The sequence below is a fragment of the Hibiscus syriacus genome, unplaced genomic scaffold (genome assembly GCF_006381635.1).
Source record: "Hibiscus syriacus cultivar Baekdansim isolate YM2019G1 unplaced genomic scaffold, ASM638163v2 tig00110548_pilon, whole genome shotgun sequence".
NCBI lineage: Eukaryota > Viridiplantae > Streptophyta > Magnoliopsida > Malvales > Malvaceae > Hibiscus > Hibiscus syriacus.
In genome coordinates, this window is record NW_024062775.1 from 2,165,795 (window position 1) to 2,309,973 (window position 144,179).

The 144,179-nt window shown below is 34.3% G+C and overlaps 4 protein-coding genes, 2 long non-coding RNA genes, 1 other non-coding gene and 1 pseudogene across 11 annotated transcripts in view; 5 read left to right on the top strand and 3 right to left on the bottom strand.

The window, feature by feature from the left end:
- The first annotated feature begins 34,985 nt into the window (after positions 1-34,985).
- Positions 34,986-44,657, top strand: LOC120130603 (PLAT domain-containing protein 3-like). 2 transcript variants are annotated; one of them, XM_039147814.1, is made up of 3 exons: positions 34,986-35,081; positions 35,164-35,647; positions 44,639-44,657. In XM_039147814.1, exons 1-2 carry the CDS (start codon positions 35,013-35,015, stop codon positions 35,617-35,619), a joined length of 525 nt encoding a protein of 174 aa, XP_039003745.1. In that variant the 5' UTR covers positions 34,986-35,012; the 3' UTR covers positions 35,620-35,647; positions 44,639-44,657. The 2 variants fall into 2 exon arrangements, with proteins under 2 accessions (XP_039003745.1, XP_039003744.1); XM_039147813.1 differs by lacking the exon at positions 44,639-44,657 and having other exon boundaries at positions 35,164-35,707.
- Positions 44,658-62,662: 18,005 nt separating this feature from the next.
- LOC120130999 lies at positions 62,663-64,576 on the bottom strand (annotated as a pseudogene).
- Positions 64,577-71,456: 6,880 nt separating this feature from the next.
- Positions 71,457-73,218, top strand: LOC120130835. 4 transcript variants are annotated; one of them, XM_039147986.1, is made up of 2 exons: positions 71,457-72,493; positions 72,545-73,218. In XM_039147986.1, exons 1-2 carry the CDS (start codon positions 71,802-71,804, stop codon positions 72,969-72,971), a joined length of 1,119 nt encoding a protein of 372 aa, XP_039003917.1. In that variant the 5' UTR covers positions 71,457-71,801; the 3' UTR covers positions 72,972-73,218. The 4 variants fall into 4 exon arrangements, with proteins under 4 accessions (XP_039003917.1, XP_039003915.1, XP_039003916.1 ...); XM_039147984.1 differs by having other exon boundaries at positions 71,457-71,612; positions 71,724-73,218; XM_039147985.1 differs by having other exon boundaries at positions 71,457-71,612; positions 71,733-73,218.
- Positions 73,219-76,364: 3,146 nt separating this feature from the next.
- Positions 76,365-76,557, bottom strand: LOC120131088. The gene has a single exon (XR_005516884.1). It is a non-coding gene; the product is annotated as a U2 spliceosomal RNA (small nuclear RNA).
- Positions 76,558-90,616: 14,059 nt separating this feature from the next.
- On the top strand, positions 90,617-92,432 carry LOC120130546. The gene is made up of 3 exons (XR_005516848.1): positions 90,617-90,726; positions 90,795-91,028; positions 92,281-92,432. It is a non-coding gene; the product is annotated as an uncharacterized LOC120130546 (long non-coding RNA).
- Positions 92,433-98,059: 5,627 nt separating this feature from the next.
- Positions 98,060-98,374, top strand: LOC120130605. The gene is made up of 2 exons (XR_005516851.1): positions 98,060-98,169; positions 98,238-98,374. It is a non-coding gene; the product is annotated as an uncharacterized LOC120130605 (long non-coding RNA).
- Positions 98,375-104,195: 5,821 nt separating this feature from the next.
- Positions 104,196-106,129, top strand: LOC120131000. Its single transcript, XM_039148124.1, has 4 exons — positions 104,196-104,220; positions 104,274-104,904; positions 105,048-105,465; positions 106,061-106,129. Exons 1-4 carry the CDS (start codon positions 104,196-104,198, stop codon positions 106,127-106,129), a joined length of 1,143 nt encoding a protein of 380 aa, XP_039004055.1.
- A 36,848-nt stretch (positions 106,130-142,977) lies between these two features.
- The window catches only part of LOC120130886 (asparagine synthetase [glutamine-hydrolyzing] 3-like), a 6,909-nt gene continuing 5,707 nt past the window's right edge, over positions 142,978-144,179 (bottom strand). Inside the window, exon 14 of the mRNA XM_039148036.1 lies at positions 142,978-143,424. Coding sequence (XP_039003967.1) covers positions 143,194-143,424 — 231 coding nt within the window. The 3' untranslated portion in view covers positions 142,978-143,193. The remainder of the gene's footprint in view (positions 143,425-144,179) is intronic.

Sequence of the window (144,179 nt, forward strand, 5' to 3'; positions counted from 1 at the left end):
AAAAGCTTTCTCCTTTTCTTTCTTTTTTTCTATTTCGAACCAAATCCCCTTTTTCTCTTCGGTTCGCTCTCTTTTTATGGTTGTTGTGTGTTTGGTGAGAGTGATGATGGTTGGCAAAGGAGAAGCTAGGGGGTAGGAGTATGACCGACTGATGAAGATCCCATATTTTCTGAGATTGGCTTTTTTATTTGATTTTTTTCTTGGATGATTGATTTGATGATTTTTGAATAGGGAAATTGTTGAAGTGGTCGGCGACGTGGTTTCGGTGAAGGCTCCCCAATAGTGGTGCTAGAGTGATCGGCAGCTGGAGCTGATGAAAATCCTAGGGTTTCAAAATAAACCCCAAAATCACTTGGGCTAGGGTTTCCTAATGTTTGGCTTGTTGGGTCACTTGGATTGGACCTGTACAAATAAAATAAAAATAATAATTATATAATAATAATAATAATAATAGTATTAAAACCTCGAATAAAACAGGTGTCTACAAATAAATGTATGGAACAATGAAACCATATTAAGAAATAATATATTTGGTCAATGCCAAATAGATATTGTATTCATGTGAAATTTGATGTTAGATCAATAATTGCAGTAGATACAGGGAATAGAAATTATGATTGCATTCCGCTTTGTATGTAAATTTGAACAATCAAATATACTCGTATATGTTTTAAACATTATTAAATTATCGATAAATTTTTAAAAAATATATGTATAAAAGGAAGGGTAAAAGATTGTCATTTATAATGAAGTACACTATACATGTGAGGGTTAATTGCATCCCACATTGTTGTTATTATCAGCTGCCTCTATTTTCACATACCATAGACCTACGTACACCCTTTTTCACAGACAAGAGAGAGATAAAGAAGATCAGTTTATTTTATTTATGAGATACTCTTTTAAGACTTGAGTTGGCATTGTAAATTTGATATTAAAATACACATGATAAATTATTCGAATCTGAATTCAAAAAGAAATTTAAAACGATTATGAAATACATAATTGGTCCCTGTGACAGAACAACAGGGGTTACCCCATTGAGTGCATAGATTTGTTGTTATTTAGGGGCTCCCTTTGTTTTGAAAGGGGAAATAATAATCTTTAGGGGTTAGGTTTTTGAAAGGGAAACGCACTACTAAGGTTGGGAATCGTTTGTGTTAAATGAGGAGTTGGAATCCACTTAAAAGGCTTGTTTGATGTGAGAGAGAACAAAGAAACATGGATTTCTTGAACAAGGACATGAACATGGTTGCTTGGTATTCTTGGGGACAAACTCACTTCATTATGTGCGTGGAAAGATGGAATCCCACTAGACTGATCCAATTCCCATGATTGGTGTTTTAACTGAATTAAACTAAGTCTTGGTAAAGCCTCAATTATTGACAATGGCAGGCACACCCCTCGCCTTCTTTTTCTTGGTTGCTTAGCATTTTTTAGGACAATTCATATCTCTTACCGATACAAATTATTGTTATACAGACACGCTGCTAGAAATTTGTAGATGACAAAATAATTGAAGTGCTATAATATAAAATAGAACATATATAAGACGTAAGATTTAATACAATTTAATCTTGCTTACTTTTACGAATGAAAAGAATAACAATATATTATAAATGTAAAGATCATGTCCTATATAAATAAATGATAGCTCATGTACTGTAATGTCTCAAAAGTTGTAGAGACAACAAAAAAAAATTATCTTTCTAAAATTATTATCTCTTATAATTTTAAAAACAAACATATTCTATATTTATAAAGTCAAATATTCGGTCACCAAAAACCTTTTTTCTTAAGAATTTTTAATTAAATAACTTTAGTTATTCAGTAATCTTCAAAACAAAATTAAACTTAATTTCCAATTAGAATTCGAATAAATATCTTTCATATATTATAAATTTATAAACAATTAAATTTTATAGTTCAAACATATGACTCGAACAATAAAATAACAGTAATAATCTATCTTAATGAACCATTAGGAAGTTTTAGAAGTGGTAAAACTTTTTAACATTATCCCGAATACAAGCTTAGGCCATACTCATAATAGATGTACTACTTTCCCTATGAGCATTAAAATAACTAGGCCATACTCGTCATAAATGGCGATGCATGTATATTTACTTGTACTATATTGTTTTGAAATATAGGCCTACATTCATAACCTGCCAAAGGGAGTGGAATTTTGGGGCATGGAGTTGTCAGGGTACATGTTAGATCGATTGAGAGAGGAAATGGTCCTATACCAATACGTGTCAAATACTTGGCAATATATAGAAAATAGATTTGCAACGCGAATGATGCATTGGGGAATCGGTCCCCACCTTGAAGCTCGAGCCATTGCAGTGTTTATACTGAAATATACCGATATATTATATTATTTTACTTTTTTGAAACTAGGACTTTGATATATTCTTTAATCAATTGAATAAATACAATTATAACTATCATAAGTAAAATATGATAATGAGTGATCAATAATAGTCTAATGAGTAAAAGTATAGATAGTTGAGACAACGACATACATAGACATATTATTCCGACGTTTCTGAATATTACACATAAAAGAAAATTCTGAAAAATAACTAAAATGGACTAATGAAAAATCAATTCTCTCTCTAATTGCAGTCTCATTTGGAACAAATATCCTACAACCAATGAAATATAAGATATAAACAAACGAAGAAATCAAACATTAAAAAAAAAGCAATTAAGAAATCGCAAAGAATTACATATTAAAAAAAAGACCCATGGAAAAAACTTATATTAAGAGCCCGAAAATACCGTTAATCATAACATCCTTTTATCATAAAAAAACAAGTGAATACATTATTATAAACACATTAAAATATATATAATAACTATTAAAATTATACAGCAATTAACTAGAAAGCCAATGCCACTATCTTAGCGCAAAGAAATATCGATAATCGTCAAATAGTTTTTTGATAAACCAAATATTATTATTATTTTGAATAACAATACATTGATATATTATATTATACATATTAACATTATACATATATATTTTCGTAAAAATATATCTAAATGTATTTTTGTTGTGTAATCACTTGTAATTGATTTATTGATCGATTAATTTAGATCGAATATTACAGAAAAGAAGACAACTCTGTCAACCTAATTTTCTACATTCGTAAACGTCAGGATTCAAATTCCAAATCTTGTTTAAAGGATTTAGTATCTCATCACACTATACCAGCTAATTATTAACGATATACGCATGTATTAGTTGTAATGTATTAACTCAAATTTTATTTGATAATTGAATTAGATGTCATCTTAATTGTTTAAAATGATTTGATGATTAAATTTATTTAATGATTAAATTTATTTTTATAAATATAAAATAAGTCATAAATTTTAGAATTATAAAAATTATTTAAAGATATATAATTTTTTCGTGATTTCTATAAATTTTAAGATTTGTATTATAGAAATAAATTTTATTAGAATGTTTAAGGAATATTTTAAAATAAACAAATTTTTAATATGTTTAGATACAAAATTTTCTATCAAAACATCGGGTGGTGCCGATGTGGAAATTGGGTCCTTTCTTCCAAACTGTGTCAGCATCTCAATGAAGCCATGAAAGAGACTGATGATTCAAAAAGAGACGAATAATTGCCCATGTTTTGATGCCTCATTGGTGGAAAATTCTACGGTGCGGCAGCTTTAATATACGGTTAAGAAAAAATGTTACTGGTTTTGTTATTATTTTTTTAATAAAACCAGTAAAAAATTACATAAAACATTATTATTTTTACCTAAAACATTATTGTTTTTTAACATTTCCGGTAAAATGCCCAATAATAACAAAACCGGTAGAAATAATAATGTTTTCGATAATTTTTTAACGGTTTTATTAAAAAAATAAAATTAATAGCGTCTTTTCTTAACCATATATTAAGGCTACCGCACGTGATACTTCCTCTCATTGTCATCATTTTCTACGCAATACAAGCTACTTATTTTTTTTAGTAATTATTTGGACAAAAATAACAAGTTACGACCTGTAACACAGTTCACGGTTCCATTCTCTACAGTAACATGCATGAAAACACGTTCAATTTTTTAATACTCATTTCACATTTTATATTTTATTATTTTTCTATTAATTATTTGTTAATATTTGAACTTAGGCTTTCTCCATTTATTTTAATACAATTTAGAGAAGAAGAAAAAAGTAGACAAATTTTGTTTCATCTCATGGAACCACGTGTTTCTTCTTTACACCATATGCCACCTTCGTCTTCCTTTACACTTCATAAAAATATAAAGCAAGTTAAAGGCTAATAATTTTCGGTGCAACCCTGTCTAACGTGATTTACGTTAATCATATATATATATATATATATATATCATATATTTTTTTATTCGTGTGGTGATTGTGGGGGGATTGCAAGTTTAAAGAGACTTTGCTTTGAGAAAGTATTGCAAAAAATTGCATTACTTTAATACTACATTTAAGTTGTTAAAGCAGAATATACACTTAAGAATCCCATTAATCTAATAATTAAACACTAAACCCCAACTTTATTTTTCTAGTTAATTAATTTAAGTAGTAACTTTTTTATACCTTACGGGTTTGTTTGATATTTGTAATTATCTTTTAATAATGTTGGTTTGAACTTAAATACTCTATATGAAATTACACTACGTCTTATCATCATATTTAATATTCTTTTATACTTGAAGTTTAATAACTGCCCTTACTAATAACTAATAAGACCGTTGTAAAGTTCCACACCCCATTTGTTGTGTATATAAACAGTGAAATGTTATTGTTAAAGCTTTCAGCCTTTAATCCAACACTGTTTCAAAAGCACTTTAAAACCGATTTGCTTTCTTTTTCTTATATAAATAAATGGAAAACACTCACTCCCTGCCCTACGTACACTCATTGTTGAGCTTTTGTGATGGCTTGTGTTTTAGGATCTTTCCTAGAAAATGTCATAGAAAACTCAGCACAGAAAATTCACAAGTAGAAGAAAAGAGGATATTAGAACCCGGAATTTCTTTTTCACAATTCAAATTGATTGAGTTGATTTTTTTAAAATACGATACAAATTTTTTAGTATAAATATAGTACACGAAGTTTTTTTAAAAATTTATTTTACGTGTATAATATCATGCCACTTTTAACTTCTCTTCCAGCTGCATGGATCATATATATGATGGATTACGATTAGGTATATTGATAGTGTAGAATTTTAACTGTACAAGTAGGCTTATAACCTTATCATTTATTTTAATTGTACAAACATGTTTATAATTGTACAATTGGTTGAAAGCCCTAAGTTGACAAATTTTCTCCTCCCTAAATTGTAGGTTCAATATTCATCAAAAGTAAGATTTCTTTTTTTTTTTTTGGATAAATTTAATTTTATTATCCAAGATGCAGAATTCTTCTGCAGAAAAAAATCCCAACAATGGGATAAAGGATACAAAATATTATCCCAACATTGGGATAATGGACTTCCTACTTACAATATTATTTGATGATCAACACCCCAACGATTACAAAGATAAATATTAATATTATCTAATCTATTTATGTTCCTTCCTCTTAACTGGATACGTACAATCTCCTTAATAGAGTTCAACATTTCTTTCACACTTCTTTTGTTACCTTGGAATAGTCTTATGTTTCTTTCCTCCCACAATGAATAGATTAAAGTGCACCAAGCAAGTTTCAAGATAGTAGTGAGGAGGGATTTACCTTTCCAAGTGGTACAGGCCCAGTCTAACATGCTCACCCATCGTAAAGGAGGAGTGCGTAAGTCGGAGAGGTTTAGGATATCTTTCCACAAGGAAACTGCGTGAGGGCATTCGCTGAACAGGTGGTCCCTAGTCTCCGTAGCCTCATTGCATAATATACATGAGTTGTCAGTATTGATTCCCATTCTAAAAAGTCTATCTTTAGTTGGGAGTCTGTCAAGAAGCGCAATCCATGTAATCATGCTATGTTTTGGAATGTTTAATGGAAACTATATCAATTTGTGCCATAAGACTTTTGCTCTTTTTACCCGAAGTCTTTTCCAAAGTCATTTGTCTTTTGTGTACCTGTACATAAAATAGGGATGGCATTTTCTCTGAGTTTCAATAAGCGTTTGATACACCAGCTAGAATTTATAGTATTTTCCATGGGCATAAAGTCTTTATCCTTGATAAAGTAAGATTTCTCTTCCTTCTCCCTCATATAGAAATTGTTCGATTTATGAAGTTTAAATTTTACATGGCTAATATACTAAATAATCTCATAAAATTTTGAATTTCTTTTTATGCTTTCACACATATCTCCTTTTATTTATTGCCTAAGTAAAGATGTATTGATTTTATTAAAAAATTCCTTCAATAATAATAATTATATTGATTAGTGGATATCGGCCCATAACACTGCAGATGGCTTTCTTTTTTATATTTCAATTTAACCCGAAAATTGGACTTTCAAACATTCATGCTTGGGCTTGCTCAAATATTTGGTTTACTTTCAATCATTTGCTTATCAATAATCATTTTAAAAAGATTTGTTTTTAAAAGGAATGTTTTGTATAATAAACAGAAGAATATATGCAAAACTGATATATGAATACGAGTCTCGTTAAAAAATCTCTTTAAGAAGTAATTGGAGAAAAAAATGTGACTTATGAGAGTATCGAGACATGAAACGAACTTTTGGGCTTCAACATACTCGTACACACTACCTTACTTTAACCCTCGATAAATTTATAAAAGCACAATATTAAAATTAACCCTCGATATTTAATCGAACAATAACTTTAGTTTATATATTTTTAATTTTTTTATTCTTAATGTTTTACTTTGAGTCAAAAATGATCCTTTTTAAATAGAGGTTAGTTAACTTAGATAAATCTTATACAAGCTTAGTCCAGTTAAAAATCAATCAGTTCACTAAAAAAATTATTTTAATTTCAATCAATACATACATGGCCGACGCATAATTTTATGTTAGAGGGGCGAATTGAAATTTTAAAATTCTAGGCACGAACTTGAATTTAAAAATTTTTAGGGAAAAATATATTTTCAATAGAAAATACATAAAAAATCTAAAATATATAGTAATTTAAATTTTCAGGGGCAACTGCCCGTCCCCTTCCGGTCCATTCCTAAATACATGTGTCATATTTTAATTGATAGTGATTAATTTAACAAAAATATTATTATATTTAATTAATTTAATGAATAAAAAGTTGATTACAACATAAAATATTATATCACATGATTGAATAATTAGTTACATGCGATAATATCACATCAATAATTTATTTTACACATATTTGTCTAGTTGGTAATTTAGATGTTATTTGTTAGCTAATTAAAAAATTATAAAAAAACTTTCTAATCCAAAACGATTATTAAGAATTAATTTTAAAAAAAGTTCAAAGTAATTATTGAATGAAACATATTGAGGATGAATTTTAATATTATACATTTTATATAATGTATCATACTTCTATAACTTGTCGAAGCAAACATTATAAAATTCATACCATTACAAGATATGATTGAGCGGCGGCAACAGATGATGATCGTTGTTCTTCGTCGAGGAATCAAACCTAGAAAACTATAGACTCGATTAAAGAACGAGGGATGAAGGGGGAATGTGGGCGACAGTAAAGTAATTGAGTTTGGGCTTTGGATTGCTAAATTTAAGACAAAAAGAATAGGTTAAGACAATAAAAACAAGGGCAATAAAATTCTAATAAAATAAGGACAAAAGAAAAACAAGGTAATAAAAACAAACTAAAAGAAAAGTGTGTAATAAAAGGAATTAACTTAACTTCCCTTATGATGGGTGGCAAGGGGCTATTGTGGATAGATTTTGATGGATGACTACTCATTGGAAAGATAACGAGATAAGGATTTCAACGAAAAAGACGGATCATAATTCTAAAGGTTGGATCTTCGTAAAAAGTGAATTGAAAATTTACCCCCGGTAGGTATGAGGATAACACAAACCCTAGGGTTTTAATAATGGTGATGGCGGGACAATGGAGAAAGAAGATGATGTTTTATAAAGATAGAATATATATATATATATATATATATATGGATATGTCCTACCGAACTCTTCTAGTCGCAATGAAAAGGTAAACTCGGCAATACGACTCTAACTAGCCCTCCTAATCGCAATGAGAAGGAAAACCGGAGTGTGAAGATCTCTCTCTCAAGAACTTGGAAGAACTTAAAGGAAAAGATGTTTTGAAGGCACAAGGAAATCAGCTCTTGCAAAAATGAACCCACGTTGTATTGTTCTTCAAAGAAAAGATGATGTGTTTACAATGGGGTAGGAGCCTCCTTTATATAGGTGAGAATGAGGAATCCTTGTTGTGTCATTAGTCACTTTTGTATAGAAAGAGAATTAGATGTATATGGGAAGAACAACTTGTGAAATTCAAGAGAAAGAGAATTAGATGTATATGGCAAGAACAACTTGTGAAATACTTACTCTGATCAATTTGATGTGTCATTAGTCACTTTTGTAGAGGTTTCTTCCTTGTCTTGAAATCCTCTTTTGAACACAAGTCTTGAAATTAGGTGATTGCCTCATATGTCATTTCCATGGTTTTACTCTTGTGTGGCAAGAAAGAGTGTTTAAGAATAATATCAAGCAGTTCGTGAAAGTAATCCATGAAGTCTCCTAAGTGTGGCTCATGAGTTGAGAATTCTCATGAGGAGCTTTGTGGGCTGCATACCTGTTCAGTTTAAACGAAAATCCATCTACAAAATAAAACTCATGAAAAACACTTTTAAATGAATAAGTATATATTTCAGAAATATTCGAGTCATCATGATATGCATATGTAATATGTTCGATTCTCGAAATAGTAGTATGAGTTTGATAGGTAGAGTGTACCATCGGGATAATGCATCTTCTACTATGTTTTCTTACCTCGACTTTTTAACCACTTAAAGAATTTATGGTTAGTGTGTATGAAAAACTTTGTAGGAAGAAGATAATGTTTTCATACTTCGAGTGCATGAACTAATATAGAAGTTTTTTTTCATAGGTATAATGATTCAATTATGTAGCTTTGAACTTCTCGGTGAAGTAAGCGATAGGTTATTTTTCCTACATAAGAATTGCACCTATGCCTATAACTGAAGCATCACATTTTAGCTCGAAAGTATTAGAACAATCGGGAAGATGAAAAATAGGGTCAAAACATAACATATCTTTAAGAAGTTTGAATGCTTCTTATTTTTGTTGTCCCCATTTGAATTCAACCAAATTTTTGTGATTTCCGTCAAAGGTGACATGTTAGAGAAATCTTTGACAAAGCGGAGGTAAAAGCTTGCTAAGCCATGGAAAGATATTACCTCGGGTATGAAAGATGGCGTGGGCCATTCTTGAATTGCCTTTAGCTTTTCAACATCGACATGGATTCTTTATGCACTTATTATAAAGCCTAAAAAGATAAGCTTACAAAACAAGTACTTGTCCATGTTAGCATAAAATTGTTCTCATTAGAAAACATCAAGAAACGAGCGAAAGTGGGAGAGATGAAAATCAAGAGAAGTTGAGTAGATAAGAATATCATCAAAGTAAACAACATACTAACCTTTGGTGTGGTTTAGGTCTTTTTTCATCACTAAGATGGCACAATGACTAAGGTTTTCCTAGATGAAACCTTTTTGCAGCAAATCTAACCCTTTGGTTTCTCCGAGATTGTTTGCTCGATGAGGTGTGATGGAACCCTTGAATTAGATCAAGTTGATATTGTTTCCATCTTTTCGGTGGTAATCCATTAGGTGGATCACCTAATACTTCTCAAAAATCCTGTAAAAGAGACATAAACAAACTAGAAAAATCTCTTAAGCGAACAAGGATGAAAGGCTTTTTGTGAAGAAGGTTCTCTCAATTCCTTTGTGCTCACACCTAGATTTTGAGTCACTCTTTTCTTCTCACAATTAGGTTCACTCACCTCCTGTGGGTTATTTTCTTAGCTTTTATGGGTTGTGACCTCTTTTATTTTTGTCTCTTTTTAGTGTCTTTTTCTCTTTTTTTTTTGTTTCCTTCTCTCCTTAAACAAATTCATCACATGACTGTCAATTACATCTTTTCATTCCAATGGTGTAAGGCTAAGTGACTAAAGATTGGTATCTTCTATTATAATACTACTAGCATCATATTCATTGATTTCATTATTCGATTAAGTATCCTCAGTAGAAGTTGGAGTAGAAGATGAAGTGGAAGTAGATGAATTACCTTGGGTATCTTCGATTATAATGCTGCTAGCATCGTATTCATCGATGTCATTGTTCGATTCAGTATATGTGGTAGAAAGTGGAGTAGAAGAAGAAGTGGAAGTAGATGTATTACCTTGGTAAGTAAAAAAAGTAGCTTGGTAGGTAGATGAATTACCTTTGTAAATAGATGAAGTACCTTGGTAAGTTCTCTGAAGCAATACTTCATTTGAAGTTGTGATTCGATTATCGTTGCTTTTTTTAGTGTATCTTCAAGGCTTTTATAACCATGCAAGTTAAGAAGATCAATAATGTTTGGATACAAGCCGATGAAAAATCTATTCACTATATATCCTTCTATTTCATATATGTCCGCACGATTTATTAAGGATGTTATCTCCTTGTAGTAGTCTTCTACTGATCTTTTGTCTTACCGAAGCCAATGAAGTCGTTGTTTAACTTCACGAATGTAGTCTGTCGGGATAAAACGTTTTCTCATTACTTGTTAAAGATATGTATAAGACATTATGTATGGCATTCAAAACCCTTGTATCGTCTTTTGTGTTTGCTTCCACCAAGTGAGAGCATAACCTTGGAATTCTGAGGTGATCAATGGTACATGTTTTTCCCTTGAGAATTGCAGTGAAATAACATGCGGACAACTTTTCTCTCCCAATCTATGTAGCCGTCTGGTTCATAATCTCCTTTGAATTGTGGAATTGTGAACTTTGGTTTAGCAAAAAGGTTCGGCCAATGAAATCTTGGTTGATCATTGGCGTCTTGTTTTCTTCTCATGGTGAGATTAGTCAGAAGTTCATAAAATCATTGTTGAATTCCCTGTAGTAATATGGACTGTTGATTTGCAACATTCAATAGTTTTTCTAATGTATTAATCAAAGTAGCTTATTTTCCTATCCTAAAATCACAACACTCAAAGAAAAATTTAAAAGTGAAAAAAAACGAAACCTCACAAGTCACTCTAAGGAAGTAAAACAACGAGAGGCAAGAAAGCCGATTTTTTACTCTTTAAAACTTTCTTCTCCAAAATGCTTTCCAATGTTCGTATCAGAGTTCAATCATTAGCAAAGAAAGAAAATGTTACTTAAGGGTTCTAAGAGGCCAAAGAAAGTTAAGACTCTAAGAGAATGAGAATGCAAGTAATAAGAAGTATGCAAACTCTTTAATCCTACTAACACAAGGAAGAAAATGTGTTAGATGATGTAGATGAATGATAAAAGGTAAGACAAAAGAACCTAAAGTAATAAAAGTAGAGGAAAAAGTTGGAAAAACTAAACCCGAAAAAACATTGATTGGTTGGATCAATTTAGCAATGCCTTTTAGGGGGTTGCTGATCTCCAAATATTCTGAAATTTTTTTGATGTCTTACACTGAGTGTATCTTGGAAAATTCTAAAAACTTTGACGAGAACCAGTGCTCAAATCTGCTAAACAATCTCGAACGATAGATTAGAGGGGTAAAATAAAGTTCGATTGGTCTGAAATTTGAATTGGAGATTTATATATGGATAAGACAAGTACCTGTAAAAAAATTAGTCTCAAATTCCTTCGTTTGTGTTTTCTGGATTTTTTTGCTTTTTTTATTTTTTGTGCCTTTTTATTTTTCCTTTTTCTTTTCTTTTTGATAAAAAATAGCAAACTAAAAAGGAGGAATTGAAACTAAACTAAAATAAATTGAAAAGAACTTGAAAATGATGAACTTGTCTCAACTAGCTCCGTTGGGGTACCTTGACAATGTATGCTTGTAAGAACAATCAAGAACACTTGATTCTCTCCAATAATTATCCCAAATATGATACCAATTGATAGAGAGAAGGCATCGGATTATGATCGTTGCTCTTTGTCGATGAATCAAACCTAGAAAGCTCTAAACTCGATCAAAGAATGAGGAGATAAAGGGGAATGTGGGCGGTAACAAAGTAATTGAGTTTGGGCTTTGGATTACTAAATTTAAAACAATAAAAATAGGTTAAGAAAATAAAAACAAGGGTAATAGAATTATAATGATATAAGGACAAAACAAAAACAATGTAATGAAAATAAACAAAAATACAAAGCATGTAATTAAAGGAATTAACTTATCTTCCCTTGTGATGGGCGGGAAGGGGATATTGTGGATGGAATTTGATGGATGAATAATCGTTGTAAAGATAATGAGATAATGATTTCAAAGAAGAAGATAGATCAAAATTATGACAGTTAGATCTTCGTAAAAAGTGAATTGAAAATTTACTCCCGATAGGTATGAGGATAACACAAACCCTAGGGTTTTGATAATGGTGATGTCATGATAATGAAGAAAGAAGATGATTTTTTATGGAGATGGAATAAACATGGATATGTCCTACCGAACCCTCATAGTCGCAATGAAAAGACAAACTCGACAATACGTCTCCAACCAACCCTCCTAATCGTAATGAGAAGACAAACTAAAGTGTGAAGATCTCTCTCTCAAGAACTTGGAATAACTTAAAGGAAAAGATTCTTCGAAGGCACAAGACAATCAGCTCTTGCAAAAACGTACTCGCGTTGTATTCTTATTCAAAGAAAATATGATTTGTTTACAATTGTGGGAGGAGCCTTGTTTATATAGGAGAGGAGGAATCCTTGTTTTAACCTAACTATGAAATAAATAAAGATGTCCTAATAAAAATAAACTAAATATAATTGTTTTAAATTTATATTAATTTATATTAAAATAATAAATATAATCCTAAAAGAAAATATATCATACTATATTAAATTATATTAAAATTAATCAATAAATATATTGAAAATTCGTAATATTTATAAAATCTCGTATAAATCCCATATAGGATTTTCTACAAACAATGTCTTCACTAAAATGGTCATATCTTGAGCTCCCAATATCGGATTGAGACAATTCAAGAACTGTTAGAAAGATAAGAGACAGAAGGTCGTAACTTCAGAAGACATGTTGACCAAATAACATTGGGATACCATTCAAAAAGCAGTCGTAAGTCTGTTGGTATGTTGTTCTTGTTTTCCAAAGCTTTGTTGTGTGGATCACTTAGAAGCGTTAGTCCATCTTCCTTTGACGTGAGACTTGTGATGAATGTATCAAGGTATGTAAAATTTATTTTAGACCATAACCACAAATCACATTTAACCCAATTGTAAGCGTATTAAACATTTCTCTTATAGATATATATTTGAGCCCTTATAAGGTATAAGAATCATTCATTTATATTTTTTTTAAAATTATATGATAACATGTGTCACATCTGACTGAATAAAAGATTTTTTAAACTAAATAGACTATTTTTTTTAAATTGGATTAAAATTATGATCAAGTTGATAGAATATGTCAGTAATAAGGACCACATATATTTATATCAATTTTTTAATCACCACATCATCTCTTCCATTAAATATTAATGGCATGTAGGTAATAAGGACCACATGTATTTATATCAATTTTTTAATCACCACATCATCTCTTCCATTAAATATTAATGGCATGTAGTTTGATTGAAACACTTAAATAGTTAAGTTGTCTGATTAATAAAATTGAAAGATTGATAATCAAACTACAAAAGGGATAATAGTTAAGTGATCATGTAACCCCCAACCCGTACCCGACCTAGATACGAGTCCGAGATGTCACATTGACTTTTTAAAACAATATTCTTACAAAATAATAGAACATTTGAACTTATATATAAAAATACGATAATATATTGTTGAATTATGTTCGTTATAACAAATTTAAGGAAAAAAAAACATTTTTATGAATAATACTATATTATATAAATAGTACTGATACTGTGCAAATAGTACCGTGAATAGTAATGTACAATGGCATGACAGTACCGATGCTAAAAAATTTCCAGAATACTATAGGGGTATCGATAATCTCCTATAGTGTATCGATACCCTACTACAGTAATTTCGGCTAAACATATATAAAACTCCTAAAAATTTAAACTTTCATCACTTACAGTTACCATTTACATAAATATGTTTAAAACATTACAAAACTCAATCAGAGCATACATACTTAATTTACCGACTTTGTTTACATGCCAACCTATTTATCATATAACAAGACGTACTGTGTAATTTACTTTTGATCTGATCTTTGAGTGGAGATATGTTGTTCCTTTGAACTTAGCTTTGACCCTCCCGCTTCTCAGTACTTACATGTAAATCACTTACATGCTAAGTCATAAACTTAGTGAGTCATGAAAAACATGTAATATTACTCTACTCATATCAATGCATAAACAATTCATACTTTAATATCATAAAAAAGCATATATCCTTTCATATAACCAATACACACATATATATATATCATTAACATGCTTATCAGTACTTATATTATTATCACTAATTATCTTTTTATCATATAAGCATATACTGAACATTTTTATACTCACATTCGAACATACATATCATTTCACAACAGAGGACACATATGATCATATCAATTGATTTATTTACTATCTTTAAAGCCCATGTAAACTTCTGAGAACTTAAGGTATGTGAGTACATTGAGGTTGTGCACCACTATGCTATCACCACAGCTCGTATAAATATCCCGAAGGACTAGTCCATAGATCCCGAAGAATCTAGGTAATCAGTCCATATGTTTCGAAGAACATAGGTAAGCAGTCCATATGTACCGAAGAACATAGGTAAACAGTCCATATGTCCCAAGAACATAGGTAAACCCTCAACTCTTGGCATGCCAACTATGCCCCTAGCTCTCATATCACATAGTATGGGCACTATCATTATGCTTCATTTATTCATGCATTCATATCATTGCTCTTATAATCACATATTTCTTTTCTTCTATCATATACATATGTATGTGTAAACATTTGTTTCATATCATATAACATGTATCACATGTGCATGTAATCACATAACATATAAACTTATGCATATATTCATGTACATACTTCCATATATTTCATGTATCAATTCCAGATAACTTATGTCATATTTTCATATAGTTATGTAGTTCAGTATCACATATCACATATAATAACATATGGCACATATTTCCATGTACTCATGTATTCGTGCTCACCTAAGCATCATATCAATCACAATTCAAATAATATTTCAGGAGTCACCTTTTACCATAGTAACTCCGTCACTGGCTCATCGCAAGCCAATGTTTCCTCAATAACATAAGTACAAATTAAATTGCTCTCACCTTGACACTTTATATATCGAAATCCACTTCTATGATTTATCCCTTTGGATTGATCCTAACTTTGTAGTCGTTTCAGAACTTGCTTGTGCTCGATATCTACACAATCATACATTTTAAGGTAATTATCATATATCTATACCTTGTAATTTGATGCTAATAACTTAAACGAATTTAATGAACCAAAATTCACTTTTTCCTTCAGGGGGTATCGATACACTCCTTAAGGTATCAGCACCATTATTACATTCTGTGATTTTTCGTTCAAGAGGGTATCGGTACACATACATAGGGTACCGATACACACTGCCCAAAATAGGCTTTTTCACCCGAAAATTTATCAACTCTTCATTGAATTTCCTCATACAAAGCTCCTTTCATACAACCAAACTCAACTACAACCATTTTAACTAACTTATATCATTCCTACACTTTATTATCTCCCATATATCATTCAGATTCTTAAAACTAAGAATCTTACTAAATTTTCCATGTAATCCAAACTTATTTCTAACACATATAACTTCTTATTCATACCTATGAAAAGTCAAATTCCATCTCAAAGTTCCTTTATTAACTCTTTTCCATAAATTACCTTAAAAACCACTTCTCTTTAATCTTTCATAACTTCTTCATCTTTTGATTTTAAGACAACTTAAGCTTTCCTTAAGCTTAAGTATTACCCAAGGATCAAAACCCATACTTTAAATCAACAAATAATCAGCTAACAAGAAAATTCACCTTTAATGGAGACTTACGGAGAGAAGAAGAAGGAAAAGAAAGTAATGATATAAGCTTCCAAATACTCCTTCACCCCCAATGCTTATCTCTTAAATAAAAGATAAATATATTTTACATTAAAAGACCACCTTACCCTTCATACTTTCATTCCTCATAATTTAATCCAATACCAGAATATATCACTTTAAATCTCTAAACTTTTTAATAAATTCTACTTTAATCACTAACTTTTAAACTTTTATAATTTGGTCACTAACCTGTAGTTTGGGATGTTATAGATCATGTTTATAGTTTACTATTATAATATCATAATGATTATCATGAAACAAATAAACACGATCGAAAAAGAAAAACAAAGAACACCAAGATTTATGTGGAAAATCCAAAAGAGAAAAAACCACATGTAGAGGAGAATATTTTCACTGATATTAAATAAGAAAGTACAAGAGGATTTTGGAGAAAGAAAAACTTGACGCAAATTATGAAAGTGTGAAGGTTTCGAGATAAAACACTCAAATTTGATGAGGCACCTAAACTTAACAAAAACAATTATTTACTTTAAAAAAACAGGTTACCACCTCTTCCACAACATCCATCAAAGAGGTAATATTTAATAATGGACATCGACCAAGTCCAAGCAATGATTAAACTTGGTTGTGGGAGAGATTTGGTCATCATGTCTGCAGGATTATATGAGTGATGGCTTTGCTCACAATAATATCACCTAGAGCAATTACATCACACACAAAGTGATAGCATATATCAATATGTTTTGTTCACTCATGAAACATTTGATCTTTCATTAATAATATAACACTCTAACTTTTATAGAAAATCATGTTTTACAAACTTCAAAGATCGTTATGTACCCACTTCAGTAGTTGACAAGGTAATTGTGCTCCACAGAGTAAATTTCCAACTAATGGCATATCCTCCAACCACAAAGACATGCCACGTAAGTGATCTCTTCTTATCAAGATCTCGCGTAAAATAAAAACCTACGTACCCTACAACTCCATCTCTTGTTCATCCAAATTGTAAGCAAACATCACGAGTACAACAAAGATACTTAAAATCCATTGAGAAACCTTTTAATATTCTTTAATGACATCTGACATGTATTTACTCTCTAAACTATCTATGTATGCTAAGTTTGGATATGTTCAAATCATAACATACATTAAAGATCTCACCGCACTAGAATATGGAACATATGACATTTACTCTGCCTTTGTATTTGATTTTGGTGAACAATTCAATAAAGTCTTAAGGGAGTTGCCAGTGAAGTTCTTACAGGCTTCGCACTCTACATGTTAAACCTATGAAAAACTTTTTCGATAAACCCCTTTTTACTTAGTTATAATTTACCTATTTTTTATCTCTTCTAATATCTATTTCTAGTATCTTATGTGCAGAACTTAGATCACTCATCTTAAACTCCTTATTAAGTTGATTTTTCACATGTCTAATCTCTTCTTTATTATTCGCAATTATCAACATAAAGAAGCATATGCATAAACGAACATTCATGATTATTTTTGAAGTAAACGCAGTTTTCAAAATTGCTTCGCTTAAAACCAAGAGAAACCATAAAAAAGTAAAATTCTTACACCATTTTCTAGGGTACTACCTAACTCCATAAAGAGATTTATTCAATGAACAAACATGGTCCTCCTTTCTTAAGACCAAAAAACCTTTTATTATTGCATATAAATGTCTTTTTCTAGTTAATCATGCAAGAACATCACTTTCATATCTAATTTCTCAAGCTCAAGGTCTCACACAGCCACTATCGCATGCAAAGATCTAATCTAACATGCTTTACCACTCAAGAAAACACATGATAAAGGTCAATATCATGGATTTGGTTGAACCCCTTCGCAATCACTCTACCCTTGTATCTAGGTTCTTCAACTCTCAAAATTCCTTCTTTCTTTTTGTACATCCACTTACACTAATGGCTTACTTTTCGCTATGAAGTTTCACTAAATTTCAAGTGTTATTCTTGTGTAGTGACTCTATTTCCTCCTAAATTGCGATCATTCACTTATCTGGGTATTCACAACTAACATCTTCTTAATAGGATGATGGCTCTTGGTTCACATCAATTTCTTCCAAAACACTCAGAGCGTATGCGACTAGATTAACCTCTAAGTACCTTTACGGTCACTTGATTTCTCTTATAGGTTTATTTCATGCAATAGACGACGGTGGATCAAATTACTACGAACGAGTTCTATTCTTTGTGAGTATGTTAGATATAAACCCTATTTTAAAATAAATCTCCACCTTCTATGCAATCTCTAATTTCTATTAATTCTTGATAGTTTTATTAAGGGGTGGTCCTCAAAACATAGAATATTCATTGAATATCATATATGTGCTAATAACTATCTTTCTAATTTTAGGACACAATAACTTATATCCTTTAACGCCTGATTTATATCCTATGAAGATGCACTTTATAGATTTAGGCTCTAATTTGCCATTGTTTATATGAGCATACGTAAAATAATCAAATATCGTCAAATCAGAATAATTTGTATGCTTACTAGACTATACTCTTACAGATTCTTTTTGTTAATGGTTTTGGATGAAGAATTGTTAATCATAACCATGCTAGTGAAACCGCTTCAACCCAGAATAACTTTGGTAGACCAACATTAGAGAGCATATAATGAACGTATCCATTATCATTCTATTCATCGACTCAGTAGCACCATTTTATTTTGGCGTATGAAGGACCACTAAGTGTCTCAGAATCTCTTTTTTCTTGAATAAATAATTAATTTCTTTAGAATAAAACTCTAAACCACTATTACTATGAATATGTTTAAACTACCTTTAAGTCTATTTCTTAACCATTATCTTTTATTTCTTGAATGTGGCCATCGCATCAATTTTTTTGTTTTATAAAGAATGACCAAACCTTTCTAGAATAGTCATCGATGATTTTCAACATGTAGTTTGCACCTCCATGAGAGGATACTTGATATGGTTCCCATAAGTCAGCATGAACGTGGTCCCTTTGGTAAAGCAGACTCTCCTCTTTTGGCCGAACACGCAGTTCTCATAAAATTGTACCATAAAATTTCTTTAACTGATAACTCCATAAAAAGGTTATATTTTATGCCTTTTTTCTTAGGTTATTGGTTGTCTAAAAAAACATTTTCCTAGCATTTAGTTGCATTTAGGTTATATAGTTGCATGTGGTGGAAAAGTTTTGCTACAACATATTTTTTTTTGAAAATTGGTGTTCCTTAATGGGAAAGTTCTTGTTTTGCTGATGATTTGCATGTGAAGAAAGCTAAGGGAGAAGTATAGACTTGCTGTAGCATTCTGGATGAGGATATTTGGTGAAATTCTATAGCATTCTAGATGAGGATATTTGGTGAAATGCCATAGCATTTCTGGATGCCTTTTCTGGGTATAAAAAGACAAAAAGAACGAAGATATTTTTATGAGATCTGCCAACTATCCATGTTTGCTCGTGAATACTCTACCAACAGTCCTTGTGAGGATCGCATGCCAGCCTTGCATACCCTTCACGTGAAAGGGACGATACATAGGGTACAAAGATAATTTTGTCATAAAACCCTAGAAAATTCCCCCACTATAAATATTTAAAGATACCCTACATTTAAAGGAGGATAGTTTTTATGAGATAAGAGAAAATATGTGGGAGGTGGCCACTCTTCCTTCTTCTCTTTTTCATCGTGGTGACCAAAATTATTGAAGCTCCAAGAGGATGAAGCTTGTTGGCTTTTAATTGAAGCATATATACTTGGGTGGTTCACGACAATCCACACTGGCTCTTGACTTGGGAGTTTTCTTCCTCTTTTAGTTGTTCTTTATTTTATTTATATTTTACTGGATATGGATTGTATTAAATGGATGATTATGGATGATAATTACCCAACCATGAACTAACTTAAGTTGGCTTGGGTTTATCTTTAATGAATATGTTTTGTGTTTAAATGTTTTGTTGCAACATTTCTAGTTTATATACATGTTTTACTCATTGTTTATATTTTAATTGCTTAAACTTGTAAGAGCTTTCTAGAGTTAGCCATTTTCTAAGTATAAATCTTAATATCGAGATAGTTAGGCTAGATTGATGTAAGCAATAGAGCTAAACCGGTATGGTGAGGTTCTAATCTACCTTATAGATAAGAAGAGGGTTTCAACGACTAAAATGAGTATGGCTTAATTGATAAAAGCATGCTAGGGTTCATGTTGATAGGTATTTCTGTAGTATTTTCAATATCGGGTTTCGTACTAGAGATAGCCTAGAAACACCTTAGTAAACTCTATCGAGCATTGTTTTAATTATAAATTGCTAAAGCATTCAATAATGATAAGACATAGGATTCCATGATAGACTTAATTGTTTATCCTTCTTGAGAGTTTCACAGGTGTGAGGCCGTATCATTGACTTATCTTGTATACCCAGTTCTCAACACAATTTTACCATAATATTCTTTTATTATTTACCTCAACACTTCACTTAAATATTTGCCACAACTTTTCTAACTCACTAGTTCATACCACATTATACTATATTAGTTAGAATTTTAGTGCATTAGCTTAACTTGGAAATCCCTTCAATCCCTATGGAGATGATACTCACTCACTATTATATTACTTGTTTGATTATAATACTTACACAATTTTGTGTTCCATAGCATAATACATTACACACGCATCAAGTTTATGGAATCGTTGCTAGGGATTGACAATTGGTGATTTTAAGTTTAGTTTTTGCACTATTTTATTTCTTCATTTGTATAGACTAACTTGATATTTTTGTTTACCTTTTTTAGGTGTTGTTCTATTGCATGACCCATAAAAGACCCGAAGAATCATGGGCGGAGCTGAAAATCAAGTGAATGATCTTACAGTTCCAAATGTTGCAATAATTTACAATGATAGGGTTGTAATTCGACCACAAACTATTAGAGATTATTTAGCACCCATGTTGGACAATCGCAACCTCGTGATTGTAGCTTTAACAATTCAGTAGCCCATTTCAAGCTAAAATTAGTGATGTTCAACATGTTGAACTCGATTGGATAGTTAGGTGGTACGCCTTATGAGGATACAAGGCAATATATTCATGTGTTTTTAGAGGTGAGTGACTCCTTTCGATAGCAAGGTGTGCATGAAGATGTGTTGAAATTGAAGTTATTTCCAAATTCTTTGAAAGATCGAGCTAGAGCATGGCTTAGTAGAGTTCCATCCAGTTCGATAAAATCATGGTCAGACTTGTGCAAAAGTTTTTTAGTATGGCATAATATGCCCAAAATGAACACTCAACTTAGAAATGACATAGCTTCTTTTCGTCAAGCTGATGACAAGTCAATGTATGAGGGTTGAGATTGATACAAAGTATTGCTACACAAATGTATGAACCATGGATTCCCCGATTGGACGCAAGTTGTTATGTTCTACCATGGTGTGAATTCTCTAACAAGGATGATGCTAGATGTTGCACCAAATGGTACCCTGTTGGACAAGTCATGTGAAGAAGAATTTGACATCATTGATAAAATAGCGAATAACGACTATCTATTCTCTTCTTCAAGATTAGGAATGGGGAGAAATACTCATAGATCACTTGAAATCGATGATAAGGAATTTATTTCAACTCAATTATCAGTCATTACCCACATGTTGAAGAATCTCCAACGTCCTAATAAAGTGAAGGAAGTCAAGATTACACACTCTTCTTGCGTAATTTGTCATGGCAATCACCATATGAGTGAATGCCCTAACAACCATGAGTCTACCAACTACATGGAGAACTTCAATTGAGGTAACAACAACCCTTATTTGAGGACACTACATCCTTTAAGTTTGAGGGAGGTAGTGTTCATACTTAGGCATTTGCGTTGATAGTTGTTAGTAGAATTTTTGTTATGGCATTAGCTAGGTGTAAGTTAATTTTTGGAATAAATTGATGATGCCCAATGATGATGAATTTTTTAATGGTTGTGATTGATTGTAAATGACTGTTGAGATTGATAGAATCAACTTTAAGACTTGGTTGTTTGCGTTCAAATCAATACACGATTGTATACTTTCTATGCTTAAGGAAATTAGAATTTTCTATGAAAGAACTTTTGCAGGCAATAGCATAAATTATTGTTAATGAACTTAAATAATAAATGATAACTTGAAAGGCTAAATTAAACTCCCTTGTGTTTATTGAAAATTTTAAACTGTGAATAAATGCTTTGATATACTGTAGAGGGACATTCCTCTTTACTATGGCATTACTTAGAAACCCCCTTGAATAAATTGAAGCTATAACAAATGAGTGAATAAAAGTAGTCACATGATAACTCTACTCAATAAGCCAGGGAATGGGGTGTTTGCTCCACTTCATTTTCAAGTCTAGGAAACTAGGTGTGATATGTTGACTCCCCTTGTAGCAGTACCAAAAAATTGAATCTTAAGAAAATGGGAGTAAACTTGTGCTTAATAGTTAAATAAATGCTATAGCAAAATAGAGAACTTGATTAGAATCTTTCTAACTTTGTTAATCATAGACTAGATACAATCAGACACACACATATAGAGGATTTTGTTCTAGGGAAAAGTTCTTGAATTCTTAACTAGTCTAGCATGTTAAAGCCACTTGTTTATGAGGGTTAAAATTTTATGCCATATTACTACCATGATCTAAATTTTTCTATAACATTTTTCTTCTGTTGACTACTATTCATTGCTTGAGGACAAGCAATAGCTTAAGTTTAAAGGTTTGATAACTTCGTAAAAAGGCTATATTTTGTGCCTTTTTATTTAGGTTATTGGTTGTCTAAAAACCATTATCATAACGTTTAGTTACATTTAGGTCATATAGTTGCCTTTGGTGGAAAAGTTTTGTTGCAGCATTTTTTTTTAAAATTGGTGCTGCTTAAAAAGAAAGGTCTTGATTGATGACAATGTGCATGTGAAGAAAGCTAAGGGAGAAGTATGATTTGTAGTAGAATTCTGGATGAGGAGATTTGGTGAAATGTCATAGTATTTCTAGATGGCTTTCCTGGACAAAAAAAAGACAAGGATAAAGATATTTTTATAAGAGCTGCCAACTGTCCATGTTTGCAAGTGAATGCCCTGCCCAGTTGACCATGTGAGGACCGCATGCCATCCTTGCATACCCTTCACTTGAAAGGGATGATACCTAGGGTACAAAGGGAATTTCAACACAAAACCCTTGAAAATTCCCCCAATATAAATAGTTAAAGATACCCTATAATTAAAGGATGATGGATTTTATGAGATAAAAGACAAAATGTAGGAGGTGGCCACTCTTCCTTCTTCTCTTCTTCATCGACCTCCAATGTTGAAGCTCTAAGAGGATGAAGTTTGTTGGCCTTTGAGAGAAGCAGTTGTGCTTGGGTGGTTTATGACAATCCACGACAATTCTTGGCTTGGGAGTTTTCTTCCTCCTTTAGTTGTTATCTATTTTTTTAATCTTTTGCTAGATATGGGTTGTATTAAATGGATGATTATGAGTGTTAACTACCCAATCATGGACTAACTTAAGTTGGCTTGGGTTTATCTTTGATGAATATGTTTCGTTCTTAAATGTTTTACTGCAACATTTCAAGTTTATATACATATTTTGCTCATTGTTTATATTTTAATTGCTTAGACTTGTAAGAGCTTTCGAGAGTTAGCCATTTTCTAAGTATATATGCTTAATATCAAGAGAGTTAAGCTAGATCAACTTGAGAAATAGAGCTAAACTTAGATGGTGAGGTTTTAATCTGCCTTAGAGATAAGGAGAGGGTTTCAACGACTAAAAGGAGAAGGGCTTAATCGATAGTATCATGCTAGGGTTCACGTTGAGAGGTATTACTGTAACATTTTCAATGTCAAGTTTCTTACTAGATATAACCTAGAAACACCTTAGTAAACTCTATCGGGCATTGTATTAATTGGAAATTTTTAAACATTTTCAGTCGTTTATCCTTCTTGAGAGTTTCATATGTGTGAGGTTGTATCGTTGACTTATCTTGTATACCAATACTCCACAATTTTTTCATAGCATTGTTTTATTGTTTACCTCACCACTTCACTTAAATATTTGCCACAACATTTCCAACTCACTTGTTCATACCACACTATACTATATTAGTTAGAATTTTAATGCATTAGCTTAACTTGGAAATCCCTCCAATCCCTGTGGAGACAATACTACTATATTACTTGTTGATTATGTATACTTACACAATTTTGCATGCTATAGCATAGTACCTTACACACGCAATATTAACCATCAGGGAGACCTCTTCTACTCAACTCTGACATATTAAGTTCGCTCATATGTCCTAGGTGTATGTGCCAAAGATTGGTTATATCTTCCCCTAACAATGAAAATGATATAATAGTAGTATCTTCAATAAATGTAAAATCCTAGAAAATATACAACATTCTATTCTTTTTCTCTTCCTTCATCACAACAAGAAAACCCTCGTTAACCTTCAAAACTCCATCTACAATAGAGTACATATACATTTCAAATCTAAAATACAGCAAACATCACTCAGGGTTTTGACAACATCATCGTGCATCTAAACTTTGACACTGTCAATCCCTACAATATTACAAGATGCATTATTACCCACCAATACAATACCTGCTAACCCAAATTCATAGGTCATAAACCAATCGCAGTTGGGACACTTGTGATTGGTATACCCAGAGTCAATGATCCACTCCTCGTTCACTTTTGCATTGTCGTTAGAAACCACTAGGAGTTTGCATTCAACGACTTCTACAACATTCAGAATGTTAGATCTCTTGACAGGATGTTCTTCAACCTCTCTCTTTATCTTATTCTACAACTTGTAACACTTTACTTTAATACGACCTTTATTTTTACAAAAGCGATAAGTTTTACCTCATTTGAAAGATTTTGATATGCCCCTTCCTTTATTATCATAAAAACGCTTGTAACACTCTTTATCTTATTCTACAACTTGGAACACTCTACTTTAATACAACCTTTATTTTTACAAAAGCGATAAGTTTTACCTCATTTGAAAGGATGTTCTTTAACCTCTTATCTTTATTATATCTTGACAGGATATTCTTCAACCTCTCTTTTTATCTTATTCTACAACTTGTAACACTCTACTTTAATACGATCTTTATTTTTACAAAAGCGATAAGTTTTTCCTCATTTGAAAGATTTTGATATGCCCCTTCTTTTATTATCATAAAAATGATTGTCTTTTCTTCAATAGTCTGAGCTAGTCGATTTATACACCACAAAACCCTCTATTTATATAACACCCTATACCCGATCCAGGAGTTTGAGTTAGATGCCTGAGCGTACATTAGGTTCCAATCATAAATCCACTTATTACAAACCAAAATCCAGCATTATAAGTCCAACAAAGTGAATAATAGGTCTAAGTCCCAAACGTCCCAAAATTACCACACAAAGTTTCCATAAACCACATACATATAGCTTTAGGCCTTATCCTTTCTTGATCACATTGATGCCAAGCTCCTCACCTCCAAACTCGACTCTAATCCTCTTAAAAATGTTAACAACGAGTGTGAGCTTATAAAGCCCAGTGAACGACTAACATTCAAAGCAATGCACATAACCAAGATAAAGATCAATCATATATGTTCATACGTAACTTGTTCTTTACTCTATACATATAATTCAACATATCATGCTTGAATTATCAGCTAATGTTTTCCAAATCACTTGATTTCCAGATTAAACAAACATCAAGGACCATATAGTTTAAAAGCAATCACAAGCACACATGCACAAGTAACTTCTTTGGCAAACCACACAATCACACACATTTTTCTATTTTAAGATCAACGACTTTTGCTCAAAATACAACTCACTCATTAGATAAACAGACTCCATACAACTCATGTTTTTCTTACGGACTCAAATAGGTCAAAAAATACGAATTGTAGAGCAAACTCAATGCCTAACCTTACCACGTATCTTCTTGAAGCAAAGCTCAATGTACCACTCAAACCCCGTAAAATCCCGAATCACACACTAATACAAAACACATAGAGTACTCTTTCCTAGGCCGGCCTTTCATATCCAAAGATCCTATTAAGAACAATAGCCAATTAATCCAATTCCCCAAGAGCGGTTATCAATAATACATAGTTTTCACATATTGATTCAAATACATTTTGAAACACACTTACGAATGGTTGTCATGATCAACCCACATATTTGGACAATTAGAAAGTTCTCCTCATCCAATTCACATTTAGAATATATAAAAATTTTCACAAACCATTTCCAAAATCCTATGCATCATTTGCAACACATCATATTCATAATTCAAATTCTCATTTCTGACACAAGTGGCATCATATATAAATCAACATAATTCATATTCCATCATCATAATTAACCAAATAACATAATATATCGGAATTACAAATGCAACACTACATAAACCTCAACCTTCAATCATGTTCATTTCCTAAGAATGAGAGTCACTCACCTTACTGTCCGGAAACGAAAACACTTCCAAACACTACCTCAATGTTCATCAAACTCAAAGCACAAAGTTTTCTCAACTAACAACACAATAAGAACCTTGCAAAGCAAATTAATACATCAAAATCTAATCTAAAATAAAGTAGAATCCTTTGTTTCCAAAATAGAGCACAAATGTCCAAAATACTGAAAATCTTACCAATACGTCACTCTGAAAACTCCAAAACAAAACGCACAAAACTCTACACTAAAAGCTGATAAACAACAACTATAATAAGCATCTAACTCGGCTATAATCACACAAATTAACATCTACAAACCTAAATTCTAGGATTCCCAAAAATACCAAAAATTGACATTGTTTTCAAGAATTAAATATCCAAATCATTTGAAAATGAAAAACTGATTTAATATGATTATAATCACTCCAAAAACAACTCAATCAATTTCATTAAGAAAACCTCAAAACCAATTCAAGAAATTACCACATTAATTAGCTCCAAAAATTAATTGAAATCTTAGAAATCCTTTCAATTAAATCAATAATTCAATAGAATCATTAACACTTAATCACTTGCCCTCGAAGCTTGAAAGAAAACCAAGGAAAAGATCCTTACCTTGCTGAAAATAGATTGAAATTGAGATAATCAATGGAACTCCATTATGATCAAGCTTTAAAAACAAGAATAAAAGAGAAGAGAAACTTGAGAATTAAGATCAAGATTGAGATGAGTGAATTTAGAAATCAAGAAGAAAGAGAGAAAGAATTGATCAGCTTGTTTGGAAGAAAACGACAGAAAATGGAGGAAGTTAAGAGAAGTTACTAAAATGTAAAATAAGAATGAAATGAAAAGTATGTGAATGAAAACAAGCAAATGTAATTTAGATTAAAATAAATCTAGACGGGAAAATGGTAAAAAGGAAAAATTAAAAAAAAATTAATTTAGAAGGAAAAACTCTAAACATAAGCCTTGGTGTAATTGATTCATTGACTTTCGACATTGTAAAAATTTATAAAATGATTACCAAAATTATAATTTTCAATTCTTTTAATTCAGTCACCAAATCATTTAATTAAACTTCCATAATTAAAATTAATCATATAAAATCACTTAAAACCTTTCCAAAATATTTTTAAAACCAAAATATGAATTTTAGAAAAATTTTCATTTTTATCGAAAATCCGAAAATCGACCTGAAACCGACCCTAACTACTAGATCCGAATTTAGGATATTACAACTTAGGTCTCAAAACCAGATACAATATGCTCCATCTTTTCGAATGAGTATAGGCCATTGTACACCTCTTCAACAGTGAGTGTTTCTCAACTAAACAAGATTATGTCCCTGAAAGATTAGTAGGAAGAGACAGTGAACATAAGAGAATTATTCTTAAATCTTTTTTTATCATACTTTACTTCTAAAGTCTCTAGACCAGAAATAGTTTCTTTGAATGTGGTCAAGTGTTCTTTAAGAGATGAACCTTCCACCAACTTGAGTGAATAAAAACGTTTCTTTATGTGCAACTTGTTGGTCAACAATTTATGCATGCATAGTTGCTCTAACTTCAACCATAATGAAATAAATGTGTGCGCCTTTAACACATCTTGCAAAATTTGGGTTGATAAGTGTAAATGAATGTAAGAAAGAGCTTTACAATCCTTATGATTTTCCTCATTCTTCGATTGTGTTATCGATTTTTCATCAAACCCTTCTATTGCATCGTTTAGATCTAATTATGCAAGAATATGTTGAACCTATTTTGATATTACAAATTAAGGGGAAAATAGTTTTGGACTTGATTGAATTTATCCAAAGGTTTCAAAAATAATTCAAAAGTCCATTAAATAAGTATTTGAATGCAAAAACAGTTTTCTAGGTAAGAAGTATCGATATTGTTCTTACAGTATCGATATTGCATGAACAATATTGACATTTTTCTTGTAGTATCGTTACCCAAGGTAAGAGAGGTATTGATACTTATTTGGTAGTTCGGATACTACATGTTATCTTTCAAATGTGTTTAGATTTCAGTAGGCAAAATTAGTATCGATATTCTTAGAGGTATTGATACTCTTTCACTTCAGTATTGATACCATGAACCCTAGTATCGATACTACTGTAGCCCAATGGTCTTTAATGACTAGTTTTTAGATTTGGGCAAAAGTTATTTGGGCAATACTGATACTCCTAGCCCAAGTATTGATACACTATAGCAAAACAGATTTGTAGTAGCGGTTTTAGCGGTGTTTCTAAAGAAAATGCCATTAATATTTTTACATATAGCGTCTTTTTTAGACAAACACTGTGATATCCTAATATATAGTGGCGTTTTTGGGAAAACTCTGCCACAAACGCATATTTTAGTGGTGTTTATGTAAAAAATGTTACGATAGCCAGATATATATAGTGGCGTTTTTGTGAAAATGCCGCTAAAAACTTGTACTTTAGTGGTGTTTATGTAAAAACCGTTATAGCAAAATATATAGTGGTGTTTTAGTGCAAACTCGGCTACAACACATACTTTAGTGGCATTTATGTAAAAAAATGCTGTGATAGCCCCATATATAATGGTGTTTGTGTAGAAAAACTCACTATAAATGCATATTTTAGTGGTGTTTTAGAAAAATGTTGCTATAGAATGACAATAGGTGGTATTTTTAACGAAACGTCGTGATAGAATTGTATAATAGTGGCATTTTTCATATACACGCCACAATAGATACGTAAATAGTGGCATTTGTTATAAAAATGCCGCAAAAACTCATACATTAATGGTGTTTTTTCCAATGTTTTTAAAACCGGACCGGACATTGAACTGGTGAAGGTATTGGTTCACTGGTTCAACCGGGTTCAACCGCTGTTGAACCGGATTTTATATAAAATAATATTTTTTTAATTTTACATAATATTCAAAGCAATATTAATATATAAGTAACACTTTTTTTTAAGTTTACAATATTAAAAGGTATAAAAATATCACAAGTCATAACATATATAAAATTAAAAACCATAAAATCAAGTGAAACAAAATGATTCAAATCAACTACAACATAATATTTAAGGTAAAACATATTAAATAATAAATATAATTATATAACTATAATCAAAAAAATAAAATTGGGGCTTAAAAAAATCATAACAAATGATGTCATTTGGTTTAATTTTTTTTTAAAAAACAATCTCACATGGCTAAGAAACATAGAAGAGCATCCCAAAAGTTTAAAGAGTAAAAATATGAGAACAAAACAATCCCACATGGCTAAGAAACATAGAAGAGCATCCCAACTTACTTCTATAAATAATAGAGGTAATTTGACATTCAAAATCATGGAGACTTTTGGTGAGCACAGAGTGAACTATTCTTTCGCTTCAATTAAGCTCAAATTTTAGGCTTCAATCGAACTTCTAATTTTTTTTTGAGTTCGAGCCTTTTCGAGTTCAAGTTTTAATATTATATTTCGAGTTCGAGTTGAACTTAATAATTTTTAGCTTGTGAGTTTTTGAGTCGAGTCGAGCTCAGCAATACTCGAATTTGACTTGGCTCATTAAACAAACGACGTCGTTTGGTTTAATTTTTTTAAAAAAAGAAAAAAAAGTGAACCGGTGGTTCAAACCGATTTTGCTGGTTTTCAGCCTGTTTACCCTGGTTTTACCGGTTTTCAGCCGGTTCTATCGATTTTCAGCCGGTTCTACCGATTTTCAGCCGGTTCATTGCCAGACCGGTTTTGTTAGGTAACCGGATCGGACAGGCCACCGGTTCACAGTTCAACCGGTTGAACCGGCCGGTCCGGTCCGGTTTTGATAACCATGGTTTTTTCTCAAAACGCCACCAAATGATAAATATATCTCCACCCTTTCTTTTGCTCGATCCCTAAACTCTTTTGAACCTCTTCTTCCCTAAAAACATCTTCTCTGGTACAACATCTTCTCCGACTCAACGTGCCAATCACCATCATCGTGCCAAAAGCCTTATTTTCTCCGCCACAAGCCATTCTTCTTGCCATCATCTTACCCGTCATTTCTAATACCTTGTCATTTTCACTAGCGACGTCGTATTTTGTCTCTCCAGTGACTAGATTAGGCCTCTCACCAGTTAGAGATTGTTACTTTCTTTTCCTCTTCGGCACTATAACACAATTCCAAGGTTTGTTTCCTCCTCTCACTATTGAACATTTTGATTTTTCTAAATCTGGGTATTCTGAAAATGGAGAAAAACCAAGCCTACAAGGCTATGAAAATAGACAGGATTGGCTCTTCCTCAGCTGGCGTTGAAGAGCTCGAGGATGGCATGGTTTGTACCCTTCCATGTTCAGACAATTATATATATTTGATTTCATGCTTATGCTAGTGACATTGTATGTATATATTTAATAAGTGCTCGAGCGATTTTAGGTAAAATGGGACATATAGTCCTTTAGATCCTTGGAGTAAATTATGTTGTTCCTAGGAAGATTTTCAATTTTGTGATACTTGAGATTCAGTAGGATTAGTGGATATATGGTATCCAATTAGGTGATTTACTCATTTGCAACACTCGAAGTTGTGTCATAGATGAGAGATCCAAACAAGTTTTGTTCAAGAATCTAGATACACTGCCTTGATAATCTGTTGAGCTACACTGGTTTGATAGTATTCGAAAACCCATTTCACCAAAAACTTCAAAAGGTAACCTAAAACACGATTACTAATCATAAATTTGAGAACCCATTTCACCAAGTTTTGTTCTGAATTTCATTTCATTTATATATAAAATAAACTCTCAAGTGTTCTGAATTCCATTGCTCCGTAATACCCCCATTAAACCCAACATGACAACAAATAGTTCAAGTTTAGTTTAAATTTATGGGTTGTTTTTTTAACACTTTTTGGTCTTTATTTCTATTATTTGTAAGAGAAACTTGGATACTAAAGTTAAATCATGGTTTTTTTTATTTCTTTTTAGAGTATGAAATAATTAATGTTGTAAGCTAATGTTGTTAAGGGCTCTATAGTTAATGAAAATTTGAGAGAATCCGAGAATTTCTTCTGCTTTATCTTAATACCGTATTAAACATTAAACTAATAAAGAAAACATAAAAAAGATAAAATGTTTGAGAGGAATATGAAATGACAAAATGTCTGACGTATGATTCAGATTCCACTAAGGTAATGTTAGTGAATATGTTAAATGGCTTTCTCATGGTCCGAATAGAATTATTAAAAGATATAATGTCTTCCTCATTAATGGGTTCAGACTCCACACGAAATCTCGTGAGAGATTAAGGAGGACACAAAATTGTGGAGTAGTTGTTACTTCTTCGACTACAAGTTATGCTAGTGCTAGGGAATATCATCCTGTGGAGGGAGATGTAGAATATTATGGAATTCTTATTGAGTTGGATTATTACGGAAAACAAAAAGTTGTGTTATTTCGGTGTGACTGGGTTGATGTAAATACTACTCGAGCCATTAAAAGAGATAAATTTGGTTTTACAATGGTGAATTTCTCTCGATTAATTCACACTGGTCAACAATTGATGGATGAGCCATATGTATTTCCTTCTCAAGTCAAACAGGTTTTTTACTGTCACGATCTAATGGATGAGGGTTTGTATGTTGTGCTCTATAATACCCCCAGAGACTTGACAGACATCGGGGATGGAAGTAGAGATGACATTGAAACAAGATCAGAAGCTTTACCTCTTGTAGCACAAAACTTAGATGAAACTATCACTAATACTACATCACAATTTCAATGGGTTCGGGAGGACGTGGATAAAGAAATTTATGAAAATTGATATGACATAACAATGTAGTAAGATTTTATATTTTATTTGATTAATTTATAATATTATAACTTATAACATGTTGTCATTCATTAATAGTAATATCTTCACTAAAGTTGTTGTTTGTTTATTGTAGATATTATGCCCAGGAGAAAACTAAGTGATTTACGGATTGTTCGAGCTTCTCAAGATGACGAAGAAACAAATAATGAGGAATCAGATCTTCAGAAGTTCCTATTACTGTTGAAGAAGATGTACAAATTGAAGATAATGTTCGACATTTTATTCGATTGCTGGTTGATTTTCAAAAATTACATTGAATTATTTCTTATATAGTTGAAAATAGTCGAAGACGCAAGACTAGAGGACGTACAACATTGAAGAGATTATACCAACTTCAAGCTATTATGCATAATGGATGAAAATTTTGCTCAAATAAAAGCTGAAACTGAAGCGAGGGAGGCAAAGAGAGAAGCATCTTATCAGAAAAAAATGTGAAGACTTTCAAAATCAACTTCAAGCTATGATGCAGATGATACGACAAAATCAACCCTAGAGTCCACCATCTTAGGTGCTATTTTAGAGATATGATTTGTTTATTCTAGTTAACAATGTTGGACTACATTATATTTCACTTTAATGTAAACTTTGATTTATTGTTATGAATTTCAAGTTTATTGGATAATGTTACAGGTTAAAAATTTAAATTTGGGTAATAAAATAGTAAAAAATAGCATTTGAAAAATTAGTTTTAATTAGCGGCGTTTATATAATAAAATACCACTAAATACATGGTCAATATTGACGTTTGTAAAACAAAACGCCACTAAAGTTCAAGATTTTTTGCGACGCTTATACAGAAAACGTCATTATATACGTAGTCAATAGCGGTGTTTTACATTAACAAACGCCACTATATTTCAGAACATTAGAGGCATTTTTGGGAACAAACGCCACTAAAGAAAAGATAAATAGTTGCGTTTATTTTACAAACGCCACTAAAGGTTACGATCTTTAGTAAAATAAACACTGCAAAAAATGTTATCTTTAACGGCGTTTGTCGTTCACAAATGCCGCAAACTTTTGCGGCGTTTGTTTTAGCGGCGCTCTTTGTGGCTTTTTTTCTGTGCCAGTAGTGTTTTTTACGGGGCTTAAAAACGCTGCTAAAACGTATTTTGTTGTAGTGATACTCCCTATGTTAGGCAGTTTTATTTTGCAGCAATTAAGTCCCCAATACTAGAAACGGCTACAACTCATTCCAACATATAAAAATAAGTTGAGGACACTTGAAGAATGTTACAACATCTATCCAAGCAATCCACATAAAGAAAAAAAAAACTATTTCAATCTTATTTTTCTTTTTCTCTTGTACATAAAGTGTTTTTGTGAGCTAAATTGGTAAACACCTACCTTTTAGAGGTTTTATTGTTTAAACATTTTTATCCTTCGTAAAATGGGAGTGGTTCTATCTTAGCCATTGAAAAATATGAAATTTTGTAAAGGTTACTCTTAAGCCTAGAAAAAGAAAGAACAAATTAGTGAATTTGTTAGAAATCCTTAGTGTGGAGCTAAGGCAGTGGATGTAGACTTCATTAAGGAAGTTGAACTACTGTAAATCATTGTGCATAATTTACTTATTCTTTCTCCTCAATTTCCATTTTTTCAAAACGCCAATTCAACCCATCTTGACTATATTTTTAGTTGATCTATAGAGCATAAAATCCTAACAAAACATCCCAAATCTTCGCATGCTACAACAAGATCATGGTATTTTGATCCAATAACGGAATATCATACTTCAATGTTGTCATAATCTTCTTGAACCTGAAACTCTAATACCAATTTGTTATAATATCAAAACGATTCTTGGTAAACAAATAAACATGATTGGAAAAAAAACAAATAATATCAAGATTTACTTGAAAAACCCAAAAAGAAAAAATCACATGCAGAGGAAAAAATTCACTAATATGAAGGAAGAAAATACAAGATAATTTTTAGAAAAATAAAAACTTGATATCTAACATTACAATTAGTATCTATTTATAAAGATAAATATTTAATTACAAAGGAAAACTAAATAAAGTAGAAATTTACTTTAATAAAGTTATATATTTTTAATCAAACTAAGTTTCTTTCTTTTCCAAATTTATATATTAATTAATTTGTATCACTTTAAATTCGAGTCAAACTCTAATATTTACCCTTTTTTAAATAATATATAACTAATTATAATTATATTTTAATAAAAAAATTAAATTTACAAGTTAATAGTAAAAATCAAAGCAAAATTTGTATAATCTTTCTTAAATTTATAGAAATGTATAATTAAAATTATTTAAACGATGATGGAATAAAAAATAAACTATAATGTTATAATCTAAAAGGTAATATTATAATTTCAAAAAGAAACAATATTAAATTTATTATTAATATTTATATATAATTTATAAATGAATTTTTTTCCAAAATAATTTAGTGTGTCAGTTCATGCATGTGGCTCTGCCCATGTATTTATATAGGACAACCCTTATGTCAATTTTTGTAGTGAAAGCTTCTCAATGGCGACCCTAACTCAGCTAGTACTCTCATTCTTCTTCCTTCTCTCCTTTTTGTCCGTCGTTATTTCCGTAAGTGACCCTCAATAACACCCATAATATCCTCCAGACCCTCATCTCTAACCTCTAGATCTCTCTTTTTTCTTACTTGCAGGACGATGACGATTGCGTTTACTCGATCTACACAAGGACCGGATCCATCTGGAAAGCCGGAACCGACTCCATCATCGGCCTACGGCTCTACGACGCCTACGGCGACTGGGTGGAGATCCGCAACCTGGAAGCATGGGGCGGGTTAATGGGGCCAGATTACAACTATTTCGAGAGGGGTAATTTGGACATTTTCTCTGGTAGGGGACGGTGCTTGGATGGCCCTGTTTGTGGCATGAACTTGACCTCCGACGGTTCGGGTCCACACCACGGATGGTACTGTAACTACGTGGAAGTCACCATGACCGGCGTCCATACACCGTGTAGCCAGGTGCAGTTCACCGTGGAGCAGTGGTTAGCGCTCGATGCCCCGCCTTACGACCTCACCGCTGTCAGGAACAACTGTCCCTCGGAATATCCCGATGGTCGCCGTCTTCGGAAGTCTATCTCTAGCGTGTGATGAGCTTTTGTATTTAATTACCATAATAATGATGTTGATTATGATTATGATATTAATGGTGGTTATTATTTGCTAGTGGAGGGTTGGTGCGTGACCATGTTTTCCTATAGATCCGCTGCCGTTTTATCATGTAATGTGAAATTTTGAATTAAATAATAATTATGGTAATTTGAGGATCTAAAGTTCGGAAAATAATATTATTCCAGTTAATCGTTAGATAGAAGTTTGATAAAATAATGTTCGGACTCAATGGTATCATAAATAAATATAAATTGAATTTATATGTAAGTTTATATTATCTATAAATCAAATAAAATAAATTTGTTTGTGAAATTAGTTTTGTATTGTCATTATCATTGTCCGTCTTAAAAAAAAATTAAAAAAATAGAGTGATTTGTTTTTAATAATTTAAAATGATTATATGAAAATAAATTTGTATGGTTCTTTTAATTATTAAAAATATATAAAAAAAATTATAAATATTATTATTTAAAATCAAAAGAGATGACTATCCAGTTCAATTGGTAAAGCACAAGGTTCTTAACTTTGAGGTCGTGGGATCGAGTCCCACGGAGCGTATTTCATAATTCGGAGGTCTTCTACGGAAGCTGCCCTCAACCTGGTGTTGGGGGCAGCCTATTATCTTACATCCCCCTTACCCCATTACATATGGAAACAAGGGACCGCCATTATTTAAAATCAAAATTTAAATGAGAATAGTACTCACTTCAATCATGAATCCATTTCAACGTTGTATTACTTGAGAAATTTAAAATTAATCGGTGTTAGAAAAAATATAATAGTGTTGAATATGTATTACGTTACTGTTAAATATAAATTTGTATTGAATTACTAAAAGATTACGGATCGTTTCATATCGGTGGAGCACATGGCCTGCCACTTGCCATACATTGTCATAGCCTCGTGGCAGTAGTTATTTAATCTTAAATGAAGAGCCGTAATTATAAGGTCCAAAATTTGTAGTGTCAAAAGTGATTCTTTTTATGAGATACATTTATTTATACAGGGAATAATTAGTTAAATAGATGATGAAAATAAGGGACTCAAATTAATTTTTAATAATTCGAGTTATGTGAAAAGAAAGATAAAAATAAGAGTGAGGAAAAAATCCAACATGATCTAAAGACTTAGTCAGATATCGTACACATAATACACAATTAGGTCAACAAACTAAAATATTTAGATTATTAAGATGCACTATGCCAGGATTAGTAAGGTCTATCTATCTAAAACATCATCAATCAAAAAAACCGACGAAGTCCACGAAGTCCACTAGAAGGCAATTTTATTAAGCAAAACCCTAAAATCCATTTATTAGAAAAATAATCTCATTAATAATTATTTGAAAAAATATCATCAAACTGTCCACGTAGGACAACCTCGTGTTCTGCAAAACATATATAAAGACCTCATGTTTTATAGGACTCGAGACCCGTCTGACGTGTAAGCACTTTTCAGATAACCAAATTTGATATTAGGATAAAGAACATCACGGTATGCAAAGTGTGAGGTCCACGAGAAATTGAATTTATTACGAGGTATATGCATTTTCAGTCCACATTTATAGGCATTTTTGAAAATTTTCTTAATTTATAATATTACAATCGTAGAATTGGAACTAATCTTTCAGTTAAAGTCAATATCGACACATACGAGAATTGTAAGCGCAGTAAAAATCACATTGAAAATGGTTCTAAAGCTTGGTTTTGTGCATAAAGAAAAAGGTAAAATGATTTGTTAGGCATATTCTAAGGGCATTTTTGGGTTGTTAATATGATTTTTTTTTTGTAATTTATAAGATTAAAGGCGTAGAATTGGTTTCTATTGAGGCTAGTATCACCACATACGAGACATTGTAAGCAGTGTAAAAATCGCTTTGAAAATGGTTTAAAACCAAAAGAAAATGAAAACTAACGAATATATTTTGTTAATTACAAAAATAATACAATAAAAAAGCCCAATTAATTGATACGAGGGCGTGATCAATTAGGACATTTATTCTTCATGTGTCTAAGATTCCTACAAATAGTGCATAGTTTCAAGTGTACGATTCTTTCTTGATGTGCGACCAAATCCTTGTCACATTAAATCCGCATGGATCGTAGATGACCCATTTTTACGCGTCGTAGTGCAAAATCTAGTCGTATTATAGGTTCATCGTCAACTTCATTCAGTTCTCATTCATTTCCAATAGGAGGAAACTCGTATTGATAAATCTTGAATATAATTTCAAGTATATCGGATTAACGAATTGCATGTAGTGAATCCGTACATAAGAACAAGTAGCAACGTGCGCATACGAGTATTAGAATGTTTGGAATACTCCGGAGTCGCATGTTCTTTCTCGTAGATTAACCACATATGCGTTGTGTTGTATGCCTTCCAATGGCCTCAAATATTCTGAAACACGTAATTTATTTTGTTCGTGAGAGACGCATGTAGCATTCATCACCTTTGAATGATGCATAAATGTTTGGAATTTTGTGAGGAGATTTTGATGGACCATGTAGCCATTTGCCATTTAGTCAACTACTTGTTTTCCCAATGTTGCAAACATGGTTGCCAACCGGTAATATGTCACTTTAAAAATGGAAGTGATAGGAAAATGTCACACTCCCTTCAACGATGAATTGATCGCCTTGGCCAAGTTCGTTGTCATGTGACCATATTGTCTACCCCTATCAAATGATCGAATCCATTTCACCATCGGGATTTTAACAAGGTAATTATAGCCTTGTTGATTTTTGTCTCTTAATTCTTTAAACAACTCCTTAACCTCACGTATGGAATGTGTGTGACCTGTCCATTAAAAATGCAACAGTTAATTAGAAATAATAAATAAAAATATATCTTAAACTCAAAATAGTTAAAGACGTACTCATTCGAAGCACCATGACGAGTTCATCTTTAGTCTTGAACTTTTGCAAATAATTCACAACAATGTGGCATAAATAGTATTGGTTATAAATATAGAGGTTGCCAAGACTGACAAACGTTAGATTGTGTATTTGATCTTTGTGCCTCTGTCAGAAATAAGGCATATCTCATCATTTTTATCATGCAAAACATGTGATAGAACATGTCTTCGTAAGTTCTTAAGGAAGAATTTTCAAGAGTCTATACCCTCATTTTCGACGATTACAAAGGAGATGGGAATAGTTTTCCTATTATTGTCTTGTGCAACCATCAATAATAGTATTTGTGTGTATTTGTCATACAATCAAGTGTCGTCGATCTGAACCATTAGCTTATAGTGGCGAAATGCATTAATGCACTACGGAAATGTCTAAAATATCCATTAAAATTGGCATACCTTATACGACACGGTTATTTTCATACGTCGATACAGTTTCCAATTTCACAATTGTCCTTTTTATGTGTTTTTGCATCAATTTTAACCATGAACGTAACTCTTTGAACGATTCATCTAATTGGTTATACAACTTTTGTTGAGTTTTATACCTTGTATACCATGCTTTATAGTAGTCAACTATGTAATCGTATTGGGATGTAATTACAGCAATACAAGTATCAACTGATAAATGTGGATTTGCTTTGACCAGTAGAATGAAGGCATCATAAAGCACGTGCACATCCAAGTTACGATGATCCTGACTTAGGCCGCTAATGGTGCACGTATGAGGTTGGACGTATTTTGTCAGCTCTATAGGTTCTTCATCATCTTCAAGCATGACACAGGAACCCTCCAATTACATCCTTGATTCTTATGGACACATTCAACAATGTACTTATCTATGTCTATTTTTTTCATAGTCGACATAATTATGTGGTGTATATTATAATTGTTAATGATAGCCACAATGAGTTCTTTTGTCTTAAACGTCATTCAAATATAGAACTCAACATCACCACGTTGATTGAATTGCTCAATCTATGGGAATTATCAAAATTTTGAAGCATTAAAAGCTTCCATATCAACCATTGTGAAATGGATAGTGGCTGGTAATAAGAAATAGGAGTGGCAGCATGGAATTTCATCATCATCTACTCCTACTAGCATATCAAGATCTTTTTGTTCTTCATTGAAGGGGCCAACCTTGTCACCATCGGGGTCAATCTCTCTTATAGTTCTTCGTCAAAATTATCCCCCTCAAATCGAAGTAGTTATGGATCGTCGAATGTGGGATAACAAATTTAGTAGTTGTGTGTCAATCACAAGACCGCTCACGAAATGTATTACCAAGATCAAAGTTAACAATACCAACACAAGAATGTCTCCTCATAGATGTTGACACATAATCCACACTATGGATATACGTTGAATATCATCAAGATGAGAAATCATCGAATGGGTTAAAACACTTAAGGATCTTGGGACCTCATGTCGTGTTGAGAAGATTACACTACGACACAAATATTGTATGGATGGTACGTTGAATGTTACATTGGTGGAAGATTCAATTTAAAGTCAAAGCTAGCTACGTAAGAATGCTTGGGCATCGAAGACGATGATGCACCTAATTCATTATGTTTACTGTGTGTACTTAATATGTTGAAGTCGTTACGTAAATTGGAAGTCAGACTCTGAACATTAGGATCAAAGTCAAAATTTGTCAATCTCCAATTTGGGACACTGGTAGGATCAATATCATAAAAAATTGTATATAGCTAAAGGGGTCCTTATAATGAATATTGCAAGTGGGAATTGAGCATCATGTCCACATCACCATTATCCTCAACGATGTATATTGAGTAGGTTAATGGTTCCAATGATATCGGTAGTCGATACTTCAATGGTTTGAGTTCTTTCAGCGAGCATGTGGAACATTGTTCTTGGTTTCCTTTATCAACTTCTTATACGTTAAATTCCTCGGGAGTGTTATCGTAATAGTGTTTGAGGACTAAAAGATGTCACAGAAATATGCATCACCGATCATCTGGCCATTATAGTATACTAAAGCAATAATAGATCCTCTTATCGACATATTTTTTAGAGTAGTTATGATCATCCAAAGAGAAAAATAAACATAAAATATATATAAAGGTTTAATTATGTTCACTTATGTGTGTTATGTTTGCCTTCACTTCTTTTGATATATAAAGGTATGGAATGAACTCGCGTTCTATAGAGATTCTTTAAGTGACGTGTCTAGGACCTCGCGTATACAGGACGTGAAGTCCCTGTCATGTCAAATCAATAGTGTAAGTTGGTGTTACCATGTCAAGAATCTTTGTGGAACTCGCTTTCTACAAGACGCGAGGTCCTTGCCTATTTAAAATCCTTCGAGGGAAACTTGTTGTTCCATCAAACCTAGCATTCTCCAAAATCTTCTTCTTCTTTCAAACCTAGCCTTTTGGGAAACTTCTCGTTTATAAAAGACATCCTCTTCTGGTGGCATCCTCTTCTTTTCTTGGGCTTTTCTAGAAACTTCTTGTTCCATAAATTAGGATCAAGCGAACACCCTATGAGTTTCTCTAGCATGTTGTTATCTGTCTGTTGAGTTTTTTTTTTGCATTTTGTACCGACGATACCAAGAAAAAAATTCGAATACGAAGTTTTCTTACTTGTGACGTTGATTTGACAAATAACACAACTCCACTCGTCAATTTTAACGAAGGCCCCTGGGTTTCTCTAGCGCGATGGTATCTATTTATAAAAGGCATAATCTTCTGGTGATATCATTGTCTTCTTCTCCTCAATAGTAATATCGTGCTAAGATATGCACCAATAAGTGCATCAACAGCTCCTACCTTTGCTTCTTCAAAAATAAAATATTATATTTACTATTTTCGAGTCTCATCTTATATACATTTATAGATATTAGACTATATTCACATAATCAATTAGAAATTAAATAATTGTCAATTTATAGACCATGATTATTTAATTTTATTTTATGATATTAAAATTTATGTTATTTTAATTTATGGTACAATTTACACCACATTACTGTAAATTATTTACAAAATATGTTTGTTAGTTTTCAATTTTTTTGGTTTGCAACCATTTTGAATGTGATTTTTAACCCGTTTACAATGTCTCGTATGTATTGATATCAATTTCAATTGAAAGATAAGTTGCAATATTATGCCTCTAAGCTCCACCAACATGTTTCAGTTAACTTCTTGGAAATACTCCACCAACATGCCTATCAAGCCAATTTAGCTTGTTCTTCATGCACAAACCAAACTTTAGAACCATTTTGAACGTGATTTTTACCTCTTTTATAATGTATCATATGTGCCAATATTAGACTCAACCGAAAGATAAGTTCAAATACTACGCCATTAATCTTATAAGTTACAAAAATTTCTAATTTACATCCTGAAAAAATTGCCTCAAACATTTATATAAACAAGTGAATCGTGACCTAGAAATACATAGACCTCACATGTTGAAGACTGCGAGGTCAATCTTGACACGTTGGATTTTATTCGAATTAAAAGTAACGTCTTTTCAACGGGTGTTGAATTATGTTTCGATATAACAAATTTAAGGCAAAATGTTTTTGGACTTGAATTGAATTTATTCAAAGTTTTTAAAAGGTTTCAAAAATAATTCAAAGTCCATTAAATTCGGATTTGAGAAAAAATGCTAAAGGGTGTCAAAGTGCATCCATGCACCCCTGCAGTACATCCATGCACCCCTGCAGTGCATCCATGCACCTGCACTAGTGCATCGATGTACCATGCAGTGTATCCATGCACTCCATTTTGAATGCACTTAATGCATCGATGCATCCTTATGTGCATCGATGCATCCTTATGTGCATCGATGCATCCTTCTGTGCATCGATGCATCTTGTTGTGCATCCATGCACGAAGGCTACAATGGCTAGTAACGGCTAGTTTATTTGAATTTAATAAAGGGGTATCGATGCACCATCATAGTGCACTAATGCACCATGTTATGGGAAGCCTTTTTTGAGTAGAAAAATCATCCCCAAACGGCTCCAAAACATCCCCAACGGCTATATACAACATCAAACACATTCCAACCTATAAATACAAGCTAAGGACACTTGAAGAATAGAGAGAACAACTATCCAAGCAATCAAACACAAGAGAAGAGTTTTTTATTCTTATTTTCATCTTTCTCTTGTAAATATTTTGTTCTTGTGAGCTCAATCTTGTAAACACCTACCTTAAAGAGGTTTTCTTGTTTACGTTTATTATCCTTTTGTAAAGGGGAAATGTTCTAGCTTATCCCGTGTAAAAGCTAGGGAAAGGTTCTAGTTTAGCCCAGAAAAACTAGGGAGTTGTAAGGTTATCTCTTTGTCCTCAAAAGAAAGAACAAATTAGTGAATTTGTTGGAAAATCCTTGGTGAGTATCTAAGGTAGTGGATGTAGACTTTGGTTTAGAAAGTCGAACCATTCTAAATCGCTGTGCAATTTTCTATCTTTCAATCTCCTTACTCTCTAAACTCAAAAACCGTTCCGACCCCTCTTTGCAAACCATTTCGGTTGTCAAATCAAGCTTCCGAAAATCCTAACAACGGGCATTGGTCCTATACAACACGAGGTCATTGGATTCTTCGCTTCAGGAAGAGTTCGAGGACTGTTATAAATAAGGGCCCATGTGTTGTAATTTCTCAACATATTTCAAAATCATGACTAAAAAATGTGGAGTTATTCCCAAAAGAATTGTTATCGAAAATCCTTATGCATATGGCATCTAATTCTATCATCGATTTTGTTAATACACAATTGAGTTACAAGTCTTTTCATTAAGTTTCAAAGCACAATTATATCTATCAAAATGTTTCAATGAAGAAAATCAACGTCATTTTGTGGACTCAAAACGAGATAAGTTTTCAAGAAAGATGCAAAGCTACTAATAATTACAGAGTGTTAAATAGAGAATTCATGTATGATTATTTTAGTGGAACAAAATTTGAGTCTGGTTTATATTGCTTGAATAAAGCAACTGATAAAGGTAATATCAAGGACATATATGTATATGACATTATTCTAATTTGTTCTGTGAGTGAATTAAAAGATGAAGGTTTTCGAATCGTAAAAGCTCTCGATCTCACCAATTCTAAGAAAATAAATTTAGGAGTTATTCATTTAAAGACTAATGAGTTATGATTCTTGTTTTTGGAACCATAAAGCAACTTTGATTCGTAAGATGTTATAATAAAATAAAAAATATAATGATTAATTTTACTTAATTCTTAAAATAATTTTATATTTTCATTATTATAGAAGGGATCTCGTGTTATGGATATCACGAGGTCTATTCAAAGCACGCGATAATTAAATATGATGCTTTAAATTCTCAGGGACGCTTCAAATTCTAATAAACCTCGCATTACGCAGAATGCGAGGTCATTTATAAAAATATTAAATTAGGTGATTTGAAAAGTTTTTCCACGTAGGACATATCTCACGGATTGTGTAACACGAGTTCGTTATACGCGTTTTATAGAACACGAGGTAGTCACATTTTTTAAAAAAGAAAATGAGAATCATTAAAAACTCTTTCTACCAACACAAGGTTGGGTACTTATAAGGAGAAATAGTGCCCAAAGATCCATTAATCAACTGGGTCACAAATCATGTTTTACATCTTGAGTAATAAACTGCGGAACAACTGACTCAAATAAATAGGGAGCATGACAATCAAGAGCTCTTTAAGCTAATTTATAAGCAACCTTGTTTGCTTCTCTACGAACATATGTCACAATACAACTATTAAAAGCAGTACACTTCTCACGTATAACTTGCATATGGGCACCGATTGTGGAATTATCACCATCTGCATCATTGTAAAGGTTGACAATAGTAATGGAGTCCAACTCATTAATAATGTCCTTCCAGTCTTCCTCTGTTGCAAGGTTAACCGTCGCAACAAGACTATGCAATTCGGCTAATCCCGATTCATAAATACCCCCGACGTGGTAGCTAAACCACCTAGGACATATCCAGATTCATCTCGAGCAACAACACCTGAAAATACTAATTTTTTTTTCATTTCATTTGAATATTATTTATATTTTATTAATATTATTGTTATTATTATTATTATCATTATTATTATAATTATTATAATAATAATTATTATTATATTTTTTATTATTAAATAATTATTACATTTTAGAGGCCCAAAATCGGATCGGCCCAATGATAAGAAACCAACCTAGAGGGTTTGTATCTAATGCCCCAGTCGCCTCTCTTTGTCCACCGTTGGATCTGGCTTAGATCCAACGATCCCAGATGCACCAGAAATAACCCTAAGGACACGCGGCCGCCGCTTCTGTTGCCCCCGATCTACGCCGCTCCACGTCGTTTCACACGCTGCCACGACGCCAAGCGAAGGCTCTAGAAGGCCCAGCCATAGTCGCACACGTCGCCCCCAACGGTGAGTCACCACTGGAAGTTCGGTGACTCACCAAACTTTACCCTTGTGACCGATCCGAGGCAAGACTCGGTGGTGGCCATAAAACCACATAACCTACAAAATAAAAAAGCAAAGAGCAAGAACAGAGAACACAGACAAGATACAAAGCAACCCAGCAACCACGAAACACCAAAATAACTAGGAAAAGACAGAGAGATACTTACCGAGGAAGCCACGCCATCATCGGAGTTCATACGAGCCTCCACGCGTCACCAAAAACCTTCGAAAACCGAAGGTATTTTCCTAGATTTGCTCCGATCAGGAGCTATTTAAGGGAAAGGGACACCGGATTCGTCATCAAGACGGTCTGGTCTTCATTTTAGTGTAAGGTAGTGTTTTCCGGCCACCGGTGGTGGTGGCCGACGGCGGAGTTGGCGGCGGCGTATGGCCACCGACCGGCGACTGGATTCCCTCCGGTGAGGAAATCCTAAAGAGAGGCGAGAGAGTTTTTCTTCTCTCTCAGTTAGAGAGTGAAGAGAAAAGAGAGAAATGAGGAGTTGGCCCGAAGGGCCGGGTATAAATACCCTCATCAAAACGATGCCGTTTTGGTGAGGGTATCTGTGTAATTTCATACGTGGGTAAACCCTATCCGTAGTCCATTAGTTTTATAACTTTATATTTTAGTCACTAAATCAAACTTTAGATTCTTTTAATTCGGTGCTCGAATTTTACATATATTTATTTTAGTCCTTTACATAAAATAATATATATTTTAGTTAAATAACAGATTTAGTCCTCTAATTTTAGAAATTAATATTGTAACCCTGAATATCATATTTTAATTTAATATTTGAATTTGATATAATTTTATTTTAGTCCCTAAATTAAATAAATGAAAAATAGCATGTTTAATCCCTTTAATTTTAAATAATTAATTATGAATTAGGTATTTAATTTTAGTATGTTATAATTTGGTCATTATTTTTATTTTCATTTATTTTTTATTACAAGTTTTATTGCTTTTATATTTTAAATATATAGTTTTAAATTTCTTTATTTTAGTCACTGTTTAGTTATAATTTTATATGTTTATTTTCAATATATTTAATTCTTATTATCATTATTATTATTATTATTATTATATTATTATTATTATTATTATTATTATTATTATTATAAATATATATATACTAAATAATATTTTTTATGTTTTCTATTAAAATCCTATCTATAAATTTATAAATGACTTTTAAGAAAAATAATTATATTTTTAAATATATATTTATTTTTCAATATTAAGAAAGGGCAGTCTTAAAGCAACTGGATGTCCATTTTTTGATATTTTTAAAAAAATAAATATATTACTTTTATAAATTATATCTATTCTTATTTTTAGATAAATGTTTTAATATTTATTAATATTAAGAAATGAGCTGTCTTAAAGCACCTAGAAGCCATTTTCTGATATTTCTAAATAAATAAATATCTTATTTATATTTAAATTAATATATTTTCATAAAATTATAAATTTGAAATAACAATATTATAAATTAAATATATCTTTGAATTTTTAAATTTCTGATAATAGAGACAATTTATAATTAATAAAGTACCAATTTTGGGCGTTTTAGGGGTGCTAATCCTTCCCTAAACGTAATCGACCACGAATCCTTTTTACTAAAATTTTTTGTTATAAGCAGATCAGTTTTATCTTTTAAATTATGTTTTATTCAAAACTATTTTAAAAGATTATTTTTAGGTATTTGACCTACCTAATCCAAAAAGGTCAATGGCGACTCCCAAAATATTATTTTATAAAAATCATTTATTTATTCATTTTAAATTTTCCCCGCCAAGTAAAAGTAAAAATTTCCGTACCCAGAAAAAACCGGTTACGACAGCTTGGCGACTCTGCTTGGGACCAGTCAAGCTTTTAAAATCAATTATAAATTGTATCTATTAATAAGAAATTAAAAATCTATATATAATTCTTTCTTTTCAAAATTTTTGTATATACTTATTATTTTCATAATATTATATATATATATATATATATATATATTATTGTTATTTTTATTTTTATTTTATTTTCAAGTATTAAATTTCATTATTTATTTGTTTGTCAAAGGTTTGAACATTTCTCCTCACACACATCACTTGCATTACATAACATAAGCTTTATAATCAAGCTTGTCCCTCTTAAGAGGGAGTGAAAGCGACGTCTTCGTGAGAATTTATTTTCCGTGTCAGACCTAGCAAGTAGCTTTCAGGGTTCATATGCTCTATATCTTTGTGAGAATTTATTCTCCATGTCAGGCATAGAGAAGTGTATCCCCTCGAATTGAACTCGATCCACTCTAGTCTATGATGGACTAGGATTGAGGGTTAGCAGCCTAAGGGGGCACTAACAAGGACAATTCGGGTACCTTTATTCTTAGATCTGAAACTCTACATATAATAAACTCTAGAAACTCTTCCGATCTGAAGCCATGCCGAAATTTTGTCAAAAATAGGTGTATACACAGGAGAAATGAATTCTAACTTTTTCCTTTTAATTAATTTATTTATTTTCTTGCTGAATAAATTGCATGTGAATTTAAATTATTTAAAGTATGTAAAAAACATGTTTAAATAGAGATATTTAGGTAGACATTATTATTAAAAAAAATTGTTTCTTTTATTATGTGAACTAATTCATTTTTTGTGTTCTTTTATTTTTGCTGTTTTCATAACATCATACAGGATAAAAGGTATTGATCTTCAAGTTAATCGTCTCATTGTAAAACCTTCATCTATGGATAAAAAGTGTTCAAATCAAATAGTTCCAAAGTCAGAAGTAAGACAGTGGGCTGAAGACTTACAGAGACAAGGGGGAGACAGTCTGCAGGATGATTATATACCTGAGTTGGCAAGTTATGCTTCGGTTTCGCTAAAAAGAAATGATATGCAAGATTTTCTAGGCATTTGGGAGAGTTAGGATTCAAATAGAAAGTTACAATTCTACCAGTCTTACGGGGACATCCCATATTTGCTCTATGTCAAAGTTGATGATGACTTACTTCGAGTCCTAATTCAATTCTGGAATCCAGGGTATAATTGCTTCACTTTCAATAAAGAGGACTTGGTTCCTACTATTGAAGAGTACACAACTTTGCTACATATAAAAGGGGCTTTGGAGAATCGAATTTATTCAAGGTCAATTAAAAATCAACCTTTCCGAGTTAAATTATCAAAGATTGCAGGAGTACGAGAGGAATGAGTGATATCCCGCATGAAACAAATGCAATACCAACATAGATTTTCGAGTTCCAAAAAAGATCAATCGGTGCTTCCCGCAATTCTAGTAGAGACTTTTCGATCATTAAGCGCTTGCAGAAGGCTAAGAGGTGGACGATTTTTAGGATGTGCACCATTATTATATGTATAGATCCGTAGCCATTTTTTGAGGACAAAAAAGGTCTCTTACCGTCACTTTAGTATTGATTACTCACCGTTGAAAGAGTTTCTGGAGCAAGAATAGCCGAAAGAAGTCACGAAAGATATGTGGATCAATGCCCTTCAAAATCTACAAAGCGACGATATCGTTTGGCGTGCCCCGTGGCAAATTCAAAGGGAGTTCTTTTACAAATATGGTGACTACAACTAGGTGATGTTACTTGGTTTGTGGGGAGGAATCGGATATGCACCACTTCTGGTTATAAGACAGTACGAGGGTCGTCAATTTGTTCCTGTTACTGCTGGATTACATTCATCTGAGTTCGCTTTTCATAGCAAACAAAAGTTTGGCGTGCCCCGTGGCAATTCAAAGGGAGTTCTTTTACAAATATGGTGACTACAACTAGGTGATGTTACTTGGTTTGTGGGGAGGAATCGGATATGCACCACTTCTGGTTATAAGACAGTACGAGGGTCGTCAATTTGTTCCTGTTACTGCTGGATTACATTCATCTGAGTTCGCTTTTCATAGCAAAAATTACAAAAGAAACATCATGGATTTTATTACAGCTTGGAAAACAACTCTCTGTATTCGAGCCAAAGCAGCAAAGGTAATGCTAACTCCTGATTATGAGGAATGGAGGTATGTCAGGAAAAATGAAAATATTCCTCTACCAGATCAAAATGAGGATATCTCTATGGAAGATCACATTAGGTCAGTTCCATCAAAGATTGAAATCTTAAGAGCTGAGTTTGAGGCAGAAAGAGAAGGTTGGTCGAAAGAATTAGAGCAAATGAGACGAGATAAAGCTATGTTAGGCGTTGATGTTGACTTTCATTCAGCGCAATATACAATGCTGAGGGAAAACAAAGAAAAAGTTGATTGTGAGTTCAGAACGTTAAAGAATAATTACCATGAGCTACACAAATCCCGGAGAGCGTCAGCACAGATGACCAAAGAATTGAACATTGAGAAATACCAAGTTGAAGATTTGAAAGAAAAGAATAGCTGTTTACTCAAAAGCCTTGAGAAAGAAAAGCAGAAAATAGAGGATTTTGAGGTTGACAGAAGGGAGCGAATTATAAAGCACAAAGCTTGAAGCCGCGAGATCATGAATGAAATGCAAAAAGAAAGGGATCGAGCAAAAGAATTAGAAAATATGAAGAACAGTATGCTTGAGGGGTTTGAGGTTGAGAAAAACACCATGTTCAAGGGATTTGAATCGGAAATGAATAATATGATTGTCGAACTTGAAGTTAGGGGCCAAAGGATTGAAGAGTTCGATGTTGAAAAAGAAAAATGGGAGTTGGAAAGGAAGAATTTCAATACCATACTTGAAGTAGAGCAAGAAGTGGCCAGTACTTGGATGCAACGAATGTAGAAACAAGAATGTGCAAATCCAGAAGCTTAATCAAAGGACACAAGAAGCACGAACAAAGCTTGAAGAGGATCTGGATCAGTCTAGAAAAAAAAACTCAGAGTTTAATACTTATATCTTGCAACTTGAAGAATCATTATTCTAAGAGAAGGTTCGTCTAGGACCTAGTGATCTTAAAGAGAGTTATGAGGAGAACGCTTCACTACAAACACGAATCCGAGATCTTGAAAAAACTTTGCACAACTGTCAAGTCAGAATCACTGAACTAGAGCAGACTCTCGAGGGAACTAACGAACAATGACAAAAATCTACTGATTTTCATGAAGAAAGAAATGAAGAAAGAAGTAATATGGTATTCGAGGCCATGGTACAAATGAGTGAAGTTGCCATATATATTAGGGAGTTAGCTACTGAAGCAAATATTATTGAGCATCACGTTGATCCAGTTTCTAAATTCGGAAAGAATATGTCATGGCTGATGAAAGAAATAATAGAGCTTAATAGGAAAGCTATGTCGTATTTGTAGTTATGAACTATTATAAAGAAACTTTTGTATGCCGATGGAAGTTGTTCTATGACAGTTAACTTTTTGGGATCAATACCTTTTTGCATACATTTATTTTGCACACATTCATTATTCATTGCATTATTTTCGTTATAGTTTTTACTTTGCATTAAAATAAACATTCATTAAATAAAATAATAATAATAATAATATCAAAAGGGTTTTCAATCGCATTTATTATGGCCAAACGAGAAATTCAACATCACTACGGTACTAGACAAGCTACTAAGAAAATCATGGAGGACAAAATACAACATCTTGAAGAACAACATAATAAAGAACAAGCAGAAATGAATATGAAGTTAGAAAAGATTGAATCCAGCATTGCAAATTCATAAGACATTATGATGCAGGAAATAAAAGAAATGTTCAGGAAGCAAGCTACCACTGGAAAAATGCATGAAAATCTTGTACCTTTAGATTAGGAACCTATGTATCCTTTAGGTTTCACACCGGAACCGGTTTATCATTCTGGTATCACACCTGTGCAAATTCATGCTCGCACATCGGCACTTCAAGAGACTAAACCAAATGATAGTCAACAAGTGGATCTTGCTTCTTCAAGCAAAAATCCGCTTATACCAGATGTGAAGATAGGGGAATTTAATATTTAGCATTTGATTCCATATTTGAATGAGCTGAATGAGAAAGAAAAAGCCAATGAAGAATTGACCAAACAGATCAAGAGCTTAGAAGAAAGAATAAAATCCGTGGAAGTAACTGAATCATTCTATGGATTTGACGCCTGTGAGTTGAGTTTGGTCCTGAACCTAATCCTCCCCATCAAGTTCAAAATTCCTGAATTTGATAGATATGACGGTACTACATACCCTTCGTCTCATATTACCATGTTTTTCCACAGAATGGCAGGTCATATGAAAGACGAGAAATTGTCAATTCATTGCTTTCAAGATAGTTTGACAGGACCAGCCTTAAAGTGGTATACTCAACTTACCAAAGCCAACATTAGATCATGGAAGGATCTGGAAAAAGCATTTCTCGAGCAGTATCGCCACATGACAGATATGGTCCCTGATAGATGGACTCTCCAAAATCTGGAGAAAAAGAACAATGAAATATTTAGACAGTACGCCCAGAGCTGGCATGACACAACAGCCCAAGTTCAGCCACCTCTATCAGAAAAAGAAGCCACAGTGATATTTGTCCACACTTTAAAAGCTCCATATTTAAGCCATTTAATGGGGAACGCAACCAGAAATTTTGTAGATCTGGTCATTTCTGGAGAACTCATTGAAAATGTCATGAAAAGTGGTAAAATTGAATCAAGTGAGGGGTCTAGCTCCAAAAGACCCATGTATCAAAAAAAAGAGAATGAAGTTAACAATGTGAATGCTTACAACAAGGATACCTCGAAAAGTGTTACAATAACCCAGCCAAGGGTAAAGAAAGAGGAAACAAACACTAATCGAGTGGAATCCAGAGGATCTCGTAGGGAAATGAAAGACCTTCTTTTGCACCATTACCAGTACCATATGCTGAGATCTATGATTCGCTGTTAAAAGGCAGACAACATAAGGCCCTATCCTTTGATTCCCATGCAACCACCATTCTCTCCATGGTATGATGTGAAAGCACATTGTGTTTATCATGACGGAATTACGGGTCACTCTATTGAAAACTGTTTGGCATTCAAAAGGGTGGTCCAAAATTTGATTAATACTATAAAGCTGGAATTCAATTCACCAGCTACATCAAATCATCCGCTGCCAAATCATAGAGACAAACGTGAACATGATTCAGGAAGAAATCAAAAGGAAAGCCAAAAGTGATGTTTCTAAGATTAAATCCCCTTTGGTTGGATATTTCAACAAATTTCCCTATCTGGTATGATTCAGCAACAATTCAGACCAAAGCATGATGTAGACGAGAATTATTGCGAATATCATCAAGAAAAAGGACATAGAATTCAATTATGTCCTGAATTCTGGGATTTGGTGCAAAAACTGATGAATGACAAAGAGATAGAGTTCTTTTAAGAAGAACCAGGAAAAAGAGAAGAAGACGTTTGCGCATCAGAAGATTCTATGCCTAAACAGAGAACAAGTGATCCCGTGATCATCACTGTGAAATCAACTATAGTGAATCCTGCTCCAACAAAGTCAAAAGTGGTTATTATAAATCCATTACCATTTCCATATAAAGATACCCGCAGGGTACCTTGGAATTATACTACTAATGTTTCAATGGTAAGACGATCTGTTTCTCTAGAAAAAGCAGAAAATAAAGTATAGAGTATGAATTCGGCATCTGAAACAATAGGTGAAGTCGGATTCTTTACAAGAAGTGGGAGATGATATTCTCCCGAGTCATCGAATGTATCAGAACAGACAAAGGCAAAAGGAAAAGCTACGGTAATATCCCAAAAGGTATTTGACAATGAATCCCCACCTACAGTCAATGAGCCAGTAACAGAGAAACAAGCTCAAGGATTTTTGAAATTTCTGAAACATATCGAATATAGTGTTGTTGAACAACTACATAAACAGCAAGCGCGGATTTCAATTCTTGATCTGTTGATGAATTCAGAAGCACACAGAAATGCCTTGATAAAAATGCTTAATCAAACCTTTATCCCTGAAGATATATCCCTCAATAAGCTTGACAGGATTGTGGGGCACATAGCCGCTGACAATTACATAATGTTCACGGATGATGAAATACTAGAAGGCGGATTGGGATCAGTGAAAGCTCTGAACATTACCACACATTGTCATGGTCATGTTTTACCAGGAGTATTGATTGACAATGGATCTACTCTTAACTTAATGCCTCTGGTTACACTTCAAAGAATGCTAGTAGATAAATCGCACATGAAGAATTATCAGAATGTAGTGCGAGCTTTCGATGGCACTCAGAAAGAGGTGCTTGGAAAAATGGAAATACCACTGCTTATCGGACCAGTCATATACAATATTTATTTTGTGATAATGGATATCCACCCTACATATAATTATTTATTGGGGAGGTCATGGATCCATTCTGCAGAAGCTGTTCCTTCGTCGTTGCATCAAAAACTGAAATTCGTTGTTGATGGTCAATTGATCTATGTAAGAGCAGAGGAAGAAATCATTACGTCTGTAACAAGTAACGCTCCGTATATTGAAACCAATGATGATGCTCTTGAATGCTCTTTCCGAGCTTTAGAATTTGTTAATGCAACCTTTATTGTTGAGGGAAACAAAATTCCATATCCCAGATTATCCGATTGCACCAAAATGATGGTACGACAGACTCTAGGCATTGGAGCTAAAACTGGGAAAGAATCTTTAAGGGAGTTCAGTTCCTGTAAGTACGAAGATGAAGAAAGATCGTTTTGGGCTTGGATTTAAGCCCAATTTTCAGCAAAAGAACAAAGAGATGAAAAGAAGATGCGAAGATAGAAAGGCAAGGTTGAAAGGAGAAAAAATCCCTTGGGAATACATGTTTTTCCCTCAGTTGAAGACCACGTTCAAATCAGGAGGAACGGTTAATGTAGAACAACAGCTTGTTGATGCCCTCAAAGAAGAAAAGTTGACAAAAGATCGAAGCATAGTTGAAGAAGCTATGGGAGGATTATTTATCAACATGATCACAAATAACAACAAGACTGGCAAATACTTTGGCTGGGATTCGCCCTTGTCTCCCTGAAGAAATACTCAACAATTGGACTGCTGAAGATCTCCATGTAGTTTTTAGTATTAACACAGAGTAATACTCAGAACTAATCTTATGCTTTAGCCCAGGAATATGAAAACTTTTTGTTATCTTGTAAGGGAAATTATCTTAAGTTTACCTAATATCAAATATAAGAAGTTCTCTTTAAAATTCTCAAATGGCAATCATTCTTTACATTTTTACATTCATTATTTTTCATTTGTTTCATAAATTTACTATATCCTTTCGGAAATATGTCCGATTTAAATTTGCAGGTGTCACAATGTTAATAGCATGCTTATTCCTAAATTTAATCATGAAATAAATTTAGAGCGGCCCATATGTCTGGAGAAAATCAATGAGTGTGAGGATGAAGTAGAATGTGATGTTCCTACTGAATTGTTAAGACTAGTAGAAAAAGAAGACAAACAAATTTTACCTCACAAAGAAGAAGTTGAGAATGTAAATCTGGGAACTGATGAAGAAATGAAAGAAGTGAAAATTGGTACTACTTTGTCAACCCAGATAAAACTAAAATTAATAGATCTCCTCCAAGAGTTCAAAGATATCTTCGCCTGGTCTTATCAAGATATGCATGGTTTGATTACAGATATAGTGGTCCATAAACTTCCAATCAGTCCAGCATATAAACCTGTTCAACAAAAGCTCAGACGAATGAGACCATAAATGTTATTGCAAATTAAAGAAGAAGTGATGAAACAAATCAATGCAGGTTTCCTACAGGCAGCCAAATATCCAGAATGGGTAGCCAACATAGTTCGTGTACCAAAGAAGAATGGAAAAGTTCGAATGTGTGTGGATTGCAGAGATCTCAACAAAGCTAGTCCGAAAGATATTTTTCCATTACCTCACATTGACATATTGGTTTCATTGATGGATGGCTTTTCAGGATATAATCAGATAAAAATGAACCCTGAAGACATGGGAAAAAACAATATTTGTAACCATGTGGGTCACTTTTTGTTACAAAGTAATGTTATTTGGATTGAAAAATGCATGGGCAACGTATCAGAGAGAAATGGTTACTCTGTTTCATGACATGATGAACAAATAGATTGAAGTATATGTGGATGACATGATTTCCAAGTCCCGAACCGAAGAAGAACATATTCAAAATTTGAGAAAGCTTTTCCAAAGATTGAGAAAGTATCAATTAAAGCTCAACCCCGCTAAATGCACTTTTGGGGCAACATCAAGAAAGCTTTTGGGATTTGTAGTCAGCCAAAAAGGAATCGAGATTGATCCAGATAAAGTAAAAGCAATTCAAGATCTTCCACCACCAAATAAAAAGAAAGAAGTTCGAGGCTTTTTGGGAAGATTAAATTATATATCTCGGTTCATTTCTCAACTAACTGACAAATGTGATCCAGTGTTCAAATTACTCCGAAAGAACAATCCTGAAGTCTGGAATAATGAATGTCAAGAAACTTTGGATATTATTAAGAAATATTTATCCAATGCCCCCATTTTAGTATCACCAGTGCCTGATAGACCGTTAATTCTCTATTTGACAGTCTTTGAAAATTCGATAGGATGTGTACTGGGGACAGCATGATGAATCTGGAAGAAAAGAGAAAGCCATTTATTATATGAGTAAGAAATTCACTGATTGTGAAATTCAATACCCACCAATACAAAAATTATGTTGTGCCTTGGTGTGGCCTACTCGAAGGCTTAGACAATACATGTTATATCATACCACTTGGCTGATATCTAGACTTGATCCTTTAAAATTCTTGATGGAATCACCAGCTTTGACAGACAAAATGGCTAGATGGCAAATGTTATTATCAAAGTTTGATATTGTATATGTCAACCAAAAAGCGATAAAAGGAAGTGTCATAGCTTATTTTCTGGCCAGTCGTGTATCCGATGATTATCAGTCTCTGAGTTTTAATTTTCCAGACGAAGATTTGTTGTGCATATCCATGAATGAAGAAATCAGAACGAATGATGAATCTTGGAAGCTTTATTTTGATGGAGCATCCAACGCCTTTGGAAGAGGAATTGGAGCAGTTTGATTTCTCCAGAAAATATTTATTACCCTTTTACAAGCAAACTGGAGTTCTTTTGCACCAATAATATGGCAGAATATGAAACTTGTGTCATGGGATTGAAGGCAGCCATAGAAAGGAATATTAAATTTCTCACGATATATGGAGATTCATCATTAGTGGTGTATCAATTACGAGGAGAATGGGAAATAAAAGATCAAAAATTGCTGGAATACCAAAATTTTACCCTCGAATTAGTGAAGGAATTTGAGAAAGTCACCTTCAATTATCTCCCTCGAGAGGAAAATCAAATGGCAGATGCTTTGGCTACATTAGCTGCTATGTTTTAGGAAAATAAAAAAGTTGATATGATGTCAATCAAAATGCAAGTCTATGAAATTCCTGCACATTGCTACAGTGTGGAAGAAGAGGCAGATGGCAAGCCATGGTATCATGATATCTTGCAATATATCAAGTATCAAAGCTATCCAAAAAATGCATCTGAAATTGATAAAAGAACCTTGAGAAGAATGGTTGCTGGATACTTTCATGATAGCGAGACTTTATACAGAAGAAACAATGATCAAATGCTATTGAGATGTTTAAATACTAGCAAAGCCAGAAGCATCATTGAGGAAGTCCATAGTGGGATATGTGGAACACATGCAAATGGTCTTTCCATGGCTAGAAAAATAATGAGATATGGATATTATTGGGCTACCATGCATACAGATTGCATTGATTTTGCAAGAAGATGTCATAAATGCCAGGTATATGCTGATAAGATTCATGTACCTCCATCACCTTTACATGTAATGATTGTACCTTGGCCATTTTCTATGTGGGGAATAGATGTCATTGGGCCAATCACACCAAAAGCATCAAATGGACATTGTTTCATCCTAGTGGCAATTGACTATTTTACCAAGTGGGTTGAAGTTGCTTCATATGCTAATATTAAGAGGTCTACAGTTTACAAATTTATAAAGAAAGAAATAATTTGTCGATATGTGCTACCAGAGAGAATCATTACAGATAATGCTCTGAACTTGAATAACAAAATGATGACTGAACTTTGTGCACAGTTTAAGATCAAGAATGCAAATTCAGTGGCATATCGCCCAAAGATGAATGGGGCAGTTGAAGCAGCGAATAAGAACATCAAGAGGATCATTACAAAGACTACTGAAACTTACAAAGATTGGCACGAGAAGTTACCTTTTGCTTTATATGCATACCGAACTACTATACGAACATCTACTGGGGCAACGCCTTTTTCTTTAGTATATGGGATGGAAGCAGTCTTGCCAATTGAAGTTGAGATCCCATCACTTCGAATTTTGAGAGAGGTAAAATTGGATGAATATGAATGGATCCAAGATCGATTTGATCAGTTGAACCTTATTGATGAGAATAGATTGAAAGCTATTTGCCATGGACAGATGTATCAGAAACAGATGATGAAGTCTCATGTCAAGAAAATACATCCAAGAGAATTCCAAGAGGGTGATCTAGTGCTGAAAAATATCTTGCCTATACATAAAGATTTCCGTGGTAAATGGATGCCTAATTGGGAAGGGCCATATGTTGTAAAAAATGCCTTTTCCGGAAGAGCGTTGATCTTGGCAGAAATGGATGGAAAAGTTCTAAGAAATCCAATAAACTCATATTATGTCAAGAAATATTATGCTTGAAAAAAAATGAAAAAAATGAAAAATGATGAAAATATATATATATATATAGAAAAGGAGGGTCAAGATGAAAACCCGCAAAGGGTGTCTTGCAACCAAAGGAAGGATTTGAGTTAAAAACCTAAAAGGGCTGCTCAAATGCATGTTGATATTAGGCATCTGGCAATCAAACCCTCTTAAGAGCTTGATAGTTTGGGAGGAACTTTACATCTACAAGCATTCTGGCAATGTTTGAGATCTTCCAGACATAAGCTTACCTCAGTGCTCTAAATTATATCAAGTTTATTAGTTTAGAAATACTTATGCTAATGATTTGTTAAGTCATTTGAATTTTTATCATTCTTATGTTTGTCATGGCTTTGAATACATTTTTATATATTTATTATTTATTCCAAGATTATCTTTTTGAAATTCAATTTCTTTTGTTCGAAATTCAATTTATTTTTCACATAAACATCCTGTAAATAGATTAACATAATCTTAAAAATAAACAAAATATTTATGACTATTACTTCATGTTAATACTTTAAAGTGCATAGAATCTAAAGTAAGTCTTATCGACATTTGCAATCACTGTTGAAAAGCAAACAAGTTATGTCCATCATAGAGTCATTTGGAAGCGAAACAAGAGGAAATATGTTCTCAATTGGCAGATTATGAATATAGCACTTTTTTCGTGCATCAGTATAAAAGTGCTTCGAATTTACAAATTTTGGCTCTACATCGTATAAGTACCGTGACATTTTGGTCCAAACACCAATTGGAGCAAGCGCCACGTTATCATAATAGAAATAAGGAGGCCCAATAGCACCTTCTGGAAGTGTTCTTTGAGTTATCTGATCTAGTTCGGTAGGAACTCCAAAACCAATCATTGGATTAGGAAGATGAACTGCATGATCGTCTTCATTAAGAAGCTTTTTTTCAAGCTTCCTCTACTTCTTCTTTTTCAAAAATCATAGCCCAAGTTTCGCCTTTTCTTGTAATTAGGATCATTGCATAATGGCTCCCTATCTTCTACCGGAAGAAGTGCGTCAGCAGCCTTAGCCATTTGAGCAGCACATATAAAATATGTTAACTCTACAATTGATGAATCCTGACCACATCTCTACGACTATTGAAAACTCAGCATCTGAGTATCCCATTTTCGTCAAGTATAACAATTTACTCTCCTCATCAGAATCAGAATTCAGGATTTTCTCGGTATCAGAAGAACAATCAATATTTGTGAAATCATCCTGAAAAATCACTTCATAATCAGATGAGTAGTTATCATAATCAACATGTTGCATGAGTGCAGACTTTTCAAGAGCCTATACCATTGAGTTTTGTTCTCAAGTGGTTTTGCGACATCATGTAAAAATTCAGGCATATCTACATTTACACTCTCCAAATATGATAGATTCTCTTTTCAAAGAAAAAAGATTTATGGGATTTCTACACAATTGAAGAAAGACTGAGTAGACTGAGTTCACCACTTTGAGATGAACTTAACATTCATGCATCATATTTAGACATTTACAAAATATGAGCATTTTCATTCATTTTACCCATGTTAAATATTTGACAGGAATTTCAAAGATTTTAGCAAGATTTGAATCCATCACTCAATGGATCAATATTTGAAGGTAGAGCTCATAATGAGAAGAACTCATCTGAATAAGGAAGAAGAAATTCATAATGAGAAGAATTTGTTCAACCTTTTGCTTTAATACATCACTTGATGGATCAACATTGCCAGATAAAGTTCGTAATTAAAAGAATTTATCTGAAGAGGAAGAAGAAGTTCATAATGAGAAGAGCTTGTTCAACCTTTTGCATGACTCTATCACAGAAGGAGATAGATCAGCATCAACTTTTCCAGAGAAAGTTCATAATGAGAAGAACTTATCTGAAGATTATTTTAAAAGATTATTTTAAGTATTTGACCTACCTAACCCAAAAAGGTCAATGGTGACTCCCAAAATATTATTTTATAAAAATCATTTATTTATTCATTTTAAATTTTTCCCGCCAAGTAAAAGTAAAAATTTTCGTACCCGGGCAAAAACCGGTTACGACAACACCCACCACTGCAACCTTGGTATTTAGATTGCAAGCACCATTTGCATTTAACTTAATCACCTGCCCATCTGGTGGTCTCCACCGGAATGGATTAGAAACAAAGGGCCTGTTGGAAAATTACATTCTTTGAGCATTAAGAAAATCATCTGACAATGGCAACAAGTGCCCAAGTAGGTTGAAACGACCCATCATGCACCAGTGAATTTCTTCCATTCCACACATTCCAAAGGAGAACCAAGAATCCTGCAAAATCATCTAACCCAAGCGTAGAAAGTGCGGATTCCAACTATAATAGTAGAGATGTATAAGTTGAATTAAGAAACGCACCTGATATACATGTTACTCGAATATTGTCCTTCGTGAAGGAATAATCCCGAAACACGCAAGGTAGTCTTACATGTACAATTTGGGGTTATTTTTCTAAATAATATTGTTTGGTGGTTGTTTTGATAATTAATTACTTTTAGGGGATTTTTAAACAAATAATTCTCAATAGAACACAAACTATCTTACGCAGACGATCTTAACTATTTTTGGGTCGGGCAAAAAAAATAAATTCCTAATTTAAAAGAAATTAAAAAAATATGTAATATAAATTTTTTATTATAATTTTTATTAAATTAAATAAATACTACTTTATTATGATATCAAAAATGTAAAAACTATATTTATGCATATAAATTCTTACAAAAAACATTATCTTCAAGTATTTTTTGACGTAAAATTTTTTATGTTAGTGTCAACATCAATGCTTTCCAACATATTTTTCTCAATATATAACACATCATTTAGAAATAAAAGAACGATATTATCTAGAATTTGAAAAATATATAAAAATCAAAAGAATTTGAAAACATGATCTACCTAAAATTTTAAGAACAATCTTCGATATGATTCAAACACCACAATTAATGATAAGCAATTATGATTTTGTGTTTGTGAGAAATATGAGAAATCAAAAAGTGAAAGTAATGCTTTTAAGAGGAATTGTGAAATATGGAAGAGAAAATAAGCATACTATTTATACTTAACTTTTTTCATCCCATTGAGTCTTGAAAAAAAAATAACGTAATAAAAATTTACCATTGACATGGAAAATCGAGAAAGAGATTTAGTGAATTGATGGTGAGAATTTAAAAAAATCAAAAATTAAAGAGATTCAATTAGATTTTTAATTTTGGGAAAAATATTGAATCAGGGTCTTATGAGAAGTTGAATAGTTTATTTGATGACAACTGACACTTCAATAAACTTATGAACCATATTATTTTATTTTACATTTTTCTTAAATTATCAAAAAAATAAAAGAAGATATTAAACTATCCTTTTAAATTTATGGGCCCTGAGTCGGCGCCCTTTCTACCCACTGGAATAGAACATAGCTCTATCTATCTAAAACATCATCAATCATCAAAATTGACCAAGTCCATTGTAACTCAACCTATCTTACACTGGAATAGAACATAATAGGGATCAACTCAATACAAATAGAGCGAGCCATTGTCCAATACGATAAATCAACAGGCCTCTCAGATCTTTGATACAACCCCTCCAAATGCATGTAATACGCAAAGCATGAATACTACAAAATACGTATCAGATTTAAATCAAGCGAATCGAGATACTCAATCAACAACAAATAGGATCAAGATTTCACATAAACACTAATATTTTTAGTGATCATTCTTATTGTCAATGTATTTTCTTTAGTGAGCTTGTTTTAATTTACTACTTTCTCAGTAACGAACACAAAATTTTATGTAATAAAGAGAAACTTTTAAAATGTGTTAACTTTTTAAATAGTAAAGGTGAAAATAGATTTTAAATAAAAAATTTAATATATATATTAATTTAAAAATTTAGAGACGATTGTACCCATCCATCCTCGTCCATGATTGCATCCCATCCTGACTTGTCTCGTCTTAAATTTGTCACTAGACATTCTTTTGAAAAAGATTACATATTGCCCGTATTTGTTACTTTTTAAAGAAAAATAATTTTCATATTATATAGATTTTAATTTTGATGGGTCGACTCATTGTGTTATCAACCATAATATTATTTTTTTTTCTCGAAATACATCAACCATAATTTAGATTAACTTAATGAGGGCTTTGTGTTATCTGAACTTCCGACTGAACTTTCCTGGATTATCAATTGAGAATTAAAAGTTGGAGATAGAGTTCTCCTCTAAATTGGACAGTTTCTTATATAAAGCAGAAAATAACATTATGATCGTATACAAATATCATAGAACATAGAACAAAGAGGCCCCAACTTCTCATAACTGAAAAAAATGAATGAAAATAATAAGTAAAGCTTAAATTTAATGACGTCCAGATAGAAAAGTTAATAATAATTCATTAATTCAGAGCAGCATGTACATTGCCATTGAGAAAAGCATAGCACAAACAATAAGATTGCTTACAAGAATTAGAGTAAATCCTAGATTCAGAAACAAATAAAATTGTCTTCAACATGCTGATCTTAGCACTTAAATCTTGAAAAATGTTAAAATGCTAAAACATGCTGATTTAAGTACTTAAATGCTAAAAAATAACAGTTGATAATAAGTTTTACCCATGTTCCTCTTGACAATTTATATATGCTCAATTACAAGGGTAATGGAGATGCCAACAATGTCGAAAACATTAAAAGGGTTGTGGAGAATGCATTTACAAACATCTTAGAATGAAACCTTAAATGATTATAAAGAATTAAACAATTTTAATATGATAATGTAGAATAAAACATAACATAAACTATGAATTTGGAATTAGTTTGAAACTTTGATCTGCAACTTATTTCTCAATTCAAAGAAGTATCTGATGAGTCTGATATATTGATATTCATTCATTCAAATAAGAAGCAGCTACTATATACTAGTCGAAATACTTATTTTTATACCAGCTAGGCACCTACACGCTTCCATCATAGTCCGCTGCTTGAGAAAACAAATGCATAGCCTTCATCTTCTGAATTGCATCAGCTGGATTCAGGCTATTGGGGCAGGTGGCCGTGCAATTTCTTATAGTCCTGCACCTGTCAATCTTTTCTGCTCTTCCGTCAGAGCCTGAACCCTTTCCTCCGTGAAATCATCCCGGCTGCCAATCAAACAAAGTCAGGCCATTTCATCACTACTTTCACCTGCAAAGTAAAAACCCCGTTTACCTGTCGGATATCGTTCGAAAAGCATGCAGCAAAGTCGCAGGAGGAACTCCTCTGGGTTCCACCAGTAAGACGGGCATGAAGTGCTACAGCAAGCACAAAGTATGCACTCGTATAACCCATCTAAATTCTTCCTCTCAGCCGGTGTTCTCTCCCATCTAAGCGCGCTCTTTTGGTCTTCAGCCATGGCTCTATTGACCTGTTTTTCATCACAAATGGAAAAAGACTACTTAAAACTCTTCAAGTCTTACCGTGATTGAAATGGTTATGTATTCCTACTTGTACTGTTGGTAGAAATTGGTCAGGTCCACAACTAGATCTTTGATCACAAACATGTGAGGCAATGGAGTTATAAGTTATAACAGTGGGCTTACTGGTGTCGACATCAATGGGTTTGAGGCAAGCCATAGTGTTGGTTCCATCAATGTTCATGGCACAAGACCCACATATCCCTTCCCTGTAAGACCTCCTGTAACTGAAGCTTGAATCCTTTTCTGCTTTTATCTTCTGCAATGCGCCCAAAACCTGGAAACAGTACTCAAACCATGAGAATTCAATGCTCTGTTTTGAAAATCGGACCGGACCGATGGGTTCAACCGGGAACCGTTGCTTAGTCCGGTTCAATCTAAACCGGTTGAACTGTTATTAATAAACCGGCCAGAACCGTTGAACCGTTCGAACTGGATCGGCTGAAAACCGGAAAAAACCGAGAAAAACCGGGATTTTTGTTTTTTTTTTAAAAAATTAAACCAAACAACGTCGTCTGTTAAACGAGCCAAGTCGAACTCGAGTATTGCTGAGCTCGACTCGAACTTGAAAACTTTAAAAGTAAGCTCAACTCAACTCAAACTCCAAGCTAAAAATTATCAAGTTCAACTCAAACTCGAAATATAATATTGAAACTTGAACTCAAAAAGGCTTGAACTCAAAAAAAGATTAGAAGCTCGATTGAAGCCTAAAATTCGAGCTTGATTAAAGTGAAAAAATAGTTATATAATTATAGTTATATAATTTTGTTATGATTTTTTTAACCCCAAATTTATTTTTTAATTATAGTTATATAATTATATTTATTATTTAATATGTTTTACCTTAAATATTATATTTTAGTTAATTTGAATCATTTTGTTTCACTTGATTTTATGATTTTTAAATCATATATGGTATGACTTGCTTTGAATATGACTTGTGATATAAAAAATTATTTTTTATTAAATATTTTTAGTATTTTTATTTAATTTTTAAAATTTTTATGACGTCGTCCGGTTATTTCAACCGATTAGACCGGTTCGATCGGTTGAATCAGTAAACCGGTAGCATGACCGGTTCGCTAACCGGTCCGGTTCTGAAAACCATGATTCAATGTTATTTTTCCAATGAAGTGTAAAAAGAAAGTTACCATGGGGCCACAATTGGAAAGATCTACGAAGTAAGACCGGAGGAAGGGCTTAGTGGAGGTGGAAGGGCTCCATCTATAGATCTTGAACTCCTTGTAAAGCTTCTTCACTCTGCTGCGAATTTCCCAACTTGTTTCAACTGCTACTTGTGCATGTTGCTGGGCAGCTGGGTGGGATTCCAGCACCGGAAAATTTTGCTTCTTCTTCGTGTTTACCTAAAATCCCAGCTACCTTGTTGTAGGCATTGCGCAACCAAGTCTTTGACATCTCTCTTGTTTTTCCTTCTATGGAGATTTGCTGAAGCGTGACATTACTTATTTAAGGCCTTCCTTTTCCTAGAGGCACTTTGTTGCATGGCTGAAACGTGTTGGGGCTACATAAATTGTGACACAAACATGTTTACACATAATTAATTAGGGTAAACTATGAGCTTAGTACCAAACTATAGTTTTAGTACATTTTAATACATAAACTTTTAATGTTTTCAAAACCATACTTAATGCTTAGTTTAGATACTAAAAATGAAATAAAAAGGACTAAAAATGATAGTTTAGATACTAAACCCGTTAAGTTTTTATAACGGGGTATTCAAATGAAATAAAAATTAAATTTTAGATATGATTTTAAAAAATAAAATTTTATATACTAAAACATGCCAAAATTAATAGTTTAAATACTAAACTCATAATTTACCCAATTAATTAAGACTAGGTAATGCACCAGCATCCCAATATGAATATATTAGTATTATTCATACTAAAATTATTATCCGACTAACCTGTCAAGCGAAAATTATTATTAATTAACATTAAACTTTTAAAATATTTTTATTAACATTTACAAATTTTCTTGATCAAGCAACGATATGAATGGGCCGTTTAGGACCTGGGTTGCTATTGGGTCATAATCTTATAAGATTAATATATACGTGCAAACTGGTCCAAGATTAATTAGAATTTTATAAAAAATGAACCACGAAAGTTGCAGAATAAAGAAACAATAAAAACCTACAGTCTTTTTGCATATGAAAATACATTAATTAATGAGAGGTGTTGCCACTTGCGAGGCAGTTGACCAACATAAGTTAAGTGAAAATTTCACACACAAATAAATAAACTAGAAAAAGAGAAAGGAACTCAGAGAAGCACAAGTGGTGTCTAATCATATGCGTAAAACTTAAATAAACTTAATGGCGTTAGGCCACCTTGGATTACGATAATCGGCTTCATTTATTTTGTTTAAAATGTCATTTTATACCTAATTACATGTTAAATATAAATATTTAGACAGAAAATTATATCTAAAAGAGCAATATAAACACTTGGGGTATAATAATGAAGATTAATATGATTGGGAGAAAATCAGGTGTAATGGACGTTAGTTCGTGTAGATGAGGTGTGGATTCGAGATGGGTGGTGAAGAATAAGAGAAGAAGAATAATATTCTTACGTACCAGCAGTCCAACCAACTCTGATTTGGAGAATAAAATATATATATTGCAAAATTGCAATTCAGTATCTTGTTTAATTAATGTATATATTCACACTAGTAAATACAGCGTAAATTTAGAAGAAAAAAATGTTGTATAGTGAAGTTATAGTGAACAATTTTTTTAGATTTTGTTACATTCTTGTGTGCCTGCGTGCGTGTGTAAGAAAGGATCATGTTACACATTATAAAACTCTTTTAGTTTTATAGTCTTTTAGGATATATAGAATCCTTTTAAAAAATGTAAAAAAAATTAGTTTTACAATTTTTTAGGATCGTTGGATGATTGAAAACAGATGGTTAGGATCCAATTACATAGTATAAAACTTTTTTAGTTTTGCAATCTTTTAGGATCGTTGGATGAAAGAAAATCAAAGTCATAATAAATAATTAAAAATCTTAATTTTTATTAGGCTAGAGGCACAATGGGTTATTTACTTATTGGGTTATATGTTGTTTAAACTCTAAAGTTCCAACTTTTATTATTTTTTTATCATTCAAAATTAAAATTTGGAATATCCATATCTAATTTGATTATCTATATTTTATAAATATTATATTTGAATTACCTAAAAAATCTAAATTATCTAAAATTTGAATCGGATCAGATTTTTCACAGCCCAAGACACCTCTTGAGTTGCTAAAGAATGAGGGCATGGCATCACACTACTAAGAAGCTACGCATGGCATGGCATGGCATGGTTTGGACCCACTACCTAAAGGCGTTATGTACTCGTTTTTTTTTTTAACGATCATGATTTTACGCTTTAAGGACTCAAAAGAAGTTCTCAGAATCTATAAAAAGTGGAAGACAAAACTTTGAGGGTGCGTCGTTTTTTCAACATACCTTCTGGTTATCAATAAAATGCTTTAAAGAAGTATTTTAAGTGTGCACGTTAAAGAGTGTAATCAACTTTTTTACTCCTAATATTAAAGCCATTGTAAGCCCTTTTTTTCACCACAAGGTAAGCCAACCCACTATCCAATCAGAGGGTTAGGATTTTCCCATTGCTTTCCCTAAAGAATTCCCAGTAAAAACCATTACTTTCTCAGAAGAAACAAAAGAGTTCTTAGATACAAAATAGTAAGTCTGAGTTACCATTAAACTATAAGCCAAAATAGTCAACAATCTCGCATTAGAAAAGGTTGTTTATATCAAGTTTGCCATTTTCATATGATTAAACTGGAAGAGAGCAGAGGGTTAGGTCAAGTTGGACGACAACCCAGCCCCATAACAATATTTCCACGTCTTAAAAAGTTAATTTTAACAGTTTTTATACTCATAAACATCAACCCCAGTTTGGTACATCTGTTTTATATGGTCGGACCCTCAATGGCTATAAAAGATTGTTACAACACATAAGTTAGGTTCTATATGCTTGTTTTTTTCTGCCAAAACAAAATCAAAATCACAACTTATAAACAAGAATGTCATCTTATGATATATATGCAATTCGCTGTGTGGATGGATGAAGTGATGGGTCAAAATTGTGGTTTTTTATGAAAGCATTTAGTTTTATTAAAAAATGAAATATTTAAAATTATAATAAATGTTTACAACTATAATTGTAAACTAAATATTTAATTAGTATATTTTTCTATAATTATTAACACAAAAAGTAATCACTTGAGATCAAACAATGTCATACAAGGAAAAAGTTAAATCCTAACGAAAAAAACCCAAATAAAAAATAGATATAAACAGATCTGATTGGACCAGCAAACGAATCTTAAAAGGGGATTAAACTACTGAAAAATCACATACAAACTACAAATTGAAGTCGAGTGACATGAAAAAACCATCCACGATTGTAAATTACGTATCCAAATCCAGTCCGAGGATCCAAAATTGAGAAGTTCATCATGGTAACAAATAATTGTCATCTTATCAGTCGTAGCGATGTTAAATTCAACTAGGAGAAAAAGATAAACTAAAATAACAACAAAAAAACTAAAAATGTGCCATAAGAGTAGAGAAAAACATGTCATAAAAACAAAACTATTTAAAAACAAATATACTATATAAAAATAAAATAAAAAAAATATTGACGACCACAACTAGGGTTGTAAATGAGATGAGACAGATCGCGATCTACTTGAGATCGACTCGGTCAATGCTCGATAAATACTCAGATCGAATGGACTCGACTCGAACTCGAGCTCGACTCGAATTCTTAACGAGCCGAAACGAGCTACTTGATACTCGACTCGAAAAGCTCGTGAGCAGCTCGAAAATATAATATATTAAGAATTTATTTTTTAAAAAATAAATTATTAATAATATTAATATTTATGTGTTGATTTTTTTTTAAATACAATAAGGCTTTCATGTATTTAAGATTCATGTTCGAGTTTGAATTTGATGATTCAATCTTGTTAAGTTTAAGAATTTTTTTTTCATTTCAAGCCTTTTCGAGCTACTCACGAGCTTCAGTTCAAGATTTCGAGTTCGAGTCGAGCTCCATTTCAAAATTTTTGAGTCGAGTCGAGCTCAGCAATACTCGAGCTCGACTCGGCTCGTTTACACCCCTAACCAAAACCTGCACAAAGCATGTTTTATATTTAACAATTGTACTTTTTAAAAATAATATGTTTAATTAGTATTTTTGAAAATATTGAAAGAAATGAAATAAAGGCTTTCATATTTTTGAGAGATAGATGATTAGGTTTTATTTTTGAAAAAAATTGTATTTTTTAAAAGTAATATGTTTAATTAGTATTTAATATATTGATTGTTTTTTATTAGTCTATGGTGTTTACAAGTGATATTATGTGTTCTAAAATCTCTTAATCATTTGATAATGAACACTTAAATATTTTACAATCTTTTGTACTCGAATCTAAGACATCTAAGAATAACAATTATTTCTCTAACCATTGAGGTAACTTAATTCGTGCATGATTGTTTTTAATTAATTACAATATAAAATGAGATAAATAAATTTTTAAAAATCATAAAAGAAATATGAATACCTTTTATTTAGGATAAAAAAATGCTATTTACTTTATCATTCAAGTGCCTCGATTTAATTAACTAAGCTTATATTATACATAGGTAGTATATTAAACAATACCTCTATAAAATATAGGATACAGGATAAACTACACTCGTGATCACTTAATTATAAGAGAATTTTAATTGATTATTAATTTTTTTAATTTTTACATTTAAATTAATTATTTATTTAAATGATGTCAATTAAGTCACGAGTCGTTAACATCTAACGAAAATGATGACATAGCAATAAAAAAATTAAATATAATTATACATTTGATATTTATTATTTATATATTTTATTAATTTTATCCTAGTATTAATTTAACCTAATACATTTATTTTTTTTCCAATCAAACGCTGACATATTACTAATGCTACTTTTTTCCAACGACATTGACATGTCATTTTTTATTTTTATTTTTAAAATTTTTACATCATTTTTATATCATAATCAAGAGTGAACGTATCATTGTTTAATTATTTTATCTTACTAATATGATGCTAACAAAGTCATGTTTATCTTACTAATATGATTGTAACACAGTCATGTTGTTCCAAATAAAACGAAAGAAATTTTATGTTGCTTAATTGAATTGAGCTTAGCTAAAATTTTATTTAATTTTTATCGAAACTTATATTTAAACTATACTATGTTACCACCTTAAAATTATATCAAAAATACAATTGCAATGGATTAAACCTAAGACTCTAGCCAAAGGAGTCCAATATTTAACCACTGAATCAATCTATACAACTGTTATATTTATAAAATTAACGTGTGATTAAAATTAAAGATAAAACTAAAATTATTTTAAAATATATATAGTTCATGATTTTTTTTCAAGAAAATAATTCAGTGATTAAAATAAAAAATGATAATATATTAATGATTAATGTTATAATTTGTCCTAGAAATGATGAAGTGAGAAAGTGTGAGAATCAAAGTTGAGCGGAATATCCACATCAATCGGATGGTCGAGATCAAGCAAAACGACAGTAATGCGTCCTTATGTGAGCCAACACAGGCTGATTGAAAACGATGGCGTGTCCAATCAAACCCACCTCTCCTTGCCTTTCATACAGCCCCGTATGCTCTCAACAATTTTACAGGCTCAAGCAACTTATATCAGTCACAATAATTAGGTAACTGATTTTGAGAGCCTTAAATGCCACGTCCCACCCCTTTTATCTATTTCATTATTCATTAATCAATGATTATACTCTATAATTAAAATGGCATTTCATTATATACATGCTACATTCTATTTTTTTTAAACACCAAGTTAAAAATCTAAGCCCTTGTCTGCAAGGATATTACGTGCAAACATGGGATACGTGAGGATTCGGAATTTTAGGGTTAGTAGGGTTTGGTTTTGTAGGGTCAAATACAGACCATACATATCTGAAAACAACTTTTATAATTAAAATCTAAAATATATTTTGTTTTCCGAAAGATTTACACGTTAAATGTAGGTTAAAAGTTAATAAGATTGTTTAGCTACTTCAATTAATATTTTGTTGAGATAGTTGCAGAGCTAACTTCAAATTTTGTTGTTCAACTGATCTATCCATTTCCAGATTTTAATGGATCTTTCTTCTTCTTCTTCTTCTTCTTCTTCTTTATGATATAATTAATGAAGCAGAACATAACAGAAAAATATCAACAAGAAGATAAGTCGGTGAAAGATTCTCTAATCAATCATATGATATTAAATTTAACCCCCCGATTATGATTTTTCTTTTTTATTTGATTTATAATCACTGACTAGGTCAAAGGCTGTGGCTAGGGATCTTTCTTTGTATGTAAAAAGAAATTCATAGGAACAGCATATTTAAACATTATTTTCTTGTAAAAGAATTGATGTTCCTTGATAATTCGGGTTCGAGTATCATATATATATATATATATATATAGGGATATGAGCGTTAATGTCAAAAAGTTAAAAATTTATCTTTGAACATATATTCCCTTATAATTATTTCAATTTAATAAAAAACATTATTTTCCTCATCATGAGAAAAAATGACTGGATTAATTTAGCAGTGTTAATCAAATTTTATTTATTTAATCAATTTAGACTATTTAGCAATTGTTTTTATTCATTTTCAAAGAAAAATACAAGGTTTTTATGGGGTTTGAACAGGAGTGGTAGTGATGGTTGTTATCCCTTTTTTTCTTTTATACCATTCAACAACAAAAATTAGTTGACTCTTATTTTCATATGTAATGGGATAGGGGGAAGGTAAGATAGTAGGTTGCCCCCAACGCCAGGTTGAGAGCAGCTTCCGTAAGAGACCTCTGAATTATGAAATACCCTTCGTGGGACTCGATCCCAAGACCCCAAGGTTAAGAGTCTTGTGCTCTACCAACTGAACTGGATGGTCATTTCATAAAATTTGTTTGCTTGCCCACCTGATTATTCCCCAACAATATATATATATATATATATATATATGTATATATATATATATATATATATATATATATATATATATATTAATTTCTTATAATAATAATAAAAACACAAAATATTTAAATGAATAGTATATATTTTTTTATCTATAATATACATCTTTTTTCTTCTTCTTTTCACACTATATCTAAATCATAACTTTGTTTATGCTTTGGCCAATGGATTATCATAAAAAACCCTAATTCTTGTTACTTTCGATTTACCTTCAGATCATTTAGTTTAAAGCTCCTTTGTTTAATTTATTACATGCCCTTTTGTTGGAAAGACAAAGTAAAAAGCAAAGCAAAACACTGTCTTGTTTTTTTGCAGATCAGAGCTTTAAAGACAACATGGGTACTTTCTGGTAACTCTTCTTCCAGAAAATCTTCCTATTTCTTTTCTCTCTTTTTCTTTTCTTTATTTTATATTGTTTTTTCATGCTTTGTTTTGATGGAGAGCTTCTTTCTTAAATGAGTCTGGGCAGTGAAGCAAGCAAAAAATCTCTTCTCTGAAAGGGGAAAACAAAGCTCCCTCCACATCTGTATCTCTTCTCATGGATTCTGGTGGTAGTGTTCAATCTTCGAGTGGTGGCAGTGAAGAGTTTGATTCACGCGCTGACTCGTTCTCAGCTTTTTTTAACAGTAACACATCGATCCATATTGGTCATGGTCCGCCGCAGCCGACGATGATGCAGCGGCAACACCACCACCACCAAAGTCAGTCTCCGTCGTCTATGTTGTTTGACCCTTTATCGAACTACTTGGATCATCCTTTATCAAGTGCGACGAACCAAGACCTTGACGTTGTTTGGTCCAAAAATACAAGATCCGAGCCCGGTTGCAATGATCTGGCTGGGTTTATGGCCTCACAAGAAGCACAAAGCAGAGCCACTTTTTCTTCTGTGCAGATCACTGTAGAATCAGAAAGTTGTACAAAAGCTTCAGCTTCAGGCACAACCGACCAACAACCCAGCAACAACAATATGATTCGTAACTCAAAGAAGAGATCCAGAGCTTCTCGGCGTGCTCCAACGACCGTTCTTACGACAGACACCACTAATTTCCGAGCCATGGTTCAGGAGTTCACCGGGATCCCTGCACCGCCCTTCAACTCCTCACCTTTCCCAAGAACCAGGCTTGATCTATTTGGTACGAGTTCCAGTATGAGATCAACTCAGTTAGACCGTTCATCTCCTCATTATCTTTTAAGACCATTTGCCCAAAAACTCCAGTATCCTCCCCCATTTATTGCTTCTTCTTCTACAGCTTCCTCTTCCATGGTTGATGCTATAGCTTCTACACCTAGTACTAATTCTACTTCCAGTACAACTTCCATTAACTACCAACTACCTCAAAATCCACTCAACAACATCGGCATGCAAAACCCAATTCTCAACTTCGTATCCCTCCTTCAAGCCCCTCAAAAATACCCAGTTTCCAATTCGACAGGGTCCTTGAATATTCCATCGAACGAGTCTCTTCTCAGAATGGGTGTTTTTGAAGAGTTCGGCTTGAGCCAGGGGTATGGAAACACCAACCTCAGCGGGTTTCAAAACACGGTTCCATCATCATCAACAGGGTCTCAAGGAGTAAATGATCAAAGTCTTGTAAGGTCCATCAATGTAGGCGGCTACAACGGTAACACCCAAAGAGTTACCAATGGGAAAGGGAACAACTTCCCGGTTCCTTCATCGGATTTTCACGGAAAGGGCCGGAAATTGTAGCTACAAGAAGTGAAGGTATGGTTGAATCATGGCTATGTTCATCTGATTAGGATTTATGTAAAATATTATCAACAAAATTATAAAAAAAAATATCCACAAAGAATAGCATGGTGAATATATGATGCATGAAAGAGATGGAATCTCTCTTGTTCTCATTTTAACCATGATTTTCAATATATGTAAATCTAAATCACTGTTTTTCCCCCACCACTTTCTTGAAAGATTATACCCCTCCTCTTGAATTTAATTATATGTAAATGATAGTAGCCTCTAGTCTCAGGATATCACATTTTATCATACTATTGTTATGTCCATCATACATGGACGATCATGCCTTTTTCAAAGCTGTCGTCTGAATAGTACAAACAAAAGATGGTAGCAGTCGTCGTTAAAATATTGAACATTCTTCTCTTTATCTTTGGAGAAATTTCTATTTTGTTTTTTCGTTTGCTTTTTTTTAATTTAATTTATGTTATTTGGGTTTCTTTTGATTGAATGTAAAAGTATAATCAGATAGCGGAATTCATGAAAATCTGTGTTTTTTTGTTTATTTTCTTTGTGAACACCCCCCCTAAATCTAATAATTTAGTGTAAGAAATCAAATGGCCCGGAATTGTCTGGTTCTTTCTGTGATTATCTAACTATGAATATTAAAGTGTTGAAAGAATTTTATTCATCGTCCAACCACTAATATGATTAGAATTTATTTAAATACAATTACATTTTATATGATTATCAGACACAAGATATTTATGGTTATGAAAATAATATATGATGCCTAAGATCTATTTTATGTGGTAATTGTGCTTCTATACAGGATACAGTTGTGTATTTTTCCTTGTATAAATTAATGGGTTATTTTTCACTCTTTTGTAATGTAGACATAAAGATGCTCATACTTTATATATATATAAGAGATAGTATCATTCTTTAAAACTTTCAATTATTTGAATATAAACATTTAAATTAAGGATGAAGTCAGGATTTCAAAGATAAAGTATAACTTTTTTAAAGTTAAGGGACAATTTCATAATTATCCCATAATATTATATATATATATATATATATATATATATTATATATATATATATATATTAAATGTAAAAAAATGTGATGGGTTGGGGTCACAACCCCTCCCACTACCTTAATAATTAATTTTTAATAGTCTAATCTATAATCTCTAAAATTAATAATTATTCCTTTAACAGTTTGATTTTAGTAAACATACTCATAGTTATACATAACCAAATAGTAAAATTCCCAAAATTAAAGAAATCATTAATCTTACATAAAATAATTGAGCAACTATTTAGAATTCCAATTATTAATATATAAGTCCAAATCGTAGGCTTTGGTTCATCTCACTCGTAAAACCACATGGTTGTACATTTTGGACAAAACAACCTTTCTCCCATTATAAATGGTATTTGAGGTACAAGGATGATTTCCTTGCTGCCCTTTCCTCGTAGGCTATTGGCATTACGGGGGCAAACCATTCTGAAAAAGAAAAGAAATAGAAAATGATAAATATATCAAATTCTTAGTAATATAAATTATGAAATAAATATAAATATTTAAATAAAAATTTAATATATTTATTTACGATTATTTACATCAAATACTACTGAACTTTAGTTGTATTGTCTATATCACTAAAATTTTAATTTTATCAATTATAACATTAAATTTTTATTTTCTTTTTAATTATATTCTTAAGTCGTTAAATTATTAATAGTCAGATCAAAACGATGTCATTTTGATGAAATGTTTACATCGATAAACATCAGTCATGTCAGTATCCGTCGATCACCTCGTCATTTTATTAACGATTGAACAGTTCAGGAATATAATTGAAACGAAAATAAAAATTTAATGATATAAATAATATAATAAACTAAAATTTAGTAATATACGATGTTATTTACCCTGTTATTTATTGTTGTCATGATAAGAAATGATTAGCCATGGGATATTTGGGGATAAAAGGGGGCAGGGCTTTAGAGAGGAGAGAAAAAGAGTGACATTTCTTTTAGCATAAAATGGTGGCCCATAGCCTTAGTTAGCAATCATAGCTAGCCTATCAAATCCAAAGTAATATGTATGTGGCCAACAGGCATATCTCTCGTAAGTGACCCTTATATATATATATATATTTACGTAAATTTATCGATCTAATATCCGATTCTTAAATAATTTTTTATTATTTCATTTAAACATTAAAGATAAATATAAAGGTATAAAATTATCCTTATAATAATGTTACTTACCCTTTAAAATAAAAATATTTTAAGGATTTTCTAAATCAAATTTGTGTCCAATTGACTCATGATGCCAACTCAATTAATGATTTTATGACTTATAAAAGATTAATTGCATAAGAGACAAAGAAGACATTAGTCATTACACTATAAAAAATTAATGGTAAAGTACATAAATGATCCTCAATCATAGTAAGTTGTTTTGTTGAGTCATTCGACTATAAAAAGTTACAACATGGTCCTTTGAATATAGGATATTGTTTTTATTGAGTCTCCCGACAATTAAATATTACAAAATGGTCACTTGACTATTCATATATTTCAAAATAATAATTTTCTGTTAAAAACTAATGACGGTCTAAGCTGGATGTTAACTTGCTAACCGTAATATGATAAAAAAACGATCATAGAATCTCGAACGACTATCATATGCTAATCAACATGTTAATATTTAGCTTAGACGATAATCATTTTTTAAGAAAATGATAAGTTAGGAACATATGAATAATCTGGTGACCATTTTGTAACTTTTAATAGTTAGGAGACTAAACAAAACAACACCCTAAAGTCGGATGACCATTATGTAACTTTTAATAATCGGAAGATTTAACAAAGCATCACTATATATACTATATATTCAGGAGATCATTTGTATAATTTATCCAAAAATTAATTGGTTTAATAATTATATATATAAGAAAAAAAGTAATTGTTAAGGATATTGTTAAATAATTAAATAACGAGTAAAATGATTATTAAATCGAAAGGATATGAATTTAAATGAATAAATGTAGCACGAGGGAAATTGTGTTATCGGGGAGTAATAATTTAGTGTGCCTTATAGATGGAAACTAATTGCCTTTAAAGATGAACAAGTTGATTGAGTGAGTGTAACACCCTAAACTTAATGTGTGGATACACTAGGTTTAAAGTGTCGCATTCCTGCTCACATATAAGGGTGTAAACGAGCCTAGTCGAGCTCAAATATTGTTGAGCTCGACTCGAACTCCTATAAAAATAAACTCAACTCAAATACTCACAAGCTAAAAATTATCAAACTCAACTCAAACTCGAAATATATTATTGAAACTATTCAAACACGAAAAAACTTAAATTCAAAAAATTTCAAAAACTCGATTAAAACTCAAGACTCAAACTCGATTAAGCTCAAATTTGAGCTCGATCCTCCTCCTGAAGTAAGCTACTATGAAAGGTTCTGACCCTCAAAAATTAATTTAATATCGCGTAAGCCATTAGCCTACGTATCAGATATTAAACTAATAAACAGATACTATACTTGATCTTAGCCAAAAGGCCGAGAAATATATACTTAAAAAAGACGTTAGTCCACTCCTTTTATAACTGCTCTCCAGCGCTTTAACTCTCTTCAGCGTCCGGTGTGGGATATAAATTCAAAAGGCTTTGGAGTCCTGAAGGGAGCTCGATTCTTCATGAAAGAAAAGCATAATTTACAACTTCGATGACATTGTTAATTGGTTTTCATTAAACTTCGATGATATTGCTAATTGGTTTTCACTTAATCTTTATACTTTGAAGTAGAGAAGAAGAGGAAAACGAGAAGTTGTTCGTAGTCTCTGTTATCACTTCATCATCGTTCCCCTACTCTTTACAATACCCTTTTCATTCCTGCAAATTTGACCTTTTTTATAAAACTCAGATGAAATTCTATTGAGATGGAAATCCAACCATGAGATTGATGCCAAAAATGAGGGGGAAACGAAAGTTAACAGAAAAGAAAATTTTGGTCTAAACTGAGGACTGTAGACAGTAGATAGCAGCTAAGACTTTCTGTTTCTACCGGAGAAATAAAACAGAAACAAGACCCTACCTGCAAAACAATGGTTTGTTCGAAGTATATGGTATTGTTTCTCTCAGATCTTTGATGGCCGAGAAAAGAAAAAGACATGGTCTCACTGCAAAAAATGGAAGGACATACATGAATGAGTTTAGCATGATTTTTTTGTAGGAGTGCAGCTGCAAGTAACCTTCGAAAATTCACTTCTGTTTTACTGATTCCCATGTCTATGCCTGTCCTGTAACCAGGTTTGCCAAATAAAGAATCTAAATGATTGACTTAAATGTAGATTATATGCTTATTAATTGAAGTTGTTGAACTTACAGTTCCAATATAGGGATATGATACGGGCTATACGTGCTTGCAAAACTACAGCAGAAGAATGTGCTGTTGTAAGGAAAGAATGTGCTGCTATTCGTGCAGCAATTCTTGAAAATGATCAAGACTATAGGCACCGTAACCTGGCAAAGCTCATGTTCATTCACATGCTTGGGTATCCCACGCATTTTGGCCAAATGGAGTGCCTGAAGTTGATTGCATCTTCTGGATTTCCAGAGAAGAGGATTGGATATCTTGGTCTTATGTTGCTTCTTGATGAAAGACAAGAGGTTTTGATGTTGGTGACAAATTCATTAAAGCAGTATCCTACATGTAGACTTTCTCAAGTTTAATTTGTTCCCATTTCCTTTTCCCTATTACCATGTGAATACAAAGGTTTTGATGTTCGTAATTTTGTAAATACAAAGGTTAAAAAATCCATGTGAATCCATGACCACATGCCACGTGACTGAGACCTCAAACTATATTATGTAATTATGTTCCTACATCATGAATAGTGTGATATTTGTTCAATAATATTATGCATTCTTCATAAGGAATACTATATTTAGGGTTTAGGATTTATGATTAGTCAAAATAGTTGAAATGTTCATTCTTCAATTTGAGAGTTTAGGGTTTATGGTTAGTCAAAATCCAATAAGGAAATATTATTAGTCAAAATAGTCAACCAGAAAAACAGCTGAAATGTTTATTCCTCAATTTGAGGGTTTAGGGTTTATGATTAATGATTTAAGGTTTAAGATTTATATTTTAGGGTTTAGGGTTCATTACAAATACATTAATTAATCGACTTGATACCGATTTATGAGGTAAGTACAATATAGTATATTGATATTAAATGCTCAAACCCTTGATATTTATGATATTTGAACCAGAAACCTCAAAATATAACAACAATTTAAAAAATTAGTTATTAAAAATATTATCATTAGAAATATATTAAATATTTGTCATTAGATAAATAATTTTTTTATTAATTTAAAATAAATATAAGAATATTTATTCAAAAATAATTTTTAAATATTTTCAATTTTTTTATTGTTTGGCTATTTTTTATGATTTTTTATTTTATTTTTCTACATTGTCAAGTACTTGTGCAGTAAAAAGTTAAAAAAGAAAGAAAAAAAATCAACCAAACACGTGTAATCTAACATATGTTTAATTATATGAACTTTTATTTTTCTTTTAGTAATATACAATGTAACAATTGAACTTGGGATGGTTAATTAAAAAAATAAAAAATTGAGGGTAGTTGTATTATAGAATTTTTAATATATTTTTAAAATTTTATAATTATCAATAGTGTATTTTTAATATATTTTTAATAATGTAATTTTAAAAATCTAAAATTATAATATAACATTTTTTTCGAGCTGCTCACGAGCTTTTTGAGTCGAATATCGAGTAGCTCGTTTCGGCTCGACTCGAGTCCATTTCGATCCGAGTATTTATCGAACCTTGAAAGAGTCGATCTCGAGTAGCTCACGATCTATCTCGTTTCATTTACAATCCTACTCACAAGATAGTTAGTATAAAATTTTTGGATTTGAAAACTTCTCAAAAACATCTTTTGTATTTTAAATACAAAATATGTGATAACTGAGATAGTTAGTATACATAAAATATGGAGTTTCGACCCCTTTATGATCCATAAAATATGTAACAATTTCAAAACAAAACCAGACATCAGACTCAATATGTCAACACACCTTTTCGTTCTACTACGATTCAAACTCCTAAAAATAGGATAGAATTTTGCTAGGTTTCAAACTCTTTAAAATAGGATAGAGTTTTACTATGATTTAAACTCCTAAAGATAGGATCCACAAGCATTATAAATAGTCATTGTAACTCACTATTGTAACACATTCGGAGGAGGATATACGAAATACCAAGCAAAAAATTACAAGCAACTCGTAGCCATTTTTCGAAGCATTTATATTTTGAAAGGTAAAGTTCATACCTTCGCATGTTATTTTTCCTTACCCTTGCTGTGTTTTGATTTCGAAACAAAACTGAGAGAAGTGTTTTTGGTCGATGAACGGGGGCGTTTTCGAGATCTATTTTTGTAGATCTAATCCCCGAGGCTTGTGTTTTTGAAAAACTATTCGGATTTTTATAAATGGGTCGTGTGGATCCGCGTGTTTTGTCGTTTTTTTTCTTCGATTGGCTTTTAAGTTTGACCTCTAATTCATTTTTTATTTTAATTTAACCGTTATTATTTATATGTATATATGTATATATTTAATTATATTTTATTTTTATTTATTATAATTTTTTTTTTTTTCTTTTTTATATATATTTTTATTAATATATATGTAATTTATTATATTTTTTATTTATATTTTATTTTATTATATATATTTTATATTTTATAGATATATTTATTATTTATTTATACTATTTATTTATTTTCATTATATTTTTAGTTTCTTTGCTATTATTATTATTTTTTTTAAAAAAAACATTTACCTTTTTTATTCTTTTGTATATATATTTTATCTTCATTTATTTTTTTTTTCAATTCTTTTTTTCATCCAATATTTTATTTATTATTATTGGTTTCATTTATTTTCTTGGTTTACTCTTTAGTTTTGTTACTTTCTTTATTATTATTATTTTCTTTTAAAATCTATTTTAAAGGTATTTCTGTAAACTCATTAAGGGTAAGTAATTCGGATCAAATTTTACCTTTTTAATTTAACTTGCAATTTTCTTAATCAAAGACAACTGGAAATTACGTAGTACCGAAAGGACGGTTCAAGGGTGCTAATCCTTCCTTGATCGTAACCGACTCCTGAACCCGACACATCTTTGGAAAGACGCAGATCAGGTAAGAAATAGGGTATCCGATCAACCCATTTGTTTTAAATAAATTATCGGTGGCGACTCCAATCCACATTTTTCAAGTCGAAGCTCAATTCCGGGGCCCAACCGAAAGACGGTTGCGACAGCTTGGCGACTCCACTGGGGATACAGATAAGTGAGTCAGGCTAAGGTAATTTCCAGTTGTCTTTTTAATGAAAAGGGTAAGTTTAAATTTTAAGGTAACATTTCGATCCTTATTACTTACTTTTGATTATATTTTCAAGTAAATAGTTGTACTGACCGTTTTTCTAATGATTTCAGCCCTTAAAGATTTTTCATCCAAAGGCTCTATACCCGAGCTCCGAACCCGTTTTAAGTGGGGGTGAAAGTGACGCCTTCGTGTGAATTTATTCATCGTATGGGCCTAGCAAGTAACCTTCGGGATTCATATACCTTATGCCTTCGTGTGAATTTATTCTCCGTATGGCCATAAGGGAATGTTTCCTCTCAAGTTTAACTTAGTCCACACAAGCCTGTGATGGGTTTAGGACTAAGGGTCTGGTAAGCCCAAGGGGGCACCGACAAGGAGAACTCGAGTACATTTTTTTAGAACCTAAACCCGGAGACTATAAGGAATTAGGGCCCACCCTAAAACCTCGTTTTAAACCCTAGGATGCCGAAATTATTTTCTGCTTTACTTTCTGTTCAAAACATGTGAACTAGAAATTTATGCGGTTAGGACTTGTTCAAAATCAACTTGCGGGATAGAGATCATGTCCGGGTGGGAATAATAAGCATGTGGGGTAGGACTTTTATTTTCATGATTGCTTTGATTATTATCTTTACCTTACTAACTCTTTTCATTTTTTTCATCTCTTTTATTTTATTTCCATCATCTGCATCATTCAAAAGAGGTATTGATCCACAAAAAAACGTGTTCGTTAACCATAAATAATATGTATTAATGGACAAAGGTGTTGTAATACAGGAGATTAAAAACCCCGAGGTACGACTATGGTCCGAGAAGACTCAGAAAGAAAAGGGAGACAGTCTTCAATAAAGTTATGTGTCAGAGCTTGTTAGCTATGCCTCTATCAGCCTAAAACAGAATAATGTGCAAGAACTTCGAGACATCTGGGACAGTTGGAAAAATGATCGAAAATAGAAGTTCAGTTAGCGGTATGGTGACATTGCACTTTTGCTTCATGTTAAGACCGGTGAGCCCTTAATCAGAGCCTTGGTTCAATTCTGGAACCCGGGATACAGTTACTTCACTTTTAACCAAGAGGACATGGTACCTACCATCGAGGAGTATACTACACTATTGCACTGTGAAAGCATTAAACTGGAGCGAGCCTACATCAAACACATCAAGAGTCAGCCTTTCAAGAACAGACTGGCTAAGATTGTAGGAGTTGATGAAAAGTGGGTGACTGACCGACTCTGAAACAAAGGTAACGTGCAAGGAATTCAGTGGATCCACATAAGGAAACTAATGAATGATCACCCTGATGAATGGAAGACTATAGACATTTTTTGCACTAGGTATGTATGGCTTGATCATCTTTCGGAAGATTTTGGGATGCATTGACGCAGCCGTGGTGGAACTGTTTGAGCAACTTCCGAAACGAGTCAACCCAGCACCAACCATCTTAGTCGAGACCTTTCGGTCTCTCAACCATTGCCGAAGAGCTGGCGGAGGTAGATTCATTGGATGTGTTCAGCTCCTTCAAGTCTGGATTCACAGCCACTTCTGGAAGACTAATTGGGTTGCCTACCGCCGATTTAGCACTACGTATTCACCTTTGAGAGAGTTCATCACCATGAAATGGCATGAAGGAACTTCAAAAGAGAAGTGGATGAAAGTCTTCACTCATCTATCAAGACCGAGATATTACTTGGAGAGCCCTCTGGTTGTTCCTCAGTGACGTTCTTTTCCAATGTGGGGACTCTGACACTATGACCTTACCTGAACTTTGGGATGCAATTGGGTATGCTCCATTGTTAGCACTTAGACATTATGGGGCACGTCAATTTGTCCTAGCAACATGCGGACTAGCTAAATCAGAGTTTGAGTATCACGGTGACAACTATAAGAAGATGATCAAGGAAGCAGTCGATTCATGGAAGAAAGTATTCCGGATGGATGTTGTAGCTTCCAGAAACATGCTTACTCCGGACTATGTGGAGTGGCGAAGATTGAGAAAAAATGACAATATCCCGGTGCCAGACTGTGAGGACACCTGAACCCTGGAAGAACATCTCAGGCCCGTCTTTTTTGAACTTAAGATAGCCAAGATAGAGTTTGAAGCTGTGAATAACGAGCTGAAGCAGAGGGTAAAGGAACTTGAAGCTGAGCGCTATCAGTGGAAGCTAGATGTCGACTCTTAGAAAGATTGAGCAGATAAACTTGAAAAAGAACAGAAAAAAGTCTGTTTTGAGCTCGAAGACTTGAGAAATGAGTATCAAGATAAAGTCAAGGATAACTCCAAGTTGAAAGTGGCTTTTGAATACTGGAAAGACGAAGCTCATAGCCTAAAAAGAAAGTTCGAAGGGCCTGATGAGAGAGCTTGGAAGGAACAGATGAAGACTGCCCAGAGGCGCTTAGCAGACAGTCAGCATCAAAACCAATGCTTGAGAATCCAGATGGCTAATCTGGAGAAACAACATGAGAGAGATGACAAAACAATAGCTGAGTTAAAAGCTATTGTAGATGGGTTCAAGAAGAAAGTGAGCGAGCTTCAGATAGTGCTCTTCGACGGAGGTTTACAGTGGCGTTTCCGTTGGGAGCAAGCACAACAAAGGGTGAAGGCCAGAGACGCAGTCATCTGAGACTTCCTAGATCAAGTACAGAAGGCAGCTCGTCATCTACACGGCCTGGCAAGGGAAGCTGGAATGGTCCGACAATGCATACAACCAGTGACAGATGAAGACAGAAGACTTGTCAATATACTAGAAGTTGTTCGGGGTCTAGAGGATTTAGTCCGAATGTACCTTTGATCATTTTTATGTCTCTTACAAGATAAAACATTTTTGTCTAAGTAAAGATTATTTATAATAATGGACACTTTTCTGGATCAATACCTCGAACATTTCATGCATTCTTGCATTTTGCATTTTTGCCTTTTTGCATCTTCATCTACATTTTCAAGCATTTTCGCAAACATGAAATTAAGTCATGAATGACTCGATGAAGTAGATTTAACCACATGGAAGCAAGATTGTAACATTAAAGAGCCTGATCAGCTGATGGTAGGATAAAGCCGGCCAGGATGATCTAAGAAAAGAATCCCCATATCCTAAGGACTACGATGTTGAAGCTGTTAGGTGTTACCACATAAGAAGCCCCAAACATTCCTCTGAGAACTATAAGGCGCTGAAGCGCAAGATCCAAAACCTGATGGATTCAGGGGTATAAACGGCCGAGAAGAAGGGGACATGACATATACCATTTGCACTTAGAGGATTGTTTTGTTTAAACATGTCTCTAATCTTTCATCATTTGCTTAATCTTTTAAAGGATTGAATTTATGCTACTTTCTAAGGTGGAGCAATTGAACAAATTCTAATCTTTAGTTCTTCGAATATTAAATGAATTAAGGATTCTTTTAATTCTTCAAGAATTATAGATTTTTGACATATGGCAAGGTTAGACTTTTCTTATCCTGTCTCAAACCCCAAAATAAAATACCTTAATTCTTTACCCAAAATAACTCATGGTCATTACCAAAAAGACCAAATTTTGACATTACCTCCCTTTGAAATTCTTGAACATTACTTTTATCTTTTTGATACACCCACACCTTTCTTTGAGTCAATAAGATCACACCACTGTCTTTTTTAGACTCAAAAATAACCTTTCTTACCATTAAAACCCAAGGCATTGAGTTGTTCATTTTAACATGAGCATTCTTCTAAAGAACCAACTTGGGGTATCTCGCGGGGAGCCTGAACATTGAGACATCTGGAAAAAAAGAAGAAAAATTCATTCGAAATAATTCTATCATGCATTAATTACACTGATTTCATGTGAATAGAATTAATCTTGAAAATCTATCCCCCTGGGGATACCTCTTCTGTGAAGATTTACATGTATGAAATGATGAACGGCTTTCTTTCTTTATCCCTTCACAACAGGAGAAAAAAATATATCCCTTGTGACCCCTTTTGAGCTTGTAGTATTTTTCTTCTGATTCAACCCTAACCAAGGATCACCCTCCACACTGGGGGGCAAGGTGGAAGAAATATGCTCACATGAGCGAAGACATTGATTCAGATGAGATACCAAAAGGTGGACCAAATGGCAAGTGCGAAGATCCAATCAAGAACAAAAAAGAAAAGAAGAAAAAAGCAAAAAAAAAACAAAGAAACAAGAGAAACAAGAACAAAAATCAAAAAGAAAAAGGGACAAAAAACACATGCAAAGATTCCCTAAAAAATGGCACATCAAGCTTCAAACTATGAGATTGATCAAGCACAATCATTCCCGAATCACTGAATCACTTCACTCGAAGATCATAGAGCATCAAGAGAGAGAATCATTTTGAGCAGGATTGAAGACATCATAATGAATTGATCCTTGGTTCAACACCCTGAAACACTTGTTTGAAATGGCACATCAAGCTTCAAACTATGAGATTGATCAAGCACAATCATTCCTGAATCACTGAATCACTTCACTCGAAGATCATATAGCATCAAGAGAGAGACATTTTGAGCAGGACATGATTGAAGGCATCAAAATGAATTGATCCTTGGTTCAATACCCTGAAACACTTGTTTGGGCCTATTTATCTTTTTCTTTCATAACCATAAATCCTGACCTACATTACGTGCCTTAAAAGTCCCTTCTAATCATATATGGATTTCTAAACATAAGAGATTATCTTCAGATTTCATCCCGCCCATCAGGATTAATCTTTGTTTGCAAAAAACAATGTAATTAATGCATGGTAGAGAAAAATAACAAAGGGGGGGTTCAAGACGTAAATCCTGAATAACGTCTTGAAACCAAAGGAGGGTTCGAGTTGAAAACCTGAAAAGGCGGCTCGAATATAAAAATTGTAAAACTGAGGCGATCACACAAATTCCTTGATACGACATCACACAACCCGAGTGTGACCACGAAGGTTGAGAGTCAAAGAACACTTCCAGTAGAGGAGCATGCAAGCTACCCCATCAAACCGTTGAGCATCAAATGCCAAACCTATGAGCATCAAATGCCAAACCTTTAAGCATCAAATGCCAAACCTTTGAGCATCAAATGCCAAACCTTTGAGCATCAAATGACAAACCTTTGACCAAACATAATAACCTGAGATTTTTTTTTATCCTTTCCTTACTTAACCACTTCCCAAAAATAGCTTTGATCTTAGCACTTGTCAAATAGCTATAATTCATTGAAGGATTAACAATATAATTAATTCTTTGATATCCGATGAACTCTAGTTTATGATTCGTCTCAATTGTAAAACCGTGAAAGTGACAATATTTTCAAAACTTTGAATCAAACATTTTTCAAAACTCTTTTAATTGATATTTTCATAACTTTGAAAATAAAAGAGAAAGAAAAACATTTTTTTCAAACAAGACAGTCTCTCTAGAGTGGATCTTGGTAAATGACATGTGACTTTTAGACACAAAACTCATGCTCAGAATCAATACTGAAGCAAGAAATGAGGAACATTTAGGGCATCTTTGAAGATTCAACATCAAATATTGGGGCATTTTTGGATTCAACATCCTAATGCAAATTATCAAACCTTTTTCAGGAGATAAAATATAACTAATTCATGTTACATGCATCTTATGAATACATTTTAGAGCATCATATTTATCATTTTCCACATACATAATTTTTTGCAGCTTTTAAAGTCAAGTTTCGACTTCAAGACGAAGGATACTCGATTCAAAAGCAACTTTAAAGATTCATGATGGTTGCTTAACTCAGCAGCAAGAAGCTACACTTCGACCAACTCGACAGATTGAAAGTTTCTCTCGAACTCACAATTTGCTCGAGAGTAGATTTCAACTTCACAACGAAGGATATCTAGCTTGAACCCAAACAACCACGATTTCAAATCCACGACGGATAATATCGTGCCACTCAAGACAACACAAGTTCAACATCACAATGAAGGGACCGCTGGTTGTCAACAAACAACTTCTCAATTTCAGAGCCAATTTCAACTTCACAACGAAGGATATTGGACTCCAGACAACGCAAGTTCAACTTCACGACGAAGGGACCGCTGGTTGTCAATAAATAATTTCTCAATTTCAGAGCCAATTTCAACTTCACAGCGAAGGATATTGGACTCCAGACAACGCAAGTTCAACTTCACAACGAAGGGACCGCTGGTTGTCAACAAACGACTTCTCAATTTCAGAGCCAATTTCAACTTCACAACGAAGGATATTGGACTCCAGACAACGCAAGTTCAACTTCACGACGAAGGGACCGCTGGTTGTCAATAAATAATTTCCCAATTTTAGAACCAATTTCAACTTCACAGCGAAGGATATTGGACTCAAGACAACGCAAGTTCAACTTCACGACGAAGGGACCGCTGGTTGTCAATAAACAACTTCCCAATTTCAGAGCCAATTTCAACTTCATAGCGAAGGATATTGGACTCCAGACAACGCAAGTTCAACTTCACGACGAAGGGACCGCTGGTTGTCAACAAAAAACTTCTCAATTTCAGAGCCAATTTCAACTTTACAACGAAGGATATTAGATTCCAGACAACGCAAGTTCAACTTCATGACGAAGGGACCGCTGGTTGTCAATAAACAATTTCCCAATTTCAGAGCCAATTTCAACTTCACAGCGTAGGATATTGGACTCAAGACAACGCAAGTTCAACTTCACGACGAAGGGACCGCTGGTTGTTAATAAATAACTTCCCAATTTCAGAGCCAATTTCAACTTCACAGCGAAGGATATTGAACTCCAGACAATGCAAGTTCAACTTCACGACGAAGGGACCACTGGTTGTCAACAAACAACTTCTCAATTTCAGAGCCAATTTCAACTTCACAACGAAGGATATTGGACTCCAGACAACGCAAGTTCAACTTCACGATGAAGGGACCGCTGGTTGTCAACAAACAATTTCCCAATTTCAGAGCCAATTTCAACTTCACAACAAAGGATATTGGACTCAAGGCAACGCAAGTTCAACTTCACGACGAAGGGACCGCTGGTTGTCAATAAACAACTTCCCAATTTCAGAGCCAATTTCAACTTCACAATGAAGGATATTGGACTCCAGACAACGCAAGTTCAACTTCACGACGAAGGGACCGCTGGTTGTCAATAAACAACTTCTCAATTTTAGAGCCAATTTCAACTTCACAACGAAGGATATTAGACTCCAGACAACACAAGTTCAACTTCACGACGAAGGGACCACTGGTTGTCAATAAACAATTTCCCAATTTCAGAGCCAATTTCAACTTCACGACGTAGGATATTGGACTCAAGACAACGCAAGTTCAACTTCACGACGAAGGAACCGCTGGTTGTCAATAAACAACTTCCCAATTTCAGAGCCAATTTCAACTTCTCAGCGAAGGATCTTGGACCCAAGACAACATAAGCTCAACTTCATGACGAAGGGGCGGCTGATTGTCAACAAAATATCATTCAGAGTCAATTTCGACTTCACAGCGAAGGACATTGGACTTGAGACAACACAAGTTCAACTTCACAACGAAGGGACGACTGGTTGTCAACAAATAATTTCCCGGTTCCAGAGCCAATTTCAACTTCACGACGGAGGATATTGGACTCAGAACAATGCTACTTACTTGGATTTCAACTTCACGACAAAGGATATCCAATTTCAGGCTCAACTTCACGACGAAGGGGCCACCTCAACTTCACGACGAAGGGAATCGTGCACACAAGCATCATCCATCTTTAGATTGGATTTCAACTTCACGGCGAAGGATATCCAACTCAAAGAAGGAGTATCTGTCAACAAAGACCTTCGAGTTCGACTACGCTCAGCTCCAAGGCACATCATTTACAGCATAACTCAAGGCTAGAAGGGTTATCTGCCATCAAAATTGTCGAGTTCGATTCCATTCAGCTCGATGACACATCAATCGTACTACTTTCTAGTTGCAGTCGAGGTTTTCAAGTCGAGAAGAGGACCTGGGTTAACCGTGCTTTAGTGACAAGCAACCATTTTCAAGCAAAAGCTATCTGTCAATGAAGATTTCTCAGTTCGATTTCGATCCAAGGTCTTTAAACTGAGAAGAAGACCGAAGGGCAACGAGAAGCCACGTGCTGATTCAAATTCTGAACTACGGCTTCAATTTCATATCATTTCAAGATGAACTCGGCTTCACGATGGATGAGTCATCCGTAACTCAATTCGACAAGGAGTTATTGAAACATCAGAGTTAATTTTCAACTCCACTGAACGAAAAGTGTGTCTTTTAATCTTTGCCCTATCCCCGTTACACGACTATGGGCAAAGAGGGGCAGCTGTCAACACACCTTTTCATCCTACTAGGATTCAAACTCGTAAAAATAGGATAGAATTTTGCTAGGATTCAAACTCCTTAAAATAGGATAGAGTTTTACTATGATTTAAACTCCTAAAGATAGGATCCACAAGCATTATAAATAGTCATTGTAACTCACTATTGTAACACATTCGGAGGAGGATATACGAAATACCAAGCAAAAAATTACAAGCAACTCGTAGTCATTTTTCGAAGCATTTATATTTTGAAAGGTAAAGTTCATACCTTCTCATGTTATTTTTCCTTACCCTTGCTGTGTTTTGATTTCGAAACAAAACTGAGAGAAGTGTTTTTGGCCGATGAACGAGGGCGTTTTCGAGATCTATTTTTGTAGATCTAGTCCCCGAGGCTTGTGTTTTTGAAAAACTATTCAGATTTTTATAAACGGGTCGTGTGGATCCGCGTGTTTTGTCTTTTTTTTCTTCGATTGGCTTTTAATTTTGACCTCTAATTCATTTTTTTATTTTAATTTAACCCTTATTATTTATGTATATATGTATATATTTAATTTTATTTTATTTATTTATTATAATTTTTTTCATTTTTCTTTGCGTTATATTATTTATTTTCCCTTATTATATATATATATATATTATATATTTTTTATCTATGTTTACTTATTTACTATGTTTTTTTACTATATTTTCCTAACGTTATATATATATATTCTTACTTTATTTTATTTTATATTTCTATGATTACTATTTTTTTAGTATAATTGTATATTTTTTTCATTTATTTATTATTTATTACTATTTAATATTTTATTATATTATACATACATTTTATATTTTTATATATATTTTTATTATTTTATTTATACTATTTATTTATTTTCATTATATTTTTAGTTTCTTTGCTCTTATTATTATTTTTCTTTTTTTAAAAAACACTTTACCTTTTTATTCTTTTTGTATATATTTTATCTTCATTTATTTTATTTTATTCAATTTCATTTTTTCATCCAATTATTTTATGTTTATTATTATTGGTTTCATTTATTTCCTTGATTTACTCTTTAGTTTGTTACTTTCTTTTATTATTATTATTTTCTTTAAAATCTTATTTTAAGGGATTTCTGTAAACTCATTAAGGGTAAGTAATTCGGATCAAATTTACCTTTTTAATTTACTTGCAATTTTCTTAATCAAAGACAACTGGAAATTACGTAGTACCGAAAGGACGGTTCAAGGGTGCTAATCCATCCTTGACCGTAACCGACTCCCGAACCCGACACAATCTTTGGAAAGGATTTTTCAAGTCGAAACCCAATTCCGGGGCCCAACCGAAAGACAGTTGCGACACAATATATATATAAACACAAGTACACATGGAATGCACACGCCCCCTAATAGAATTCATAACTAAACTCTAGAAGTCAAGATGTCATAATTCTTTAACAATGGTTCTCTCTAGATCTAATATCAATTATGAGGATCTTAAAATTGGTAAAAAAAAAAAAACTAAAGAATGGGCTACAAGAGCACAACAATGCATAACTATTCAAAGAAACTCACGTAACCATAAATTAAAAATACAAGCTAAATATATTATACAAACAACATTACTATTTGTGGCCGAGATGCTTTGAATAATACAACAACAATTAGTGTAAGCATACACTATCGTTTATCAAGTAGTAAAAGTTGATGCAGCTAATGCGTTAAGTATCATATCCACATAGATTAGTATTACTTCAAAGATTTGTTATGCAACAAACGTACAATTGTATATTGTTGATGTAGGGATCAATGTGGTAGCAATGTAATAGAAAAAAAATAGAATAAATGGGATTACAACATAAATAAATTAAGCATTGATCGATTTAGGAAAAGAATTGTGGGATATCAAACAACATGCAATTAACAATGTTGTAGTAATACGATTGATGTTATTTCTTTTTCTGAGGTGGATATAATTACTCCAGCACAGAAGCTGTTGGCTAGGCAGTTGACATGTGATGTAGTACCAGGAAAAAGCCTGCTAGTTACTGGTTAGTATAGGAAATTTTATTGTTTCGTTGATAGGAATGTGTATCTGACTGGCCTTTAATCTATTAAGGTCCAAATGGGAGTGGAAAAAGTTCTGTTTTCAGAGTACTTAGAGGTCTGTGGCCCATTGTGAGTGGAAGGCTTTATAAACCATCCCACCATTTTGATGAAGATACTGCATCTGGTGGCATATTCTATGTTCCTCAGCGACCACATACATGCTTGGGAACTTTAAGGGATCAAATCATATATCCTCTCTCTCGTGAGGAAGCAAACCTGAGAGAATTGAAGTTGTATGGTCAAGGTAACCTACTTGCAAACTTGCATTGGTTTCCTTATCTTGTTTAATATTGAATGGCCGTTTTGGTCCAATGATATAACCATGAAAAAATAATTGCTTGTTTGATGTACTTTGGTGGTTGGGTTAGGTTTACCTTTTTAGATTCTGTAAGTGTTAAGAAAGAGGTGTCATTTTGATGTGTAATTGTCTATTAAAGACGAAATTAAACTTTTTCCCTTGATATTGTTGTATTTTGCGGTGTCGAGGATTATATTCTCAATGTGCTCAGTAAAGACCGAGGTTCCTCTTTCTTTAAAATAATTTACATCTATCCATTTACTATTTGGTCTTCCTCATCCCACCACAAATAGTTGATGAAAATGAAAACAATAATTATCTGGAATTTTGGCAGTTTGCATTTGCATTTTTTCTCTGGGAATGGGTTATCAAGGGACATGGACTATAATTCGAGTTAAAAATTCTCAAATTTGTTTCTAGGGGGTTCACCTGAGTTTGTATCTAGTTCATAGTCACATGGATCACGGTACGCTCCGGTACGGGAACGTGGAACGGGATCGCAATTCGCTAGGTCCCTAAAATTACATAAACTCATAAAGTCATGAATAAACTTAAAACTTTAAAAAAACATGATAAAAGTCGACATTGTTTGCGGCTCTATGCTGTGCGACTAACTTAAATATTTATAGTAGTTAAAATCAGAAGATAAAGAATCCATAATTTATGTTCTGTGTGAATGAAATATGATGATTAACTGACTCCTCTCTCGTGAAGTGTGAATAGAAATCCCAGGGCCGATCAACGTCGTTCTTTTCCGCGTCAGATTGTGGATGGAATTGAACAGTCGAATTGATGAAATTGGTTGTCTGTTTGAGTTTTTTATTGTCCAGAACGATGAATCGTTGGCTTCAAATCGCGATTTGAACATCAATTGGGTCGATTGAATGATCAATTTTGGATCGTATAAGCTTTCGTACCAAATCACGATTTTGAAACGACTGGATCGCGTTACCGCTTTTTGGATCGCAGCATAGTACATAGATCGTGGGCTATTCAGCGATTTATGTAACTATGATCTAGTCCCTCTTCTCAATTCATTAAGAATAAGACAACAATTTAAAGGTGTGATAGAGTGACACATCATTTATTATGTGTTGGTGTCCAAGTTACCATTTTATTTCTCTAGTGCTTTATCTGAAAACAATGTACTGAAGTTGTCTCTGTGTTTTTGGAAATTGTGAACATCTAAAATTTTCAGGTGAAAGCCAAGCGGATGCCAACAGCATTCTTGATGCACGTTTGAAAACCATTCTTGAAAATGTTCGATTGAATTATCTTTTATAACGTGAGGAAGGTGGTTGGGATGCTAATCTCAATTGGGAAGACATCCTCTCTCTCGGAGAACAGCAGAGAATAGGAATGGTGAGTTAAGCCAACTTTTTCACCTTTTGGACAACAATATTTTACTATTTATCCCAGGCATAATTATGTTATTTTGATTACAAACTTTCTATTTACAGGCACGCTTGTTCTTCCACAGACCTAAATTTGATGAGTGCACAAAGTATGCAACTAATCACATATGTATTTTGTTTAAAAACCGGTAACTAGATGTCTGATTTACCTGGTTATTCTTCCCATGGCAGTGCCATGAATGTCGATGTTGAGGAACAACTTTATAGAGTGGCAAAAGATTTGGGTATTACCGTTATTACCTCGTCAAAGGCAAGTAGTTTGATCTGACAAACATGCAACCAGTTATTTTCAGAACAACTTTTCTTTTTTACTTTGATGGATAATAGAACATTTATGATGCTCATCTTGATTCTTAACGCCAACATTGAAACAAAAATAATTCATTCGAATTTAATCCGTTCCCTTATCTTGTCTATTTTGTTTTCTCAGCGGCCTGCTCTAATACCGTTCCATGCTTTGGAGTTAATACTCGTTGATGGTGAAGGTAAGTGGGAACTTCGGTCAATCCAGCAATGAGTTTGGTGCAACAACAAGCTTTCTGTTTGTGCTCCACATGATGGCCATGCACAAGACCCGAAGTGCGACGGACAACTTGTAGCTGACTTTGCTGTTTCACAGCATCATAGGGAAAGATAAATTCTTTATCATGCAGAGAAGAAAGGGCAAGTCACAGGTGATGGTAGGTGTTAGATATTACCTTTGATTAGAACAGAATATTACAAATATTTGCTAGTTAGGAATATGATTAAAGGAGAACAATAAAAGTATAATCCGTGTAAGCATAAAGAAACATTCATGTACAGGTTTTTCATTCTCTCGCATATCCCTATTCTTTTTACCCTTTCTTTTGTGGGATCAAAATCCAACGGCTCTTCATGTTGTAAGAATTTGATGCCTTCAGTATTGTTGCCTTCAGGAGATAAAATATAACTAATTCATGTTACATGCATCTTATGAATACATTTTAGAGCATCATATTTATCATTTTCCACATACATAATTTTTTGCAGCTTTTAAAGTCAAGTTTCGACTTCAAGACGAAGGATACTCGATTCAAAAGCAACTTTAAAGATTCATGATGGTTGCTTAACTCAGCAGCAAGAAGCTACACTTCGACCAACTCGACAGATTGAAAGTTTCTCTCGAACTCACAATTTGCTCGAGAGTAGATTTCAACTTCACAACGAAGGATATCTAGCTTGAACCCAAACAACCACGATTTCAAATCCACGACGGATAATATCGTGCCACTCAAGACAACACAAGTTCAACATCACAATGAAGGGACCGCTGGTTGTCAACAAACAACTTCTCAATTTCAGAGCCAATTTCAACTTCACAACGAAGGATATTGGACTCCAGACAACGCAAGTTCAACTTCACGACGAAGGGACCGCTGGTTGTCAATAAATAATTTCTCAATTTCAGAGCCAATTTCAACTTCACAGCGAAGGATATTGGACTCCAGACAACGCAAGTTCAACTTCACAACGAAGGGACCGCTGGTTGTCAACAAACGACTTCTCAATTTCAGAGCCAATTTCAACTTCACAACGAAGGATATTGGACTCCAGACAACGCAAGTTCAACTTCACGACGAAGGGACCGCTGGTTGTCAATAAATAATTTCCCAATTTTAGAACCAATTTCAACTTCACAGCGAAGGATATTGGACTCAAGACAACGCAAGTTCAACTTCACGACGAAGGGACCGCTGGTTGTCAATAAACAACTTCCCAATTTCAGAGCCAATTTCAACTTCATAGCGAAGGATATTGGACTCCAGACAACGCAAGTTCAACTTCACGACGAAGGGACCGCTGGTTGTCAACAAAAAACTTCTCAATTTCAGAGCCAATTTCAACTTTACAACGAAGGATATTAGATTCCAGACAACGCAAGTTCAACTTCATGACGAAGGGACCGCTGGTTGTCAATAAACAATTTCCCAATTTCAGAGCCAATTCACTTCACAGCGAGGATATTGGACTCAAGACAACGCAAGTTCAACTTCACGACGAAGGGACCGCTGGTTGTTAATAAATAACTTCCCAATTTCAGAGCCAATTTCAACTTCACAGCGAAGGATATTGAACTCCAGACAATGCAAGTTCAACTTCACGACGAAGGGACCACTGGTTGTCAACAAACAACTTCTCAATTTCAGAGCCAATTTCAACTTCACAACGAAGGATATTGGACTCCAGACAACGCAAGTTCAACTTCACGATGAAGGGACCGCTGGTTGTCAACAAACAATTTCCCAATTTCAGAGCCAATTTCAACTTCACAACAAAGGATATTGGACTCAAGGCAACGCAAGTTCAACTTCACGGACGAAGGACGCTGGTTGTCAATAAACAACTTCCCAATTTCAGAGCCAATTTCAACTTCACAATGAAGGATATTGGACTCCAGACAACGCAAGTTCAACTTCACGACGAAGGGACCGCTGGTTGTCAATAAACAACTTCTCAATTTTAGAGCCAATTTCAACTTCACAACGAAGGATATTAGACTCCAGACAACACAAGTTCAACTTCACGACGAAGGGACCACTGGACGCAAGTTCAACTTCACGACGAAGGAACCGCTGGTTGTCAATAAACAACTTCCCAATTTCAGAGCCAATTTCAACTTCTCAGCGAAGGATCTTGGACCCAAGACAACATAAGCTCAACTTCATGACGAAGGGGCGGCTGATTGTCAACAAAATATCATTCAGAGTCAATTTCGACTTCACGAAGGACATTGGACTTGACAACACAAGTTCAACTTCACAACGAAGGGACGACTGGTTGTCAACAAATAATTTCCCGGTTCCAGAGCCAATTTCAACTTCACGACGGAGGATATTGGACTCAGAACAATGCTACTTACTTGGATTTCAACTTCACGACAAAGGATATCCAATTTCAGGCTCAACTTCACGACGAAGGGAATCGTGCACACAAGCATCATCCATCTTTAGATTGGATTTCAACTTCACGGCGAAGGATATCCAACTCAAAGAAGGAGTATCTGTCAACAAAGACCTTCGAGTTCGACTACGCTCAGCTCCAAGGCACATCATTTACAGCATAACTCAAGGCTAGAAGGGTTATCTGCCATCAAAATTGTCGAGTTCGATTCCATTCAGCTCGATGACACATCAATCGTACTACTTTCTAGTTGCAGTCGAGGTTTTCAAGTCGAGAAGAGGACCTGGGTTAACCGTGCTTTAGTGACAAGCAACCATTTTCAAGCAAAAGCTATCTGTCAATGAAGATTTCTCAGTTCGATTTCGATCCAAGGTCTTTAAACTGAGAAGAAGACCGAAGGGCAACGAGAAGCCACGTACTGATTCAAATTCTGAACTACGGCTTCAATTTCATATCATTTCAAGATGAACTCGGCTTCACGATGGATGAGTCATCCGTAACTCAATTCGACAAGGAGTTATTGAAACATCAGAGTTAATTTTCAACTCCACTGAACGAAAAGTGTCTTTTAATCTTTGCCTATCCCCGTTACACGACTATGGGCAAAGAGGGGCAGCTGTCAACACCTTTTCATCCTACTAGGATTCAAACTCGTAAAAATAGGATAGAATTTTGCTAGGATTCAAACTCCTTAAAATAGGATAGAGTTTTACTATGATTTAAACTCCTAAAGATAGGATCCACAAGCATTATAAATAGTCATTGTAACTCACTATTGTAACACATTCGGAGGAGGATATACGAAATACCAAGCAAAAAATTACAAGCAACTCGTAGTCATTTTTCGAAGCATTTATATTTTGAAAGGTAAAGTTCATACCTTCTCATGTTATTTTTCCTTACCCTTGCTGTGTTTTGATTTCGAAACAAAACTGAGAGAAGTGTTTTTGGCCGATGAACGAGGGCGTTTTCGAGATCTATTTTTGTAGATCTAGTCCCCGAGGCTTGTGTTTTTGAAAAACTATTCAGATTTTTATAAACGGGTCGTGTGGATCCGCGTGTTTTGTCTTTTTTTTCTTCGATTGGCTTTTAATTTTGACCTCTAATTCATTTTTTTATTTTAATTTAACCCTTATTATTTATATGTATATATGTATATATTTAATTTAATTTTATTTATTTATTATAATTTTTTTCATTTTTCTTTGCGTTATATTATATTATTTTCCTATTATTATATATATATATATATATATATTATTTTTATCTATGTTTACTTATTTACTATGTTTTTTACTATATTTTCCTAACGTTATATATATATCTTACTTTATTTATTTTATATTTCTATGATTACTATTTTTTAGTTAATATTATATGTATATTTATTTTTTCATTTATTTATTATTATTATTACTATTTAATATTTTATTATATTATACATACATTTTTATATTTTTATATATATATTTTTTATTATTTTATTTATACTATTTATTTATTTTCATTATATTTTTAGTTTCTTTGCTCTTATTATTATTTTTCTTTTTTTAAAAAACACTTTACCTTTTTTATTCTTTTTGTATATATATTTTATCTTCATTTATTTTATTTTATTCAATTTCATTTTTTTCATCCAATTATTTTATGTTTATTATTATTGGTTTCATTTATTTCCTTGATTTACTCTTTAGTTTTGTTACTTTCTTTTAATATTATTATTTTCTTTTAAAATCTTATTTTTAAGGGTATTTCTGTAAACTCATTAAGGGTAAGTAATTCGGATCAAATTTTACCTTTTTAATTTAACTTGCAATTTTCTTAATCAAAGACAACTGGAAATTACGTAGTACCGAAAGGACGGTTCAAGGGTGCTAATCCATCCTTGACCGTAACCGACTCCCGAACCCGACACATCTTTGGAAAGGCGCAGATCAGGTAAGAAATAGGGTATCCGATCAACCCATTTGTTTTAAATAAATGATCGGTGACGACTCCAATCCATATTTTTCAAGTCGAAACCCAATTCCGGGGCCCAACCGAAAGACAGTTGCGACACAATATATATATAAACACAAGTACACATGGAATGCACACGCCCCCTAATAGAATTCATAACTAAACTCTAGAAGTCAAGATGTCATAATTCTTTAACAATGGTTCTCTCTAGAGATCTAATATCAATTATGAGGATCTTAAAATTGGTAAAAAAAAAAAAAACTAAAGAATGGGCTACAAGAGCACAACAATGCATAACTATTCAAAGAAACTCACGTAACCATAAATTAAAAATACAAGCTAAATATATTATACAAACAACATTACTATTTGTGGCCGAGATGCTTTGAATAATACAACAACAATTAGTGTAAGCATACACTATCGTTTATCAAGTAGTAAAAGTTGATGCAGCTAATGCGTTAAGTATCATATCCACATAGATTAGTATTACTTCAAAGATTTGTTATGCAACAAACGTACAATTGTATATTGTTGATGTAGGGATCAATGTGGTAGCAATGTAATAGAAAAAAAATAGAATAAATGGGATTACAACATAAATAAATTAAGCATTGATCGATTTAGGAAAAGAATTGTGGGATATCAAACAACATGCAATTAACAATGTTGTAGTAATACGATTGATGTTATTTCTTTTTCTGAGGTGGATATAATTACTCCAGCACAGAAGCTGTTGGCTAGGCAGTTGACATGTGATGTAGTACCAGGAAAAAGCCTGCTAGTTACTGGTTAGTATAGGAAATTTTATTGTTTCGTTGATAGGAATGTGTATCTGACTGGCCTTTAATCTATTAAGGTCCAAATGGGAGTGGAAAAAGTTCTGTTTTCAGAGTACTTAGAGGTCTGTGGCCCATTGTGAGTGGAAGGCTTTATAAACCATCCCACCATTTTGATGAAGATACTGCATCTGGTGGCATATTCTATGTTCCTCAGCGACCACATACATGCTTGGGAACTTTAAGGGATCAAATCATATATCCTTCTCTCTCGTGAGGAAGCAAACCTGAGAGAATTGAAGTTGTATGGTCAAGGTAACCTACTTGCAAACTTGCATTGGTTTCCTTATCTTGTTTAATATTGAATGGCCGTTTTGGTCCAATGATATAACCATGAAAAATAATTGCTTGTTTGATGTACTTTGGTGGTTGGGTTAGGTTTACCTTTTTAGATTCTGTAAGTGTTAAGAAAGAGGTGTCATTTTGATGTGTAATTGTCTATTAAAGACGAAATTAAACTTTTCCCTTGATATTGTGTATTTTGCGGTGTCGAGGATTATATTCTCAATGTGCTCAGTAAAGACCGAGGTTCCTCTTTCTTTAAAATAATTTACATCTATCCATTTACTATTTGGTCTTCCTCATCCCACCACAAATAGTTGATGAAAATGAAAACAATAATTATCTGGAATTTTGGCAGTTTGCATTTGCATTTTTTCTCTGGGAATGGGTTATCAAGGGACATGGACTATAATTCGAGTTAAAAATTCTCAAATTTGTTTCTAGGGGGTTCACCTGAGTTTGTATCTAGTTCATAGTCACATGGATCACGGTACGCTCCGGTACGGGAACGTGGAACGGGATCGCAATTCGCTAGGTCCCTAAAATTACATAAACTCATAAAGTCATGAATAAACTTAAAACTTTAAAAAAACATGATAAAAGTCGACATTGTTTGCGGCTCTATGCTGTGCGACTAACTTAAATATTTATAGTAGTTAAAATCAGAAGATAAAGAATCCATAATTTATGTTCTGTGTGAATGAAAATATGATTGATTAACTGACTCCTCTCGGTCGTGAAGTGTGAATAGAAATCCCAGGGCCGATCAACGTCGTTCTTTTCCGCGTCAGATTGTGGATGGAATTGAACAGTCGAATTGATGAAATTGGTTGTCTGTTTGAGTTTTTTATTGTCCAGAACGATGAATCGTTGGCTTCAAATCGCGATTTGAACATCAATTGGGTCGATTGAATGATCAATTTTGGATCGTATAAGCTTTCGTACCAAATCACGATTTTGAAACGACCTGGATCGCGTTCGTACCGCTTTTTGGATCGCAGCATAGTACATAGATCGTGGGCTATTCAGCGATTTATGTAACTATGATCTAGTCCCTCTTCTCAATTCATTAAGAATAAGACAACAATTTAAAGGTGTGATAGAGTGACACATCATTTATTATGTGTTGGTGTCCAAGTTACCATTTTATTTCTCTAGTGCTTTATCTGAAAACAATGTACTGAAGTTGTCTCTGTGTTTTTGGAAATTGTGAACATCTAAAATTTTCAGGTGAAAGCCAAGCGGATGCCAACAGCATTCTTGATGCACGTTTGAAAACCATTCTTGAAAATGTTCGATTGAATTATCTTTTATAACGTGAGGAAGGTGGTTGGGATGCTAATCTCAATTGGGAAGACATCCTCTCTCTCGGAGAACAGCAGAGAATAGGAATGGTGAGTTAAGCCAACTTTTTCACCTTTTGGACAACAATATTTTACTATTTATCCCAGGCATAATTATGTTATTTTGATTACAAACTTTCTATTTACAGGCACGCTTGTTCTTCCACAGACCTAAATTTGATGAGTGCACAAAGTATGCAACTAATCACATATGTATTTTGTTTAAAAACCGGTAACTAGATGTCTGATTTACCTGGTTATTCTTCCCATGGCAGTGCCATGAATGTCGATGTTGAGGAACAACTTTATAGAGTGGCAAAAAGATTTGGGTATTACCGTTATTACCTCGTCAAAGGCAAGTAGTTTGATCTGACAAACATGCAACCAGTTATTTTCAGAACAACTTTTCTTTTTTACTTTGATGGATAATAGAACATTTATGATGCTCATCTTGATTCTTAACGCCAACATTGAAACAAAAATAATTCATTCGAATTTAATCCGTTCCCTTATCTTGTCTATTTTGTTTTCTCAGCGGCCTGCTCTAATACCGTTCCATGCTTTGGAGTTAATACTCGTTGATGGTGAAGGTAAGTGGGAACTTCGGTCAATCCAGCAATGAGTTTGGTGCAACAACAAGCTTTCTGTTTGTGCTCCACATGATGGCCATGCACAAGACCCGAAGTGCGACGGACAACTTGTAGCTGACTTTGCTGTTTCACAGCATCATAGGGAAAGATAAATTCTTTATCATGCAGAGAAGAAAGGGCAAGTCACAGGTGATGGTAGGTGTTAGATATTACCTTTGATTAGAACAGAATATTACAAATATTTGCTAGTTAGGAATATGATTAAAGGAGAACAATAAAAGTATAATCCGTGTAAGCATAAAGAAACATTCATGTACAGGTTTTTCATTCTCTCGCATATCCCTATTCTTTTTACCCTTTCTTTTGTGGGATCAAAATCCAACGGCTCTTCATGTTGTAAGAATTTGATGCCTTCAGTATTGTTGCCTAATGAATAAAACCCAAGGGAATGGGTTATTACATGTTTTATCCCTTATGATCTTGGTTGTATCTACATGAATTGTCTTTTATCGAAATAAGAAAAATATATATATGAAATAATACTCAAGTGTCTTAGAGTTGAGTGAAAGTGGGAAAGTGGAAAGAAAATTAATTCTAATAAATGAAATGAGAACTGAAAGTTTGTTTAAAATACGCATATTTTTTAAAATTTTATTTATAGTAAATAATAAAAATATAATTTTCTTCATATTAATAGAAAGAAATTCTATTTTCTTTAATTTTTATCCTCATTTTAATTTTTTTCACTCTACTAAATAAAATTTGGAAGTCTGGATTGACTCTAATCAATAGATCACCTTTCGAGTTATAAGGTTTTCTTTTAAATAAAAATCTTATGATTTATATATTTTTATTCAAATTCTAAAAATCTAATTTTTTTGATAGATTATAAATTTAATTCTTATCTTACCTAGAGAGGAGATAAAAGAGAATGATTTTAATAGGACTAAAATTTATAACATGTAAGAATATAAAGAATAAAGATAAATAGCTTAAATGTATTTGCTCAAAAAATCTAAACTTAAGTTTTGGATTCTGTCCTATTAATAATAACTTTAAGTGTCACATCCCCTTTGAACTTCTTAAATTGTCAATATCCCTACCTTTGAGAAATGGAACAAGATTACTCGGAACGGTCCAGAAAGGAACAAGATCAACTCTTGAGAAGCACGAAGAAGATTAAAGCAACACTGCTTCCCGAAGCTTCTAGTGGTAAGGAGATGTGGAAATGGGTGACAGTGCCAGGAACGGTGTGGAGCTTGGAAATGTTAACTCTGCCGGTACTACTCCGACCTCTGGGCAGGAGATCGAGAAGAAGTCTTATCAGGAACATGCTCATGGGAAAAAGTATAATAAAGGGTTTCCAGGTTTTTGAAGAGTTCGGGCCAATTGACAACAATGATGGCCTGATTTCCGTGACCACCAAGGACTCCTGGCCGGCGTTGTGTACCTCCGATGAGTTCAGAGCTAGCCTTCATATTCGATGGTCAAATTGCCTGATCTTCATTGATGAGCGGCCGATTGGATTTCGGGCCTTAGATGAGCGGCTACGCAAAATGTGAATGCCTAAAGCGGATTATGAACTCATTGATGTTGGCAAGGGCTATTTCCTCATAAAGGTTTCATCATCGGATGATCTTCATTGTGGAAATGGATTTCGGGAAAGCTCTGGTACCTAAAATTGAGGTTGACGGTTGGTGGTACCATATCGAATATGAGGGCTTGCCTCTGATTTGTTTTAATTGTGGAATGTTTGGCCACAAGGACTGCTCCTTTACTGCTCCTACTAACATGGAAATAACCCAGAATAATGCCTCTCCTGTAGGGAAGACTGGTGAAGATGAAAATGGCGGTTCAGGGAGTGAAGTCTTACCGGCAGCCGGTGCAAAGTTAATCATTTCTGACTTTGGGCCATGGATGATCGCTCAGCGCCGTAAATTGAGGAAGATTCCCAAAACTCAAGGAGAGGAGAACGTGAAAGGAAGAAGTCAAGGGAGGAGAACGTTGAAATTGGGTGCACGTTAGCAAGACTAACGGTTCCGAGCTTCTCCATCGTGTCTCTGGTGTATCTCATCTTCGTACGGTGCCCTTCTTCTGGGCAACCTTTTCTTCACTTCCCTTTCGATCCTCTCTGCGGATTATGGACTGGCGAAAACTATTCGGCTGTTCTGAGAGGCAAAACCTTGAGTATTTTCCGCCTAGGGTTTGTAAAGGTTCTAAATCTGTCAAACCCCCGCAAGAGGTGCTCGATGAATGAATCAAGGAATGGAATTTATCGCTTGTGGGACAGTTTCTTGGTGCTGCTCCAAGTTTCTCCTCAATGCAAAGGCTTGTAGATAACCTGTGGAGGAAAGCTTTGAAGGGCGAAAATATCAAGGTTAGTATTGCCGGAACGAATCTATTTTTTTTTACATTTGCCTCTGAAAAAGCTAGAGAATGGGTGATTGAGAATGGGCCATGGCATGTTTCGAACAAAACTCTTATTTTAAGAAAATGGGAACCTAATCTCCCCAAACTGAACTTTGATCTTTCCAGTGTTCCAATCTGGGTTCATCTCTTTAACGTTCCTTTAGAGCTGTACAACCGTCTTGGCCTCAGTTACTTAGCTAGTGCAATAGGCATTCCCCTTTCCATGGATTCTATAACTGCAACCAAATCTCATTTAGAATATGCAAAGCTCTGCATAGAGATAGGGATTAATGATGAGATACCCAAAACAATTGAAGTGGAGTTAAAGGAAGGGATAAAAGCTATTGTTGCTGTTGAAATTCCTTGGATGCCAGCAAGATGTAAAACTTGTAAAACCTTTGGTCACAATGAAAAAAGTTGTTTGCTTTCTAAGACCTCTTCTCAAGCTAAAAATCAGGTCTGGAGGATTAAAGAGACTTCTACACTTGAAAAAGAGGTTTTACCCTCAGTAGGTGGGATCGAACTATTACAAGAAAAAGATGTTTCCTCCCCCAACATTGAGAATGCAAATTTGGAAGCATATACTATTAAATCTAAAGGGAAAGCAGTGGAGCAGTAGATCATTTCCCCTACTGACGATACTGATCAAGGAGTCATAATTGTAGATACACTGAAGAATCTACCAGACCAGAATACTGATCATCCTACCCACTCTGATATGGACCTCTCTTTACCAGCTCCCACCTTTAAGAGAAAATGTGATTTATCGTCTAATATTCCTAAAAAGGGAAGGGGTAGACCATCAAAAGAAAAAGAAAAACATAATTCAATAGATTCTACAAATAGATTCCAAGTTCTTAATGAAATTGAGGAAGCCAATTCGATAATAGAAGACCCTCCAAAGAAACCTCGTGCATCTTCCCTAGGAGTGGCTGTCATAGTAAAGGACCTAAAGTCAAAGAAGAAAATCAAATTATACAAGCCAAAGTCAAAAGTTGATAGTTCTGGTGAGGGAACACTAGCTACTCCTTCTAAATGATCATCGCTTTTTGGAATATGAGAGGACTTAATTGTCCTTTTAAACAAGATAAAGTTATTAGAAGAGCTATTCTTAATCAAGTTGATGTTTTTGTATACTCGAAACTAGAGTAAAAGAAGAAAAATCTGATGCAATCCTTGGAAAAAATTTTGATGATTGGACTGTCTATTCAAACTATGATTATGCCTCCAAGATGGATCCTCTGGAAAAAACACTTAAGCTTCTCGATTATTCAAGTTTCAGATCAGTGTATCTCGATTCAGGGTCTATACCAAAACGCTCCCTTGGTCATTACTTCAGTTTATAGAAGTAACGATGGCAAACAATGAAGGCTTCTCAGGCAATATCTCTACGAATTGGATTCTAAAATAGGGCATCTCCCTTGGATTTTAGGTGGCGATTTCAATATAATTCTCCACCCGAATGGAAGCTCAGATTACGACATCCTAGGCCCTATTCTTTCTTCAGACCTGAAAGATTTCCAGGATGCTCTTTTGAACCTGGAACTCTATGATCACCCTTTCTTCGGTCCTTTACTAACTTGGAGTAACAAGCAGAAAAACTCTTTCCTCGCAAGGAAGCTTGATCGAGTATTAATAAATTCCAAATGGGCTATCTCTTTTCAGGATTCCCACGTTGAGTTTCTAGCCCCAGGAATTTTTGATCACTGTTTTACAAAAGTATGGCTCAAAAAAGAAGTAGAAGCTAACAGACCAAAGCTGTTTAAGTTTTTTAATTACTGGACACAACACCCTAACTTCTTGGAAGTGATGAACCAAACCTGGCAAATTCCTACCTATGGTAACCCGATGCATTCTCTTTTCAATAAATTAAGGAGGGTGAAAGAATGCCTCAAGGCTCTTAACCAAGCTTCTTACAGTGACCTTTCAGCCATAGTTAAACAAAAAAGAATCGATCTTGAACTGCAACAATTAACAACTCTTCTAGGCGATGGCATTGACAAAGAAATTCTCCTCCAGAATGAGCTGAAAACTCTTGAGGAAGCAGAAGCTCTTTTTTTCAGGCAGAAATCAAGAATTCAATGGCTAAAAGAGGGGGATAAATGAACAAAACTCTTCCATTCCACTGTTGCCCTCAAAAATAAAAGAGACACAATACACATCTCATAAAACTCTTCCATTCCACTGTTGCCCTCAAAAATAAAAGAGACACAATACACATTCTCATTGACGAACAAGGCAATAGACTGGAAACTTATGATCAGATTTCAACAGAGATCATCGATTACTTCTCTAATCTTCTTGGAAAAGTTGATCCTACAGTAAAGGAAACTGATCCAACTCTGTTGAAGAACCTTTTTCACTTCAATTTTCCTGTTGATAAAGCTGATGGACTTGTTAAGGAAGTCACTAAAGAAGAAATTAAAGAGGCATTCTTCAGCCAAGGCAACGAGAAATCTCCAGGTCCTGATGGTTTTTCCCCATTCTTTTTTAAAAAGACCTGGCCTATTATTGAAAGAGACATCAATGCTGATATCCACCAATTCTTTAGAGATTCATTTCTTCTTCTTGCCTTCAATGCTACTGTCATTGCATTAATTCCAAATATTCCTAACCCAAGTAAGGTAAAGGAATTCAGACCAATCTCTTGTTGTTCTGTAATCTACAAAGCCATTTCAAAGATTCTAGTAAGAAGATTAAATTGTATTATGCCTGATCTTGTAACTCTTAATCAAACGACTTTTGTGAAAGGAAGAAGCATCATAGAAAACACGCTCCTTGCTTAGGAATTGGTTAGAGGTTACAACAGGAAAAATTTGTCTCCTAAATGCTCTTTGAAGATTGATCTCCATAAAGCCTTTGGTTCACTCAATTGAAATTTCATCTCAGCTATCTTGAAGGCTATCGGTCTCCTAAGGACCTTTATCAATTGGATCGAAACTTGTTACTCTACATCAAGTTACTCGGTCTCTATTAATGGGAGTTTGACTGGGTACTTTAAAGGAGCCAAATGCCTTAGACAAGGGGCTAAGGGCATTTTCGGCTTTCACCCTAAGTGTAAAAGAATCAACTTGACTCATTTATCTTTTGCCGATGATCTACTTATATTTTGCAAGGGATCAGTTGACTCAGTCATATGGGTTACTAGTGTTCTAGAAAATTTTTAAGAAATGTCAGGACTTCAACTTAATGCCTCCAAAAGTGAATTCTTTGCTGCAGGTATGCCTTGGGGAACTATCGAGAGTATTAAGCAGTCTACTGGTTTTAAACATAGCTCTTTGCCAGTGAGATATCTAGGTATTCAACTGCTTTCAAGAAAAATCTCAGAAAAAGATTGTGTGACACTCATTGATAATATTAAATCGAGATTGCTTCACTGGTCCAGTAAATTGCTCAGCTATGCAGGTCGACTGGAGCTAATCCGAACTGTTATATCTTCTATCTCCAACTTCTGGTGCAGGCAACTTTTCCTACCTAACTCCGTCTTGAAAAAAATTGAACAACTATGCTCTCGCTTCTTCTGGAAAGGATCCGATAAACCAGCTTCAGGAGAACGTGTGAGCTGGAACAAAATATGCTCCCTAAAGTCAGAATGAGGACTCGAAATTAAAGACATGAAGACATGGAATAAGGCTTGTATGTTCACCTTAATCAAACAAATCCTTGCTGGTGAAAGATCATTATGGGTAGCATGGCTCCACAAATATGTTTTAAAGGACAAAGACTTTTGGTCAGTGGAAGTAAAATCCACAACAAGCTGGTGCTTTAGAAGACTCTTGAAACTGAGTCCAGAGGTGCGTAGCTTCCTATCTATGGGTGTAACTTCAGCAAGCTCTATATGGGACTCAATTCGGGAAAAAAAACAGAAGGTTCCACGGCAAATACTTGTTTGGCATCCGCTGCACATTCCAAAATGATAAGTGATTAATTTAGTTAATATTTTACTTTTAAATTACTCTTTAATCATTGATTTTTGTGGCTTATTTGTTCATTTTAATTCATTTTTTGTATAGGACGTAAGATTATGAAAATTGCACAAAAAGGTCTGCAGATTTTTTATTTTCGGAATCAAAGCTGGCTGGAATTCGGATTTGGGTTAAACTCAAATTTAGGATAATATTTTAAACATTATATTTTTATCTTTGTATTTTAGTTTAAATAGGTTTTTAGTATTTTAATTAAGTTTTAGGATATTATTTTTATATTTTATCTTTATCTTTGTATTTTAGTTTAAATAGGTTTTAGTATTTTAATTAGGATTTAGAATATTATATTATTTTTTAGGTATTTTAGTTTAAATAGTTTTAAGTGATTTAATTAGGATTTAAGATGTTTTAGCTTGTTTTTAGGATTTTGAAGGCTATAAATACCCTCTAAGGGTGAGCCTAGAAACATATCTCTCTCATTTGAGAATAAAATCTTATTTTTCTCTATAGCTTTTTCTCTATTTTTTGCATACTTTTCTCTATTATGCTAAGTATGACTTTGGTTATGCTTAGCTAATTTTCTTTCAAGCCGAAGACTAAAGCGAAGACTCAATTCCAAACGTGAGAATTGTAAGGTACTTAAATTGTTTCAGATTTTCTCTCTGTTTTCTGAAGCTTACTTTTCAAATCAAAATTATTTAGACATTGGTCCGGATATTGTTATGGTTAATGTTTGAAGAAGGATTTGCTTATTAAAGCATATTCAACTTCCCGAGAACACACTTAGCAAAATTGTTTACTAAGAGGAAACTGATATCGGAATCAGTTGTTGTTGAAACGGCACAATCCGAGTTGGCAACGAAGAATTGTTCTTGTAAGCTTACGTGAATCTTGAAGTAAAAATTTGTTTTGATGATCCGAGGAATTTGAGGCGAAGCTGAAGTTTGAGACTGCTTTCACAATAAGTTTCTTTTTATCTTAATCTCTTTAATTTGTTTATTTAATTATTTTTTTCTTTTATTTAATTCTTATTTTTTATTTTAACCATAACTTTAAAAAATAATCCTCCTTTTTATATTTATTAATATTAATATTTATTATTATATATTATTTTTCTTTATTTTATTTTATTTTAATATATCTTTTTAACTTCATCTGAAATTCTATCTTTTTCTAAAATCAAGAAAGAGTTTTATTAAATCAGAAACACCACAGTCTCTGTGGATCGACCCTGCTTCTCTATACTACATTTTCATTTTTATTTATTAAGAAGTCAAGAATCATTTTGATAGCAAAACGACGGTTATCAAATTGGTGTCGTTGCCAGGGATTTACGGCAAGTACTAATTTATTTTTCTAGTTTTTGATTTTATGACCAGAATTAACCCAGGTGAATTAATATATCTAGATCCAGAGATCGAAGCACGAGCACGAAGAATCCACGCACAAACGCTTTGAGAAAAGAGAAAAAGACAAGAAGAACAAGAGCAAAGTTCAGAAGCAAAATCAATTCCAGAGACAGACTCTGAAGCAGATACATACAACATCCCGATGACAGAAGAAGAACAAACGATCCAAGAGCTAGCCATAGCTCCTGTCACTCAGATGCCATTATGCATTAATTTTCCTAGTGGCAGGACTCCGTTTTAATTAAAGACAGGACTCGTTCATCTTCTTCCCACTTTCCACGGCTTTCCCACTGAATATCCGTACAAACACTTGTTGGAATTCCATATGGTTTGCACTAGCATGAAACCACAGGGTGTTACCGAGGATCAAATTAAATTGAGAGATTTCCCTTTCTCTTTATCTGACTTGGCTAAAGATTGGTTATTTTATTTACCTCCAAATTCAGTTAATTCATGGGCTGACATGAATTGAATTTTTCTTGACAGGTTCTTTCCAGCGGCTAAAGTAAGCGAGTTGCTAAGGAGAATTATTTCCATTCAGTAAAAGAGCAAAGAAAGTCTTTATGACTATTGGGAGAGATTTAAAAAGTTTTGCGCACGTTGTCCCCAACACGAATTAAGTGAGCAAACGTTACTTCAATACATTTATGAATCTCTTTTACCAATGGAGATGAAAATGGTGGATGCCGCCAGTGGAGGAGCATTAGTTAACATGACCCCAACAACAACAAGGGAATTGATTTCAACCATGGCAGCCAACTCTCAATAGTTTTCGAGTGAACCCAGCCGACGGGTTCACGAGATAAGTACATTTTCCCTTGAAAATAAGTTAGATAAATTAACTGAAGTAGTTAATTCACTTGTTGCAAGAAAATCTGGAGCAACAAGAGCATGTGGGATATGCACAAAGCTAGACCATCCGACGGATTGTTGCCCGCTGATACAAGAAAGAGGCAATACAGAAATCAATACAGTAGGGAACTTTCTAGGTCCTCCACAAAGACAATACAACCCATACAACAATACTTACAATCCAGGATGGCGAGACCACCCAAACTTCAGCTATGCAGCAAATCAGAGACCAACTTATCAACAAAGGCCTCATCCTCAACAACAAATGCAAAACTCATCATTGAAGGAACTCATAGGAAAGTTAGCAATTTCACAAGAAAAGTTCATTGCATCCCAAGAAAAATTCTAAAACCAAACCGAAACACATCTTCAGGAGTTAGATAATCAAGTAAGCCGACTAGCTCAAACTATGGGAAAATTGGAATCACAAGGAAAACTACATTCTCAAACGGAGTTAAATCCGAGAGAAAATGTTAGTGCCATCACACTCAGAAGTGGAAAAGTTATCTCACCCGAAGTTCCAGCAGAAAAAGACGCACATCAGGAAGAACAAGAGGAAACACCACCTCCAGAAATACAAGATACGTCTGAATCACATCTTTCTCTTTCTTCTCATGAAATCACGCCACCAATCTTCCCATAAAGGTTGATGAAGCGTGATAAAAGAGCTGAAGAAAGAGAGATCTTAGAGGTTTTCCAAAAATTTCAAGTCAACATACCTCTTCTTGAAGTAATTCGACAAGTACCAAAGTATGCTCGATTTTTAAAAGAACTTTGCATTACAAAGAGGTAATTAATGGGACATGAAAAGGTAAATTTTGGAGAACATGTTTCTGCAATTTTTCAACGAAAACTCCCACTAAAGATGAAGGATCAAGGTATGTTCGTTATACCTTGCAAAATAGGTAATTTTAAAATTAAACGTGCAATGTGTGACTTAGGAGCTTCAATTAATGTTATGTCATTTTCTATATATAAAATGATTACTAACGAGCCTTTGAAGGAAATAGGAATAACCATACAGTTGGCTGATCGATCTGTGATCTATCCAGTGGGAGTAATGGAAAACATCTTGGTAAAGGTTGATGTATTATTCTTTCCTGCAGATTTCTATGTCATTGACATGGAACATGTTAGGTCGGATTCTTATTCCGAGGTACTCTTAGGCCGACCCTTCCTAAGCACAGTACATACAAAGATCGATGTTAGAAGTGGTATACTAATAATGGAATTTGATGGTGAGATCGTTGAATTTGATGTTTACAAAGCAATGAAATGCCTTGATCATGTTGAAAGAATTAATTTTGTTGATATTATAGATCCTTTAATTGATGAATATATTGAATCTAATTTTTCTTATGATCTTTTTAAGGATCCTGAACTTTGCCACGAAGATTAAGAAAGAGAGTTTGAAAATATTAATTCAATTAATTCTGATTTATCTTTATATTCCTCTAAAACTAAAATTTTACCTTCTGTTTTGCAGGCACCAGAGGTAGAATTGAAGCAATTACCGGAGCATTTGAAATATGTCTTTTTGGGCGAAAATGAAACTTTACCAGTGATCATCTCAAGTAAATTATCCAAATGAGAAGAGGAAGCTTTGGTAGCGATATTGCACTCTCACAAAGAAGCCATAGGATGGACCATTGCCGACATTAAAGGATTAAGTCCCTCGACTTGCATGCATAAGATCAAAGTCGAAGAAGGAGCAAAGCCATCACGTGAAGGACAACGTCGATTAAATCCACTGATGATGGAAGTAGTAAAGAAAGAAATTCAGAAACTCGTTGACACTGACGTAATCTATTCAATTTCGGATAGTAATTGGGCAAGTCCGATTCATGTGGTTCCCAAGAAAACGAGAGTCACAGTGGTCGAAAATCAAGAAGGGGAGTTAGTTCCAACAAGAGTTCAAAATGGATGGCGAGTTTGTATTGATTACAGGAAGTTGAACTCTCTTACTCGAAAAGATCATTTTCCTATCCTATTCCTTTTATATATCAAATGATTGAAAGATTAGCTGAGAAAACTCATTATTGTTGTCTTGATGGTTTTTCAGGTTTTTTCCAAATCCCAGTGGCGCCAGAGGATCAAGAAAAAATGACTTTTACTTGTCCCTTCGGTACATTTGCATATAGACGAATGCCCTTTGGTCTTTATAACCGCACCATCCACCTTCCAAAGATGCATGCTAAGTATATTTTCCGACTATGTGGAGAAGGGCATTGAAGTCTTTATGGATGACTTCACGGTTTATGGTAACTCTTTTAATGAATGTCTTAATAATTTAACTAATGTGCTTAAAAGATGCTTAGAATATAACCTTTTTTGAATTATAAAAAATGTCATTTTATGGTTGATAAAGGGTTAATTTTAGGTCATATTATTTCCTCAAAAGGGATTGTGGTTGATAAAGCTAAAACAAATGTTATACGCTCACTTCCTTACCCCACAACTGTGAGGGAAATTCGTTCTTTTCTTTGCCATGCAGGATTTTACCGCAGGTTTATTAAGGACTTTTTGAAGATAGCACAACCTTTATGCAATCTACTTCAAAAGGTCAAGACTTTGAATTAATTCAAAATGCAAAGAGTCTTTCGATTCATTAAAGGAAAAGCTTATTTTAGCTCCAATTGTTCAGCCGCCAGATTGGAATCATCCCTTTGAACTTATGTGTGACGCATCGAACACTAGCATTGGAGTCGTTCTCGGCCAAAAAAATAGGGAAAGAGCCACATGTCATAGCCTACGCGTCCCGAACTTTGGACTCGGCTCAGAAAAATTATTTGACAACGGAAAAAGAACTTTTTGCTATAATTTTTGCTTTAGAAAAATTTAGATCCTATTTGCTTGGTACTAAAATTACTGTTTTTTCTGATCATGCAGCTATAAGGTATTTGATGAGCAAAAAGGAAGCAAAACCAAGGCTTATCTGGTGGATCCTGCTTTTACAGGAATTTAACTTGGAAATTAAAGACAAAAAGGGATGCGCACATCTGGTAGCAGATCACTTGGGTTGAATTCCCCTTTTCACATCTGAACCACCATTTAGAGAAGAATTTCCTGAAGAAAAACTAATGGTAGCGCAAAGCATAACTCCATGGTTTGCAGACATGGTTAATTATTTGGCCACAGGTAAGTTACCATTAGATTTAACGAGAGCTGAAATCAATCGAATTAAGCGAGAATCTCGATACTATATTTGGGACGATCCTTATCTATGGAAGCACTGCTCGGATCAGGTAATTCGACGATGTATTGTCGAAAGTGAGGTAAACTCAATTTTACAATTTTATCATTCTTACTCTTACAGTGGTCATTTTGGGCCAAAACGTACAGCTCATAAAATTCTTGAATGCGGTTTCTATTTGCCTAACATCTTTCGGGATTCTTATCTATTTTGTAAAACTTGTGAAAGATGTCAACGTACAGGTAATTTAAGCCGTAGGAATGAAATACCGCTTAATTCTATACAAGTTTGTGAAATTTTTTATGTTTGGAGAATCGACTATATGGGTCCTTTTACTTCGTCATTTGGAAATACTTATATTATTTTAGTTGTGGATTATGTTTCTAAATGGGTGGAAGCTAAAGCCACTCGGAATAATGATGCTAAAACTACAATTAATTTTTTGAAAAATATTTTTTCCAAGTTTGGCACGCCACGGGCTATAATAAGCGACAGAGGAACACATTTCATCAACCGAGTAATCGAGTCGCTAATGAAAAAATTTGGAATAACTGAAAGAATTGCTACCGCTTACCATCCACAAACAAATAGACAGTCAGAAGTATCAAATCGAGAAATTAAAATAATTCTTGAGAAAATTGTTAAACCGGACCGAAAGGATTGGAGTTTAAAATTAACCGATGCACTTTGGTCATATCGAACTACTTATAAAGGTCCCATTGGGATGTCACCATACCGGCTTGTTTTCGGTAAACCATGTCATTTACCGGTCGAGTTAGAACATCGGGCTTATTGGGTCGTTAAACAATGTAACATGGACATTGATGCAATTGGTGAAGCTCGAAAATTACACATTCAAGAACTTGAGGAAATCCGAAGAAATGCCTATGATAATGCTCGAATATTTAAAGAAAAAACAAAAGAATTTCACGATAGTAGAATTTCTTTTAAAACTTTTTTTGTCGGTCAAAAGGTTTTATTATTTAACTCCAAATTTAAACTTTTTGCAGGAAAACTCAAATCAAAATGGCTCGGACCGTTTACAGTTGCTCAAGTATTTCCTCACGGTGCTGTTGAAATTGAAGATAACTCAGGAGTACGATTTAAAGTTAATGATCAAAGATTGAAGCCATATTATGCAAATGCTCTGGTTGGTCTAATCGAAGAAATCAATTTAAAGGAACCCACGCTTTGAAAAATCAGGTCGTCGAGCTAACGACGTTAAACAAAAGCGCTTGATGGGAGGCAACACATTTCGTTATATTTTTGTTTTTATTTTTTTTATTTTTGTTTTATTTTTTTATTTTTTTAACGAACTTTATTTCATTCTATTTATTTTATTTTGATTAATTTTATTTTTTTCTAAACAGATCTGAATTTCGATCGAATATTTAACAAAAAAAACAGTGCAGAAAAACTGACTTGGTTCGAACTGTGCAGAGAAATTCGAACAGAATAGTGCAGAAAAAATTGATTTGGTTCGAACAATGCAGAAAAATACACAGCATATTCAAACAATGCAGAAAAATACACAGCAGATTCAAACAATGCAGTGCAAAAAAAAAATAGCGTAGAAAAAAAACAGATTTGGTTCAAACTGTGCAGAAAAGTTCAAACAGAACAATGCAACATCGGACAATCTACTCTACAACAGCTCGTCTTGACGTGGCCGTGATTGCCACTAGATTGGGGAGTATTTTTTTCCCTCTTTTTTTTTAAAAATTTGATTTACGTTTTGGGACTAAACGGAATAAGTGAGGGGAAAAGGATAAGCATGTGTCAAATTTTTCTTGACTTATTTAATCATTTGAAATTGAGTTATTCTGATGTTGATATATTGTAATTGTTGTTGCTAGTCTTGAATTTCACTTTATACTCTTGCTTCCTTTTGGATTATGACCATGTTTTTTACAATGCATATAAACTTTTCTTGTGAGATTTGAGCCTAACGAGCATATATTTTCTTTCTTGCTCATTGTTTGACTTGTGTGTGCCAAACTAATTAGGATATTCTATAACTTGTAATCACAATGCACATCGAGACTACATGTTGAACGTAATGTTTTAATGTGATAGGGGCACCTAGGATAAACCCACTTTTCCCAAAAAAACTTACCCATTTATATATCCACTAGTGAACCACATTTGAGCCTAATTCTCTTTCTTTGTTTTTACACCTCATAATTAAACCCGAAGCCCTTTTTTCCTCTCTTTTCACACCATTACCGAGACTTGAGATCTTGTATCATTGTTGTTTCAGGAAAAAAAAATTAATGTTTAAAAATAAAATAAGTTGTTCACTATATCGAACAGCAAAAAAAAGACCCTTTGTTCGAAAAAAAAGGGAAGAAAAAAAATCGATCGCTTCAATTGTCTTTCATCTATTCTTTTTCCTTGTTTTGTTCTTCATTGCACTTCATGTTAATTCGTGGATTGTTCTTAATTATTTTGATCTCTTGTTTTGGTATTTTAAATCTTTCTTTTCGGTCTTTCCCTACCCTAACCTAAGCCCGTTACACCTTGTTTAAAGACCCCTTGATTATTGCATTATGTTCATTTTCGTGGTGACTGATTGGATTCCAAGCCTATGGTAATATTTTGGTTAGTTTTGGTTTGAGCGGTTCCATTTACCCCAAACACTTTGAGTTGATATGTGTGAATCTTTGTGAGGTATTGAGTCATGTTTCATTAAAGTTGGCAATTAATTGAGATATATTGCCTACTTTAAATTTTCTTGGTTATGTCTTTGCTTGATTGTAACTTGAATTCGACAAATGTCATAGACTTAATTCGATTGGAAGTTTGAGGAATAAATTGAAATTGAAGATGACAACTTATGATTTTGATATGTTAATTGAAGAATGCTTGAGGACAAACATTGAATAAGTGAGGGGGAATTTGATAAGTGCTTAATTGACAACTTATGATTTTGATATGTTAATTGAAGAATGCTTGAGGACAAACATTGAATAAGTGAGGGGGAATTTGATAAGTGCTTAATTTAATTAATATTTTACTTTTAAATTACTCTTTAATCATTGATTTTTGTGGCTTATTTGTTCATTTTAATTCATTTTCTATACAGAACGTAAGATTATGGAAATTGCACAAAAAGGATACAATTTTGCAGATTTTTTATTTTATGAATCAAAGCTGGCTGGAATTCGGATTTGGATTAAACTCAAATTTAGGATAATATTTTAAACATTATATTTTATCTTTGTATTTTAGTTTAAATAGGTTTTTAGTATTTTAATTAAGTTTTAGGATATTATTTTTATATTTTATCTTTACCTTTGTATTTTAGTTTAAATAGGTTTTAATATTTTAATTAGGATTTAGAATATTATATTATTTTTTAGGTATTTTAGTTTAAATAGTTTTAAGTGTTTTAATTAAGATTTAAGATGTTTTAGCTTGTTTTTAGGATTTTAAAGGCTATAAATACCCTCTAAGGGTGAGCCTAGAAACATATCTCTCTCATTTGAGAATAAAATCTTCTTTTTCTCTCTAGCTTTCACTTTATTTTTCGCATACTTTTCTATTATGCTAATTATGACTTTGGTTATGCTTAGCTAATTTTATTTCAAGCCGAAGACTAAAGCGAAGGCTCAATTCCAAACGTGAGAATTGTAAGGTACTTAAATCGCTTCGGATTTTCTCTCTGTTTTCTGAAGCTTACTTTTCAAATCAAAACTATTTCGACATTGGTCCGGATATTGTTATGGTTAATGTTTGAAGAAGGATTTGCTTATTGAAGTATATTCAACTTTCCGAGAACACACTTAGCAAAATTGTTTGCTAAGAGGAAACTGAGATCGGAATCAGTTGTTGTTGAACGACACAATTCGAGTTGGCAACGAAGAATTGTTCTTGTATGCTTACGTGAATCTTGAAGTAAAAATTTGTTTTGATGATCTGAGGAATTTGAGGCGAAGCTGAAGTCTGAGACTGCTTTCACAATAAGTTTCTCTTTATCTTAATCTCTTTAATTTGTTTATTTAATTATTATTTTTTCTTTTATTTAATTATAATTTTTTATTTTAACCACAACTTTAAAAAAATCCCTCTTTTATATTTATTACTATTAATATTTATTATTATATTATTTTTCTTTTCTTTTATTTTATTTTAATATATCTTTTAAACTTCATCTGAAATTCTATCTTTTTCTAAAATCAAGAAAGAATTTTATTAAATCAGAAACACCACAGTCCCTGTGGATCGATCATGCTTCTCTATACTACATTTTTATTTTTATTTATTAAGAAATCAGGAATTATTTTGATAGCAAAACGACGGTTATCACAAGCCTAATAACTTGGATGGCCTTGCTCGACAAGCTTCCAACTAAGGAACGACTTCAACGAATTAAGATTACAAATGATAGTTCATGCGACTTTTGCAGCACTGACACGGAAACAAGAGATCATCTTTTCCTACTTTGTCCAAATGCTATTATGATGTGGGAGCAAATATTTTCTTATTCTGAAATTTCTTTTACTGCTTGTTCTTGGGAGGATTTTCTGTCTTTGGCGTGCACTAATTGGAAAGGTGAAACAATGCTTTCCATTATTATGAGACTTGCTTTTAATGCTCTGGTATATTTGCTATGGAAGAGAGGTGTAAACGATTGTTTCAAGGTCGATCAAGGAATGCTTCTGTTCTGCTAATGACCATCAAAGAAATTGTATGTATTCAATTAAAGAATAGAAATTTCAATAGAGTAGATAATGTAAATTTTACTCTCTACTATCAATGGGGTATAAATGAATACTGATTTTTATATGTAATATTGGCTGGTGTACGTATCCTTATTGTATTTTGTAGCATTTACTATTTGGATAATAAAAATTTAAATTATCCAAAAAAAAATAATAATAATGATCATGATTCTAGTCTTAATAAAGGAAGGCGAAGAGCTCCCATAAGTGGACACGTGCAAAATTACAGGAAAGTTAATAACTCCATAGGAAAGGTAAGGGCGCCAAAAAAAGTCAACCGAACTTGAATTTGGAAAAGGCCCACTCAAAGGACAAAGCCACGAGTCACTAACAACCTCTGCTTATGGAAGAATCGATAACTCTAAACACACACCAATGGAGGTGGTTTCATCGAGTGAAGCGAAGATAGATGCTACTACTATTGCTCCCTCAAGCGAACTGGTTCAACTTGAAAATCGTCCACAGACTTGTTAATGAATATCCTCGTTTGGAATTGCAGGGGAGCGGGCAATAAAGCATTCTTGTGTAATGCAAAAGATCTTATTTGAGGAAAAAACCTAGTATTTTTTCTTTGGTCGAGCCGAGAAATTCTGGAGCTTTGCTAAACACATTGACAAGAAACTTCCTCTTCCTAATGTGCATATTGTTGATCTTGTAGGCTCTGCAGATGGTATTTGGATAGCCTGGGATGATCGAATTATTACTGTTGATGTTATTTTTTCTTCCACTCAAGTTGTCCATTGTTTTGTGAAGCATCTGGATGATGACCCTTTCCTCGTTTTCGTCATCTATGCTAGCCCCACCATGGAAACTCGTCAGAGACTTTGGGCAAACCTTGAAGACTTTGTGGGTTCTGTCACGCTCCCTTGGGTTATTGCTGGAGATTTCAATGATGTGCTTAACTCTTCTGAAAAAATTGGAGGAAGACCTCCATCTTTACATCGCTGTCGTCTGTTTCATGAGATGATCCCTGATTGTAATCTCATGGATTTAGGTTTTCAAGGTCCTTCCTTTACATGATGGAACATGAGAAAAGGTCTTGCACGCATTCATGCCCTACTGGATAGGGCTTTGGCGAATGCTAGCTGGCGAACTCGTTTTCCTGAAGCGTTGGTTTCCTATCTTCCTAGATTGCATTCGGATCATTGTCCGCTTTACATTCAACTCACTCCTCCGCAAGTAGTGGATAGCTCTAGTCGTCCCTTTCGGTTTCAAGCTATGTGGTTGGGGGCTGAAGGGTTTTCCGACTTCATCCGCAATGCTTGGTTTTCGTTAGATAGGAGCTTTGTCGACAATACCAAGGCTTTGACTGTGGCTCTATCTAATTGGAACCGTGATCATTTCAGGAATATTTTTGGACGAAATAAGCATCTACAAGCGCGAATTATTTGTCTTCAAAGCTTACCAATGTTCCAGAGATCCCATCAACTTGAGTTATTAGAAGAGCAGCTGATTAGGAAGTGTAACGCTCTCATTGCTCTGGAAGAGACTTTCTGAACCCAAAAGTCTAGAGTGCAATGGTTGCAGCACGGAGATCGTAATACTCATTTCTTTCACTTGTTCACAGTTTCTCGCCGGTGTAGAAAAAAGATCGCCATGTTGAAAGATGATAATGGTGATTGGGTTAGTGGTCATTCTTCGCTTCAGAGCTTGGTCATGGGTTATTTCCGGGATTTATTTAAATCTAAAAATAGCTTCAGAATGCCTTTCTCGAGTTTAAATTGTCCAAGAATCAATACCGAAGCTTACCAGTCGATGACGATCGAAGTTAAGAAAGAAGAGGTCCATCGAGCTTTGTTTATGATGAAATCGTGGAAAGCTCGTGGAAATGACGGGCTCCAAGCTGGGGTTTGCCAAGAGTTTTGGGAGACATTTCGCCCTTCCCTTACTTCCTTGGTACGTTATGCTTTGGAAAATGGCACGTTTCCGGTTGAGTTAAATGAGACTTTGCTTTTGTTAATTCCTAAAGTTCCCAACCTTGAGATGATCAAGCAAATTCGGCTGATAACCCTATGCAATGTTGCTTACAAACTAATCACTAAAGTTTTGGTTAATAGGTTACGACCTTTTTTGGATGCTCTGGTTGCTCCCTTTCAGGCGAGTTTTATTCCAGGTCGTCAAGTTGCAGATATTATCCTCCTCGCTCAGGAAATGATTCACAAGGTGAGAAGATGTCAAGGAAAGAATGGTTTGATTGCTATTAAAATTGATCTCGAGAAGGCTTATGACAAAATTCGTTGGGATTTCCTTGAAGAGACACTTGTTCAATTTGGGTTCCTTCATCTTTGGGTTGATATCTTGTTTTTTAGGTTCGTAGCTCTAAATTGTTAGTGTTGTGGAATGGTGAAAAAAACTGATTTCTTTAGTCCAACTAGTGGACTTCGCCAGGGTGATCCTATCTCACCCTATCTTTTTGCGCTTTGTATGGAGAGGCTGGGACACGTAATTCAGCATGAAGTCAACCTCAACTCTTGGAAGCCTATCAAATTAGGTATGGACAACCGTTTTTTTTTCTGATGAATTGTTCCTATTTGGAAGGGCCTCCGGAAAACAAGCTAACATCATCAAATCAGTTCTTGATCGTTTTTGCAACGCCTCTGGTGCCCTATGAGAAATCCAAGTATTTCATTTCTCCGAAAGATCGGTCTATTTCTAGGAGAGAATTTAGCCAAATTCTAAATATGAGTGCTACAACGGATTTGAGTAGTTACTTTGGTGTGCCATTAATCCATGGCCGTGTTACTAAGGCCGCTTACCGTGAGATTGTGGGTAAAATTAAGTTAAAGTTGAGCGGGTGGAAAGCAAAAAATTTGAACATTGCTGGAAGAACTAGCCTGGTGAACTCGGTCACTTCAGTGATTCCAACTTATACAATGTTAACTTCTCATCTTCCGACGAGTATTGTTGATAATGTGGACAGATTTCTTGGGAAATAAACGAGAACGAGTAATTTTCCTATAATCAGATTAGTGAGAATGCGAAATAAAAGCGGAAAAATAATATCCGAAATTGATAACGGAGTTCAGCCAATTGTGCTTACATCTCCGGACTGTTGTAGATCTTTTACTAAGAGAGAAAATTTACAGGTGTTTACAAAACACTCACTACTCACAAGAAACTCTCTAGTATTTGGAGAAACAAATGATTTGGGATTTTGGGATGGTTTTGAAGCTAAATGAGCTAGGGTATTTATAGTTGAAGCTTAAGGACTTAATCTTGTAAATACCCTAAAGTCTAGGGATTAATTATGATTATCCTATTATCATTTTTCAACAAACATCTACCAAACTTTGAAAAACTATTTTTCAAAGAAACATTTACCAAACTTTGAAAACTATTTTCAAAAAAACAGTTACCAAACTTTGAAAATCATTTTTTCAAAGTTGTCAAACTTTGAACTTAACTTTTAACAATACTTTCAACAATCTCCCACTTGAAGACTGATTTTAATATGTCTTTACACCTCGATCAATGCAGCAGCATTTCTGGTCCTATTATTCTAGCATGCCAACTGAAGTTGAACACAACTTCAGTTTGTCAGTGGTCACCGTCTTTGTCAACATGTCTGTCGGATTTTGAGCTCCACTAATCTTTTCAAGCTTCAAAATCCTATCTTCCAGAAGAGACCGGATAAAATGATATCTCAATTGTATATGCTTTGTCCTTGAATGAAAAGACGAATTCTTTGCTAAATGAATATCACTTTGAATGTCATAATACAAGACATTGTTTTCTTGTTTCTTGCCTAACTCTTCCAAGAAACTTTAGAGCCAAACCATCTCCTTGCTGGCTTCCGTAACAGCGACATATTCTGCTTCAGTTGTAGAGAGAGCAACTATCTTCTGTAGTTGAGAAACCAAACTCACTGCAGTACCTCCTAGAGTATAGACATACCATGTAGTGCTCCTTCTGATGTCAACATTTCCAGCTAAGTCAACATCTACATAGCTTGTTAGTATCGTATCTCCACCTTTGAAACAAAGTGCTTTGTTTGTAGTACCCCGCAGATATCTGAGGATCCATTTGACAGCTTCTCAGTGTACTTTGCCCGGATTATTCATGTACCTGCTAACAACTCCCATTGTTTGAGCAATATCTAGTCTGGTACAAACCATGGCATATATCAGACTTCCAATTGTTGAGGCATACGACACCTTCACCATGTGTGCACGTTCTTCCTCTGTCTTTGGTGATTGTTCTTTTGAGAGTCTAAAATGAACATCTAAAGGTGTACTTACTGGTTTAGCATCTTGCATGTTGAACCTGGAGAGTACTTTGTTGATGTACTCAGCCTGTGATAACATCAAAGTCCCCGACTTTGCGTCTCTCTTGATCCTCATCCCAAGAATCTGCTTTGCAGCGCCCAGATCTTTCATAGCAAACTGCTTCGACAATTTTTGCTTCAAGTTTATAATCTCTTGCATGTCTGAGCCTGCAACGAGCATATCATCAACGTACAATAATAAAATAATAAAGTTGTTGTCGAACCTTTTGATGTAGCAATAATGATCTGCTTGGCATATGGTAAAACCACTGTTACTGATGAAGTTATCGAACTTCTTGTACCACTGTCTAAGAGCTTGTTTTAAACCATACAAGCTCTTCTTCAACCTACATACCAGGTTTTACTTGTCTGCCTCTATGAAGCCTTCTGGCTGCCTCATATAAACTTCCTCCTGCAAATCACCATGAAGGAAAGCTGTCTTCACATCTAACTGCTCAAGATGTAGATTCTCTGCAGCTACAATTTTCAACACCAGTTTGATTGTAGACAGTTTTACGACTGGAGAGAAAATCTCATTGTACTCAATACTTCTTTTTGTTGAAAGCCTTTGACAACCAATCTTGCTTTGTAGCGTTTGCTCCCATTGTGCTCTTCTTTGATCCTGTAAATCCACTTGTTATGAAGCGCTTTCTTTTCTGGTGGTAATTCAGCTAATTCCCATGTCTGATTTGACATAAGCGAGTTTATCTCATCTTTCATGGAAGACTCCCACTTGACTGAATCCTCTACTTGCATTGCTTCATCATAGCACTCTAGTTCACCATTGTCTGTCAGCAATAAGTTGTGCAAAGAAGGCGAATAACGCTAGGTTGGTTTAGAAATTCTAGAGGAGCGTCTTAGTTTTGGTGCGCCTGGTTCTTCTTGAACTGCTTCAGGACTGATCTGAATATCATTTCCAGAAATCTCCTCGAACTCAACAAATTCTTTTGTTTCAGTTTCGATATTTGAGCTACTTGATTCTATGGTTGACTTGTCTTTGTACATTACATTCTCATTGAAAATGGCATCTCTGCTTCTGATGATCTTTCGATTTTTGTAGTCCTAAAATCGGTAACCGAACTCATCACCACCATAACCAACAAAGGCACATAGCATCAAGTTTACGTCTTTCAGCAGAGTCTATGTGTACATAAGAAATACAACCAAACACTCTTAAGTGTGAAAGGTTTATTTCTTTCTTGCTCCAAACTTCCTATGGTATTTTTCCATCCAAAGGAACTGAGGGCCCACAGTTGATCAGGTAAGCTGCAGTGTTGATAACTTCAGCCCATAGAAATTTGGGCAATCCGGCATGTATCCTCATGCTTCTGGAACGTTCATTCAGAGTTTTGTTCATGAGCTCTGATACGTCATTCTGTTGGGTCATGGGTACTATTGTCTCCATCTTGATCCCATTGATTGCGTAGAAATCTCTGAAGCTCCTATTTCTGTACTTTTCTCCATTGTCAGACCTCAACCGCTTGACTTTCAGACCAGTCTCATTTTCCACTATGACCTTCCATTTTCTGAAGGTATTAAAGACTTCTGATTTCTTCTTCAGAAAATAAACACACACCTTCCTTGTTGAATCATCGATGAAGGTGACATAATATAGTGAGCCTGCGAGGGATGGAACTGGAGATGGTCCCCATACATCAGTATGAACCAACTCTAACTTTTCTACCTTGGGTGTCTTGCCAATCTTTGCAAAACTAACTTTCTTTTGTTTGCCAAAGATGCAATCCTCACATAGTCTGACATCTACATTCTTTAGATCTGGCAACTTCCCTTTTGAAAAAAGTGTCTTCATCCATTTCTCGCTCATATGACCAAGCCTTTGGTGCCATAGGTTTGATTTTCCATCAGCATCTGCTACTGTAACGATATTCTCTAAGTTTGAGGTTACATAGAGAGTACTAGTCTTCTTACCACGAGCAATGATGAGCGCTCCTTTGGTAATCTTCCATTCACAACCTGAAAAGGTTGTGCTATATCCTTCTTCATCAAACTGTCCAACAGAAATCAAATTTCTTTTGAGACCATGAATATGTCACCTTTCAGCGTCCAGGTGGTCTGATTTGGCAAATTTAATCGGATGTCTCCTTTTCCGACGATCTTCAAGGTTTCATCATCGGCTAGATGAACCTTCTCAAAATCACCACTGACATAGTTCTCCATGATTTCTCGGCATGGGGTGGAGTGGAAAGATGCCCCTGAATCCAATATTCATGATTCAATCGGACTGTTGATGGTTAGAATCATGGCATCACCTGTTTCCTCTATTATGTTGGCAGATTCCTGTGCGTCGGTATCTTTCTTCAGTGTTTGGCAATCTCTTTTAAAGTGACCTTTCTTGCCACAATTATAACAGGTAAAATCTTTCTTTCCCGTTCTGGATTTTCCCCGTCTGAATTTCGATTTGCCACGATTTGAATTTCTTTATGAAGTTCTCACTCTAGACTCCGTGTGCAAGACTGGGGAGGTTGATGCTTCACCCGATTCTCTTCTTCGAATTTCTTCACTCAATACTAGATCCCGAACATCGTCGAATTTTAATTTGTTGTTTCTCGATGAGCTGCTGACTGCTATAACAGTAGCATTCCAACTGTCTGGTAGAGATGATAAGAGAATTAAAGCTCGAACTTCATCATCAAATTCAATTTCCATGGAACTCAACTGGGTTGTGATTGTGTTGAGTTCATTCAAGTGTTGAGCCACTGATGCCCCTTCCGCCATCTGCAAATTGAACAATCGTCTCATCAAATTAACTTTGTTTGAGGCCGATGGCTTCTCATACATACTGGAGAGAGCCGCCATAAGACCCGTTGTGGTCTTTTCCTTTGCTATGTTGAAAGCAACATTACGGGATAACGTCAGTCGAATAACTCCGAGGGCTTGTCTGTCAAGAAGAGCCCAGTCTTCATTCTTTATGCCCTCTGGTTGTTTTCCTAAGAGGGGTTGATATAGATTTTTCTGGTACAAAAAATCTTCGATCTGCATCTTCCAAAAGCCAAAGTTCGCACCATCGAACTTTTCAATTTTCACATTCCCTTCGTCTACAGCCATCGCTCCCACTCGAATCTGGCTTCTTTGGATCGTTTCTGACAATTTTCGCGAACCGCCATGTATAAGAACACCTCCGTCGATAAATTCATATCGCCGACAAAATATTTACTATTCACGAAATTTACTATTAATGTGAATAGTAATAAATAGTAACCTCACAAAAAAAATTGACAAAATTCACAACTAAAAGCTCTGATACCAGTTCTTGGGAAATAAACGAGAATGAGTAATTTCCTTATAACCAGATTAATGAGAATGCGAAATAAAAGAGGAAAAATAATACCCGAAATTGATAACGGAGTTCAGCCAATTGTGCTTATGTCTCCGGACTGCTGTAGATCTTTTACTAAGAGATAAAAATTTAGAGGTGTTTACAAAACACTCACTACTCACAAGAAACTCTCTAGTATTGGGAGAAAGAAATGATTTGGGATTTTGGGATGGTTTTGAAACTAAATGGGCTAGGATATTTATAGTTGAAGCTTAAGAACTTAATCTTGTAAATACCCTAAAGTCTAGGGATTAATTGTGATTATCTCGTTATCATTTTTCAACAAACATCTACCAAACTTTGAAAAACTATTTTTCAAATAAACATTTACCAAACTTTGAAAACTATTTTCAAAAAAAAACATTTACCAAACTTTGAAAATTATTTTTTCAAAGTTGGTTGCCAAACTTTGAACTTAACTTTTAACAATACTTTCAACAAGATTGAACTGTTGTTTTTTGTGGGGGAGGGAGTAACGAAGATAAGCGAGTGTCTCACCTGGTTGCCTGGGACATTTGTTGCAGGCCTAAACGTGTTGGAGGATTAGGCATCCGAAATATGAGAAATCATAATTACATTCTTGTTCAAAAAATAGCTTGGCATTTTCTTCATCAATCGAATAGTCTGTGGGTTAGAGCCTTCAAGTCCATCTATGACGTAAGTTGTGATCCTCTGATTTATGCAACTAATCATATATGTAATTTGCCTTCTTGGTCTCATACTTGGAAGAGTCAATGTATGGTCTTAAAGACCTCGCGTCTGGTATGATTAAAAGAAGAGAAAATCGCCTCAATGACAAAAAATGCCTTATAATATACGATTTTAACCAACTTTTTCCATATTTGCCAAAATGACCAACAAAATCGCAATGCGATCGCTAATTCGCAACGCGATCTCCATTATCGCAAATTCGCGTTGCATTTCGCGTTGCGATAGTTGGAAATCGCGTTACGATGGTCTACAGTGTCGTTGCGATTTTCCCAATTCACAATGCGAATAAGTAAATCGCAACGCGAATTGGGAAAATCGCAATGCGATACTGACTATCGCAATGCGATACTTACTATCGCAATGCGATAATACAAAATCGCAACGAGATACTGACTTTCGCAACGCGATTCTGACTTTTGCAACGCGATTTACATAGCGCTATTCGTATTAACGCGTATTTTTTTTTCAAATTCCAAACACGAATTTTTTCTTAATAAATCGGAAACTGAACCGTCCACAGTAATCGCAACTCATAACCTCAAACCCAAAATCACAACACTCAGTCCCATCTCCATCTCTCACTCTCTACGGCGAAATCCGTCCCCATCTCCGAAGATTTCCGCCCCCATCGCCGACGAAATCCCTCACAACCATTCACAGTCAAAAATCCCTCACAATCATTCAGAAATGGAAAATCAACCTCCGAGGGTTAGTTTTGTTTTATTTTTATTTTGAAATTTTGCATTATTTTAGGTTTTTCATATTGAGATTGATGATAAGTTTATTGGTAATTTCAATAATAGATTAACCATTTCACTTAGATTTCTTATTAAATTCATTCGATTGCTGCCAATACTACTAAACTGTTTAGCCTGTGAAGTTAGTATTTGTCTTTGTTTTGTCTTTTGGTTGAAGTAATGCAGAAGAAGAATAGTTTCGAGAATGAAAATCGTAACGCAGAAATAACTATCGCAACGAGAGAATCGCAATGCGAAACCAAAATCGCATTGCGATTTTCATTTCGCGTTACGATTCTCTCGTTGCGATTTTCATTTCGCATTGCGATTTTCATTTCGCGTTGCGATTTTCATTTCGCATTGCGATTCTCTTGTTGCGATAGTCATTTCGCGTTGCGATTCTCTCGTTGCGATAGTCATTTCCGCATTGCGATTCTCATTATCTCGTTGCGATTTTCATTTCAACCAAAAGACAAAACAGTGTTGCAAATTTTAGTTTCAAGAATAAACTACTATTTATGTTTATTGTTTTTGGTATATCTTGACAGTGTAGTTTTTGGTATATCTAACTTGGTATGTTTATTGTTTTTGTAGAAATTTTTTTCGGCTTCATTGACATTAAGGAATAAAGTTAGCCTAGCCACTACAATTGCTTCGAAGCTTTCACCTGCACAAAGAAAATTGTTTGAGGAAACCTGCTTCGGGCCATGGCTGAGAGTACAGCATCCGGGTGGAGATTCTAATTTGACCCATTTGTGGCTTCAGACCATGACTAGAGATCTACCCGACAGTATACAACGTGGTGAGGAAGAGATATGGTTTCATTTTCCACCGGCGTATACTTCTTTTGGGCGGAAGGAGTTCTGCTTAATCACTGGTCTACGATTCGGACACGATGATGTAGGCCGGTACACTCGTCATATCACCCGCCCATCATGGTTATCCAGGGTTTTTCCTGATGAGTCAATAGAGAAGCCGAACTTACACGTCGACGACATGAAGAAATTGTTTAATAAGAAAGATGGTTTTACTCGGATGAATGACGTCGATGTTGTCCGAGTATGCCTTCTACTACTTTTGTATGCCGGCTTTTTAGGCAGAGAGGCCAGACAACCTATTCCTCAGGAGCTAATATTATTAGTAGAGGACCTAAATGCATGGAATCTATTTCCGTGGGGTTCGTATATATGGAAAGCTACCTGGACTAAGTTGTCGTCTGCCTTTGATGACCGCAAAAGTTTGCGGGGCGATGGGTCGAAATACACTTTGTCAGGCTTTGTTTGGGCCTTTAAGGTAAGAATTTCTATATAATGTTTTCAAAATTATAATTAATTATTTAACAATTACTAATGTTTGTTATTATATTGTTTGTAGATTTGGATATTCGAGGCCTTTCCCGCCATGAAGACATATGCAATAAAAACTTCAAATGATATTACCAGGGCTATTTCCTAGAAGAGGAAACATCTATTGGATTGGGAAGACTTAATACCATATGCGATAATAAATAATGTAAGTTAACACAAATATTATCATATATAAACAAGATATTAATAGTAGACGTTTAACTTTGTTTGAGTTTTTATATTTTTAGGAGGCCAACATTCCATTAATTAGACTGACACCCACGGAGGCTGAGCTTGCCACTGATTGGTGGCAAGCTAGTCAGCATTTTCTTGATGGCACGAATGATGAGCAGCCTCCACTTCCTCCACTTCGAGAGCCATCACCTGATCGACCCAACTATGCACCTCTACAACGAGAGCCATCACCTATCCTGTCACATCATCGAGCCTCTTCTCCACCATCACCTCATGATAGGCGACCGGCAAAGATGCCACGACTTCTATCTCCCTGTTCTCCACCTCCACGGGATGAGTCAAGGGAGTTACGTGATGAGGTCAATGCCTTGCGTGAGGAGATCGGTACTCTACTCGATAACGATGGTGCATGGCGTATGGAGGTGTCTACTTTACGTGGTGAGGTTGCCACTCTACGTGAGATGGTAGTATCGTTGCAGAATGAGGTTCATACTCTACGCAACGAGGTAAGTTTAAGATTTTCCATATTTAACTTGATGATAAATTTACTCGTAATTTCACTTAAATTAACCATTTCACTTAGATTGCTTAGTAAATTTAATCGGTTGCTGCCAATACTGCTAAACTATTTATTAACACTGTGAAGTTAGTATTTGTCTTTTTGTTTTGTCTTTTGGTTGAAGTAAATGTATTCGCTGCCAATTCTGCTAAACTGTGTATTCTTTAACACTGTGAAGTTAGTATTTGTCTTTGTTTTGTCTTTTGGTTGAAAGTTTGAAATATATTTGTCTTTGTTTTCACTGTTTAAATATCATGTCTGTTATTTACTGATATTTGTATTTAATTATTAGCGGACCGATAAGGTGGATGCTTTACGTCGGGTTTTTCTTGCACGACAGAGTTCACGCATCAGACGGCGTGCACGTGCTATTAAGTCTCCGTATACCCCAATAGTGCAAGACACCGCAAGAAGAAGCCCGACTCGCCTGTAATCCCTCAAGAGTCCACTCCTATCGTTGAAGAGGCCCCTATCATTCCTCGAGAGTCCCCTCCCACCGTTCAAGAGGCCACTGTCATCCCTCAAGAGTCTACTTCTATCGTTGAAGATGCCCCTATCATTCCTCGAGAGTCCCCTCCCACCGTTCAAGAGGCCACTGTCATCGTTGAAGAGGTCCCTCCCACCATTCAAGAGCCCGATTCACTTGGCGTCATATGTAGGATTCTTGAGAAACCCTCTGACGTGCCGGACATGATGGATTCAAATTGGCTCTCGTATGAGTTACCGGCCAGTACCATACCGGTATCTGAAGTGGAGAGGAAATAACTACCGGACACAATTCTGGATAACACCCTTTGGGCTAAGACCGCAGTTGATTTTTATCTACATGAGCGAAGCCAGGGGTGTTTCACTGACATATGCAAGCTCAATGATGATATCTATTTGTTGCTTGATCGTTTTGGTGGGGCGTATTATTAGGGGCGAAGACAATGGCTATTTCGATGGAGGGGTAAGTCTTATATTTTTCTTATATTTTAATTTGATTATTTTTTTGTAAATTTATGTAAGTTACTAATATATGTCTTTTTTTATAAAACAACATATCGATGCGTGGGTGTCACGTATTCTAATAATTAGGAAACTTAAGGAAAATAAAAGAAATACACGATATACAATTATGTCGACGTCTTTTAACGCCGTTCACTTGAAGAATCAACAAGATGAATCATTTGCGTTGGGCAATGGACAAGCTAAACTTTATCCTGCATGGTGGGAGGTCGATAAGGTTAGTGTTTATTTTAGATTGAGTTTAAAGGTATTCATAAATAAGTGCGCAAATGAATGAATTATTACTTATGATTGCAGGTGTTTATCACTGTTTTGGAACGTAACCATTGGCTTCTCGTCGAGCTTCAGATCCCATCCCTTAAGGCAATAGTATATGATAGCATGATAAATTACATATCATTGGCTGATTTAAGAGATATTATTAAGGGATGGAGCTCTTATTTGGCTAAATTCTTTGATGCGATAAATTATTGGACTCGTTCTGGAAACAAGAAGCCAGAGAAGCTCAATATTACAGTTAGAGACGAGACTGCACCACACAAACGAAAGGACCCAGAGGGGATTGTGGTCCTCTCGTATGCTTGGCGTTGACCGTTTGATCACAGGAAGTATAAAGTATCTACCTCCCACCGATATAGATAGAGCTGCAGTAGGCTTGTGGTTTCGACATTATATGGCTAGATCGATATATACGAGACGCTTCCTACCTGCATCCGCGTTATAAAAATGTCCATAAACATTGGTATGTTTATAGGCTTGTGGTTTGAAAATGTTTGGTTAAGTACCTAGAATTCAATAATTTTCTGTTTGTAGGTTTTAGATGTGTAGAAAGTGTTGTTTGAGCAAATGTTTGGTTTATGCAGGTTAATCTCAGAAGTGAGCTGTAGAAAGCGTTGCGATTTTCATTTCGCATTGCGATTCTCTCGTTGCGATTTTCATTTCGCATTGCGTAACTGAAAATGTTAAAAGTTCACACATAAAATCTACATAATACAATGTTGCATTTAAAAATCACCTAAGTTAACAGTCCCAAAAGGTGAAGCCAGTTGTGATTGGGATTTTAAAGATGATTGCGATTTTGATTGCCTTTTTCTTGACACCATATGAGCTTTGGATTTTGATGATGATCCATATTTTGGTAGAGGAAAAGATGATTGTGATGGCACTGGTGATCCACATGTCAACCTTGTATGATCACTTTCCTTGCACCGACTACATGTCGATCTCTTCTTCTCTTCACCCTTAGACGGTATACGATCGTGACTTTTTGGTCGGCCAGGTAGCCTTCTGTCCATGGCTGGTGGCAAAACTGTTTGTAAGTCTTCTAGTATGTCCCACTCAGAAGGATGTGGAATAGGGTAGACAATCTCGGCATAAGTCTGTCGATATACTTCTGTAGTGTAGCAATCCATAGCGTATGTGGTTGAATCATCTTGGTTTAGATGAAGAGCAACTTTTATAACATGTCCACACGGATAACCAGATGTTTGCCATTTCATACAACTACACGTCCTTGCATTTAGATCGACAAGCCCATTTAAGTTATTATACAGTACTTCAAACAAAGTGTTTGAACATGGTTCAACTCTCCATGACATTGACTTCACAACACGTTTCGTTATCTTTTTTCAGTCCATGGTGTAACACGATGTTCCAATGTTCCTGTAAATTTAAATAAATAATACTTAGTAAAATATATGATAAGTTAAAAATTCAAAGAAATAATACCTGCATGGTTTCTTTTCTTGTAGTACCACTGTTGAATAGAGGCTCGAAAAAACTCCATTAACATAGTAATGGGTAATTTTCGGGAATGACGACTTAGAGCGTTGATTGATTCTGCACTATTAGACGTCATGAAACCATATCTTGCTCCAAGTTGATGTACTCTTGACCATCTTTCAAACCCGACATCTTCTAGTGTTTGAGCACACTGAGGTAAAACACGTCTTAAACAGTTTATATGCTTATTGAAATCCACTTCCCGATAAGCTTTTACAGCCTTCCAGTATGTCCATTTGTGCTTTTTTATACCAGCAGACCTTGATTTTAGATTTCTATACAAATGAACACCACAAAGTCCATGAAAAGCATCTGGGAAACACCTTCTAACAGCGTTGTCAATTAAGTTTGCCCTATCGGATATGATTGTCAGATTGCTAATAGGACCTATGTAATCCCTAAGATGCCCCATAAACCATGTCCATGAATCAGAGGTTTCAGATTTGCCAACCCCGTAAGCTATTGGCAATATCCCATTGTTAGCATCCATGGCTACTGCTAATAAGTTTACTCCAAGGTATCGACCTTTAAAATGTGCTCCGTCAACTATAATAACTGGGCGCATGCAAGTAATAAACGAACGAATCTAAAAAATAATATACACAAGAAATATAATCATTTAAATGTGAAATGCATGTAACTAACATAAATGAGTCAACAGAATTATATTAATTTACTAACCGCAGCACCAATGGCGATAAACAACAACTCAAAGCGTCCATCTCTATCTGTTTTGATATGAGTTACCGACCCAGGATTTTTCAGCTTTAAATTGTGACAATAAGCCGGCAGTTGGGCAAACGATGCTTCTGGCGACCCCCTCAACAATTCCAAGGCATAACATTTGGCTCTTCAAGCTTGAGAATATGATACTAATCTTGAACCGAGCATTCATGTCAGTCATAATTTCATGTCCCCGATATACCCTGCCATTCAAACATTAACTCAGCCAGAAAACCACCCAACACCTTTTTGTTTGCCTGTCTATGGTTAGGAAAAACTTGGGTTCTTGAACATGTATGTTTATCAATAAAAGTCCTAACTTGAAACATTTCGCAATCTTTTATCCTCTTTCTAATCATACGCCACGTACAGTTTTTGTCAATCATACACCTTGTTTCGAAACGATCTTTGCTTGATTTGTTAACTTTTAGTTGATAGCCATCTTCCACACATTTCGTATACAAAGTTATCTTCAAGTCTTCCTTTGTATCAAAACAATCATCTTTCTTGATACGAATAACTTTTGTGTAACAATCAACTGCTTTCTTTACCAACTCTTCTTCCGGTATCTGAAGTAATTCTGGCATATTCCAGTTATACTCCCGTGGCATTTTCTTTTCTTCGGGGACTTTTCTTCTTCTTTTTCTTCTTCTTCTTTTTCTTCTTCAGGATTATATGAATTACAGAATGGATGTTCAACATGTTCATTCACAGCCTCCACTTCCTCCTCATTATCATCAACAACATCTTCCTCGGCAACGGTTGTTTCATCATCAAAATTCGGGTATTGACCAATATCAAAATCATTACACGTAGGGTCTGTTTCTTCTTCTGAAACATCATCAAAATCCGAGTATTGACCAATATCAAAGTCCGGGTATTGACCAAGATCAAATTTCGAATACTGACTAGTACTCAATTTTTTTCTCTTGGCTCATCATCGTCTAATTGGTCAATACGAAAACCGGAATTTGGTGCTGAAAGTTGATTGGGATTTGGATTAGAGAAAGGTTGTAGGTTTTGAGAAAAACTTAGTTGATTACTACCCGCTACTGACCCAACAATACTACTTCTAGGTTCAACAACATACAATGTAACATCATCACTTGAAACACTAATGTAAGCAATGAATCGTTCAACATCTTCATTGTCGGTTAACAAATAAACTTTACCATTCCTCTGATAAGATAGCCTAAATCCACTTAGGGGCTCTAAATTCAATTTCTTTGAAACACGTAACATTAGAGTTTCATAAGTTAACTTTTTTAATGACAGTTTTAGTTGAAGATTCATGGGTAAAGGCATATATTGTAAAACACCATGAACATTCTCCCATGACCCTCAAAACCACAATCTATCCAACATGATCACATTAGATGATTTCATGGTTGTAAATTAATTTACTAAACAAACGAGCTGCGAAACTAAGACCTGTTGCCGGATGGGGAAGGATGTAGGAACGGATATAGGAATGATGTCGCCGGAGAGAGTGATAGATGGAGATGGAATGAGTTGCGATTTAGGGATTTAGGTTGAGTTGTTGCTTCTGCGTAGATATATACACAAAAAAATTTTGTTGCGAAACTAAAACCTATTGCGAACTTTGAAAATCGCATTGCGATTCTGTATTATCTCGTTGCGAAAGTAAGTATCGCGTTGCCATTTTCCTAATTCACAATGCGAATAAGTAAATCGCAATGCGAATTTGGAAAATCGCAATGCGATACTGACTATCGCAACGAGATAATACAAAATCGCAACGAGATTCTGACTTTCGCAACGAGATTCTGAAAATCGCAATCATCTTCAAAATCCCAATCACAACCGGCTTCACCTTTTGGGACTGTTAACTTAGGTGATTTTTAAATGCAAACGTTGTATTATGTGTATTTTATGTGTGCACTTTTAACATTTTCAGTTAGGCATGTATTAGTAACTTGAGTTTGAACATTGCTATGATCTGTTCAGTTTTATCACTTATTAGACATTCATTTGACTATCGCAACGGGGAAATTGCAACGCGAAAAATGGCTATCGCAACGCGAAAATGGCTATCGCAATTCGAAATGAAAAATCGCAACGCGAAATGGCTATCGCAACTAGAAAATCGCAATGCGAAATAAAAATTGCATTGCGATTTTCTCGTTGCGATTTTCATTTCGCATTGCGATTTTCATTTCGCATTGCGATTTTCTCGTTGCGATAGTCAGTTTCGTGTTGCGATAGTCTGTTTTGCCTTCAACATAATGCAGATTGAAAATCAACAAATCAACTATTACATTTCAATCAATTAAACAACACAAATAAGAATTATGTACACATCAATTAAACAAATCAACATTTACAAATCATCTTTTACAAATCAATTAAACAATCAAAAAATAATAATAATTCTTATTTCTTCATAATAATTGAATCAATGAATCAACAACTTTGTGACCCCGTACATCCATTTCACGCAGCTCACTTAAGGATTAACCTGCAGAAACCAAACATTTGCTCAAACAAGACTTCCTACACATCTAAAACCTACAAACAGCAAATTATTGAATTCTAGGTACTTAACCAAACATTTCAAACCAAAAGGAGTATATGTTAACAAAACTTGCATTTGACTTACCAATTAACAATGGACACTTTCAAAAGGCGGAAGCAGGTAGGCAGCGTCTCGAATATATTGCTCTAGCCATATAATGCCGAAACCACAAACCTACTGCAGCTCTATCTCTATCGGTGGGAGGTAGAAACTTTGTGCTTCCCGTCGTCAAACGCGCCAAGCACAAGCATACGAGAGGACCACAATCCCCTCTGGCTCCCGGCGATTATTGTGGCGCGGTCTCGTCTCTGACAACTGTGACATTGAACTTCTTTGGATTCTTGTGTCCAGAATGAGTCCAATAATTAATCCCATCCAAGAATTTAGCCAAATGAGAGCTCTATCCCTTGATCATATCTCTCAAATCAGACAGTGATATGTAATTTATCATGCTGTCATACACTATTATCTTCAGGGATGGGAGCTGAAGTTGGACGAGAAGCCAATGACGACGTTCCAAAACAGGGATAAACACCTGCAATCATAAGTAATAATTCATTTATTTGCGCACTTATTTATGAACACCTTTAAAAAATTTAAAAAATAAACACTAACCGTATCGACCTCCCACCATGCAGGATAAAGTTTAGCTTGTCCGTTGCCCAACGAAAATGATTCATCTCGTTGATTCTTCAAGTGAACTGCGTGAAAAGCCGTCGGCATTATTGTATATCGCGAATTTTTTTTATTTTTCCTAAGCTTCCTTATTATTAGTAGACGTGACACCCACGCATCGATATGTTGTTTTATAAAAAATACATATATTAGTGAATTACATTAATTTTAAAAAATTAATCAAATCTATATAAGAAAAATATAATACTTACCTCCCCATCGAAATAGCCACTGTCTCCAACCCCTAATAGCACACCCCACCAAGACCGATCAAGCAATAAAAACATTTCATCGTTGAGTTTGCTTATGTCAGTGTAACACCCTTGGCTCCGCTCATGTAGATAAAAATCAACTGCGGTCTTAGCCCAAAGGGTATTATCCACAATTGTTTCCGGTAGTTGTCTCCTCTCCACTTCAGATACCGGAAGGGTACTAGCCGGTAACTCATACGAGAGCCAACTCTCATCCATCATGTCCGGAACCGGTGAGGGTTTCTCAATACTTCGATATATTACCCCATGTGAATCGGGCTCTGGAATGGTGAGAGGGACCTCTTCAACGATGACAGTGGCCTCTTGAACGGTGGGGGACTCTTGAGGGAGGATAGGGGCCTCTTGAACGATTGGAGGGGACTCTTGAGGGATGACAGGTGAGTCGGGCTTCTTCTTGCGGAGTCTTCGCACCATTGGGGTGAACGGAGACGTAATAGCACGTCCACGCCGTCTGATGCGTGAACTCTGTCGTGCAATGAAAACTCGACGTAAAGCATCCACCTTATCGGGCCGCTAAAAAAATTAATACATAAATTAGTAATAAACAGACATGATTAAACAAAGACAATATATGTTTCAAACTACCATGTATTCACCAAGTCATTATTCTATCATAGTTCACAAAATGCTCAGATAACATTCCAGAAGTAAGCACTTATATAAACATTTAAAAGGACATATATAAACATTCCAGAAGAAGAATAGTTTACTTTCGCAGCACGAAACTTAAAATCGCAACGCGAAAATGACTATCGCAACGCGGAAATGGCTATCGCAATGCGAAATGAAAATCGCAACGACAAAATCGCAATGCGAAATGAAAATCGCAACGACAAAATCGCAATGCGAAATGAAATCGCAATGACAAAATCGTAACGCGAAACACAAATCGCATTGCGATTTTCATTTCGCGTTGCGATTTCATTTCGCGTTGCGATTTCATTTCGCGTTGCGATTTCATTTCGCATTGCGATTTTGTCGTTGCGATTTTCATTTCGCATTGCGATAGCCATTTCCGCATTGCGATAGTCATTTTCGTGTTGCTCAAGTAAACTATTCTTCTTCTGCAAATTGAAACTTGAATGGATTGCATTACTTCAACCAAAAGACAAAAACAAAACCAAAACAAACAAATACTAACAAAACAGTTTAGCATATTGGCAGCAACCGAATGAATTACGAGTATGAAAATCTTAAACTTACCTCGTTTCGTAGAGTATGAACCTCATTTTGCAACGATGCTACCATCTCACGTAGAGCGGCTACCTCACCGCGTAATGTAGACACCTCAACACGCCATGCACCATCTTCTTTGCGTAAAGTACCGACCTCCTCACGCAAGGCATTGACCTCATCATGTAACTCCCCTAACTCATCCCATTGAGGTGGAGGTGGAGAACAGGGAGATAACATCGTGGCATCTTTGCCGGTCGCCTATCTTGCGTGATGGTGGAGAAGAGGCTCGATGATGTGACAGAATAGGTGATGGCTGTCGTTGTGGAGGTGTATAGTCGGGTCGATCAGATGATGGCTCTGGTGAGGTGATAGCTCTGGGCGAGGTGATGGCTCCGAATGGAGGCTGCTCATCAACGTTCCATCAAAAAAACGCTTACTAGCTTGCCACCAATCAGTGGCAAGCTCAGCTTCCGTGGTGTCAGCCTCTGTAGGAGTGTTGGCCTCCTAACAATATAAAAGCTCAAACAAAGTTAAACGTGTACTAGTAATAACTTGTTTATAAACATATGGTAGTATTTATGTTAACTTACATTATTTATTGTCGTATACCGTAGTAAATCTTCCCATTGCAAGGTCCGTTCCTCTTCCAGGAAATAGCCCTGGAAATATCATTTGAAGTTTTTATTGCATATTCTTCATGGCGGAAAGGCCTCAAATATCCAAATCTACAAACAATATATAACAAACATTAGCAATTGTTAAATAATTACTTATAATTTTGGAAACATTATATAAAAATTCTTACCTTAAAGGCCCAAATAAAGCCTGTAAAGTGTATTTGGAACCATCGACATGCAAACTTTTTCGATCATCCAAGGCAACGATAACTTATTCCATGTAGCTTTCCATAAATACGAGCCCTACGGAAACAGGTTCCATACATTTAGGTCTTCTACCAATTTGATTAGATCATTTGGAATAGGTTGTCCGGCCTCTCTGCCTAAAAAGCCGGCATGCAAAAGAATTAGAAGGCATACTCAATGTCGACGTCATCCATCCGAGTAAACCATCTTTCTATTCAAAAATCTTGTCAGGTCTTCTACGTGTAGATTCGGCCTCTCCAGCTCAAGAAACCCGGGATAGCCATGATGGGCGGGTAATGTGTCTAGTGTACCGACCTACATCATCGTGTCCGAAGCGTAGACCGTGATTAAGCAAAACTCCTCCCGCCCAAAACACGTATACGCCGGTGGAAAATCAAACCATATCTCTTCATCACGACGTTGTATAGTCTCTGGTAGATCGCTAGTCATGGTTTGAAGAAACAGGGTGTGTCAACATCGCATCTCCACCAGGATGTTGTACTTTCAGCCATGGCCCGAAGCCTGTATCCTCCATTTTTTCTTTGTGCAGGTGAAAGCTTCGACGCAATTGTTTGGCCAGGCTGACTTTATTCTTAAGGTCAATTGAGCCGAATAAAAGTTCTACAAAAACATAACATTACTAAGTTAGATATACCAAAACTACACTGTGAAGATATACCAAAAACAATAATAAACATAAAGAGTAGTAGTTTATTCTTAAACTTAAATTGCAACATTGTGAATTTCGTATTTGTCTTTGTTTTTGGTTGAAGTAATGCAATTCATTCAAGTTTCAATTTGCAGAAGAAGAATAGTTTCTGAAAATGAAAATCGCAACACGAAAATGACTATCGCAACGCGAATTTGACTATCGCAACGAGAGAATCGCAACGCGAAACTAAATCGCGTTACGATTTGCATTTCGCGTTGCGATTCTCGGTTGATTTAATAAGAAATCTAAGTGAAATGGTTAATCTATTATTGAAATTACCAGTAAACTATCATCAATTTCAATATGAAAACCTAATAATAATGCAAAATTTCAAAAGAAAATATTAAAAAAACTAACCCTCGTGGTTGATTTGGTTGATTTTCCATTTCTGATTTTGAGGGTGGCTCTGAGAGATGGAGATAGACGGATTTCGCCAGAGATGGGGACGGATTTCGTCGGAGATGGGTGAGAGAGTGAGAGATGGAGATGGGACTGAGTTGTGATTTTAGGTTTTAGGTTATGAGTTGCGATTACGGGATATACTGTGGACGGTTCAGTGTTCCAATATATTAATATTCGTGTTTGGAATTTAAAAATAAAATACTTGGCCAGGATACTAATGGCGCTTTGAAAATCGCATTGCGATTATGTATTATCGCGTTGCGAAAGTCAGAATCGCGTTGCGAAAGTCAGTATCTCGTTGCGATTTTGTATTATCGCATTGCGATAGTAAGTATCGCATTGCGATAGTCAGTATCGCATTGCGATTTTCCCAATTCGCGTTGCGATCTACTTTTTCGCATTGTGAATTGGGAAAATCGCAACGACACTATAGACCATCGCAACGCGATTTTCAACTATCGCAACGCGAAATGCAATGCGAATTTGCGATAATGGAGATCGCGTTGTGAATTAACGATCGCATTGCGATTTTGTTGGTCATTTTGGCAAATCCGAAAAAAGTTGATTAAAATCGAACATTATATGGGAATTTTGGTCACTGAGACGATTTTCTCTTAAAAGAACTGGAAATGGCGAGGAGACTTTGTTCTGGAGAGAGAATTGATTGGGGATGCCTATTGATCAATTCCCGGATGTCTCTAATACTTTTGTGGAGGATTCTATCAAAGTTTCCGATTTTATTACAACCAAGAGGAATTGGGAATTGGAGAAGATATTCGCTCAGCTGCCTATGGATGTTGCGAACCGTGTAATGGGATACCCCATACCAAAATTTTCAGTCCTGCAAGACTCTTTTATTTGGAAGCATACTGCTAATAGGGTGTTTAGCACTCGCTCATCGTATGAGGCTCTCCTCAACGAGGAAATTGGAGAGTTGGCGAGGTCCTTCTCCAGGATTTGGAAACTTCCGATACCCCCACACTGGCATTTCTTTTTATGGCTGGCTTGGAGAGATCGTTTGATCACAAATGCAAGGCGTGCCTCTCGTGCTCCAAATTTCTCACCTGCTTGCTCTATGTGCGGTTGTTTGTTGGAGGATTTGAATCATATTTTAAGAGAGTGTTATATGGCTAGGAGAATCATGCTAATTCACCCCCACTTTTCCTTCTTTTCGCAGGATATAAAGAGTTGGTTTCCTTCTTGACACCTCCAAGATCTCAGGAACTGGTCACTTGTTTTGCGATAACTACCTGGAGGCTTTTGGACTGCTCGATGTCAGAGAACCTTTGTTCCGTCTGATTTTGTTTTTCTCTCTGGCATAATATTCTGCTACCACTAAAGATGTTTTATTGGCTTATACGAAACCTAGCCGAGGGCCTTCTAAGCAGTTTCTAGTGTCTTGGGAGGCTCCTAAAATGGGAAACTTAAATTGAATACCGACGGTGCGAGTCAGGGCAATCCAGATATCTCCGTAGCTGGCGGCATTTTGCGAGATGAAGTGGGAAACTGGATCTTAGGCTTTTCGGCTCACTTGGGCGTTTGTTCCAGTGTGGCAGCGGAGTTGCATGCCATTCGAATTGCCTTATATATTGCTTGGGAGCATGGATTTAGAGCTATCGAGTGTGAGGTTGATGCTAGAGTGGCTCTAAATCTTATTGAAGCTGGCGATGTATCTATGCATCCATTAGGTACCATCGTAGCCGATATCCGAAGTTTTAAAGATATTTCTTGGTGTCTTAATTTCCAACACAGTTATCGTGAAGGGAATTTTTGTGTCGATATCCTCTCGAAGATGGGTTGCTCTCTAGACGAGGAACTTGTAATTTTTGGCCCACCACCAGCTGAGGTGCTTTCCTCCCTACATGCTGATCGCATGGGTGTTTCTTTTCCACGAGATTTCTCTGTCAACTAGATTCAGTTCGTAGAGCGCAAGGCTCTTAACTTTGTGGTCGTGGGATCGAGTCCCATGGAGGGCATTTCATAATTCGGAGGTCTCCTACGAAAGCTGCTCTCAACCTGACGTTAGGAACAGCCTACTATCCTACCTCCCCTTACCCCCATTACATATGGGAATAAGGGTTAGCTAATTAATTTGTAACAAAAAAAATTGTCAATATCCGCTTATTGACAAAGAAAATGATATTCAGCCCCTTATTAGTTGACCTCAGAAAGTTTAAAATCTATTTAGTATTTACTCTTAAATTTAGCTCCCCCTAGTAAAACACAATTTGAATCAGGATGAGCAAAATGATAATCAAGAAGAAGCTGGTGATTCATCGGACAACAAAATGAAAGAGAATGGTAGAAGGAAAAGCTTGCTTTCTAGGGGTAAGCAGTCGCTTAGAGCTCTTTACCAAGCTACTAGGATCATTGGAAACAAAAATCAAGACAATGATGATGATTCCATCGTGAAAAGTGACGATGAGGTTGATGCCAAATTCAATGGACTCGAGATGAGACATATCCAAAATGTTAAGGAGCCTTTGGCTTTGGGAGATCTTCCCGAAACTTCTGAACCGCCATTGCTTCTTACAGAGAAGACAAGGAATGCCCTTTATGAATCACTTCCTGCTATTGTGCATGGGAGGAAGTGGTTATTACTCTACAGGTGAATGCCACTGTTTTTGGGTTTGATGGACCGACTTTGGTCTTTTATCTGGGTATTTACTTTTTCTTATATTGAGAAACATTTATTTTTTCCTTTCATTGATATATCTCTATTGGCCTTCACAGTACATGGAAGCATGGTATATCACTGTCAACAGTGTACAGGAGAAGCATGCTCTGGCCTGGCCTCAGTTTGCTGGTAATGGTTAAATGGATTTCTCCTCTCTTTTTTTCTTCTTTTAATTCTTTCATAGCATATTCTACGTCTCTGATGCATCCATGCTATCATAACTCATAAATATGAAGCAACAAATTATTTCCTAGTGATGGGAATACCATTTCTTTGGCCCAATGCAGGATAATAGTTAGACATTTCTGTCTCTTAACTTTATGATTTTATTTATTCTTGAACTCTTTTGTTAATTCGTATTCGATATAGTTTTTTCATTTCATCTTTTATATCAATGTCAATAGGATTCCAAATCCAATTCTCTTTTATCCATGCTTGAATAATAATTTTCCTAAACTGTAAACATGCATGATATCGGATTCTTTACTGATGTTATTTTCCCAGTCCAAGCCCTTAGGAAGCGAAGCCAATTTGATTTTATGTCACTTACGCCAAGGGCTCATGGCATCGATTCTATCTTAGGTTGTTGGAGACCGTAAAGGTGCAGTGTTTGGTGGTCTGGTTGAAGCACCCCTAAGACCCACTAATAAGAAATATCAGGTGATGCGCTAGTAAATACCTTTTCTCCCCTTTTTTGTAGCCGGCAGGTATGTTTTATATAAATATCTTGTTCTCGTTACATTTTGAACAGGGAACAAATAGTACCTTTGTTTTCACTGATAGACCCGGTGACACAGTTATATTCCGTCCCACAGGTATTCCCATCTTTGTCTACCGTTTCAAAATTTAAATGTTTATTGATTCCTCTCTGATTAAACATCAGAGTATATGGTGCTGGAAATTTACTATCCAATGAAGACATGTATGTGTTTCACAATATAGTATATTGAGAACTGAAATGACATTTAATCCTCATGCATGATTAACTGGTCTGCGAAGGGGAATTTCGCTCTTCCAGTGCCCTTTGGTATTTATAACAGTTTTTGGGTAAACTCGGGATATCTAACTGAAAATATGAACAGGTGCAAATAGATATTTCACTCTGTGTTCCACTGAATTTCTGGCGATTGGTGGCGGCGGCCATTTTGCACTCTATCTAGACAGTGATCTGTGAGATATCTGTCCCTCTCTGATTATTTTTATATATAAAGATATCCACTCCTTCCCCCCAATTCTCCCTTTTCTTTGTCCATTCTTTTAAATAGAATTCTTGCATTAATCACACCAATTTTTTAAATGAAACACCGCTTTCTGACATGTTCAATTTTTTTATGTAAGCTTGAATGGATCTAGCTCAATATCGGAAACCTACGGAAACCCGTCTTGCGTTCTCTCAAGATTTTGAAGTGAAGGAGATTGAGGTATGCACGATGCCCTACCATCTTTATCTTTCGTTCTCCTTTCAACAACCATGTCACTATTCTATTTGCTTCATGAATTCGCATTTGCCTTGTTTGTTATATGATCATGAAGATGCCATCTTAGCAGTACAAGTTTCATTAAATTTATCCTTAAATCACAGCTGTGGGGCTTTGTATATGGATCAAAATATGAGGAAATACTTGCTTTAAGTAGAACAGAGATGCCCGGAATTTGCCGATGGTAAAACACCCTTCGAGAGAATGAGGCTATCTTATATCTTACAGCGATCATCGAGCACTGGATGTTTTTGATGATTTGTTACAATAACCTTTCCCCATGTGTTGACATAACCAACTACTGGAATCATTCGAAATGTCATAACTGTTTTTTTATGCTTGTACATACATCTAGCTTCTAGCTGAATCGTGCCTAAATGTTACTGACAATATAATATAATACACGGAAAGAAGAGATGTTTCAACAAAAATTTGTGGTCAGTTTCTTACTCATTTACCGTTCTCACTTGATTCAACACTTTTGATGCAAAAATATTTCTATTGTTATCTTGCATTTTCAACTTCAATTGACACAGCCATGATAAACGAGGTGTGTCATAAAGGAAATACGTCTGATCGTAAATTAATATTAACCATTGACAACAGAAGGCTTTGCACAACTACATGATGCATAAATCCCACAGGACAAGATCGTTCTAACTGATAATAACGAACACTAGATGCCGGAGCTCAACAGTTAGGAATGATATGTCTTTGAGGCACTTTAAAGAAAGAAATGTCTTAATTAACTTGGTCTACAATTCAGCTGTCAAATAGAAAGATGGAAGTCTTTATTTACGCTGTTGCAGTCTTTTCCTCAATTCCTTTTTGTATCTTCCGGGAGGGACTTTTGATCAGATCCATGGCATTGGCATCTATTGTTTCCTCATAAGCAGAGGCATGAACACCGAGTGCAGCACGGCCGGAGGGGTCAGGATTTTTTGCCCATGCTGCATCCCATTCCACTGCTTTAGCCGTGCTGCATGCCACACTTGGACCCCCTGGAACTGTTGACCTTGCAGCATTCTGCTTGCATTTGGATGATTCAATCAGCAGCAATGTCAAAGATAATTCAGCTATAAACGAACAAATACAAAAATGTATGTATAACATAGGAGCATTTGATTCAGGAATCTTGGAGAACTTTTATCCTTGTTTGGTGTAATTATTCTCACAAACATAATCTCACAATACTTGGGCCTTGGCTACATCACACATCCAAGTAAGCAGACTTATTTAGTGTCAAGTTAATATTATATTTTTCGTCTTCAAGGAGTTATATATTTATATAAATTTTAAAATATTAATGATTTTCAAGGGATTGGAAGAAAAGCGGGTTAGGAGGAGTTCTAAAAGATTACTCAGGTTCTACTATAGGCTATTTCAAGGAAACTGCCGGTCCGGGACCTCCTACGTTGATGGAGTTAAAGGCTATTCTTATGGGGTTGTCTTTCTTTGCAAACTATCGACAGAAGATCAAGGACCGTCTGATTATAGAGAGTGATAGTAAGGTGGCTGTGGATTGGATTAAGGGGGATGAATTATGTCCTGTTGTATATGCCTTCTTGATTAAAGATATTGCTCATAGGCTTAATGCCTTGGAAGGTGTTGTAGATGGGTTAGTAAGACAGCCAATTTAGAGGCTGATGCCTTAGCTAAAGAAGGCATAGGCTGAGTTAGTAAAGTTGTTGATGGCTGTTTAGGGTGGTGTCTGGATTTTATGTGTTTTGTAAGGGGATTACTAGTGCTGTTTTCGTTTATTTTTTGTCTTTAGTTAGGGT

Excerpts from the sequence above, each read along its gene's own strand:
- LOC120131000 (XM_039148124.1), top strand. The coding sequence starts at position 104,196 with ATGGCAAACAATGAAGGCTTCTCAG. Across the intron at positions 104,905-105,047 it reads GCAGAAGCTCTTTTTTTCAG|AGACACAATACACATTCTCA; the intron begins GCAGAAATCAAG and ends CAAAAATAAAAG. Across the intron at positions 105,466-106,060 it reads ATATTCCTAACCCAAGTAAG|GTATGCCTTGGGGAACTATC; the intron begins GTAAAGGAATTC and ends TCTTTGCTGCAG.
- LOC120130835 (XM_039147984.1), top strand. The coding sequence starts at position 71,802 with ATGGATTCTGGTGGTAGTGTTCAATCTTCGAGTGGTGGCAGTGAAGAG.
- LOC120130603 (XM_039147814.1), top strand. The coding sequence starts at position 35,013 with ATGGCGACCCTAACTCAGCTAGTACTCTCATTCTTCTTCCTTCTCTCC. Across the intron at positions 35,082-35,163 it reads TTTTGTCCGTCGTTATTTCC|GACGATGACGATTGCGTTTA; the intron begins GTAAGTGACCCT and ends TCTTACTTGCAG.